The sequence below is a fragment of the Cinclus cinclus genome, chromosome 2, assembly GCF_963662255.1.
Source record: "Cinclus cinclus chromosome 2, bCinCin1.1, whole genome shotgun sequence".
In the NCBI taxonomy this organism is placed as follows: Eukaryota; Metazoa; Chordata; class Aves; order Passeriformes; family Cinclidae; genus Cinclus; species Cinclus cinclus.
The window spans coordinates 61170165-61314343 of NC_085047.1; the positions used below are offsets into that span (position 1 = coordinate 61170165).

Consider the following 144179-nt stretch of genomic DNA (forward strand, 5'->3'; position numbering starts at 1 on the left):
TTGCATAAATTCTCATATTCAACTATCATGATTGATCTTAGCATTACCTCCAGTTGTAGAAATGCCAATAATTTAAATTCAAGTTTTTGCTGCTAGTTTGCGTTTGAAAACATCAAGCTATTAAAATTTTGTCTTTCTTAAAAATAACTACTTCTTCGCAGTGAAAAGATTAGGGAACCTGTTACTCTGTCTGTAACAGTATTTAGATTGTGCAGCAGAGAAATCCAACAAATCTGGGCAAACTGCTCAAGCAGCTGGTGGAGTGAACCATTGAAATGGCTCTGACTCCAGGGTTTGAAATTTTCCTTTGGCTGTACATTCTCTCAACATTTTATAGAGAAATGCAGAGCTCCTTTCTCTCTCAGGGCCCAAGTTGGTATAAGGGGTAAATAAATGTTCTTTAGAGCACTTTTCATCTCAGGAATTTTGTGCAACTCATAGCCAATTGAAAACATATGTGCCACAAAAGCTGAATATTAGATTAAATATTTTATGATGTCATAAGATAGAAGGGAGAAAAATAGAATATCATTCTCTAAAAGGATTCTTTAATACACTTTTTGAAAAGATCTATTCTTCCTTTTTCCAAGAAAAGGAAGTAGAAAGTACTTTGGACCAGAGTATTTTTCTGTATCCAAATGTCTAGAATGTTTTGCTGTGGTGTGAGAAATCCCAGGTAATTCCAGACACAGTGTTTACATCTAATATTCAGCACTAATTGTACACACCTGTATAATGTGTCAATTTACCCAGGAGGGTGCTAGGGTATACTGTCTCTTCTTGACTGAGTATCCAAAAGGATTTTGCATGAAAAACTTCTGGATGAAAAACAACCATCACAAGGAAGTTCAGCCCTGAACTCAGTGTCAATGTGCTCAGTGCTAGACAGCCAGACTATGCACACTCTCAACTACTCAAAAAACCTGTGAAGCAGATTTGCTTGAATTTGAAGAATTGTGAATATGGACTAAGGCACTTAGTGCCTTGTATCACTGGGTGTATTTAAACTCTCCCCTCTTTTTGATAATCTAGTTTCTTCTTGCTTTCTCCAAACCGGTGCTTGTTTCAGACTGGTAATCTGTGAAAAAAAAAAAAAAAAATATCTGGGCCAGAACTCAATGAGGAAAACTAATAGAAAAATGAACAGCAAAAACAACAGATCATCAGATTTTATTAGTTATCTTCTTGTTGTAATGTAATTTGATATCCAAAAAGTAACTGTAGATGTATTTAAATTACTTCTTTATATATCTAAATAATAACATGAAAAATCATTTAACAATCTATTAGTGACATTCTATTATGTCTTATAATTGAAGTAGTTATTACTCTACAACACATCTACTGTGCTAGTAGACATTAAGCAAATATTAGCAAAAACAGAGAAATTTCATGGGAATGGAACTGCATTACAGGGTGATTTTTTTTTTTCTTAAGTTTGCAGTGAATCTTTTAGCCTAATAACAGCAATGACTAAGTTTAAAATTCTTACTGGCCCTGAAAGATGTCACAACAATTTTGTAATGAAAATCTCTTACCACTTTATCCTCCAGCACCAGATCCCAGCACCCTTGCTCTCAATTTTGGTGACCTACTGCTGTATGAGAAAAACTCCAACAACCTTTGAAAAAAAATCTCACTGCTGACCTTAGCTCCAACTTTTGAGTACACCAGTTTCTGCTCATGCATTTCACCTACCAAAGGCAACTTTCCTCATCAATGTTGATAAAATGTTTTGGATGCACTGGTTGGTTCCATGTGTGGCATTAGCTTCATCCCATCCCTGCTGGCATTCCTCATATATTATTTAGAGTTTAAAAATGTAATGAATTTTTTTTTCACTTCTTCCTCCCCAGTTTTCTGCCACATGGTATTAAGTTTCCATTAGTGGTGCTGAAGTTACCTTTAGATTAAGAAGTGTCTTTTTTATTAAATAAGCTTTAGATGCAGCACAGACCAAAGTATGTGTTCATCCATTGAAATGGACTCATTAGCTTCACAGGATTGTTTAAATGTGCAAATTATATTAATTAGTGGATAAAAACTTTTTGGTCAGGTTGTACCTAAAAAGCATCAACCACAGAAATGTCAGCTGTGATAGTAAAATATTATATAAAGTTCAGAGGACTGTTTGAGTTCCACATTGTCTTTTTGGCTAACAAATACTGTTGTATTATTCTCAGATGTTTTGATTACAGAAATATTTCAGAAATTTAGCATTAACAGCTTCTTTACTTCTCTTGTCTCGCCCAAGGAAAAGTTTGCAGAGAAGAGCATTTGGTAAAGAAGCACTTTCCAATATCTTTCCAGTTTGTTTTACACTAAGAAGAGAAAGGTTGGTGAAACAACAGCTGCTCTTTTGTCACTGAGAGCAAAGGGAAAAGTATTTTGGTTTTTTTGTTTTCATTCTTTCAATGGTATAATAGAAGAACACTGAAATCTGACGATTAGAGACGTGATTCTCTGCCCTCTAATGTGAAGAAGGCAACAGAGGTCTGAGACCAGAGTGAAATTCTCAAGTGTAGGCACATGAATAATTGAAAACCAAGCTGTTTAGAGAACACTGAAGAAGAGACATTCAGTAGAAAAAAAAAATGGGAAAAGAGAAAAAACATTAAAAAGATAACTTAGATTTTATTTTTTATGACAACATTTAAAGAAAAATTTTCATAGAATCATAGGAATAAGTAAATTTTTAAGACAAAAAATTATTATATTTTAGTGTGGGTTTACCTTGGTTGGCTGCCAGGTGCCCACAAAACCACTTTCTGACTTACTCTCCTCAGCAGGACTGGGGAGAAAATAAGATGAAAAATCCCATAGGTTGAGATGAAGACAAGATTATTCACCTATTACCATCGCAGCCAACACTGATTTTAGTTGAGGAAGTTTATTTAGTTCCAATTAAAAATATAGAGTCTTACTCAGAAGCAAAAGCAAACCAATCCTCCTCCCTTCCACTCTTTTTTTTTTTTTCTTTTCTTTTTTTTTTTTTTTTTTCCCAGTTTCAAACTTCTTTCCTCTTTCCTGACTATTGGACCTCCTCCTCAAGCTGAGCAGTGCATGAGAGTGGGGAATGGATGGGTGTGGTCAGCCCATAGCAGCTCCTGTATGTCACTCCTTTCTCTTCTTGCTTTTTCACTGCTTTAGTGTGGCTCTCCAGCAGTTTTGGCACGGAGTCCTGCACTGACTATACTGTGGATCTTCTCTTCCCTGTGGTCCTCTATGGGCTGCAAAGGCCAAGTTGTCCCAGCATGGTCTTCACCAGGGGCTTCAGGGGAGTGTCAGCTCCAGTGCCTGGAGCACCTACTTCTCCTCCTTCTGCACTGACCTGGGTTTCTGCAGGATTGTTCCTCTCACATGTTCTCATTCCTCTCTCACTCAGCTGCTGTGCAACACTTTTTACCCTTTCTTAAATGTGTCTTTCCCAAGATGCCACAGACCCTTTGGCTGCAGGGCCCAGCTGTGCACTGCATGGATGGGTTGGATCTACCTGTATCTTGCTGTGTCTGGCCTGAGGACCCCTGGGCACTCCTCACAGAGGTCCCTGGAGCCCCCACTACCTGTGCCTAGACACCAAATACATTGGTTCATATAGAAAGCAATTTTGGTTTAATTTGATTTAGTCATAAAATAAAGCAAAAAATTCTCAATACTTTCTTCTCTTATATGATGTGATTGTGAAACCTAATCAGTTTAATTAAAAGAGACATTTTTGCAGAAATTCTATTGATTTGGATGAACTTCCATTTTTCCATGAAATACTATTCTTATAAAAACCAGCCAATTATTAGTGATGTACTATGCCAACCTCTGCAGGCTACCTAAGCTTCTTTAATGACAGAAGAGGGTTATAAAACAATCTGCTACAACAAGTTTAAAATTTAAATCAAAACCAGAATTTTCATGCTAATTTTAGTATTTAAATGCAATTGTGAAAGACACTATGCTGGTTTCAGTTGGAGTGGTTTCTTCACAGGGACTGGTATGGGGTTATGTTTGCATTTGTGCTGAACACGGGGTTGATAATACAGAGATGTTTTTGTTATTGCTGAGGAGGGCTGGGATGGAGCCAAGGGCTTTTCTGCAGTTTGTACAGCCATGATGGCAAGGAGAGTGGGTGTGTATGGAAGGTTGAGAGGGGAAACAGTCAGGACAGGTGACCCCAAATGACCAAGGGGGCATTCCAAACCATATGACATCATCCTCAGTATGGTGGTGTGCAGTATATTCAGTGATTAGATCCTACCTAATACATGAAATCACTTATGAAAGTAGACAAGAACCTTTTTTCCATGGTTCAGAGAGCTGAGTGCTAGGTTGTCCATTTTGATGATACTGCTATAGAAAGATAAAAATTAGAAATGCTGTGGATTTAGGGTTCTGAAAATAATAATGGTTGTGCTTTGGGTGCAACAGTATTTCCCACCATGTCCGCTGTCTCAGTAAATTACCTCGTTAGGCACAGCCCTTGAAAAGGCACATGGAGAACTGGGCCCTGTGGCTCTCTCTAAGTGTATGCCTTTAAGGAAGAGAGGGTAAATGGCTCTTTGACTTTAAAAAAAATAAAGATAAAATAACAATAGTACATATTATAATTAATAATGATCACTTTCAGAATACCTTACAGCTTCAAAGCACTATGAAACCATCAAGTAATTAATGTTTACTTAGTGAAATTAACATAATTCAATATGCAAAGATGCTGAAACAACAGAGGAGTTTTAAAACACACAAACTAAATCCCTGAGCCCACCTGAGAAGCTGCACAACTTTGTACTATCCTTGATGTGCTATGCAAGCTGACTGTCCAACAACACAAGAGTAGACTAAATCATTTGGGAAAAAAAGACAATCTCAAATGCAATCCAGGCTTTTAGATGGCTCTCCAGAGAGTCAAAATCACATACCTTGATGTTCAAGCTACTCATGCTACTAATAGATAGGAAAGAATTGACCAAACAGACATTGAGATTTTGTCTTTTGTTTTCCTTGTGAGCAACATTTTATTGCTAATTGATTCTTAACAGCTTATTCACAGTATGATTCTGCCTTTTTGTACACTTAGAAGTTCCACTGACTTAAACAGGAGTAGTACGTGCACAAGGAGTGGAGAGTAGGGCCTTTGAAGTTCAGTATCATTATTTAGATTTTAGGCATGCCTGGAGACAGCACTCCAGATTAATAAAATGCTTTGCTTCAATTAGATCTGTGTCTCCTGCATCCCTCCCCAATTCCCTCTGCCCTTGTTTAACATACTCCCTTATCCCTTCACATTATCCAGACAGGTGCTCTCTGCTACCAAAGTGTTGCAAGTTTCACAGAGAAGATTCAGCGTGGGGAGGCACAGTATATATATTGGTTTCTTGGCTGCAATGTATGAAAGGAGAATATATGAGTCTGTATATGAGTCTGATTTGTTCTCCCTGAATATATTGTTTCAAAGATTCTTTAAAAATATCTCTTAAAAAAAAATCTTAAAAGATCGTTTAAACAGACGTTCACCTCTCTGTATTGCAAGCACATTTTCACAAACTTCCACAAAAAAATGTAAATCAAAGAAGTATTACTTCTGGCTGATTAATTCTGGGGGAGAAGGAAGACAGTATAAAGAAAAAATATATATTCTGTAGTATATATTAACTCATATTTATGCCATAATTTTCCCTCATTTTCCACTGTATTAAGTCCCCTCATTTTGGATTTCCTTGAAAGAGACTTAGGAGCATAATGCAATGGCCACTGAAAACTCACACATTCTGCAAAGTGGGGCCAGGAAATTATAAGTTTCACATTGAGTTCAATGGGAAAGTCATAAGGCCCTGCTCCTTCTCCCTTGGGGTATTTTCCTGTTTTATTGTCAGTACTATAATGGGCAATCAGTTCCTGAAATGGTGCCCTGCTGTCTAGATGAAGCATTTATAGGGTTTTTAAGCAGTCCATTTGAACACTGAAGAATAAAAAAAAAAAAGTCAGCTCCTGTAAGTTCAGATTTTAGGGCCCTGATCCTGCACTGAACCATCAGCAAACCTCCTGCCCACTTGGAATTCAGAGCAGGATAAGGGTCTTGATTTCCACGCTTTCTGCTGCAATTCAGACCTTTATTTATCATAGCTGGAAACAGCGTTACAAATAAAAATGGTTCTAAAATCCAAGTGTCTGTCCCTTTTAAAAGCAAACTTCCCTAGATTTATGCACATATATTTACATAGTAATCTTCTGAAGGGAGAAACAGCTCCTAATGAATTAGGGGATTACTACAAAAATATATAAATCATCACAGATACTTTCCATGCAGAAACATTAAAAAAAAAAAAAAGTTCAAAACTCAAAGGATAAGTCTTTTTAAGTGCCTAACATCACAATCCAGATCCAAGAAAGAGCTAGAACTTAGGGGTTGGATTCAATATAAGATTTAGGCCTAAAATGAAACTAAGAGAATATAGGGATCACTTTAGAGATCACTTAAGGTTAGTCTAAATTAGGATTTAGAAGCCCAAACTTGACTACAGCCCAGATCATTATCTAGGTCATCTCTTCTCAGCACTTGTTAATCCTTACAGTACCTAAATCTATAAAATGCCTTCCTGTGAGGCTTAAAGTTTACTATTTCTTTTTTTCTTTTTTTTTTCTTTTTTTTTTCCTACTAAAAGTGGCCATATTTGTTTATTTGTTCAGCCCTGGCTGATACCTACCCATTGCCCAGATAAAGTCCAGGCTTAATCAGGGGACAGTAAGTCAGTGAGAACTGACTTCTACTTCTCCAGAAAAGTCTGAAAATACTGCTATGCTGTTTTTTTTTTAATTATTTTTTTATTTTGTTTCTTCGTTTTTGGATTTTTTTTCTGCTTAATGCTCAGATCTGTTCTTCACAGAAGCTGAATGCCTGCTACCAGCCCTAAATCACCATTAGCCATAAATTTTTCAGCAGCCACAGGAAAGAGGATGTTCCACCTGCCTGCAGACATAGGGCCTCCATGAAGCAAGAGGCAGGGTATTGGAACAGATAGAAAGTTTATGAGTAACTCTCTCCTAGTTTTTAGCTGGAAGAGTTAAATATAATTTTTTATTCAGGTCTTTATTCCTAGAACTATTGTCCTTACAACCAAATGGCATAGCCAATGCATTTCTATTCTGATATACAGAAGCAATATAATTTCTGTCCCACTCAAAGGACAGTCAGAGAACACTTTCTATGTCTTTTCTGGTAATACTGGCTTAATGTCAAGAGCCAAAGTAAAGATTTTTCAGCATCTGTCTTCGCCAAATTGTTAATGGTGTCTCAGGTGGTCACAGAGCTTCGCGATTTAGGCCACTGTTGTATGGAGGAGACATCAATTGCTTCAAGATTTAAAAATCTTCTTAATATACCAATGGTTTAACTGCCAGCCTACAGTTCAAAAGACAGGAAGTGCAATTTATCACTTTTCAAAATCATTCCCTTTGGTGTCTATTTCCCCAAGGTGTGTAGGCTCTCAAAATCAGCATCTCACTCTTTTAATCCGAATTCTATAACATCAGGTCAAGAATTAATTCATGGAAACTAGCTACTTACTCTCAGCTGAGTGACATATATCTGAGTTCACCATACCTTTTTCATTCTGGGCTCAATTAAACTCGTCTCATGTAAAATAAAAAAGAAGGATGACAACATGAGCAGAATAGAATTTTCTGTGAAGACTATTTTTGGGGGGCTTTTTTTAAGTTACATTGAAAGACTGAGGACATACCTCCATAGATAGATGCAAAGATGCATATGCCAACCTATCCCAAATGTTACCTGTCTAGGTATAAGCTGACTCCAGTTCCAAGGCTGGGTGGTAGTATTAACATGGCACCAAGACCAAGTTAACCAGGAACCAGGAGACTCCTGAGAAAAAGAGTGTTGGCAACTTTGCCATTTTGAAAGGTTTGAGACTGTTGCAGACACTCCCTCAGCCTCAATGAATAGTTCTATTCAGTAGCAGGTGATTACCCTTAGGAGCAGGACCTATATACACAGAGAGAGCTAGTAGAGACACCCTACTGTGAGTGGTTTTTTGGCAAGCCTCACTAGAGACTTTGGCAGCCTCTCTTCCTCTAAAGTGCTACTGTGCTTTTGCATGGTTGCATTCTTCATGCAAACAAATACCAATGCCAACCCTAAGAACATGAAGAACTGATAATAATTATTGTTTTCACTGCTGGATATCAGAGAACAACTGCAACATTGAGAAATATCATGCTTTCTGAGCATTTTTTTAAAGAAAATATATTTCCTTAAGTAATAAAATCCAGTAATCTGACAACACATTTGAATTGTGTTTTCATTATAGGTATGTACATTTTGAAATTGATTACAATTTTTAATTAAGGCCCCATGTGGTTATCCAAAAAGAGTAATTAGTAGCTTCCAATAAAAGTTTTATGTTAATGCTTGTGAAATAATGTATTAGATAATTTTAGAACAAAATAAAATAAACTAAAATGTGGAATGTCTTAAATATCAAAATATTTGAGTCCCAACAAGGTGTTGATTTTATTCAATATTTTTTACTCCATGCCATGTTTGACAAAGTATTTTAAGTAGAAATACATATATATAATTTCAAAGCTGGAAAATATTTACTTGCTTGGGTTGAAAATATTTATTTACAGTTATTTCTAGTACTCACTTAACCTGGCTTCCTCTGGGCTACTTAGTGATGTTTTAATTCTGGAAGAAGAAGGAGACAGTATGTACCACAAAAAATTGTGATGAAGACAAGAAAGATAAAGAAATGTAAACAGAGACATACAAGGGTGATGGGTTTAACAAATTAATTAGGAGCAACACACCAGGTTGGACGAGGCTTTGAGCAACTGGTCTGGGGGAAGGTGTCCCTGCCCATGGCAGGGGAGTTGGAACCAGATTAAAGTCCCTTCTAAGTCAAATTATTATATGATTCTGTGATCATCTATTCACAAATTTGCAGCGAAAACTATTTCCAAGTTTTGTAGCAATGCTCTATCATTTCCATGCAACATAATACACAGTCTAAAAATTCACCTACGGTAGGGTGTCTGCCCGGCTTCAACTAGTGTTAACAGTTGTTGAGGTGGGAATAAGCAGGGTTTTATTGCTTGTCCACTTGCCTACAGGCTGCAGGTCTTTGAAACATATTTCCTTTTTGAACCTTGTTGTTCCAAATCAGGGAACAATAAGATTTGTTCACAAGAGAAAAAGTCCCTTTCCTCTAAAAAAGATAAAATGTTCATGGCAAGATGACTCCAAAGAATTTCTCTGAGACACTGACAATTCAGGCTGGCCTGAAGGCTTTGCTCTGTTGAACAAACACAATTCATTCTGTCTTATGAGGAATGCCACAGTGAGTATGCAGGGAGCAGTGAAGTTTGTGCTGGATAAGCTGAGAGATTCTATCTCCTAAAGTTCTGGGTTGTGATACAAGAACAGTTAAGGCTGCAAAAAATATGTGTTAATGCCAAATCTTACTTTCAAGATCTCAGCAACAAATGACTCACCTCACGCATGAAAGTAGTTCCTAACCTCTTGATACTGGCTTGATGTTAGACAGACTAGAAATCTATTGGAGAGAAATGCTATTGCAGAGCTCTGAATTATGCATATTCTAGATGCACCAAGGCTGATAAGGCTGTGTAGGTGGAAGATGTCACTCCTACTGGCTGTATCTTCATTATTGAAATTCAAACATTAGCTCTTTTTGACTCCGAGTCTTTTGTTTACAAATGAATAATGAGAGCTCTAATTTGATAATTATTTCTTACTACAGGTATTTTTGACTGTGTCTTTTGTTTACTTGTAGTTGGCATACAGTGGTTTTCTGGTCTAAGGGCCAAGGGAGAAGGATACACAATGACAGAAGACCTAATCACTATTTATGTTCATTTTTGGTGGTTTTCTCCTACATGAAATCAGCACATATGTGTTTGCTTTTTATTACAGTTTTAAATTATTTGGGCCAGCAGATGGAAAGCAAAGGAGGATAGTGATAATTTCTATCAGTGGTTCTCTTCTTATCCCTTTGCCTCCAGCACGATCTGTGTTTTTTTATTTTTGCTTTCAGCATTCTAAACATCAAATATTTATGTTTCTAGATAGAAGAATTAAGAGAAATAGAGGAATTAAATCAGTATTTCCATGGGCAATTCTACTTCTTCAAGAAAAGAAGAATCTCAAACTCCAAGTCATCTGCTTCTCAGAAAAAATAATCCTGCAAAATGTCACAGAATATAAGAATACTTTCAGCAGTTTTTAGAATTTAAACACAAATTAAAATTTCAAACTTAGGGGTTCTTTTATGGAGACATTACTATTCATCTGTTTCTACTGTTTCTACTGAAGTAATTTTACCTGAAACATAGTAGGGTTGTAATTGCTTCATGAGGGAGTGTTGTTCCCTGATAGACTATTACAGCTAGAGAACTAGATGCTTATTTTTTTTTCCTCTTGCATCTGATTTAGCTCCCACTTTACTGCCCTCTAAGATAATGACACTGCACTTGATACAACAATTTTTCATTCTCCTTCAACACTGTAGTTATCCACAATATTCTATTTTTCTCAGATCATGATCTTCCATTGAACTGGTGATCCCTCACAGTGCTGTCTATTATGTTTAGATCAAGGTCCTCAATGGAATACCAACACATTTCCCATCAATTATGTTCCTGGATCTTAATACTTTTCCTTCTAACGTAAACCCTTTTTTCAAAAGCACGAATCCCTGTTGTTTTGATTCACAAAAGTACTTTCAGACAATGATCCAAAATGCAGAAGAGGATGTCTTGAGGAAAAAAATCCCTCTTCAGATGTGCAAACAGGTGGCAGCTCTGATATACCACTGCCTGGATGTCACTGAGATACCCTGTTTTTCTAGTCGTATCTGACACAAATTTAGCAGCTTATTAAAGGAAGAAAATATAACTTTAAAAAAAATATTATTTTAAAACATGTTACAAACCCAGTAGCAGCCCATGAACAATATTTGTAAATTTAATGACTTTATGACAGTTTGATGGAAGACTTAGGGATTAGAAGGTATGTCTACATTAGAAAGCAGTATAGTGCAATAGGTTTCAATCTATGGAGTAAAACCATTAATTCAAGCCATCTGCACTGCAAACATTTTAGATGGGGTACTTTAAAAAAGCTGCAGACTTTTCTTACTTGCACCCCTGAAGTGCAGGGGTGTGCCACTATGGCACAATTCTTCACCTGTCTTCCATGTACCCCATATAAAGGATTAAAATGTATTCTTCATCTGTCCCTTTAATAATTACAAAGGCAGGCAAAAATATAGGGTGAAAAAATCTCCCTAGAGACAAAGTGATGTACTATGACTGGCTTTGTCTTGTAATGAGAGGCATCAAAGTAAATCTATGTCTAGGAACTCTTTATTTTTTACCAAAGATAAACCAGTAACACCCACAACTCTTATGACATCCTGAAAAAGAATTGTCTTTGGATTTATGTTACCTACTTATACAAGTTATAAGCCCTAACATATCTCACAGAGGTTTTATATAAATTTGAATTTTTGAATGCTTTTTATTTGACATCTTTCATATAATTACCAACTTGTTTAAATATCACTGTGCTATTGCCTGAGGTAAATGCAGTGGAAAATAACTATGTTCAATGTTATTGTCTTACAGTTTCATCCCCTCTGTAAAACTGGAAACTTCCATTAATTCTGCAGGGGAATTTTATTTCATTTTCTTGTTCATTCCTAATGTGGATGAATAAATTGTTGGCTATCTACTTACAGATATAGAATATTTCCTATGTCAGTTAGCCAAGCTTAAAATGGATCTGTGCAGTTTTGTCATTGTCACAGAAAGGTTTTTTTCCCGTGGCACAATAATGAAATGTAGAAAAAATACACATTAACTTTTTTCAAACATTTATTTAAATGATTGATAGTCAAATCAACTGCTGTTCATTTTAAGGGAGGTTCTCAGACTTAATAAAAACTAACTTTAAGAAAGAACCAAGCACATACTTAAATCAAACTTTTTCTTCAGAAGAGCTTGGAGTGAATTCAAAAGGTGGGTGCCAAGCAAGAATTCTACATTCACATACAACAGCTGTGGAAGAATACACCACAGTGCTTGAAGTACTCAATAGCAGGGGGAACTGGGCACTGGCTTCCCCACCCAATTTACATTAAAGTGCCATTGCATAAAAAAGTTATGGTAACGGCAAGAGTAGAGACCAGAATGAAAATCTGTCTCTTCTTCACTCAGTGCAGTGCCTTAGAGAATAGAAGAATTAGGTTTTATTCCAAATCCCCAGCTGTTGTGGCAATTGCTCTAAACGCTGAACTACTCATAAGAAAGGCAGACTCCTATGTGAGGTCCAGCCCCATGCAGGCAGCTATATGTGTCTCAGAATTGCCTTCTGAAAGGGAAAAGGTGTTCAGACATCCATTTTTATAATTTCAAGTTGACTGATCATGAAATCTCTGTGTTTAATCCTTGAATATCTATATATTCTTTTCTTAGGTGTCTAATTCAGCAAAATTTAATTCCTGGGATATGGCAAATAACATATACTAGCACACAGGTTTTCTTTTGGAACTTATTCTTAGGCTACAACTACTGCTTTAGGTATCTGTGTGGGAAGGTTTTGTACCAGTGACATTTGCAAGTCTCTGATATCACTTAGGAGGTGACTAACATTTCCACTAGTAATATCCCCCTTATAACTAAGCTCTTGCCGGAGGCCATGCATATTAACACCAAACTTCTCACAGCATTAAACTGGTAGGTGTCTTGATAATTAGATTAAAATTTCATAAAACAGAGACTACTCAGTGTGCTTCACAGCAGAGCCTGAAACACATTCTGAGTATTTCAGATATGCTAGAATATCTACAAGAACTTCAGCAGGACCCCAAATCTGCCAAATCTTTGAGGAGGATCAGTTTAGATCTTTCTGCTAGAGTGAGTTCTCTGAAAGAAACTGAAAATACAGGCTTTATCCATTCTTTCAACTAGGATAGCTACATTTTTGGACAAAAAGACTCAAAATGACTAGGATGATAAAAAATTGTTCAATTAAAAATTAATTTATAAACTAAACCATTTTCCTCCACTTTAAATCATCAAGTTCTTCTATGATCTTAAAAGGTATGTCCTTGCTTCTACACTTTATTTCAGTCATTCTGGAAGCTCCCCAGGTGGAGCAAATGGCACAGTCCTCTTTAGTTAGCAGGGACACTGCTCCTGTCATTCCTGAAGCCTCTAATAATGCCTTCAGTATTTCTGACCTGCGGGATGCCAATTCATTGTATCTACCTTCTTGAAGCCTCCTACTTCTCTCTCACCCTTGGCAAACCCCTGCACTTCCTATCTCTGTGCTTCCTCAGAATGCTCTCCAGAAAAAAATCAAAAAATCCCCTACAGAGATCCACATGGCCAATTCATTTTGAAGGAACAGAAACATAATTTTGAAAATTGAATTAATAGAAAATAAGGAGAAAAAAAAATTGAAAGAAAATTCTCTGAAGAATTTACAATTTTTAACCTTACTCTACAAGAATGATCTAAACAGAAGGCAAGTAAACATCTAGGTTGTCCCATTTCTTCACAGCCCTCTTACACACCATCTTCTAGTTCACTGTGCTGGCAAGTTTTGCATCCCAGGCCTATCACCCAATACACCCTTAGACTGCAGAGCAAGGATAGCATCTAATGCTGCAATACTGCAGCAATAATCAAGGGCTGCAATAGTCATTTGTAAAACTACTGCTCTCTTAAAAAAGGTGTCCACAGTCCTAAAGTGGCTAAAGAAAAATTGACTCCACTTCTACAGAAATTTTTTGAGGCACAAATTAAACAAAGCTCAATATTTGAACCTATATTCAAACAACAGGCTCTTTGTTTCTTTGTTTGCTAGCTTGTTGGTTTTTTTTGTTGGTTTTTTTTGTTTTTTTGATTTTTTTTTCCCAAGTTTAGGTCTGCCAACAGCAGTTACAGAATTGGTTTCATAAAGGGAGTTTGAAACCATTGATTTCATATAGTCATTATTTGATCTCATAGGAGCAATAAGGAAAAAAGATTCTATACAGAAATGTTTATTCATTGGTATTCATCTCTTAAAGCTTTCTGTACTCTGTGATAATATGACCTTTGTATTTTCTATTGACCACCAGATTTCTATTCAATTTAATACTTTATTTAAATATTAATGTATTAAGGCATATAAGTATACTGTATGCTAACTTTTGTTCCATTAATTTCTTAACTTATAAAAAGGGTTTAGATTTGGGGGAAAAACAAGTGAAATATGTCCTTGAAAACTTGTAGCTAGATCTTTATAAATATTACAAAAACAATAATTTTGCATCAGTATGGTGAACAAGTAGCAAAGTGCCTGAAGAATATAAATTGAATGTTCTGTAGAAGAATTGGTAAAGGTTAAAATTCATCATTTTAACTGATAGGCTTTCTTTGGGAAATAACTGATGCAGTGAATACAAAATGCTATGATAATTCTGTTTCTCCTCAGTTGTTTTTTTCTTTTTTTCCTTGAAAAACAATATCTCTTCAATAATAAAGCACACATTTTTTCATTAATTCTAGACCTAAAGTTTCCTACAGTGCCTGTTTTCATACACAACTGATAGTTTTTTCACTTTTAATGGAATCTTTTTATTTGAATGAAGTGAACTTTTCTGTTGAGGAAAGGAGATGTTGCACTCCTATAGGAAATACACAGTGATTCAGATTATTTTAGGAAAAGATTTAATCTAGACGTGGTATGAAGACTGTTTGCTAAATACCACATTTACTACCACAGTTTCCATAGTGATCTTCAGACTGTAGCAGGCTGGAGGCTAAACTAGAAAAAAGGAATAAATACAATTTATGCTAGAAATAACAACAGTATTTAGGAGCATCTGTTTGTCCCAGGCACTGCACCAATGACAGTAACAGATAACTTTTCAGAGTCTTACCATCTACTAATAGAAGCAGAAAGGTACTGCCATCTTTCTATAGTTAAAAAACTGAGTTACAAAGAAATTGAAAGACATTTCTTTCACAGTAATATAGGAAGACTGCCACAGAAAGGAACTCTGATCTGTCGAGTTGCAGACCAGGTTATAAACCAGACTTCGATTTTCCATGGAGTAAATTTACCCTATTTAACTGTTACTCAAACTGCAGATTAACCTCCTGTGCTGACGGCCAGGAGGAGCAGATTTGCATGTAAATCTGGTATCAATTTGTAAAGATTAGCTAGTTCTAAGTAATATATTACTTCTTTCTATCATGTCAATACTTCTGCCCACAAAAGAGTCTCAGTGCAAAGTGCTTTTTAAATTTGGGGTCTGAAACAGGCTTTTAACTGCTTTGCCAATTTAAAACTTATGAGTATGATTAGACTGTGGCACAAACGGGACACATAAGTCCAGATTTGTATTTGGTATTGATGGCAATCAGACTATCACTGGTTCAAACATTTCTGAACTTTCTCAGTGAGATATTAATTGCCCACTCTGAGATTCAGGCAAGCTGTCATCTCCAGGAACAAGCTCTGTGGCAGATAGAACCTGTAGCTCGGCACTGAGCACCATTTTGGCTAAGGAAAAAGCTACAGATACATGCATTCAAGCCCCATGTTTAGAAACTGCAATGTGCCACTGCAGGCTGGGGCTTTCTTAATTCACCTTCAGACAGACAAATCTCTCTAAAAGCTCACCAAGAAAGGCACAGTGACTCTGAGTATGTGTTTTTGTGAAGTTCACCGCTAATCTTTACATGAGCTAAGAATTATTCCTACTCCTTTTATATCTTTCTCCTTTTTTTCCCTTCTCTTTCTGCAGGCTGTTCAGATAAGAATTTTCATTGTCATTGTTCCCACTCTACTATGAATAAGTGGAGTGTATGAAAAAGTCAAAATCACAAAAGGACTCACAAATACTGATACCACCATTGGACTTGAATTTAAAGTTATCTCACAAGGACACTGTTAACATTTATCCTCCTCTCTGTAGGCCAACAAATTAAAATATTACTTGAAGTCTCAGATCAGTTTCTGCAAGAGCATTTCATTTTGATTGATATCCTCTATTAACATCAGTGATGCTAGTTAGCTTTAAGACACCCCAAAGGGTAGTCAGCTAGTTAAAACTCCACATGAACCTCATGCCAGATGTTTAGCCCCTTGAAAGTTTTGCTGAGCATTGACAGAAGACCTTATCAATCATTACAATTAAGTGCCTTCAGACTGTCCCTTCAAAGGAAGTCAGCTGAAGTACCATCTGCTATTTTGCTTTCAAAACTCGTTGGTCTTCTCTAAGCCAGCCATTTCACTTTTGAAATTACATTTATTTTTCAGGAGAGTGATGGCCTGATAAAAAAAAAAAAAAAAGAAAAAAAACTTTTTGTTTTAATAATCAGCAGTTTTTGTGATGTGACATAATTTTTGCAGTGCTCAGGGCCTTTTACAAATCAAAAGGAATCCAACTAAAACGGTAATTAATGTCAAATGACTAGTCACATACGGTCGTATTTAATTAAAAAGTTCTAATCTTTGATTAAAACTCCTCACACATTCTTGTGACTGCAAACTGTTGTCTAAAAAAAGAAAGTAATTGGGTATATAATCTATTGTGTCTTCTAACTGACACCTGCTAATTGTCTCAGCAGCAAATGGCAACAATTTAATTTAGGAAGTAAAAAAGTTTATCTCACATGTTCAACATTTTTTGGTTTTTTGGTTTTTTTTTTTTGTTTTTTTTTTGTATTATATTTCTTTACCACATTAGAAAGATCTATTCCTGAGTGATCTTTATCCCTCTAAGAATTTTCTGCTCTCTAACAACATGATTTCCTATAGTAAATTCAAGAGATATTATTTAATGGACCATTCTTTTAATGTGCAATTAATGTTTTTAAAAGCCATTAATCTCAATTTTTTTTTTCCTAAATATTGACTTATCTGAACAGTGGATGCTGCAAACAGGTTTCTATACTCATTGCTTACAGGGAGAAAACCAGGAAGAGTAAGCCACAAAAATTATCTCCACGGGAATTCTGGCATTCAGAATTTCAGCTGGTGAAAAGCTGGCAGCTATAGCCACATTCAGCACTATTGTGAAGGACCTTTTCCTCATCCTCTTGGGGTCTTAGCTTCAGTACCAGCAGTACAAAAAACACTGCCTCAGAGGAAAGAATATTCTTTACCACCTTCAACTCTTTTTTGCTTTTGCTCATCAGTGCAAAGTCTAACTGTGTTTTAGCAAAAATTATAGTCACTATTATGTCTGTGTTTACTGCTGAGGTACTCTTTCTTTCTAGGCTTATGATTAATCTGCTAGCTATATTTTTTTCTTTCTGTCTCCTATGGCATGATCATTTGTTGTCTGCAGTTTTTCTGAACTAGAATTGTGACACTCCAAATATGTTGGAGTGAAATTCCCAACAAGTATTTTGTCTGCTTTATGTCTTATTTTACCAATATATTAAAAAGCCCTTCGGCATGTTGAATGAAGCATTCTCAGGAAGAATATCACCACAGTCTTTTGAAGACATTTCAAAACCGCATGTAATCCACAGAGTCAACTGGTAGGTGAAGTGTGCCTGCAAACATATTTTAGTTCTGATGGCTTCAGACACCAGTGAGCTGTGACACCTTCAGTCATAACTACCTACTTGAGCACAGTCATGTTCAGCTTCCTTGCAACTCCAAACACATCTGGACCCACCCCAGCATCAGGCACTGGGATGCTGCCAGTACAAAAGGACCATTGCTACCCAAGTAGTGGTTGTGCAGGTGTCCATGTGGAGTGGCCTGATGGCATCTTCTGAGTTGAGTTCTACAGATAATTCTAAGTCTTTGGAACAGTATCTATTCTTTTTTCATCTATAAATTTAAGAAGAAAAGAAAGAACTGCTTTCACTGCTGTACAAACACAGAAACTGTAGCACAGCAAACACAAAACACCTACCCAAGATCACAAGCCTAATAAGTAGTAGAGTTGACAAAATAAACTTGTGCCACCTGATTTCCATATTCCTTCTCTACAGTCAAAATATAAAAATAGCTGTCTATCAATACACGTGAATAGAGACAGATAACAATATATATGATCTAGAAAGCTTTGTGACTGTTTCTACAATAAGTTGGCTGCTGCATGTCAAGAGGTCAAAGAGGAGCCTTGACTACTTTTTTTTTTTTTTTTTACATAATCAACTTTCAAATATCTGAATTTGGGCTCCTTGGCCAAATCATCTCTTCTGTCTTACCTACAGTATCTTTAGCAATTCATCTTCTGTTCCTGCCTGTTTCATACCTTCATTATCTCTCACCTGCTCTGACCTCTTAGCCACTGTAACCTTCTTCCCTCTAATCTCCATCCTCCAGTCCACTCCAAACACCGCAGTCAAGGTTATCTTTCTTGTTCATGACTCCGATCATGTCAAGTCCTCTCTCAGTCCCTCAGGTAGTTTTCTGTCTCATTACTCTACAAGGTCAAATTTCTCCTTCAAAATTTGAGGCTTTGCAAGTCTGTCTTAGTCTACAAGTAGATTGAGTCCTTACTTTTTGCTGGCTCTGATAAAGTCCTGCTTACTGTGTGTATCCATATCTCATGCATTACTTCCTTTTTATATTCCCAAAACTGTTTACCGTGCCTAAAATATCCTCTCTGCTCTAACTGCCAACCAACTTAACACTCCTCTTTCATGTTTCTTTGTGCATTCTGTGTAAATTTGTTTATGAGTGCTTTACAGCAAGAGGCTTGTTTTTGAAAAATATGAGGTGTTTGTGAAGTTGCAGGTATAACAATGAAGTTGACGAAATAATTATGAAATTTACTTCATCATCTTGCATCACACTATAAATAAATATACAAAATAGCATTTAAATATATTCATACTAAGTAAACAACAGAAATGTTTCCATTTCCCCTCTTCTCCAGATTTATAATGCAGCAAAGGAAAGGATTAGTGGTTACTATGTGTGAGTCAGATATAATTGACAAATTTGATTCCTTCATCAGATTGCTTTTCCTTTAAAGGCTGACCACAACCATCTGATATGCATTTAAACCATGGCCTGGACTTTATGGTGGAGTAAAGCATACTTTTGATTCTCATAACGATGTGACCCTTAAAAAAATTATATGAATTATATGAGCTCTGTGACTTTCTCACAAGAGCCTGGAGCCACAGTAAATTTTGAAATAAATATACTTCCTTTCAACAAAACAGCTCCTACTGAAAAAAGACAGGTACACCTAAATCTGTGAAGCAAAACAAACAAACAAACAAACAAAAGTAGATCATGGAAAGAATTCATAAGCAAGGCATGTAACAACTAAAAATGTTGGGCAAATGTAAAGTTTATGGCAGAATTTTAACTTCTCTCCTTAAAAAAAAAAAAAAAAGCCACAGACAAAACAGAACCTTTTATTTCTAGGAGTTTCCTCAGCCAAGGGGCACTTCAGTTTATCATACGAATCTTCCCCATAATTCAGCTATTAAGCAAGAAGATTTTATAAGCTATTGTCAGTTAAATTAATGACTGTAAATCTTTACTGCTGATGGTATTATAATACCAGAAGCATCTAAAGGCAACTGCTATCAGTTTTATTGATAGAAGCAGTGGGAAATGGAAAGAAAAATTTGCAGCAGCAAATCAGTAACTCTTTCTGAAGCAAATGCAGCGTACGTGATATATTTAATTTAGTTTAGCTATGAAATGAACTAACAAAAGAAATAACAAAAAAAAACCTGGCCGCACAAGATTTTCATCTTGATATGTAACTAACTTGATTAATTGGAAGCATGCTCTTAAACTGTAATATGTGGACAAATGAGGAGAAAAAAATCTGTATCTGATGCTACTGTAGGAAAACAAGCCCCCTCTCCAATTTATCAAAGTAATTTGAACATCAAAAGAGATAAAAATGTGTCATTATAAAGTGATTTATAAATTAATCTGATTGAGAGCTCAGCATACAACACTGGTCACTAGCTGTTTAAACTCAGACATACTTTCACATTTGTGACACACACTCCACACATCTGGAGACACATGCCAACTGTTCATCTATTTGCCCTGAAAGTGTTGGTAGAAGTTTTTTATTATTCTTTCTTTGAAGTACACCAACCATGCTAGAAATATTGACACCTATAATGAAAATATGTTGTTAAATTCAACCACACCTGTTAATGTCAGGTGTAATTGCACTGGTTTTAGTAAAAATGTATCAGAGACTCTACTCCCACTTTGTGGTGCTAGTGAGTTAGTGTTGATAATGACCAAATTTAAATATTATGATTGTAAGTACTGCATTTGAAAACATAAATTAAAAATTCAAATTTCACTGAAACATACTATATTTTCTTTTTCAGTATATCTCTGAACCAAATTAAAGCAGAATTTCAGTGTCGTAGCCAAGTATATTTACATACTTAATTTTAAATAATTTACATTATCTTTAAATAGGATAATTTTTTACTCACTGGTATGGTTGACATCTTCCAACTTATTAACCCCAAACTAAAATCATTGTTGTGCTCACCTATGCAAAGATTAAAAACATCGCCCCTATTTTGAGTACAACAGTGTGTACTTTTGCTGCCTGAGGTGAATGGCAAAATTCTATAAGAAGGAAGGAATGATGGAAGGAATGATGGAAGGAAGGAAGGGAGGAAGGGAGGAAGGGAGGAAGGGAGGAAGGGAGGAAGGAAGGAAGGAAGGAAGGAAGGAAGGAAGGAAGGAAGGAAGGAAGGAAGGAAGGAAGGAAGGAAGGAAGGAAGGAAGGAAGGAAGGAAGGAAGGAAGGAAGGAAGGGAGTTTGTTTAGGATATGACAATAGTCAATCACTGTGGTTTAGCCCATGGGTCTCAGTTTCCTTGTTGCTGTGGAACACAGCAGCTTTCCATTTAACATTCCAATTTTCTCCCTGTGTGATTTTCAGTGCTGTGACATTTAGAAGGGATGACAAAATCTCAATACTTGTTTATTCCATAGGTCAATATTCCAAATAGTTGTCCTGATACATTAGAAATGTTAGCTGCATTACTGTTAATATTGACACCTGATATTTACTCCACAGAAGGAAAAAAGGTCATGTTTTTATCATCTCTTTCTTCATAATTAATTGCATAAATATGCTTAATACTGGAAAAGACCTGTTAAACCCAATGAGAGTTTGTTTTGTTCAGAAAGGTAAGTGGTAGGCCTTGGTTATACTATAGCCAACTATGAAGTGATTTAATAATTTTTAAACTCATATCATTTATGCACAATATTAAGTCCTCCAACATATTGGTGTTTGCCTAAATCTGTGTATTAACCATCTTTGTTCTCTTTATGTGATAAGGTGCGAACATAATTATTGTTATTTTTCTTTTTTGGTCCACTGACTGGAAGGATGATATGTATTAAAATCTACCAGAGACCATCCACAGCTTCAACTCTAAATGAACATACTGAAAAAGAGTAGTATCTCCAAACAGAATAAAGAGATTAAGTGTTAATATTCAAATACTTAGTTTCTTAGTAGAGGCTCTATACTTTGTGTATGTGGGCATTAAGTGATGTATTGTTTAGGTTTCCCAGGTGTAATTTTATTTTATATCTTTATTTATATTTCTTTTATATGTTATTTATATCTTTATTATATATCTTATTTTAAACTCTTTGAGCTAGATAGCACAGACAATAATTTGATCTCTTTGAAGTCTTTCAAAATCTTCCTGTGAATTTTTAACATTTTACTTTCATGCATTTACTCTATGATAAGTGGCTTTTCAATTCCCAGGAGACTGTAGTCAGTTGTTTGAGAGAGTTGCTGTTTACTACAAGACAATAAACAATGGCCCCTGCTTGTGAATGCTTTCCCATAAAGTCTGTAAGCCAAAGAGCATGCGACATGAAATGCTTTAGGAAAGACACAAGCAAAACTTTAGTATTCTCATTAATTCTCATTAATTAAAAAAAAAAACACAAACTGAATGAAGTTCTGATTAAAAGTTCATTAATTAATTGTTTTTCTTTAGAAATTCAATCGCATGGGGGCTGTTGTGATTTTTGTATCACATGGGCCAAACAATATCAGGATGATCATATAGGTGAAGGCTGAAATCTGGTTATGCTTTGGTGACCCATTAACAGGAAAATGCAACAAGCAGCTGCTTCATCTGCAAGACAGCAGGATCAGGACTACAGTCATAATACAATGGAGACAAGTTATGTCTGCTGAAGAAGTGAATGCTATACTAACATGACTACAGCCTTTAAAAATCAGAGACAATCATTAGAGAAGAGCAAAGCAATTGAAAATGCATTTCTTCAGCAGTTTTCTATACGATTATGTATTGTAGTAAGAGCTCAATAATGTCTGAATTCAGACATTTTTGTAACCTAATGTATTTCATACAACTTGACTTAGCCATTATTTTATCTTTCTTGTGGTCATATGTGGTCTTCTCCAACACACGGGGTTTTTGATAGACATTCATCACTGTAGGATGAGAACATCTAAACCTAGCACACCGATCTCTACAAATTAATCTAGTTTAATTTTGTTCTGGCACCCTTGCTTGAAAGAGACGTGTGTGATGTGCTTCATCTTTATGAATTAAAATTACCTACATACAAATTTTGCATATGTTTTCATTAAAGCAAGCTAAATGAAGAGAAAAGCCATGCAACTGAAGCAGACATTCCTGAGGTGTAAAATGGTCCCTGTTTCTTGTGGGATTTCATTCCACTGTATGAAGTAAGTCTGTCCACCAAAGATAGCAGTCCCTTTCCAGATAAACTATATTTATGCCAGACTGTTCTAATGAGACAAAACCCCAAAAGTGTCAACCAGTCATCACAAACGACTCAGTCTTTTTGATACCCTGAGTCATTAAGTGCCTTCAAATAACGGTGAGATGTTGAACTTGACTGGTGTACTCTGAGACAGGCTTTGTGCCCTCACACATCAGGTGGCAGCGAGCATTATAGAGGGGCTGCACTGCAGCACCCTGGCAGCTTCCCAGGCACTGAGGGTGTGTTTACAGCATTGCACAAACAAGGATATAAGTGATCCTGGATCATCATTCACCATAACCAAATGGTGTGTTCTTGTGCCTTAGAGATGCTTACATACCCGTAGTTTGTCTTTTCAAATAGGTTTTTAATTAAAAAAGCAAATTTTATTTCTTTGGTAAAGCTTTAAAGAACAATCCTCCAAAAAATAATTTCATTTGGGTTTGATACAAGTTACTGCATGTTAAACAAGAACTAGCTATTAAGAAATACCGAGTAAAAAAAGGATAAAAACCTAATTATATAGACCCTACATCTAAATAAATGTATTTAAAATAACTATGCTATTTTAGTAACATAACTGACTCATTAGCTCTAAATTAAATACCTGTAGGGTAAAATAAATCTTGCCTTAAAATATTACCCCTCCCAATACAGTAGACCCTCCTTTTTGCACCACAGTGGATGCACTTAATGAAATAGGCAAATGGCAGGAGTTAGCCCTTTAAATATTTAATGCCTCTGCACATTAAATAAAACTGTCTGCAACATATATTTTGTAGTTCTTTTTTTGCAATTCAGATGTTATCTCTAGATATATGTAGAACTGTTAAGTCTGCTAACAATTTTAGAAATTATAATAAAACAGAAAATTGTAGCAATTCATTTTTGCTAATTTACTAACACTAAATTCCTCATGACAGCAGCCATGAATACACTTTCTTATGTAAAACTAAACCTGTTTTGGTACCTAACACATCAACATTAATGACAGAAATACTACCGAATATTTATATTTGCATAGATTTCTTTCTTTGTCTTACTTAATTTTTATATAGTTTATCCAATATATGCATTTTTTTAAAGAGGAAAAAAATTTGTTATGTACTCATCATTAAGACACCTTATAAGACCAAATTTCCAAGACATGGACACGTCACAGTTTTAAAAAAGCAAGCCTGTTTAATACGTCTTTCTTAAAGCTAGAAAAATTCACTAAGCATTTTTAGTGGTCTCAAGGATACAGTATTTCGTATTTTCATTTTAGGATGTGTTTTTGTTTTTGCAGCAGGTTATAGGATTTTTTTAAATGTTAACTTTGCACCTTGGTTATTACATTCTGTTCTGGCTTTTTTATAGCACTGGCTTCTGACTAATCACTTATGACAAGACTGTAAGACAACAGTTTGCCTGCAGAAAGGGGGATGCATAGCAGCACCATCCCAGGAGCAAACAGAGAAGGGAATTATGACTTTTAGAAACATTATTTCCTCTCTCACTTACCCCTGGCTCTAAGGGGGGCACAAACCCCTACTGCGCTGTGCTGGCAGCCAACTGTCAGTTCATCTTATCTCAGATGACCAATGTGTTGAGGGGATGAAGCCAAAGTCCTGCATGGCCTTGAGCACCAGCTGCCAGTGCCCCATCAGGACAGGGACCCGTGGCCCCTCACAGGCTGCTGTCATCACTCTCCAGCTTTTGCTGTGACCTGAAGTCACACTAGCCCATGCCAGGAAGCAACCCCTCAAGTCTCGCTTATTTTCCTGCACAGTGGGGATAAGAGCATTTGACAATCCTATTTGGTGATTATGCCATCGAAAACAGTATAGAAAGCTCAACCTGGTAGTCAAACAAGGCAAAGCAATCATCTCCTACCCCGTTACCCAGTTAGATATATTAGACAAACTGGGTAAGAACCTCATTTTGTAATTCCTGAGAGGAAATTCCTCATAGGTGGGCCCCTCCCTGGATTCTCTCTTGCCCTCAGAAGATGAAAGGGAGCTTCGTACAAATAAATGGCTTGTGTTGCACCTACAGACATGTCAAACTTTGAAAACCTCATGCTCTAGACAGCCTTGCCTTGCCGCTAATTGGTATGTTTTTCTTTTTTTCTTTAAAAAGTGAAGATTCTAACCTTTTACTTGACAGATATGTGGGCAAAATGCCACACAACATTTTGAAAGCTTATCTATAGCCTGCTGTTTACAAGTCTTGTTTATGTTGGCGCTCACACAGGAGTATACAAATGAAAAGGGTTAGAAGGAACAAAACTGGATGGTTGGTTTCAAATAGATATGTAAACTGGCAAAGAAAGGTTTTCAGCTACAAAAATCTAAAGATCTTGCTCCCTTTTAAAAGGCATACAAATGTAATACTTGACTCAGCAGATTTTTTTTAATTATCATAATTTATTCCTAGTTGTGTCTTTGAACTTTTGGGATGGAGAGCAAAGACAATTTCATTACCTGTTTTGGGTTGGTTGTTTTTATTTTAGTTTTGGGGGTTTTTTCCCTTCTAATCTTCTGAAATTGCAGATCAGAGAGAGTAAATGGGATTCCATCTCTCTGAGACATTTAGCAACAGAATTGTTTACAGAGTTGCAATCAGTCATGTTTAAAGTAGAGCTACTAACAGCATAACTAAATAAGGGAATACCTTGGAAACAAAAGGGTTGCATAAGAGGTAAATTTAGCTTGTAGAATCTTTAGTGTCCAATGTATTAGAAATTTCATACACCCTTAGGAGACTTTGAAATTTTGTCAGACGGAGCAAAATACTAGCTGGAAAAACTAAAATGAAAAAAAAAAAAGGAAATAACTGATTACCAGAAATCTGGCTTAATTCCTTTGTTGTTGTTATTATTACTGGTTTTGTTTCCAGTATGAACTTTGTCTCCTGCAAATTTACACACGCAGATTACTTGGCACAGTTTAGGCTTACTCTCTTCAGGAAACTGGAACTTGATTTCCAGCTGCACTTAGAATTCAAAGTTTCAAAGATGGTGTCTTCATCTCACCTGGGGAGTACTTGGAAGAATACTGGAAGAAGTGAATCTCTGTGGATCAGGTTTACCTGGTACTTTACGCTGCAAATTATTCCGGAGTCTTCCTCAATCTTCTGCTTTCGACCAATACTGGAAGGTGGCAGCATCAGCTCTGAAGACACTGGTCTTCCCTCACATGAAAATTGTTGTCATGTCTGACTGATGTTATGGGTTTCAATCTCTAGTGCTTTGTGAGGAAAAAGTGATGCACTGAACTTTACCACACTTCCTTGGCTACAACCAGTAAATACCAGCTCTGAAGCAATTGTAATAATGAAATACTAGAAGAGAGAAGAGATTCACTGACACACTCTTGAGATTTCAGTGAATCCCAATGTATTAATTACTGTTAATTATATTAGTATAATATTATACTATTCTTAGTGACCATCCTACATAAGGGTAAGAAAGATCCAGTAGCTTTCTTAGATGCTATTGGGTCAGTAATTTTGTTTGATATATTGTTTGTTTTAATGAAGAGAAGGAAAATATTTGTTCCATACCAAATCTCACTGAGAATAACCTTAAAGACTACTAGGTAGTGTATTTTTCTTAGAGTTCTTCCAGCACAGGATTTTGCCCTTAAAAAGCTCTCATGAACTGTATTTATCAAGACTTTTGTTAGGGTCTCCATTTGCTTTGATTTTCCTGATTTTCCATATCATCAGATATGTCTAGAAATGTTACTTTAACTACAAAGGCATATAGTGACAGGACAAGGGGGAATGGCTTTAAAACAAAAGACAGTAGGTTCAGATTGGGTATTAGGAAAGAAAAACCTTTACTGTGAGGGTTATGGGGCACTGGTACAGGTGGCCCAGAAAACTTGCTGACCCCCATTCCTGGACACAGTCAAGGCCAGGCTGAATGGGATTTTGAGCAACCTGATCTAGTGAAAGGTGTCTGTGCCTATGGCAGGGGTGTTGGAACTAGATAATTTTGAATTATCTCTATTTTAATTCTAGCCCAAATAATTCTGTGATTCTATGATTTTGGCTTCTCCAACTTTGTCTTCCATCAGTACTTCTATCTGCAAAATACAAATCATTTAGCCAGATCTTTGAGCTTGATCTGCTTCTACCTTTTCCTTAAAGCTAGCACTATCAGTACTCTCAACAAAGTTTTAAATCTCAAAGATAAGATTCTACCCAAAACAAAGTTTGATTAAACAGAACAGAAAAGGTGCAGGTGAACAGCCACTGCCTCTTGCTGATGTAAGATGCCAGGTCTTCTTGTCTGGGCATGGTCCCAGTATGGCAACTCTGCAGGTTTGCAGGTTATGCACCATCCACTCCCCAAGCCCAAGAGAATATTTTCTTTCCTTCCCCTCTGAGACTTACATAGTAGTTCTGTTCCCTGCTGTTCTCATTTACTGGAGTTTCTGTTCACTCTTGATTTTGTTCCTCCTTCTCCTTTTTTGTCCTGCATTTCCATACATTTATTTATTTGACATTGCCAAGGAAGGCACAATATTTCCAGAGTGCAGCCTAAGCCAAAGGGGAACAAGACAACGAAAACCTGTCCTGTCCTACTACATAATCTTAAAAAGACATAGAAGACATTAACCATTAACAAAAAGTACAATAAAATTAATTCCATGTACTAAACCAAGTATTTAATAAAATTTAATTATATTTATAAATTTTAAACAAGTATTTAAATCATTGTATTAATGACAGGTCTATGTGCTCTAATCTTTAACACACTTGTCACAAATAATTCACAAAACGGATTTTCATCAGTAAAGTAGTTCATTATTCAGTGAAGCAAAGCATATTGTTGATCTCTATATGGTTTGATATAATTTACTATGCAAACAAAAATTGTCAGGTTTCAGAAAAATCCATACAATATTTGCTTCAGAAAAGTTTCAAAATGTTTCAGAGAATATCCTTTATTTGAAAATGCAGATACTTCTTTTTTCTCTTTTAAAAGATCTAGCATCTATATTTACAGTATATTCCTATGTCAGTGGTACTGGCAGTGCATGCATTATGCTAACATGCCCCGTCATATGACCATATTAATATGCCATATCCTAACTGCAGCACTGGCATCATGTTATAACTAAGTGGCTAAAGTGTTTTATTTTAAAAGGTTTTCCTTTTTTAAAGGAGGCTATGCAAGTAAAAACACCAGCCGCCTTGACTATTATCTGAGTGTCTCTGTCTTTTCATTATTCCGCCCAGCAACTCTATGAGCTACTGGACAATTTCAATCAAATTTCCAAGTGATTTAAAGGTGGTTTCAGTTTAAATTTCATTTCAGTGAGTGGGTATGTATGCAACATAAATCGATACCCTGAGAGAAGTAAAGGTAGCGGTTGTACCTTTCCAGGCAGCTGCTGCCTGGCCCAGCAGCATGTCCCTCTCAGCCAGCCACTCATAGCTGCAGGGCAACCATCAGACACAGGAGGGATCTGGTAGTAGTGGCAGAGGGAAAATTAAAAGACACACCTGTAGGAAACCAGTTTTCAGTATTTCAATTGCTCTTAAAGAAATTGCTTTAAAAAAAAAAACTCATTAGGAAAACTTCTTAGTCTGTTTGAAACATGCTGGGTTTTATCTCAGTGTGCCCTCTTTTCACTGTAATAAAAAAGAAAAAAATGTTTCTGTATATTGTATTAAATAATAATTAAATAATGTGGCTGAAAATAGGGATAAGAATATAGATCCTAAGGCCTTATGTCTTGCCTAAAACTCACATTTTCTGTAAGCCCAACAAATGTTTGTGGGTGTTTGTTCATTTGTGTTTCTAAAATGACACAGGTACAGTTGTAATCATAATATTCCCAGCTACATAGAAGCCATAGTTATCAACTCTTTTAGTGAAAATTTCAGACTTAGTCTACTCACTAATTCCGTTTGCCTGAAGCTTTTTAAATAGCCCTGTGCCCTGCTTCAGCAGCCTTTTCCTCCTCCTCTTTCTTCTTGGGTCCTATCCTCCCATTAACCCACTAACATAATTTTCAGACACTTACCCTCTCTTGCCTTTTCCTACTGCCCTGTTATTTTGTATTCCCTTTCTCAGCAATTCTCTCTTCTACATGTCTTGCTGGTGTGACCTCACAATTAAATTGACATGGAATTGCTTACATACAGAGCAACAAAAGGGGTTTCATCTGTTGCCCTGTTACAACTTTGAAACAATACTAACAAACAGAAAGAATGTCCTTTTAGTCTATGCAAGTTTTACTACTTTGCTACTATAGGATGAATCAAATCAGTGGAACAATTTTTTATCAATTTCATTGAGTTCCTGGACATTACTTCTCTTACATTTCTCTAGATGCCATAAAATTATTATTCTTAATTGTTATTTTAACCCATTTTATACCACTGCTATGAAAAATAAAACTTGTCACACCACAATTTGTTGATCACTGTTTTAGTCTTTTTAAAAGAGAAAGAGATTTTGTATGTTTTAATCCTCAGACATAGTAACTGATCTTAATGCCTGCTTATTTTTAAGTTCATTTACCTCATTTTCAGATTCTGTAAGAACGCTTGATGAGTATCGTTTAGTTAGATGCTTTCTGCTCTTTAAGAATATCACCACTGACACCCCATACACACCCACATCTCATCTTTGTTACTAAAAAAAAGGTGACCTGAGTAAATGCCTTCATTTGGTATGAGTTTTAGAGTGCAGAAATATAATTTTTCTGCAGTATTTTGTTTTTATATAGCTATGGCTAAATAATAGGCTGTACAGTTTTGTCATGGCTTCCTCACCCAGGTAAAGCACGTTTGTTTATTAGAAGGTAATTAATTGTCCTATATATGGATTCCACAAATTTGCTCCGAGGCCTTTCGAATTTTACTTCTTTCTATTGTTCTCTAGCTGATTGGATTTGGGCTTCCCCAATGATACATTTTAGGCTCAAAAAACTCAAATACTGAACCTTGACATTTAACTATATTGATATTTTCCTTGCCTCCCTATTTTCTTTTAGTTTTTTAGGGATTATTTGTTCTGAGACTTCTGTGCTATGCTTAAGCACCCTCCACACCAAGACAACAGATTTTCATTTCAACACTTCTGAGGGTATTTCTTATTTATGTCCTTTTTTTTATTTTTTGAAAGAAGAAAGGTTTACCTGTCTTTGCTAAAGACAGAATAATAAAGTACTATATTACATCATGAAAACGTCACAAAAAAAAAAGACTGAGTATTATTATGTTTTCAATAAATCAATTAAAAAATATTTGGAGATGTATCCTGTTACTACTTGCTATTTTGGTTAACATCAAACTATAGCTTCCAATAAACAAATACTTGTGGTACTGAAAAGTAGCATTCCAAACTCCATACAGAGTTAATTGTTAGGGCTATTATATTTGACTTTGCTCCTCTGTTGAGCTTCTCCTATAGAGCATTTAATGTGCTTTTCTTGACTTGGCAGACAGTGCAAGTCTTCTACATGTGTACTTCTATTATAAAGGATTGGTGTTTTTTCTATGTATTAGCCTCTCCACAGTCCAGCTTTCTCTCCAAGCTGCCAATAAGCACTTTTTTTATTTTGTTTTCTTTTTGTTTGTTTTTTTCAGCACTAAATACAAACTGTATTTTCAACATATAGTGACACAGAACAACATATAGTAATTATTTGCATTCATTTGCATTACAATCATACAATTCATTTCCAACTCATGTCTGTGAAAAATACAACAATTTCTGATGAATTAATATGAAATTATGATGCCAGTATAAGCTATCAAATATGTAATGTATGCTAAAAATTATGAAAAAGTATTATAGATACACTGTAAAATCATCAAACTAATAAAATATTAATTACTTAACAGGTGGATTAAAATCAATAAATGCCATTTTGTTGTTATAAACTGTCTGATGCAACAAACATCAGCCTGTCAAAGGCATCTATTTTTAAATATAGGCACAATTTTTTAATGTTTACTTTCCCAGTTAGACATCTAAGTCTGTATTGGGTTGAAGAGCCACAGTTTGTAAAGATGCCAAGATGGCATGATTTCCAAGAAATCATTAGATATAATTAATAATCAGCCATACCTGAGAATGAGTATTAAAATGCAGCTCTGCTGAACTTAACACAAAACCAAAGTGATTTGCAGAGCAAGAAGTTTCACTTATCATTAGCACCTGGCACTCAGTCAGAGGTTTGAAGATCCAGTGCTAGTGTTTCAGATTTTTTTTCCTCTAAGTATTCCATGCATGTCGTTGGTATCAATGGATTCTTGTAAGCTGCAAGATGTTTGATAAAAACGACAGATTTTACAAGTAAAGACTCCAGTTACTTTTATAAAGGGTTATATAGTTTTTTTCTTAATTCAGAGTCCCAAGTACTTGTTTTACAAACTTCAGAGTGCCATCAAATGTATTGAATTCATTGTGGAGTCAGAGTATTTATTGTGCAATGCTGAGTCATATAAAAATAATAATAAAAAAAGTACTCACTAAGCTGGAGGGAAAAAAAAAGTGATGAAGACACTAGCCTCCACAAAAAAAAAAAAAAATCATCCTGGGTTTCGAGGCTGTTTTTTAAACTAAACGTGAGAAGCACTATCAGAAATATACTACATATTACATACCACTGTAACACAAATCATTTAAATTCTTTTTATTATTCCTGCAGGTGCTTTCATGCTCTGAAAGAAAACTAGTTTTACCACATGGGCACACACTTAGGCACAGCGTATAGCCCAGAGCATATATATGTGTTCGTATATATATATACACATATATATGTATATATACACGCACACACACTCCCCACAGGATGCAGGCGCACGGGATATACCCCAAATGCAGCAGTATCTCTGGCACGCTAGAGGGAGCCATTACATAATTGCAATGACCCTTCCCCCCCCCCCAATTAGCAGAACTGGCGTGGAAAAATCTGCGGTTGTCCTGAGACATCCTGAAGGTTTGGCATAAGCTTCAGAAGGAGAGGAAAGTAGAGGACTCAAGTTGCAGCCAGACGAGGTCTCCTGACAGCTCAGGGGCTTACGCTGGTGTTTGTCCCGCTTTTAATACTGTGCTGCTTTTATAGGGAACTTCTCCAAATACGTGACTTAGACGAATACGCCAAATTCCCTCAGCCAATCTGAAGCCCTCACGCAGAAAGCAAAGCCCATTTTGTAAACATACTCTTTATTTCATCTGTCCGTCGCTCTTACACAGAAAGTTGGCTCGGCTGAGAGCAGCGGTTTTCTGCTGCCACTAATGTATGTATAGTTTATTTATACACTGAATTTTAACACGGCACTAGTTCTATAACGGCTACCAGCAGAGTCGCTCTGGATGGCAAACTATCCGTTTCACAGCTACAAAGAGGTCCTCAGGACGGGAAGATGGGTCTGGAAAGAACAGTCATTTGAATTTATAAATCTGCAAGACTTTTTCCAAGTCAAATTATATTTATGGACATCGTAACTCAGGGCTGAAGGTTATCCTACTGAGCAAGGCAAACGAGCAGCTGCCTTAACTGACTCTTCTAACAGACGCTCCAAAAATAATTCAGAAGCGTCTTATAAGTGCTGCAGAGTTTATTTCCTTCCTTTTTTTCCTTTCTTTATACATATTTTTCCTTTTTTTTTTTTCCTTCTTCTTCTTGCTTTACCCCTATATGATTCTTGCTACTTACACGCTCGTCACAAACGGCAGCTTCATTTCCGTACGCACGGGTCGAGAGCGGCCCTCCGGCAATCCGAGCACGCACCTTTCCAGCCTCAGTCCTCCCCCCGCCGCCGCCGCCCCCGGCCGGGAGCCTCCCTTGCACGCCGGGGGGACGGGGGGGAAGGAGCGGGCGCCGCTGCGGCCCCCGGCCCGTCACGGCGTGGCTGCCACCGCCCCGCTCCACGGGGGCGGGGGATGCGCTCTCGCCCTCAGGAGCTGACCCTCGGGGAGGGCGAGACCCGCTCGGGGCGGCTCCCGCAGGGCCGGGGCGGAGGTGGCGGGGGGCGTCCCCCCATCCACACCGCCCTTCTCTCGCCGCGCATCCCCGGGCCGGCGGTCACTCGGGGACCGTGCGGCGGAATCAAGTCCTCGCCCTCGCAGCGCCTCGGGCGAGCTCGGGGGCGTCGCGTGGGGCGTCGCGTCCGCCTCTGCTTCCCCACCCGTCAGCGCGGAGGATTTGCTAACACGCCTTACAAATAAACAAATAAGGGCAGGGGGGAGGCAGCGGCGGGGGCCGGGGGCGCGGCGCTGCGGTGCGCGAGCGGCCAGACACCGCAACCCGCGCGAGCCGCTCGCGCGCCCCGCGTCCGCCTCCGAGCCGCTCTAATCAATGACACCCAGCGCCCGCCGCGGCCCCGCCCCCCGCCGCCTCCCATTGGCCGAGCCGCGCCGGGGCCGGCCGGCGCCGCCGCCTCCGATTGGCTGGCGGGGAATCCGTATCAATGTTTAAGCCGCGGCGTGAGGTGAATAGAGGCAGTCGGCGAGCGGCGCTGGGCGAGCGCGGCGCGGCGCGGCGGCCCCGCGAGTGCTGCAGTGAGGGAGGCGAGGAGGGGGGGAGAGGGAGAGAGAGCGCGGCTCCAACTGTTGAATTTTCACTGAATTCTCCACTTACCTGCGGGCGGCTGGTGAAATGGATCTGGTTTATCGGGAATCGGCGTTCGCTCCGCGTGCTGCCTGGCTAAGACTGGCGACCGTCTGCTTGCAAGGGGCCACCCATCAATGAGGCAGAGAAGAATATTTGCTTTTTCTTCTTTTGCATTTGAAAGCTTCCCTGCTATATGTTGCAGAATTAACTGTGTACTTTGGGTCCGGACTCAAATAAAGGAGAAAAATCAGTGCAGAACTGAGACTTGGAACTAGATCTGTGATCTATGTATTGGAAACCTATGTTTTTATTGCTTTTTTTTCCCTTTTAATGTGAAAGATCTCTGATTTATTTTACACATAACACTGAGGAAAGGTGGTTAAAAACACTCAGCAAAGCAGGAGACAGACGCGCCTCTGTGCCAGTGAGTGGATAACAGCCTTGTTTTCCTGATCCTCAGTCTCCTGGAGAAAGAGGTATAGTAAAAGTGTAGCTGGATCCGACACCCCCCCCCACCTTCTCTCTCTTTTTTTTTTTTTTTTCCTTCCGTCTTCCCTCCTCCCTCTCCAAAATATAAATCTTAATAAATCTGATTAATTTTTTTCCTGTCTATAGAGTGAGTCAGAGAAGCGTTAGGAAGAAGCTGCAACTAATGTCTGTGAAGGGAGGAACATGAGGCGATAGTGAATATGATTTGTTCCGCTGGATCTGACTCATCCAAGCAGATTGAAACACCTGCATTTCTGGATTTGCCATTCACTTATTTCAGGTTGTTAAAAGAACCTGAAATAAAATTTGTCTACCCTTCTCCAGTATTTACCTATACACCGTATCGCTAGGAAGGGTGTATATCGGAGGGGGGAGCGCATCTGGCGTTGCTGCCGCTCTTCTCCCCAGTACCAAGATGCTCAGAGAGACTGTTAAAGCTTTGAAAGGAGTGCAAAAAATGCATCACACTGATCGCGGAACTGCATAGGTTTTAATATAAGCGAGTTAATCGATTAAAAGATCTCCCGCTTTATTCATTGCCAGGATTGTTTTTCCTCTTCTTCTCCCCTCCCCTAAATGAAGAGGACTAGGCGGCAGTGTCATTGGAAGGAGACGGTGAATAGAAAAAAAAAGAGAGGCACTTGATAGCGCAGCCCTGTGAATACAGAGACTGTTTCCCTTTTAGCGAGAGACTGAGAAAGAGTGTGTGTGTGTGGTGGCTTTTCTTTCTTCCCCCCGCCCTCCCATCCCCTCTCTTACGGTTTTTTTTTTTTTGTTTTTTTTTTTTTGGTTTTTTTTTTTTTTTTTTTTAAATCTATGCGTCTAGCCGTGGGTTGCCTGTTGCTTTCCTCTCGGCTGGGGAGAAAAGCAAACTGGATTTAAACTGCATCGAAAAAAGTGCAGCTCCTCAGACACGCATACGCACACACGCATAGATACACGGAGAGAAAGGATGTGGTGGTGGCGGCGGCTACTGGCCTGTCTTAAAGAAACCCAAGTGTGCTGCTGACTGAGCACCGTCTGAGCTTTCTCTCAAAATATATATTTACTGCTAGTGATGAAGGCCAACTGGTGGGTTTCTTAATTTTTTTTACCCCAAAAGGACGGATGGGAGGCTGGTAGTAAAGGGAGAGAAAGGAAGCTATAAATCCGAGCACTAGTTTTTGCTGGTGGGTGGTTTGGGTTTTGTTTTTTGCCTTTCTTTTTTTTTTTTTTTTTAATGTGTTTTGTTTTCCCCTCTTGCCCTGCAATCCTCATTCCCTCTCCCTCTGATTCGCGAAGGAAACAGTGATCCAGGGTGTACGAGACAGAGAGGGGGGAAATACCGACGGCAGCGAGATGCAGCTCTCCGCCGCAAGCAATGCAAGATTAGATCTCTAAATGCAGCAAAACACTCCCTGAAAACCAACAAGCCCGCGGTGCAATCAGACATTTCACTGCCGCTCACTGCACACGAAGAGGGCTTCAACAACAAGATGAGACTTTTTTTTTTCCCTTCTGTCTTTCTCCTAACCCTCCACTCCATCAGTCGTACCACAAGCAATGAGTAGCAAATAAGCTTTTTTACCTCTGCTACAGACCTGTGACCACCCCCTTTTCCTACGTATATATAAATACACAGATTTAAAAGATATTTCTGATAGTTTTTAGAAAGACTACTGCCGCCGGGTTTGTTTTTTTTTTTTTTAATTGTTCTTTGCACATCTGCGGGGATTCAAGGACCGGGAACACATCACCTGCCCGGACAAGATATTTTACAAATTTTCTGATTTTTGAAACCCTCCCACTGCCGAAGTTGGACAGACGAAGTAACTGTGAGGGGACTGCAAGCACGGCAAGCTCTTGCTGAAACACTGCCGAAGCTGCTCCCTCCCCTCCCCCGACCCCCCCGATTGCTCCCTCCCTCTGAGCTATATGGTCTATTTGCTGCCTCTCATCCTGTGTCTCTGCAGATGTTTTAGAGCAACAGGTTCGGGAACTTGAAATATAGAGGTGGGGAAAGAGAAGGGGGGAAAAAAATCAAGATCAAAAAGGAAGGAAAAAAGAGCCGTTCAGAGGAGGAAGAACAACCCCAGCCCAGGAGGCAAAAGAGGACGGGGACAACCCTGGTCTTTACTGCTGCTCCTGCCGCCCCCACCCCTGCTCGGGGATGTACCTTTCCATTTGTTGCTTCTTCTTCTGCTGGGCTCACGCCCTTTCGCTGAAGAACCTGAATTACTCGGTGCCGGAGGAACAGGGAGCGGGCACGGTCATCGGGAACATCGGGCGCGATGCTCGGCTGGCGGCAGGCGCGGCGGGAGGCGGGATGCTGCCCTCGGAGCGTGGCGTTCCCGGTGGCGGCCCCGGCGGCAGCCGCGGCCCCAAGTCCACCTTTCGGGTGCTGGAGAATTCAGCCCCGCACCTCCTGGACGTGGACGGGGAGAGCGGGCTGCTCTACACCAAGCAGCGCATTGACCGTGAGGCACTGTGCCGGCGCAGCGCCAAGTGCCAGCTGTCCCTCGAGGTGTTTGCCAATGACCAGGAAATCTGCATGATCAAAGTGGAGATTCAGGACCTGAACGACAATGCACCATCATTCCCCTCTGACCAAGTGGATATGGACATCTCCGAAAATGCTGCGCCAGGCACCCGCTTCCCCCTCACCAGTGCCCATGACCCAGATGCTGGGGACAATGGTCTGCGCACCTACCTGCTCACTCGTGATGACTACGGCCTCTTCTCCCTCGATGTGAAGTCCCGTGGTGATGGCACAAAGTTTCCAGAGCTGGTCATCCAGAAGCCATTAGACCGTGAGGAGCAGAGTCACCACACCCTGGTGCTGACGGCACTGGATGGTGGTGACCCACCACGCTCAGGGACAGTGCAGATCAATGTGCGCCTCATTGACTCCAATGACAACAGCCCCATCTTTGAAGCAGCCTCCTATGTGGTAGAGCTGCCAGAGAATGCCCCACTAGGCACGGCAGTCATCGACCTCAATGCCACTGATGCCGATGAGGGTACCAATGGAGAGGTGCTCTACTCCTTCAGCGGCTACGCACCTGAGCGTGTCCGTGACCTGTTTAGTATTGACCCACAGAGCGGCCTCATCCGTGTCAAGGGCAACCTGGACTATGAGGAGAGTGGCCTCATTGAGATTGATGTCCAAGCTCGGGACCTGGGGCCCAATCCCATCCCTGCTCATTGCAAGGTTACTGTCCGCCTCATTGACCGCAATGACAATGCTCCCACCATTGGCTTTGTCTCCGTTCGCCAGGGAGCTCTGAGTGAGGCTGCCCCACCAGGCACTGTCATTGCCCTGGTGCGTGTCACCGACCGTGACTCAGGCAAGAATGGGCAGCTCCAGTGTCGGGTGCTGGGCAGTGGTGGCGGGCCTGGTGCTGTTCCTTTCACCCTGGAGGAGAACTATGACAACTTCTACACTGTGGTCACCGACCGACCCCTGGACCGTGAGGCACAGGACGAGTACAATGTGACCATTGTGGCACGTGATGGGGGCAATCCCCCACTTAACTCCACCAAGTCATTTTCTGTCCGGATCCTTGATGAGAACGACAACCCACCCCGCTTCAGCAAGAGTCTTTATGTGTTACAGGTGCCTGAGAACAACATCCCTGGAGAGTACCTTGGCTCAGTCTTGGCCCAGGATCCTGACTTGGGCCAAAATGGGACAGTGTCTTACTCCATTCTGCCTGGGCATGTGGGAGATGTCTCCATATACACCTATGTCTCTGTCAACCCCACAAATGGTGCTATTTATGCCCTGAGGAGCTTCAATTATGAGCAGACAAAGCACTTTGAGTTCCGCGTGCTGGCCAAAGACTCGGGTTCACCCCACCGTGAAAGCAATGCCACAGTGCGTGTCACCGTGCTCGACGTCAACGACAATGCGCCCCTCATTGTCCTGCCTGCCCTCATCAATGACACTGCTGAGCTGCAGGTGCCACGCAATGCTGGGGTGGGCTACCCCGTGGGCACCGTCCGCGCCCTGGACAGTGACTTTGGGGAGAGTGGGCGCCTCACGTATGAAATTGTGGAAGGCAATGAGGAGCACCTCTTTGAGATGGACCCCACTAGTGGTGAGATACGCACCTTGCACCCCTACTGGGAGGAGCTCAGCCCTGTGGCTGAACTGGTGGTAAAAGTCAGTGACCATGGCAAGCCCAGCCTCTCTGCTGTGGCCAAGCTCATAGTCAGGGCCTTGGCGGGGCCCCTGCCCGAGGCTGGTGAGCCACAGGTGAATGGCGAGCAGCATCGGCGGCCACACTGGGACTTGTCACTGCCGCTGATTGTGACACTGAGCACTGTCTCCATCATCTTGCTGGCTGCCATGATCACTATTGCTGTGAAGTGCAAGCGAGAGAACAAGGAGATCCGCACCTATAATTGTCGCATTGCCGAGTATAGCCACCCTCAGCTGGGAGGAGGGGGAGGCAGTGGCGGGGGAGGAGGAGGCAGTGGCAGTGGAGGGGGCAAGGGCAAGAAGAAGAAGATCAGCAAGAATGACATTATGCTGGTGCCCAGTGAGGGCGAGGACAGCCGGGGTCCCCTCAATGTCATGAACGTGGTGAGCAGCCCATCCCTGGCCACCTCACCCATGTACTTTGACTACCAGACCCGCCTGCCCCTCAGCTCTCCCAGGTCTGAGGTGATGTACCTGAAGCCCGCCTCCAACAACCTGACTGTACCCCAGGGACATGTGGGCTGCCACACCAGCTTCACAGGGCAAGGGACTAACGCCAGCGAGGCTCCCCCGAGCCGGATGTCCATAATTCAGGTAGGAGACTTTTAGAATACCCTGGACCTCACTTTAGACACTGGTTTAACTTTCCCTTTTGTCTGCAGTGCAATCTGCTGTAAGGCACACTGAGAGGGCCAACACAAGTCACTAAAGAGATGTGGACTTAATGAAAGTGGAACCAGACCACATCTGGTGGGTCTGGTTCTGCTGTCACATTGATGTTTCCCATGTGATTCAAAAGAAAATGCCCACTGAAATACAGACAGCGTTACAGCAGTGCCAAAGAGGCGCATGTGAGAGTGTGGGCAGGCATTTAGTTCATTTGAGGCATGATGGGGTACTTTCCCAGGAGACTGTCAGACAGAGGTGGGCATTTCCACAAGTTTAATTTTTCTTTGGTTTGGGGTGGAGAAGAGGGAGGGCATTTCTAAAGTGGTCATACCACATGCAGTAACTAACAGGACAGGGAAGAAACTGCACACTGAGGACATCTATTGCAACAGTGTATTATAGCCCTCCAATCTTGTATATAAATATGAGCAATTGTTCCAAGACATATGTTTTATTTTTTTTTTACATTTCCTTCATCAGAGTATATATCTTTAAATAAATTTTTGACAGTATCATTGGGGCCCCATTGCCTCCTCCTCTCCCCATAAACAACTAAAATTTCAGTGCTGAAAATTCTGCTTAGTGAAATAGAAAGAAAATGTATGTGGTGACTCCCTCCTACCTCCAAATGTTAACAAAACTCACATCCTGTCATAAACCAGCAAAACAACTAGTCAGATTTCCAGTAGCCTGAGTCAACATTGATGATTGCTTTATAGTGAAAGACTTACACACTCTGTCTTTTACCAAAGCTCATTTAGAAATTGTTGCTGGGCTGCATTTTGCTGCCAATTATATCCACACTGTCCTCTACTGACTTTTGTGAATGTGAGAAATGGCAGAATTTGGACCATTGGATATAGGGTACTAATCAAAGAATTACTTAACTTTTAGCAGGTAGTTTAAAGTCCAAATTCAGAAGATTTATTTCAGAGCAGTGAACTTGCAGAGTGAAGGTGAGGGCAGAAATTGGCTCCAGTTGATTTAATTTAAAGTATTACTTCATGATTAATGCAGCTTAATGTTCAAGCACTACAGGTATGTTCCAAAGTGATTTTTAACGTTCGGATTGAAAGCAGGCTCTGGATAATGACTATTAAATATATTTGAAATGTCATATCTGTTTTATCCTGTGATTCTCCATGCTGTTCTGAGTCATAGGGGAATGAGCTGAGTGTATCAGAAGTGACACAGACTCATTTTGTGTATGCAGCTAGTAGGAAAGGAGTTGCACTGTAGTCACTTGATGCACCTGAAGAAGATTCATAATACCTTGGAGTTACCATGCCCTGTGATCTGTGAACACCAAATGTTCTACTTGCCAGCTGTATCTAATATTTTAAACTGAATAGAAATGGTCAATGGCAATTGGCAGTTTTAAGAACCAAAATTAAAGTAACCGATGACCTGAAAATGGAGCATTTTTAACTGTGAGAAAAAAAAAAGAAAAAAATATTTAAAAGGCTGCCTGTACAAGGTCACTGTAAACTAATCCTCAAGCGACTATTGAGTTGTGTCACAGAAACAATTTCATTTTATCCCTATCATGAATTTGTGTTTTTATCAATTAGGTGAGAAGAGCAATACTTGAAGTCTGAAATTGATTTTAACAAAAAGTGACACTTTAGGAAAGAGTTTAGGTTAGAGCACAACCAGAGGTAAATTGATTTATTATTCATGCTTTAGAAAACAAATAACTTTCCATGACACTTGTTTAAGTAATGTCAACTTTTTTAAAATTGTAAAATGGAGTTGTCAGAAAGCTAAAAAAAAAAAAACACTACACATTTTTCCTACTGACAAGTGTAATAGTTACTAAAAGATAGAAAATTATACTTTCTTACAATCATGTAATGTCTATATAAAGCAATTAATTAATGTATTGATGCTACTGAATAGTAAAGTTTCAATTGTAGTGTAAAATCCCTATGGAAAATATGATTCCTTCTTTTTTACAGTGTTCACTGTATAAGATCAATCATGACTTTTTTTTTCCTGAAATCTATATAAAGCTGAAAGAGGAATTTCCTCCCTTAAAAAGTGTGTTGTGGTTTCTATAAGAGGTTCCATTATGACAACTATGGAAAGTGTAACTGAAACTCCTCATAACATATACTGGTATATCTAATGCTGGTCTTGTTTTCCCTCATTGTCTACACAGAGTGTTTTGGAGGATTGCATGGTCCAGTCAATAGATTAGAAAACACTCAGTTTTACCTATTGTACAACCTGTTCAAACATATTTATTGATACTATATTTTGTAGTTTTATTGGTAAAAGAGACACAGTAAGAAACAGTGTAGTTGGTTTCTATTTAGGAAAGGCTCAGATTTAAAGTAGCTAGAGGGGAAAATTGATCCTCTTCACTGTACTTTTGCATTACTAAAATACATTTTGTATTCTCCATCTCCACATCCCTGGAGTAAATTTTATATAAAATTTGCATTTAGAATGTAGGCACTACTTTATGTCTGGTCCTGTACTTCTGCCTCATGTAAAATTTAAACTGCAGACTTAACGAGAAATAATAAAGGATCAGCCCTCTCTCTGGATCTACTATATCTTTAATCACTCCAATAAACTTGTGTCTGCATATGTAAATTACACAGTTAGGAATAAAAGGTGTAGGCAGTGGCAAAAAAAAAAAAAAAGAAAGACACAATATCTAACTGCTTTATATTCTCTTTTATTTAATCAATCCACTTAAGCAGTTTTCTTCAGTACCTCAGTAAGGGGAAGGTAAACAGTTGTGCAAGGGTTCTCTAAGAAATGTTCCCATTAGTTTTTAAAGATATATTTTGAGACATGACAATCCCATACTATGTAATTCATACAATGAAACTGCATTTCTTCTTTCTCATTTTCTCTGGAACTGTTTAAAGGCAAAATCCTGTATATACATACTAAATATTATATTATTCCTTAGTACAACCAATTGGTTATATAAATATTTAATAGCAAATAAATAATTTCTTTATCAGTAAGATCCAAATTTTCTCACTCTTACAAGGAGTGCATAAGTATTTTTTTTTTTTTCCTTTTGCTTTACTAGTAAGACCTAGTGAAGCCAATGGGCCTTATGGTCCCCTTATTTCTCATGATTAGTGTTTTACTCTACAGATAGCCCAATTTACATCAACAAATACCTGTGGAGTAAAGTATTACTTAGTGACTAGGGGTTTCAGACTGACCCCAAAGGACCAGCAGTTGAATGAAGTACTTCCTGATATGGGTAAGAGTGGTGTAATCTTGCCTCTCTTTAAGTGACTTCAGTTGCACACTAATCACACAATTTGACAGCTTGTGTGTTTGCTCACTACTTTGTAACATCCACCAATGTACCACAGTTGCATGTATTATATATAAGTCAATGAACTTCTTCAGTGCCATAAAAATTAAATAATTTAAACATGAATACATACATATATGTATGAAATGTTGGACAGACAGACAAGGATGCTGTGTACATTCAGTTTTTATTGGTGCACAAGATGTGCAGATTCTTAGGCCCTCTGAAGATTAACCATTTGTGATTTGTTAGGCACCTGAGACTGATGTGTATTAAGAACAGTGTTTAGTAACATACTGGGAAGTTACACATCTACACTTTAGCATGTTTCATTGTTCTTAACTTTAGCAATCATTTTCTAAAAGTACTTTAGAAACAGTACTTTCAAACAAAAGTCTGTTAAAAATATTTAAATATAGGGCAGTGCTGTACAATTCTTATTACCAGGGTCAAAATTCCATGTGACCTTTAAATCATTTCAGATCCAAACTATTAATTTTTATTGGGGAGAAGGAAAGCAGGAGAAAACGGAAACTCAACATGGCTGAAAGAAGATTTCTGTTCACTCTAGACATTAAAGACTACTGGGAAAATTTGGTTCATCTCATTATGGTGACCTACTCACCTGGCTAAAATAAAAAGAGTTTTGCTTTATTTTGAAGTGTAGACATCAGAAAAAAAAATATATATACTAGCATACACATATGTGTATCTCTCCTACCGAAATTCTGAGTTAGTCAGTTTTCTTTTCCCTGTGTGAGCAAGTCAGAATTTCTTCTTGCAGATTTCCAGTAGGTAAGAGTGGATGGAAAAAGGAAAACAAATAGTTACTTTACACAAGTAGGTTCCAGAAATAGGTTCCTCAAAGTGACATATCAGTAGTGTAGAAAACTATCTGCAATATGCAAGTAGTGTTGATCATCCTAGAGATTATTTATAGTTATATTTGTGGTGCAGTTGGGGAATTTTGTAAATGTATCAGGAATAAGGTGGGTGTAAATAAAAAAAGATGTGGTCACAGCTTTTGTTAAACAACAGCTAAAAATGAATGACTGTGCTGAGAGAAGCTCTCAAGCTGGGAATCGCTGTGTATGCTGTACAGGCACTCCCACAGCATTTCAAGATAAAGTACAGATCATTCTTAATACTTCAGGCACCTGATGTTTATGACATGTCAATAGATTAATGTCATGTCCCAGTGCAGCTTTGTCTCCAGGTGTCTAGTAGTACCTAAGAAGATAGAGTCTTCAAGGGAAATAAAAAAAACATAAACCATATTAGTGCTGCTCTGTCTTTAAACATGCTATTTCATAATTTGAGAAACTTCTGCTCAGAAATGTTAAGATTACAAAAAGAAATCTGGAGCTGCAACATATAAGGAGAAGCAGCTTTCATCACAGAAGTTGCACTCATCCTCAGTGATTTAAATTCCTATCTGAAAATAGAGTTATATATTTTTTATTTTTTATATCTCCTTCTTTAACTGAGAAGTATTATTTTCTGTTCTCACTAGAACTAGTACAAGGTAACATTTGCATCAAGAGGATACTAGAGCAGTTCTAAACATTTGCAGGTTTGTACTCTATATATTTGAAAGATTCACAGCTGCAAATTCTAAGGCTGTATCTAAAGACACTAAGTTGTGAGATACAGCTCTTGAACTACCTGCCTAGGTATCATTATTGTAGTTTTAATAGTGTTTTACAAGGCTAGATGTCTTGCAAGATAACTTCTCTGAATGCTTGCATTGCATAAATACAGTCTGCAGTTTCATGTACAGCCTGGTTTTCTGTTGCATTGTTCTGCATCTTTAGTTTCATTTGGTGGATGAAGTCCATCCTAGAATTGACTGCGTAAGAATTTCAGGACAAAACCTTTCCTATGCTTCAATGAAGCTTTATTTATTTCTTTTTTTTTTTGAAGATGCACTGCATAGTATAGTTACATAAAACACATATATTTTAGGACCAGATCTGACAACACACCACTCACTGCACTAGCTGCTGAAATAGAAAAAGGAAGCAGAATTGAACTAATTTTTTGTATTACATCTGTTCTGGTCTTGATCTTGAGTTCCTTGCTGGTGATATTTACAGCAGTATTATTTTTAAAGGATCATTCTTGATGTACAAGTCCATTTGAAATCTAAAGGACTTTCCAAGATGAAGAGCTGTAATAAAGAACAATAAAAATAATAAAGAAAAAACAATTGAGGAGTCTAAAGTGGAATATATATATTATGAAAAAGGAAACAGTCTTTCCAGAACAGAAACTCCTATTAACAAAAAATTAGGAATAATAATATCTCTGTAGAACTTGTTTTATAAAAGATGTGAAACAAGTTATGTAAGTTTGACTGTCACAGATCTCAACTTCTCTTAAGGTCATCTGAGCTTTCTGAATGTTTGTGTTCACTGTCAGTACCTAAACTTGGATGGAAAAAAATCCCTACAGGTCTGTGATTACTAGTGCAATTTCAATGGGTAATCAATCCTTTGAAGAGTTATCTTTAACAATGTATTTTCTCAAGTTTCTATTATCCTTACCCATGTTGATGAAAAGGCCTGTTCTTACTCATAATTCAGTCAATAGCATAATTTTGACTTAGTAAATGATTTTTGTGGTTCAAGAGTGAATTGTGACTAAGACCTCTACAGAATGCAGCTAAGAATAGTGTGATTGGACCCTTCATTCTGAGGTTTGAGGTTTTTGTGATTTTTTTATTACAGCATCTTTACATGATGGATGATTCATAATTAAGGAGACAGGAATTTAGATGTTTTAGTAACTATGATGTGAATTGTAGCAAAGAATCGTAGAATGGTTTAGGTTGGGCAATACTTTTAGGATGATCAAATACAATGTTTAACCCATAGTAATCACGTGTACAGTGGAAATCAAATACTCCATTGAATACTTCATTCCTGGACATATGTTGCCACATGTTTTCATATATTTTTTGAAACTGTGAATAATACAGCGTCATTGTTAAAACTCAACAAATATTTTTTTTTACATGGAAAATTAGCAGTAGGTATGTTTGAAATATTCACCAATATTACTTAATATTAAGAAAGAAGAGGTACAGTCTAGTTTCTGTGATAAGACAAAAGTGTCATTAAAAAAATTCCTCCCAAGCCACAACATCTGGTGTGAAACAGCTGGGATTTTATATTTTAAAAAATAGTGATTTTTTGGTCTTTTTTTCCCCAGCATTTTTTCTTTCTCTTCACTATCTTCCTTCTCAGAAAGCATTAACATACCAGCTAATATTTACTTATATGTTTCTAAATATCATGCTTATTTTTTCTTTCTTTTGTTGTTTCTACAAAAGTTAAAAATTTCAAGTTAAATTTGTTTTAGGTTTTGCCATGCAAGGTACTCATTCTACAAAGAATGGATGTATATGGGTTGGTTTTTTTGGATTTGGTTTGAGCTTTTTGTAAAGAAGATGTCTATCTTGCATGGCAGAATTCTTCAGATGCTTCTTCAAGCCCAAGGATTACCTGCATGTATGAAGAAAAGACATTTTGACACTAGTATTAATGTTTCCCAATAGGGAAAAAAAAGCAGTGATGAGAACTTGAACAAGAATTTATAGACCAGAGCAGAAACACAGCTCTGTTTTTATCTTTAAAATATAGAAGCAATCCTCTGATGCCAAAAGGTCAGTGCAGAGCAGTTGGGACAAATTTTTGCAGCAGATAGCCTGAAAGCTTTATGCTTTCAATTGTATGGCTACTTCGGCTGTAAGAGAAGTGGTAAAATTAATGCTAAAGGGTTCAAGATACAGGAAGCAAGTAAAACTCTCAGGGGACTGCAGGCTCTTGCCTTAACAGAAAAAAAGAGGAAAAAGAAAAGAAATAGAAAAAAGGTGCTAGGAAAAGAATGGGAAAATGACTGAGGAAAAAAGTTCCTTGAGTTTAAGTGTTTTATTTGTTAAGTTTTTAAGGAGGCATCAAGGATATTAACTAGACACTGCTTTTGTTGATGGGATGAAACAGAGTAATACACAGCTGCCATAATTCTTAGCCAAGGTGCTTTCTAATCCCTACTAATCTATTTGTCATAGTGTAACCTTTGTTTTTCAGTCTGTTGTAGACTTTTTTATTTTTTTTCTTTTTTTCTTTTTTTTTGTTCTTCAGAAGAAAATTCTGGATTAATTACTGTAAATCCTATGAGAAAGAAAGAAAAGTAAATTATTAACATTTTTAGATAAAATACTCAGTATTGTACTACATTCAAGAACAAGAAAATTCTTACGAATGTTCCTGTTAATTAGAATATTAGACAGTGCTTTAAGTAACCTTCTTGAGCAGTCATATATTTTCTAGTTAAATCCCAAAGGCTGCTGATACAGTTCCTTCTTAATAAGGTCACACAAGAACCATCTCCTACTTTTTTGCTTCCACTAGGTAGTGGTATTCCTGTACAGAAAGGTTAGATCAATTCATCCACTTGCTTGACATGAGGTCTCTCTTTTTTTTTTTTTTATCCTCAAAGCTGAGGAGTCCCTCTGCATAGAAAGACAAAACTACGTAGTTTCAGACAATTATTAGTGTTATTTGTAAAGAGGAACAGCATAAATATAAATTTGTATCTCACTTTGGTTCACTGAGGGGATAGCTCCTTTTCCACCCCTCAAGACAATCAGTCTTGTACTGGTCTGTTTTCAATATAATAAGGTATAAGCAATCTAGGCATGTTAAGTCCATCAAATTAAGATATTTGACTTTAGCCATGGACCTTTCTACTGGCTTTGTGGCATATGACCAGAGTTTCTCACATTCATAAAATACTTTAACCCGTAACGGAAAAGTTCCTAATCTCATCCTGTTCCCTGCTGGGTGGCTTTGTGTTGCAGTCTCTGTGGCCTGCCAAAAGAGAACTCCAAAAGGGAAAGGAAAAGTCTTGTCATGAGATGAAAATGCATAATTTCAGCTGTGTGGGTGAGACTTCTAATCGATGCATTTGTTGGTTCTTGCAGTGATAGTCATGCAGAGTTATTTTCAGAGGGTGGTTCAGACCATCCACTGATCTGTGTATGACATGTGTGTATTGCCTGTCACTAGTTCTAGTGACACTGTGATTACTCATATTTCCAGTCCTTTCCCTGGAACACTTCCAGGCAGTTTTATTATATTGAAATTGCTCTTACAGTTCATTGAGCATCCAGCATAATACTGTTGAATATGATCGGTGCATATAATTATTAAAACAAAAAAAAAAATTGGGCAGTTAAACTGCATAATTATGGGAAAATGAATCATAACAATAAAAGACCATTCCAGTTAACAAGCTTTGTGATCAAAGAATAAACACAGGTTAGATAAATGAGACTCTAGATGTAACTAATCTACATAAATAAGCTTCAGTCTGATTAGAGGATAGGAATATATTAAAATAATCTTAAAATACTTTAAAAGTATGTTACTTTAGTACTTTTATAATTTCTAGTTTAGTTTCATCATATTTGAGCCATTTCCACTCTATAAAAAGAGCTAAGTGATAAACTACTTTTACGTGCATTTATTTTTTGATTAACAATGTTAACAGTGCAAAAAAATTCTAAATTAACACAAGTAAACAAAATAACAACATAAGTTTTCATTCTGGTTTGAATGTGTTGTGTGTCAAAAACATAAAGCATTTTTTCATGTCTTAATTTTATTTTTTTATGTGGTAATGTTTTTTGATTGATTTTTAATTAAAGAAAAACATTAAAGGGAACATTTAAAGGACAATTTCTTGTTTACTGTCTTTATCAGCAGAGAGCAGCCTTTGTAGTGTTTGAAAGCTGGTGCATTAAAAATCAATTTCAAGTCTTCAAAGCTGTAAACTCTTGCTTGCTTTGTAGATATATACTGTTTTTAAATCATTGGAAGCACAGTTGACAATTGAATTAAAACAAAAGGTAAATAATGGTTTCATGAACATTTGAAGGATTTTAATGTATTTTTAATAATAGCTTCAGAAATTTTTTATAGTGACAGACATGTGAATAACAATTTGCAGCTTTTAAATGCATAATTTGTTCCTAAAGACAGGGTTTTATTGTATTCTTTTATTAAGAGAATGTTGTTTTAAACTTCTCTTGGTGTTATTCTGTTGTTTTTACTGAATACCATGATTCAAACACAGAACATGTTAGTCAGTTTCTTTACTTACTATATTTCTGTCTCGCTCTTTGCTGATTGCTAAGCAACCACTTATGATTGTTTAGCTACGAATCAGTTTAAAAAAAACGGTAAGCTGAAGTAGGTTAAACAAATGTTCATTAATTCTTAATGGAAATATTTAAATTGTATAAAATTTTAAAAATAACAAAGAAAAGAACACTGTTTTAACAATGTCCCTCAGATTCAGCTCTTGAGTGACTATCAGCAGAGTCAAAAATGCTCTTTTTGTGCAAATCTCGAAAAAAGCATGTCCTCAGTCATTGCATAAGTAATTTTGAGGCCTGTGGAATTATGCATATATATAGATAATTAAATTAATAATATTTCTTTCAGGTCAGGATGCTTAAAACACTAATCAGTGATAGTTTCAATTCAGGTCAAAAGAACCATAAAATTAAATAGATCATTTACAGGTATGGAGTCACTGATGTGCACCAGAATGTGCCGAATGCAGCCCAGAATCTGTTCATCTGTGTCACCTGAACTTCTCCCTGTTGCTTCTCTCCTCTGCTTTAAGAACACCGCAGAGCTGCAAAAGCTGTTAGTATCAGCTAGCCTCCAACTACATTTTCTCAAATTCTGTTGAGATGGTCCTGATGTCTTGCTTTCTTGCAGAGACTTGAGTAATTTGATATGCAGATTTGAAGATCATAAAAACAATCCTGCTTTGATGATCATGAGCCAGATTATCCAGCCACAGCTGTAAAGTACCAAGTGTGTTCTTTTGTGATCTCGTCATTGTTTCAGTGGATCAAATGACAACAAGAATATAGCGGAATTTAGAGTGCTTGAGAAATAATGAAATTAAAAGCCTTTTTAAAATGACAACCACGAAGCCTTAGAAACTATTATATTTCTAGGCTATGGGCCAGATAATGTAGCTGTGTGTACACATGCATATGTGGATATACACAGAAAAGAGAGCAGAATGGAATCAAAGAACCTTCTAGATGGATAAAAGGCATTATTAATGAGCAATGTGCATCTATTTTTTTTTTTATATTGTGTATGATCTGTACAGAGCTATGTAGAAATATTTTGGAAGATGCTGTCAACCTGCACCTTTTGCTGCAAACTAGAAAGCATCAAGTTTAGAGACAAATGATATTGTCAATTTTTTCCTGAGGCAAGATTAGGTAAGGAAGGACCTTATTTTCCACTTCATGATAGAATCCTGATATCAAACTTCAGGACTGAGAGTGATGATTAAAAGGAAGTACAATGCATGCAACATGTGAAAAGAAACAGCACTTAACTGATTCTGTGGACTGCGTTGGTTATTAAAAAGCACATGATAATTTGCATCTTGTAGCTCCAAGGCAAGAAATAATGTCAGCTTTGTAGCTGTTGGGTGAGAAAGGAGGTGAGATGTTGTCTATTATTTCTTTCGGTACACAGTCTTAATTTTGTCTAAATCTGTAAATGTGTTTTGTCTATTTAAACCACATGTAGCTTCTTTTTAGCTGTAACAGGAGATAGTATTGCAAGGGGCAGAAGCAACTGTATCAATTTATTTTGATAGTTATTCATTGGCCACCACATACATGATCTTTCCCAAAAGTATACCTCTCATTATTGCAATGATGTGATGTAACAAAATAATAATATCTTCAAGCATGAAAGTACTTTCCAGGTCTCATTTTTTTTTTCCTAACAGCCTTCCAGAATTTTGAAGAAAACTTTAATTTCAGTTCATTTAATATATGTGTAGACCACAAATAGTCTTTCCTCCATCCCTTAATATTGGCAAAGGAAACTTAGGAATCAGTATCTGGATTTCCAGATTTTGACCTACTTGTAAAGCAAGAGGAAGCTGTGTCTATTAAACAAATGTATGCTTCAGGTACTTTGGTTAGCAATGGCAAAAATATTTAGATACATTACTTGCAGTCATACTGGTCTTGCTGATACCTGTGAATGAAGAAATAGGCACACATGCTGAATAGCTATGGGAGAAGAAGACTTTTTTTAAGGGAAAGTTTTTTGTTCTGATTTAAGTTTTGGGTTTTCTATAGTGTTTTATAATAAAGACAATTACATAGTAATTTGGGTTAGAATGCATGCCCAGTTCCCCATGTCAAAACCCAATTTGTTACTACCTGTGGCTATTTCTATTAAAAAAGAAACATAATTACTATGAGTCTCAGCAGTCTAAGAGTAAATTTTTGCAATTACAATACTTCCCTTGGGCAGATATATAAAAATGGCAGATTAATTCCTGCCACTCTATTCCTTGCACATTCTTAAGGTTACTGGTAGCTTGGACTATCATTATATTGGTGTTGTTTATTATCCTGTGGCTAAGGTTAAAGAAGGAACACTACTATAAACCTTTAGGACTAGGATAATATACCACTGCCTTGCAAAGCCTCTGTGCTGAAGTGTGATCCACTGCATCCTAGGTGCATAACACTAATTCAGTTTTCATGGAAAGGGAATGATTTTGCTGTTGATTTTAGCATAGTTTAGAATGGTATTTCATATCTAATTGGTTTGTGCCTCAAAAGATTTAGATAGAAACACCAAACAAACTCAAGTTTAGTCATTCTTAGGAATTTATCAAGACATAAATAAAGCTGCATATGAACTGAAAAATATGGTTGTTCCTTAATATTTTATAGCTTTTGTTTTATTCTAAACAGCACAATGTGATGAAACACCAGTAAACTAAGATGGACCTGAAATTATGTAAATTAACAAATCCCCATGGAAATAATTAATCTTCTAGTGGGTTTTTCTACCTGAAAACAAGTTTTGAGGGCATATGAGTAAATGAATTGCATGCAAAAGCACTGTGCTCCTGGAGATCACGCCCTGCAGCTAAGCACATATCTCCATGTTGAATTCCAATGAAGTTGGAAGTTGGTGTGGTCTTACGTGGGCTCATGATCCACCTGCAGGGAGCAGCATTAGTCTGTGTTGCACATGATCTGGTTCGACTCTCCAGGAAGACCAGTATGAACAATCCCATGTTAATTTTTTTTCATTTTGCATGAACTTTTGTTTGAAATTTCTTGCACTGCACCTGGAGTGTTTTCTTTTCTTCCCCACTTTGAAGGAGGTTTCCACATACACAGGCTTCTGAATGTCAGCTTGGGAATTCTGGTGATGTGGTGATTATTTAGAGAAGGTTTCATTAACTATTTCCATTGAGAGGTCATAAATAAATAAATGAATAAAATTTTAGAAAGTAAAGTATATATACATCCTTCAGCTGATGCTTAATGCATTTCACTTTGGACAAAAGTGCTCGCATACTGGGAAAGCATCCTGCTAATTAGATAGAGAGGAAGTCCATAATTAAATCCCTCTGTTCTAACAAACTCCTCAGTCAAATATTAGCATTCATGTTCAGTCACTCTGTCCCTGGTGAAACCTGCAGCAGTGTTGTAGATATACACAAACCAACAGTGCTTTGGAACAGAAAGATGACTTTATCTAATCCTGGAATCTTTTCAGAGACCATATCTTATGTAGATCTTCCTAATTTTACAGAAAGATCTGATTTCAGAGCCTTGATATGGCAAGCTATAATGAGAAGGGCAATCCAGAACATTTTTTTCCCAGTCTTTTAAGAATGTACAGGTCAAAGTCAGCTTCTAAATACTTATGAAGTTAGAGATTACCTGTGGCAATACTTAGTTAAGTGGGTGTTATGTCCTAGATGAGGAGGTCCTACAAAGAAGGGTAGCTATTATTTCTTTTGTTCTTTTTGAATCAATTTAATATAGAGTCCTTTCAGAAGACATTGCAGTAGGTCAACATTGAAATGACAGAATTGTGGATGCATGCACACAACCCTGTAGCAGAATAGCCTTATTTTTTTCTGACCAAGTCTACTTGACCACTGCTATTCTACCCTTGGTGTAATGATATATTCAATCAAACTTTCCATTTTATGAGGTACCACATCATAGACATATGACTGTTATGACTTTAAAATATATTTAGGGACAGAACCTCTTGCTAAATTTGTGCAAGCCTAAATTATTTATCTTATGTCACAAATAATAAATCAACTCATCACCATGTTACAGTTGAAAATCTCTTTTTTCATGGCCGTGTGAGTCTATAAAGCTTGATGATCTACTATTCTGTCATAAATTCAGCCATTATTTTGGCAGCATATTTTGTGCTTTTCTAGTGCTTAGAGGAAATAATTATGCAAAGGTATTTATGTGAAAGTAGGGCTTTGTATCTTGTCACAAAATGTTTAGAGAATACCTTGTTGAGTATTTTTAACAAAAAGTTGAAATAAAGAGTTGCATGACCTAAATAAGAAATTAGACAGAAACTTATAATGTAAGTTTTAACATCTGTGATTTTCTTCTGAATTCCTAGGGAATTTAAAGGGATCATTGCTTTTCTGGTGTGGGATTTTAGAAAGAGAAAGAGGATAAGGCGGTGGCTTTAAAGAGAAGGAGTTGATCTAGATTTACCCCTTTTTTCTGATCACCACCTAGGAAGAAAGCTTCAGTGTTCCTCTTTGTGTGTGTTTTCTGTGCAGGCAGTGTGGCTTCAGAATCTAATCCTGCTCCATCTTTGTTGCTAATTTCTTTCACTCTGTAGGGAAGAAACACAGAACTGAAATTTCGTGCCACATACAGCATTTGCTGCCTAGCTAATCACCTTTCCCTGTCACTGCCATTACAAATCTGTTCAAATGCAACTTTCTTCAGCATACAACATATGTATCTGTGGGAATGTAGCACACTATGTAAAGGCTCGCTTAGCTGGTAATTGAAGTAAGCAGACTGATCCAAGGGCTATTGAAACCAGTTTGAAAACACCCATTGATTTCACTGGACCTCAGGTCATGGCTTGTGGGAGTTTTATTGTTGCCTTTAGTGAGAGTATGGGTTGGACAGAAAAAGGTAAACATACTGGATAGATGTTAACACAAAGCTAACAGACTTCAAATATTCAGTGTCTCTGTTTTCTCCTTACTAAATATGATAAATACAAAACAGATTAACAGTGTTAAAAGACAATAATTTGTTCTCCTTCTCCACCATCCAGTACTGCAGTTAGTGTTTATAAGTTTTTATCTGTTCAGAAAACATTTGAGTTATGTTGCTCGTAGAAACAGGAAATAAACAGTGTCAAGAATAGGACAAATTACACTTTGCTTACTGGCTTCACTGGGAATTCCTGCTAAGTGAGAGCTTTCAGATGTGTCTCAAAATTAAAAAAAAATGCACTACAGAATGTGAAAGAGAGAAAGAGAGGAAAGGAAGGAAGGAAGGAAGGAAGGAAGGAAGGAAGGAAGGAAGGAAGGAAGGAAGGAAGGAAGGAAGGAAGGAAGGAAGGAAGGAAAGAAAGAAGAAAGAAAGAAAGAAAGAAAGAAAGAAAGAAAGAAAGAAAGAAAGAAAGAAAGAAAGAAAGAAAGAAAGAAAGAAAGAAAGAAAGAAAGAAAGAAAGAAAAAAGAAAGAGAAAATTAATGGTTGCTCTCATGCACGAAAGAAAGGCTTCTAAACATCTTTAAATTCTAAACAATTACTTTGATCATATCCTTACGTTTCAAGGCACTATTTGAAAGTTTTCCCTTTAATTTTGATTTAAGTTTTCCTCTAAATTCTAGATCTCATATTTAGCATAAAAAAAAAAATCCCAACCAATAAATGCTATCAAAGGCACACTCCTACATGTATTGTTATTTTGAGTTCATGGTATGATATTCTCAGAATAAGATGGTTATTGTGGTAAGTGCAGATTTTATTCTAGTTAGCTAATTGTAATTGAGTCTGTTATGCAGTAAACACAGTATCTGTTAGGAATACTAAGGTAGGCTCAACATGGTAGGAGCCATAGATAAAAGGAGCATTAAAGCGTTTCAAATTCAATCATTAGGTTTCATTGCACCCATCTGCTACCAGAAAGTATAATGGGCAGCTTGATTCACTGACCATTAACTGTCATTTTTGAACCATGTTTTAAATCCGTATTTAAATCCATGACTTTTAAATGCATATTTTCAAGTCAGACCTAGAGAGGTAATTTGATAAGAGAATACCCAATATATTTTAATGCAATTACTTTTTTCTCTTTATTTTTTTATGTAATCAGCTTTAATGGTTTGTTGTATATTCTGCTAATCCAGTGAAAGTAGTTATTTCATATTGAACATGGTTAAAAACAACTAATGTTCAACTTCATTAAGACTTCTATTAAATAGAAGGTTTGCTGAATTTCTGCTATTTTTTAATGCATGAACTAATACCTCTTATTAATTATTTCCAAGGGTTTCTGTTACACTAAAATTATACTTACACGTTTCATTTGCACAAAGATTATACAGCACAGCACAAGGGCTAAAAACAGATAGAAATTCTGGAGGGCTTTGTATTTTCTTTCCAAAATATGTTTTATCTCTTCCCATTTATGTTTTGAAGTAGATACTATCTTTTGCCAGGGGGGAGTGCAGGGTGAGGTGCATACATCTCTTAGCAGTTCTGCATGTGTGGCACACAAGTAGACTGTCTCATAAAATAGCAGTTTTACTTAGTGAAAGCAGGAAACAATATGATAAATGAGGATAATTTAATGTTTTCTCAGCAATGGCAAACTATTATACTATTCTGTCATCAGAAGTTTTTTGTAATGGAGGAAAGTGATTACATGTATCTCTTTCCACAATGGGATATAATTCTGGAAAAATTTATGTAATATAGAGACAGATGTATGTAACCTACCCTTATAATCCCATTTCACAGCTTTCCCAAATACTGGGAAGCTCGATAAATGGGAAGCTGATTATATTGGCACTGCAACTCTATTAATAGGATTCGGATTTGCCTTATTGACAAGCCAGTACTGTTAATATGATCCAGTATATTAAATTGACAGGAAAACTGGAGCGATAGAATGTATCTACAGCCTAATTGACAGGGAAGATCTTTCAGATGGTTCTTAATGTGGTTTTTATTGACAGAGTAGCTTCAGTAAGTACATATCATTGGTGAGCAGTGTAAATATATTGGAGGCAACTGTACGAGCAGATTCAGGTGTAGTTATTGTTTTGTCTTTTCATACTTGCATCTTTACCTTGCTGTAAGTTGTGTGAAGCTCTCTTGTAAGACTTTTACAAATGCATCTTACGGCACCAGTCTAACTGCACCGCTCACAGACATTTGACAAGTTGTGAATTATTTTAAATGTGTTCATTTTTAAATGAATAGCGGCAGTGCAGAGCAATGCAATAATGTGTCATGAATTTCATTATGTTTATTTATTGACGCTGTGATAGCATTATTGTAATTTCAGCTTGAGCTCTTTATGTGGTGTGATATTTGGCACTTCTTTCTACATTCTTATCTTGCATGTTCTCCAAAAAGTAGTTCAGCTTCAGAGCTCATACTACAATTTCTTTTTCCTAGGCACATTTGACAACTTTCTACATTCTCTTCTGAGGTCATGCTAATTTCATTACATTTCATGTTTCTCCAGTGCAAAATAAAATAAGGCTCAGAAACCTGAAACAATTGTAAAAAAAATCCATCAATTTGAGTTTGGTCTGGAAAACCTTGATTCCCTTTTCAGTACGAGAAAGTTTTGGGTTCAGTTTCCACAGTTTTTCTTTGTCACATATTTCTTAGAGAGAGAAGTTTGACCTTAAACACATATCATGCACTGTTAGAGGAGCTGAAGGCTTCTGTTGAGCTAACTTCCCTGCTGACAAAGAGTCAAGCTTGTTCTTGAAACACTTATATATTTTATTTCATATAAAAAAATCTGATCAGGGTCTGGTCTCACCTCATCTTTTGAATGTCACTCAGGTCTACTTTTTTTCCCAGGATTACTTAAAATTATGTCATTCTGTAGTGACCTTTTTAGCTTCTTCAGTCTTCTGACTTGGTTCAGCCATCAGTGAGATGAGAAGAACCTTGCCTGGGCCTTGTAATTTCTAATCCTTGAACTGTGTTACATTCCCACTGTCCAGGTTTCTGCCATCTTTAGTGTCTTGTGCATTGCAGAATAAACTCTTGTAAAAATTTAACAAATAGTTGGTTTTATTAAAGCAGTAGTACAAACAACTGAAATAATCTACAATGCCTTAATATGACACCTTAACCAAATGAATCAACAATAATTTATTTTGGTAACAAATATGGAATTTGCTAAGATAAAACAGTGCATGTAATATGCATTTATACAGGGAGATCTGTATTCCTTTGCTTTTGGGAAAGAATGGTACTGTCTGTCCTCAGAGCTTCACTTTTCAGAAGTCACTGTGCAACTGACTGAAGAGCTCAGGACCTGTTCCTCTCAGTTTTGCTTTTCTCATACAAGAGGAAGAGAAAATACTAGCCACCAACACTTATTAAAGAGTACAGCAGCCTTGTGAAGGATATTGCCTTGTGCATTTGACTGTTTTTGTTGCCCTGTGTTTTCAATGTGATTTTGAAGAATGCTATATATGTCAGAAATTCACATAAACACACTGTAGGACTTTTAACACCAAAATGCACATCTTGCAGCAAGTGTGAAATTTCCCAAATATGTACTTGTCATATAAATTATATTTCAAAAGTATTTTTGAAGGGATGAGGGTGGAGAGTACATAGTAGGATAATATTTTCAAAACACCGTATTTAATTTTGTCCTTGAAAAAGGTAGAACAACTTATGAGAGTTTTATGGCCAGTTTTTAGTTTTGTTGTTGTTTGGTTTTGCTGTTGGGATAATGAATTTTCCTAATGAAGTAAATCTTGCAGAACCAAAAGCTACTATTTCAGGCTAAGTATGCATACCCACTGGCAGTCTTATACTGAGAAGTCTTTGTGAAAAATTGTACTATGTTGAACCCACACTGTTCCTAACAAAATGAAGACAATTGTCTGCTCTTTCAAAACTCAATTTGGCAGAATACAATTCTTTTGCCTCCAGAAGAGATTGCCATTATATAAGATCTTTGTTTCATGGGGGAAGGGTGAATACTTGGAATTTAGCTTTTCAAGAAAAGGCACAGAAGATGCTTGAATTAGATATTAAGTGGCAGTCTGATAAAGGTGTAAGAGGTTTCATTTCATTTTTGCAGTTAATGTTTAATTAAAAAGAAGTTAGAGTCAGCAAAGGCATTTTGCTTTATTATAGTTCCAGGTATGAACACCTACATAAAATGGAGCTGCATTAAATCATTTCAGAAAATGTGATACTTCTTCTTGTAATTCTGAGGAAAAAATTATGAATATTCTAGTTGTCTAATATTCATAAATATGATTAATGTCTAAGTATTTTTTTCATATTTTAGAGTACATCTTTCCCTTATATGACAATTATTTCTAGGCATAATTTGTCAAGAATACTTAAATATTGAATTTCCCTCTCTGTCCCTGTCTCTTTCTTTCTCACTTTCTCTTTTTCTTTATAGGCATTGATTTTTTTCTTTTTTTAAATTAGGCAGACCTGTTGAATTGCACACTTTAAAAAAAAACACAACTTTTTCTCTAATTATATTTAAACAGTGTAGAATACACTAAGTATTGCAGAAGTCTTTAAAATTGTGACACAAAAATGTTTTTATTAAAAAGTAAAGAGAAAGAGAAAAATAGCAAGAAGTCTCTAATTTTTAAGAAACAGTCTGCTTTTTGCAGAAATTCTTGAAAGCAGAAGTCTTGTAAGGTCATCTACTGTTCTTTTACTGAGCAATAGCAGAATTTTTGAAATCTGATTGTTTAATAAGGTGCTGTAATTCTAACCCTGAGTTTAAAAAAAAATAGTATGTGCAGAGCCACTGTAGAATTCCTTTGTATTTATAAAAATAGCATAATATTTCAACAGAAGTAAACACATATACCTTGTGAACATGAATTTATGAAAAGATAAAAAAGAGATAAGATATTAATACAGCACATTGCTAAAAATATTCTTCATAATTCACTGTGTAATGCTTGGCCCAGGTTGGTTCAAACGATTTCCAGTGATGAGATTTTTACTTTTTTTTCTTATGAGTTTATTTAAGGTTAATGGATCCTGTGAAGAATTTGTTTCTCATACTCTGTTCTTGGCTATAGTTTTTCATTTTCTTTTCTCTAAATTAAACTTTTGGAAACTATAGCCATTCCAGAATTAATAATTAGAAACTTAACAGTTGACTTTCAAACTTTTGAATGGTTTTATTTCTGAGTCTATAAAATTTAGTATTCCAAATACGCCATGTGGGAGCTGTACTTGGCAACAATTTTAGTTTATCTAGGTCCTCGTGTGGTCATAACATAGAAATCCTGACAAGTGCAATAAACTGAATAGTTTTGTAGACAGTTGATACCACTTGGAAGGATATTCTAAGTGTTGTTCAAGCAAACAGTTAATGATTTTCAAAGTCCCTTTATTGGACTTGAGCAATTATATTGTTTCATTTGAAATTCCATACCAGTAAATCCAACAAGCTCACGTTGTCCAGATATGTTGTGGGTGCCCCATTCCTGGAGGTTTTCAATGCCAAGCTGGATGGGTCTTTGAGCAACCTGAACTGTTGGAAGGTTTCCCTACCCATGATGGGGAGAGTATATGTGGAACTAGGTGATGTTTAATGTCTCTCAACCCAAACCATTCTATGATTCTATAAAAAGTATATTATACACAGATTTAAGTTGCCTCTTCTTTTATTTTCCTTCTCCTCAATTCACTCAAGTAAAAGGTAACAAAATCAAACGGTATGATATTTTCTGAAAGGAAATAACCCCTTTTTTCAGCTTTTGAAAGGTTCCTATGCATTCTGACCTCTTTTTAAATGGCTTTTTTAATGAGCTTCAACTTCTGAGAAAGCTGTATCAAATACATGTACAGAAATCATCAGACATTTTTCTGCAACATTACACTAATGACAGTGTTCCTAAATTTTCACATTTGATCTAGAGCCACGTATTAGAACAGATAGGCAGAACAAAGTAGTTTTAAGGCTCTGTTGTAGCAAATGTCAAAAAAGAATATGTGTTAAATGGTTTAACAGCTCACTCTCATTGGAAATAAGCTGGTTTCACTAATCTGTGAAAATGAGACATAAAAACAGGGCCACTTCTCTAAAGTGGCTTTGGACAGATAGGTTGACATCACAGACTTTAATTTTCTGGTAGAAGTGGACATTTCTGCTTTTGTTTTACTTTTAGATAACATTTGTCCTGCTACTGGAGAGCCTGTGCTGTAGTAGCTGCTGGTGACCTAATTGATACTCCAGCCCTCAGTCTTGAATCACAGAGATAGAAGACGTTTCTTTAGTGTTTAACTCTGCTGACTTTTAGAGACAGATTGCTCCTGGAGATTCTTTAGGAGGGAGAGTGAAAATGAGTGTGGAGGGGTTTTTTTAATTTGTTTTGTTGTTTTTGTTTTGTTTTTCTTTTTTTTTTCTTTTTTTTTTTTTTTTTTTTTTTTTTGTTCTTCAGGAAGCTTATGATGCTGGCATTTGAATAAGTTTTGGTTAAGTTTTGCATCTGATTTAGCTTTAGCTATTGCACTGGACATCATTCTGGTTGTTAAGATTCCTCTATGCCAATAATAGACCCCAGGTGTATTATGTACCTAACTCTAGATGACTGAATGGGATATTTGGTGGTATTTCTCAAAGGCACATTGAGGCATGTTGGATAATTAGCCAGAGTAACTGACTCGATTTTAGATGGTTTTCTGCATGTGAACTGCAACCTACCTTAAAACTGGAAGTCAAGAGTTTTGGTGATTTTGTTGTCTTAGAAAAGGCTGTATATCCAGAGAAGAACAAGAGTTTTTTTAGATTTTAAAGTAGTATTCATTTCTTAGAATTATAACTGTGCGATGTAAATAGGTATGATTAATGCATGAGATGGAATGTGTTATAACACTTCCATAAATGTTAAAGTGTAAAACTTTTAAGTATATGACATCTCACTTCAACTGGGATTTAAAAAAAAATAATAAATTTAAGGGAATTAGACATGTCAGACATTCATCTCTCTCATTCATTTTGAAGCAGATGTTTACATTTCTAAGATTCCTCCAAATTGCCAAGCCTTAAAATTAAATTATTATTTAATTATTACAATTTTTCATAGTTATTTTAATACATTAAACAGTTCTTCCTTTGCTGCCTGTATCTCAGAGTGTGGCTACAATTCAAGACAAGCATCATACCTTCATAATTCATAGAAGTGCTAATGCTTTTAGAGCAGAAAGAACAGTATTCAACTCTGAGCTCTGTGGCCGTATATGATCATCAAATACTTAGCATTTGTTCTTTTGTAACAATGAACTTGCTGCAGCATGGCACCCAATTCATTGTATTGTGGAAAAATACATTATGAAGGTAATTGGTAAATTATTATCTAGTTAAAGGTCTTTAATGATTACCATATATGCAGAATTTCTCAGCAGCTAAGATGTGGTCATATCTTCTATTTTAAAATCTGTGTATTGGCTCATTCAGGATGTGTGAAATGTTTTCTTGCTATGAAAAAGTTGAGACAAAAAGTATGACTGGTTCTTACTGTGGTCAAGTTTACAGTTAAGTTCTTTGCACCATCAAAAAGGAGGAGTTATAATTATTTCCAGAGCAAAAGTCTGACTCTTTTAATAGCACAGAATTGATGAAAAGGCAGTTTGTGGCAGGCATTTTGACTGCCAATGTCATGAAAAATTGAAATGTTGATTCTGGTAGCAGCTGTGTTTAGGAGAAGACAGATGTCTTACGTAAGAAAAGTATGAGGTCAGTTTTCCTGGATATCTCTATTTGAGATATTAGACAGAAAAGATACATGAGTTGTGCAGTTGTAAAGGTTTATTCAGGTTGAGAAATATTGGGTTCTGTGAGTGCCATAATGATTGTAAATGAGTGTATATGTATCAGGTGGGTTTGCTGCACAAAAATGAGATGCTGGCTTAAAACTTGTAAAAAGAAAAAAAACAGCAGAATTATATCTGCTTCCAAAATATGATGTGCTGCATTTGAGTTATACACATAAGAATGTTGAAACACAGCTCCTTATTTTTTGCTGTTTTCAATGTTTGTTTTTCTAACTTGATACCTACTAAATGTGAAGATGAGCTTTTATTCTAATTACATATACTAAAGCTAGGATGATGTGATCATAATATCTGTCATAATCTTGTTTTTTGATCTAAAGAATTTAGAAACTAGAAGAAAGTACAGTGTACATTGGCATACATGCTGAATGGAATATCCCTTCTCTAAAACACAAAAGGCACCCATGGTACACAAGCACATTTATTTCACAAGTCCCTTGGGAGTAACAAGTGTCTGCACAATTTCTGTTGCAAACAGCAGTGATTAAATTTTGGATAGAACTTTTTGCCTCTTCTCCAAACTCAGATATTCCACCCATACAAGAAGTAGCAATTATTTCTCCTTCTACTGATTTAAAAAAAAAAACAAAACAACAACAACCAAACAAACAAAAAAAAAACCAAAAACAAAAACTAAACAAAGATGAAAAAATGGTGTGGGGAGGAGTGTGTAAGCACTTGCTGTGAGACATTAAACCTTGGGTCCTCAGCTCCATTAATTGAGTGCTGCCCGTGTTACGGATACTGATCCGCTGGATGCTGCTGCGAAAGCCGGAGCTGCTGCGAAGCATAGTGGTGTGATGTGAAGTGATGCAGAAAACAGTAGAAGCTCTGTCGCTAGGTCAGCTGCAAGAAGAAGTGACGTGCGTGAATGTACAGTATGCAGAGTTTTCTGAATGATGCAGTCTCTCTTTTTCCCAAAGAACTTCAGCTAATGACACAAGGGGAATTCAGTTCCCTTTGGCAGGACTCCATGTTGGTCTGGATCCTTTTAATACTTCTGCTTCTACAGTTACTCGGCTCATGCTTCTAAAAATATACATGACAAACTTAATGGAAGTATCTTCTTTTGAAAACTACTTGTCAACAGACCATTTAATGTTCTTGTTTGCATGTGTGGTTCTCATTATTCTGACATAGCTATTAATACTGATGAAAATTAAAGAGAGAAAATCCAAATATTTTCATATTTGCATTTTCCAGTAGGATCTGAGAAGCCCCACAGCTAATCAGCCATAATTTTTCTTGATTTTTCGTTTATTTTTTCAATTCAAGTGTAATATAGCAGTATACAAAACTGTAATACAGCAGTAAGAGCTTCAGAATCCCAGTAGATGATGTAATTATGATTAAAAATTAGTATTATTGAAAAATACACTTTTTTAATATGCAAGAGTAATATTTTCTCTCATTTTCAATCGCCATCAGTCTTAATATCTATCTAATGAAAAAACATAAACAGTGTCATCTGTCAGGTTACTAACAGAGAATGCCACTTATTGGAGCCTCATTGTTTACTTTAACAGGTAATTTGTGGACCGGAATCATTTAATTGTTCTGAGCACATAATTACATGCCAGCATTTTCCAATTTAATTAAAATGTACAAATCTGAAGATTAAGGGAATTTTTGAATTATTAATCATTTCTCCTCTAGGAAATCTTGTTGCTCTGCAGGAGATTTGTCCAGTGTACAACTATACGTATTTTTTTCCTTCTCTTTCACAGACAGACAATTTTCCCGCAGAGCCCAATTACATGGGCAGCAGGCAGCAGTTTGTTCAAAGGTAAGGCCTATTAAATAACTTTCTTGGCTTCCCCATTTGCATTCTTGTCAAAATTGCTTTGCCAGAGAGTACAATTCAACTTAGAACAAGTAAATACAACACTCTCTATCTCTCTCTCTCTCTCTCTCTCTTTTTTTTTTTTTTTTAAATATGTATTTCAGTAGCTCCACGTTCAAGGATCCAGAAAGAGCCAGCTTGAGGGACAGCGGGCATGGGGACAGTGATCAGGCTGACAGTGACCAAGACACTAACAAAGGCTCCTGCTGTGACATGTCTGTTAGGGAGGCACTCAAGATGAAAACTACTTCAACTAAAAGCCAGCCACTTGAACAAGGTGAGTGAAACTTACAATGCCTACAAAAGCGTAAAGTTTAAAACGTCATTATCAACTTATTAGTATTGCAGTTGTGGGTTATCAGGGAGGAATAGCCCACTGATAACATTATCAGAGAAAACAGTAATTTTTGTTGCTAGCCCAGAGCAAAGAACAGAGTATCTTTCAGAATGAACATGAAATGAAACCACAAGTGTCCAAAGCAGATAAAAAAAGAAAAATTAGTACTTTTGAAAATGATTAGAATATACTCTATCTCCACTGACATTGCCTGTGATATATTATATACAGTCCTTCTGTCAAAGCGTGATTTGGAAATTCAAACTAGACATCACTGCAACAGATAAAAGAACACCAGTCACTTACATTCCTCATGTAGTTTGGAGAAGAGGAAAAGAAAATGCTTCACATAAAAGACAGGAGTAAGAATGAATCAGAAGATGTTTTCATTTCATAGATACATTTTCCTGTTTGTAATGCTGATTTCACAATTAAGAGTACTGTAAGAAGTGTCAAATACTAATACAATCTTATTTTCAGTATACTTTCATTCATATCCCGTGAAGGTAGCAAAGACTAAGACTGTGAAACAAAAATGACTTAGATCAGGACAGTGACAATGTTCTCTGACAATATTTATTTTGACAAACAAGCACACTTATTTCCTCAAACTGTGTCAAATTCATTTTTTTTTCCCCAGATGAGTGTTATCTAATTTGGAGATATTTTATTTCAAAAGATAAATTTTTTTTTTTTTTAGAGAATCAGACAGACAAAGCACTCCAGCATTCTCTGCCTTTATATTTTGCTTCTATGATGTAAGCAATAAAATGCATCACTGAACGATTTTTAAATGTTTTGTAGGTTTCCCATTATTTTACTTTGTTGTGGGGAGGGTGTTTCAGTGTTAAAGATAGTTAGGAAATTATTAAATCAGTCGGCCTTAATAGGAAGTTATATTTCTAATTAAGCAGAAATATATTGTAAGGTTTTTATTAATTGTTGATTACTTTGACCTGGGTTTTTCACCTCTTAGCTTAGTCTGATCTGTAGTACAGTCATCAGGAAATGCACATTCAACTTCATTTTTCTGATTATGTTGAGATTGCAGTATAATTTTTGTAGTGCAGAATATTTAGAATGCTGCAGTATAATTTATTCTGTATACATTTGGAGGTTGACCTCATATGTGACCTATTTTCCAAGTAATAAATGCCAGAAAGATTATTTTTTCCTGACCTTTTGCCACAGCAACTCTCTGCTTATAATTGGACATTGATCTGTATAAAGATGCAGTGCAGGACTCTTTTTTTTTTTTTTGAAGAAACTTTCTGAGCATGTGTCTTATTCTCTCAGTTTTGTGTGACACAAAGACAAAAATTCTGGATTTCCATCTATGAAGTATAGCCATGAAAGAGCTTTAAAACTTTTAGAGTTTCACTAGGAAACTATCTCAGATTAAAAATGTGTGTCTAAAAAAGTACTTTTTAAAAAAAAACTGTATGGTGAGTGTTCATAATACTGCAGTTTGTCCAGCAGCATCAAACCCAATTCTGGTCAAAAAATGTGCAATCTAGTAAGTATTTGCTTATTTTCATCATAATGCAAAGAGTTATATGCAGGTTTACGTTTGTTATTATACCGAGGTGAGCTGCCCTATTCATCAAGAAAATGTATTCCAATCGCTCAGTTAATTCCTTATGTTCTTATTAAACATATATTGAATAGTGGACGTTAAGTATTGTCAGCCACTGAACTACTAGCAGAGGCTGTTTATGTGAATTTCTTTACTAAGGAAAATAAAATAATGGGGATAGCAAGACAAACTATTTTTTTCCTTTTTTTTAAAAAAAAAAATTTGGTCTCCCCCCCAAATATAATTACAAATAGTAATGAAATAAAATTTTTTTCTTGAATGAACTCTTCTGTCTCTAGTGTGCTGTAATAAAATCAATGCCGTATTATGAAAACTGAACCTCCATTGAGCACCTTAAGGGATTTCAGGTCATTGCAGAAACAAATGTGGTGCTATGTGGTGTTCCCAATGAAATCAATGATTACTTGTTGTTGAGCTTAGTATGATTAGGCTCCTTAGCCCTATGTAATATTTCTCTCCTGAAAGAAGATAAACAAAAATGCTTTCTCAAGTCATAAACCAAGTTGAAGGAGGGTAAGAAATATGATATATGTGATTAGGATAGAAAAAAATTGAATTTTTCTTTAGAGAAAAATTGTTTTCTGTGAAAAGGAGATAGAAAGCTTGCTAGAAACAATTGTCTCCAGCAATGCCTGGAGCAATATCAGAAGTTGTGGTTCTGCCATCATTCTGGGTTGTATGCAGGGATGGAAATTCACTATTTTGTAGCCAAGATTTAGGCTTGATTATTCTTTTTAAAATATATTTAAAATACTTTAGCTTTTGCTATTAGATAAACAACAATAATTAAATGTTATGAAATTATTGAAAAATTATCTGGATTAACTATGAAGTCAGGATCTGGATGTGAGAACCCTAATTTAAAAGTGAGTTAAGTTTGACATATTCTTCATGTAATTCCAAACACTATTGTCATGTGCCCGATTCTGCCCAGGGCAGTAATAAGAATTCTAGTTGTACCAGCAGCTTGACTACAGTTTTGAGCCACTCTAGGCACAGATAGTTGAAAATTTAAAGGCCACACTGAGATAAAAAACATGTTGGTAGCACTACAGCAATTCTCAATAACAGAGAAGTAGGAAATTTTCTGAAAAAATTTTTTGTAAACAAGGTGTCTTCTGATTTCAGCATGAGATGGGAAGTAATCAAGCTTACTTTGTGATTTTCATGAAATTCATGAAAATAGTGAATGATAGAGCCTGTCAGTTCACTATTGAAATAGCTGATTTCAAGGAAAACACATCCAAGTTTTGTCTGGTAGTGATTTTAAACATTTTCACAAATGAGAAAGACAGTGTAAATTAGATATAATTAATTTCATAATTAATGAAATGCTTATAGAATGGCCTTAATGGAAGAAAAACAGGGAAAAAAATACAAAACCAAACGGTAAAAAATTCATGACAGTAAGTCTTGTGCTACAGTAAGCACGTCCCACTTTAGTTATCTCAGCCTTATACTTTCTTGCTGTGATATCCAAGCTACCTTCTGCATAAGAATGTCTAGCTGTCTCTTAAGCTTACTTATGCTATCTTAATCAGCTGTCTTACTAAACAGCTCGTTCCATATGCCTGCTACTCTTCTAATAGAATAGTTTTGGATAAATTTGTTTTGTTTACCTGTCTATTTTTTTTCCACTTCTGTTGCTGATACTTTAAACCCTTTATACTTTAAAGTTTAGATAGTCTGAGATCACCCTACTTAGAAGTCTTACAAGAATTAATAGTTTTGAGCACATATGTCAAATTGCCTGCTTATTTCAATTGAAGCTGCAGCATGTGATATTTACTTTTTTGATTTAAATAACAGAGTAATTATTTTGTTTGATATGGCTTAAGAATAACAGCAATGATCAGTATTTCTTTAAAGGTATCCAAAGCAGAAAATTATATCATAACCTATAAAACATAAACAATAATATCTTGTAAGGAGCAGTTAAACATCAAGACTTTACTTTTACACTTTTCTTAGTGAATTCTGCATACGTTTACCTTCTAATCAGTAAAACATACTGAGTTATGGACTTTTCTGTAGTTACTCATAAATTATTGTCTTTGTTAAATTTTCTGAGGAATTTTTTGTTTCTTTTTCTTTTGTTCTGTTGTGGTTTCTTTCCCCCCCCCCCCATCTGTGTTTCTGTGTTTTCTTGTTTTAATGTAAATCTTCACTTTCATGACTTTGTCAAAAAACTTCAAGGGATTAAATATCTCCAAATTCAGTTTGTTGAGTTTTTGCTTTATCACTCTGCATTGGATCTTTCTTTCAAGACAGTCTCTTGCTGTTCACACCTGCATCCCAAAGAAGACCCATTTCTGCATATGCTGTTGCCTCATTAACAATAGTGTGGATCCTGAGAATAAAGAAAAAAACCAGAGGCAACTGGTTGGAGGAAGGGTAAAGGACCTTCAGCATAGGTCCTTGAAAGACCAAAGAACCGAGCTACTCATCAGGCTTCTCTGTACAGCAGCACCATTTTAGTCTAGGGTATTGTTAAAAGTATAAAAGGAATTTAATTTATCTGCATGAAAAAGATGATACTAAATGTAATTTGAAAATATAATGGTTCTTTCTTCATCCCAACAAAAATAAATTTGCATCACAACTGATGCAGTTCTGCATGTAAGTCTTAGGAATAAAAATTATATCAGTTCTAGACACTCTGTATGAGCACTGTTTGTTACCCCTTGTGTTTGACCACTGAACGCATTCACATAACAATTCTGTAGTAGCTTCTTCATTTGTAGTCTCCATTTCTAAGCAAGACAGATCCTGGAAATCAAGTATGCTGCATTATCCATCTGCAGCAGAGTAGAAATTACAAAATTTTTTTACCAAGATTTTTTTGGACTATCCATTAATTTTCTTGGCATAATCTTGCTAGAGTCTGTTGGATAATTAAAATCCATTCTGTTTAACCGAGTTAGAATCAGTCTAGACTGATAAGTGCAGAAAGTTCATCAAGCACATTTCTGCTGTCTGACATTATCGCCAATGCTTTCCATGCCATAGGGGATGATGAGTTCTTTTATGAATACACCAACTTAATGAGATAATAGAAAAAGAAGATTGTGGAGAAATATTTCTTTTAAAAGTTTGCAAAACTGGTGATGGCTTCTTCTGAGAAACTGATGGAGGCTGGGGTCTCCAGGAACTGACACAACCCATTAAATCTTTTGTTCAAAAATGCTTCTGCCCATAGGTTTTCCCCAGACAGAACATCTATTGCATTCCCTCTGTGCTCAGAATAGCTGTCAGATTGCACTTCCTGCTCTGACACCACATAAGAGTCTTTATGTCCAGCACTATCATCCTTTCTAACTTGCTTACTTCTAACATGGTCAGGTAAGATGCTAACTTGCTGTTTACTTGCACACAGTATCCATTTTTCAATTCCACCTGATGGATTCTTTTTTCCAGGAAAGCTGTGAGAGCAACTTAATTGTATTGAGGGTCTCTTTCCTTTTCTTGGTATGTCTCAGTAGTAGAATGTGTTTCTAGAACTGTAAATTCTGGAAATTTTTAGGTGAAGCCTGCACCAAATGAGGTTTTGAGTCTTGGGATTTCTGCTTCTGTTTGTTCTTTTCTATATATTTTTCTCATCTTTTTTTTTTTTTTTTCTTTTGTTCCATGTTTTATGCAAGCACATGTATGATCGTAGATGAGGACTAGCATAGGTCAAAGAAAATTTATCTATTCTTTAAGTGTTTCTGAATGATCACATTCATTATCGACAAACTGGAGATATTTGATTTTGGCCTTATTCTAATAATGAGATTTTAAGACTAAAAATGTAGGTAGAAGTACAGAGTTTTATGAAGAATAATACCATTCTTTGTTTATCTACTCTGGTGTGTTTAGCAAGTTCAATATGACATTGGAGCCACTGACATTACTTATTTCCTTTTTTTTTGTGCTGCGAATACTTTGCTCAGTGCAACAGCACTTCTAAATGTATGAGAATTAGCAGCATAATTATTGATCTCATAGTCCTTATAAGTCTTTGTGAATGGTGATATTGAAACTTCGATTGGGATTCAACTTTTAAATTTATATATTTAACTTTTAGTCCGAGGAAACTAATAAAACTTTCAAATGTTCTAAGTGTCCTGATCTCAAACATTTAAAGTGATCTAGGTAACACTTTTGCAAGATTTTTTTACCTGGTCTGAGCTGGACTGTGCACATGTTAAATAGTTCCCTTTTTTTTTTTTTTTTTTTAAGAGATTAGAATTATATTCTGCCTTCTAACCAAAGTTAATGAATAAGAGAGAAAAATACAGGTCAGTTGCCTTTGCTGTACAGATGATTGTCAGCTTTTCTCATGCTAATACCTAGTAATCTGTGACATATATTTTCTTTATAATGTCTACAGAAAATTATATGATGGATTTAGACAAAATAAAGAGAAAACTTTCATATCTGCCAACATTTGTTCACTCAGGGTATTATGTTGAATATCTCTCATGGTTTAGGTTCTATTTTTAGACAGTCTCCTAGTCTACCAGCCAATTTAAGTTCATATTTTATATTTCAGCTATTTTTATACCAAATCCAGATTTGTGATTGAAGCTGTATGACTGCTTCAAAGCAGAGTCCGGTTTGTTTGGTGCTTCCTCATTATAGGCTTGAGGGCTCTCAGGCACAGCTTCACCATAGTGTGTTCTTCCCAGAAGTACACAAGCAGCATTGTTTTTCAAGCAATGCTATCCAGGTAAGGAAGGAGACATTTGAGGAAGCAGATGTTTGTCCTAAAAGAACAGAAAATTCAGAAAAGGAAGTGAAGTGGCATCCTAACGGAGAAGGGATAGATTCACTTAATGCCTCATGACTTCTGTGCCTCTGTTGATACAAAATAGAAAAGTGGTGCAAACACTCTGGCAGCTGAAGTGACAGTGAATACAGTTTGCATCAGATTGCCTTAGCCTATTATTGCTGCCTGTTATTGCCCATTATCCTGCATTTCAGCTGGCATTGTGTTCTGCCAAACTGGGTTTTTAATCAGGTGCACGTTTCAGCACCTGGCAGATTATTGCCATCATATATCTGGTAGCTGTGATGTTTTGTGAACAGTATATCCCACAATTAATGCATTTAGCCAAAGATTAGGAGGGAAAATTTCTATAAATGACTTTCAAAACATACAGAAATAACTTACTCCATTGGTAAATGCAAACATCTCACTGAGACTCAAAGGGATTGGAGCCATTCATCACAACGTCATCTGTGCACCATTTGCTGCATTTTTAGGTAATTTAATTTCTCCTCCACATTATTTCTACTTATTTTATAATTAAAAATTACTTCAGTGGCCAAAAATTATATGCATTTTTGATCTGTTTTGTTGTCATTGGACACTTAACTATTGAATCAATTTAGATATGCTGTTACTAACATCTGAAAAGTTCATGACTACGCTAATAAAAGTATTCATAAATTTCAGAAGAGTTTTCTTTGATGAGCTTATTTGCAAATTAATTCATACCATGCACTTCAAGATCACAAGTCTATTACCATAAATCTCGTATCTGAGATTCTAATATTTGGGTGCTGTAGCTGTTGGTGCTCATCTCTTTCTGCTTTACTTCAGAGGCAACAAAGCAGAATATCCCTCCCCTGTCATGAGTGGAAATCTCATTACATCCTTTCTGTACTTTCTGTTTTGACATTGCCTTTCCTGGGGCTGAGCACATTATTGTACTGCAGTTTGTTCTTGGAAGACTTAGAATCCATAAGTTATCTTTTCACTTTATTCCCACCAGAAGAGCAAGAGAAAGATTTGCAGTTCTCAGTAAGATGAGGTCCTTCTATGTCAAAATTATTATCTTCAGCTAACATTTCTTCTTTTCAGATTCTTTTTATAAATTGAAAGAAAAGTGGGGGCATAGAAAGATCAACAACTTTTGAAACAAGGAAATCAGAAAATGGAGAGTTTTCATAGTATCAGGCTTTATGCATTTCCCTGGGTGATAAATGGATGTTCTCTACTTGTGCTTACTTTTGTTAATGAATATTTTAGGGCATATATTCATATATTGGATGAATACTTAATATCAAGGAAACCATTGTAACAGGACTAGAGAGTCTATTCCTGATTCTTGCTCTGTGTCTGAAAATGTCCTTAAATGGTGTGCTTACCTTTACATCCTTAAAAAGATTTATTTTAATTATGCTTACACAGAATTAGAGTTTATATATATATATATATATATATATCAGGGTATGTGTGTTTATTCAGTTATATAGAGGAGACAAACTAAACACATATTTCCTCTTCCTAATTTTAAATAATCATTCTATGATTTATGTATCCCCTCTTATTAAGTCAGCAGAAAATACTGATATGATAACAATAGTGGATAAGATTTAACAAAATCCCATTGCATAGTGTAGCCACATTCTTTTTACCAAAAAGAAGCAATGTTCTGGAGATTGAGTTACCATGAAGCTGATGCATATTTGTTGGAAACCTATTGAATGTATTTTTGTATTTTATTTATGAATAGTTCTATGTCCAGAAGACAAAAGAGAAGTGTCTTAAATAAGAGACAGGAGATAATTATTCTATTCAGCAATGCTTTAGCTGGAATACTACTAATTGTATTTTGTTCTTCTGGAACAAATAGCATCTCCTAAAGTCTGTGCAAATTAATAGAGACTGTCCTTTTCATGGCCCTTTTTCTATTTACATACTACTTTTCTCCTATGCCATGGTTTCCAGAGGGAGAAACGTGGTTTAATTTAATTTGGGCCAGAGTTGCAGCATGCTCTAATTAGTGATACATCCACAGTACACAGTTTGTGGGCATATTTTAGAGACAAATCTGGAAGAATTCAAAATAAAAAAAAAAAAGGAAAAAGGTGTAATAACAGCAGAAAATAGAGGATTGTGAAACATCGCCTATAGATGAAGTTTGAAAGAAATGTTTGTTTAGAATCTGTGTGTGTTTAAATGAACAAGTACTGGGGTGAAGCATAATAAAGGTCTTTGTGTATATAAAGTTGTTATAAATAGGATGGTGCTTGCTTTTTCTTTTTTGCTTAATTTTCTGGGAGAAGTATTTAAGTTATATTTGAGAGAGAACTTTACTAGTGTTGGCACTGAAGCAGGCTACTCCTGCAAGTTAAAGAATACTCTTTCCTGGAGATTTTTAAAACAGGTTAAATACACATTTGTCAGTGATATTCTAGATTTTTTTAAACTACCCAGGGCCAGAGGAGCCACTGCTTTTTATGGCGCCAAAATTAATTATGGGGATTTATTGCGCTGTCTAATCCTGAGTTAAACATACCGAAGGAGAATATTTGCTCTTATCCCTTCCTCAGACTTTTCTATGTAAACATCTTCTTCATCTTGAAGAATTCAACATGTTAGAGAATTGTAGGGAATGTGGATTATGTAGTGCTTCCCAAAAATAATATGCAGCATTTAACAAGGTCTTAGCTCAGAGACAGAGCTGCAGAATGATTAACTAATGGAATCTAGTGAAACTTTGTCTAGTCTCTGTACTTCAGTAATACAAGATGCCATGTATCAGCCTCTGTGCACCTACTGCCTAGTCTGATCTCCAGAATAGCAGAACAGCTGGTTTCCATTCCCTGCTGCTGCTTTCTCCTATTCCAGCTGCTGCACTCAAATAACCTCCCTTCCCCAAGTGGGCTTCATATGGTTTGAAAGGGACTTAATGTACCTCAGTGCATAGGGAACTTTTGATGCATATTTCATCATGTTTCAGTTCTTTCTACAGGGAACACTGCATGTATAACAGATGTTCCCTGACTACTACCCTTTCCTGAAGGTGACATGCCCTTTTTTGTGTTTCATCTCTAATGTATATAGACCTGGATGCCTGCGTGGTACTAAAAAACAGTGCTCCATGGCTGCCCCTGTGCTGCATGCCAAGCTATATTTAATTCCATCTGCTCCCCTCTGCAGTGGGAAATGGAGAAGAGCATATGCCCTGTATAACCAAGTCACACTATGGCAGAGATAATGCCCCTTTATTTAAGACAAATGTAGGTATTTTTAAAATTTAGAACCCTATTCTTCCAGTTTGTAATGCATATTTTTAATACCAATTATTGGGGATATTAATGTAATTACATATAAAAATCATAGTCTTTATTATATATTTTTATTAATAAAATATTATTAATATTGTGTATGTATATGTAGTGTGCATGTCTACATATGTCCACATGCATACTCATAAATACAAAAAATAAGACATCATTAAGAGATATCCCTGAAAACTTAATTTTGTAGTACATATAAATCTATACCTTAACATTAGAGAAAATTTAATGCTTTACAACCTTTTATACTTGCTTGTTTTAAAGCTGCAATTATGAGAACAATTCACAAATCTGTTTACACAAAACACTCAATTTTTACCATAAAAGTTGTTTCGGAAAGAATAATAATTCAGAGGCAAAAGCTGTCAGATTAAAATAGAGTATATAATTGAAAAGCGGTACTTTACCAATAAAGTTTTAAAATATCTATTTAATAATGTATAGCACTATCTGACCCAATTTTTATTTGAACAAATGAATACAGTTCTTGCATAAAAAGTGCAGTTTAGGTTGCGCATTGACAAGATCTCTAGGCAGCTACAGAGTCCAAACAACCTTTCAAGGTCCAAATCAAACAAAAAAAGGAAACAGAAACAGAACTGTGTCTGTTCTGACCCTGTGGAGAGACTTTTGCAGCACATCTGTAATCTTCATAGCCCTGGGAAGTGTATATTGGATCTGTGTGTGCTGCTGAATATGAATATTCCTACACTGTGGAGTATTCCTACACTTCATGGAATATTCCTGCATTTCATGTCTCTGATTAGTTTTAACAAGTAATATTTCTCTTCAACATTGCTAATATGATTTAAAGCAAATATTCTGTCCCTTATCCTTATGGTGTTTTGTTGTTGTAAGAAAAGTTCACATAAACTAGTTCTTTTGAAGGGGAAGTATATGAGTAGAGCTGGATGGAGAAAAAAAAAAATCACTGAACACTGAAGCTACTGGCATGAGGAAAGCTTCAAACTCAGCTTAACTTGCCAATGTTCTGTGGATGCTTTTTTGCTTCTCAGGAGTACCAGAGTGCATTAATAACCAGGGCACATTGCTGAACTGGAACATAAATATTATTTAAAATACACAAACAAACAAAAAAACCAAACAACCAACCAAAAACCCAAACAAACCAACCAACCGACAAAAAAAAAAACCCTCCCCAAAAAACAAAACAACAAAAAAAAACCCCAAAAAAACAAAACCAACCAACCAACCAAAAAAACCACCACCACCAAAATAACCCAAAAAACAAAACAAAACAAACAAAAAACCCCAAAACAAACAAACAAACAAACAAAACAAAAACAAGGATTCTTTTGGCATTCATGTAGGCTATAAACAAGTAAGTCAAGTAGTTTGGACTTCTAAAATAAGACTTCCCTCAAATTTTCTTTCTTCATTATATTGATTGTGAAAATAAAATCCTACAATGTGTTTAAGCCTATGACATATAAAAATGTGAATTTTTCTTATAGGATACCTTTTGGTTATACAAAAGCATTGATAATACCTATATTTTTCTGTTACATTTAGGTCTGTTTATTCATTCTATATTATCAATGTCTTTTTCCATTCCTTTATTTTTAATTTTATATGTTTTATTTTCTGTGTATTCACTTTTATTTCCTATTATATGGAGAATAGCAGAAATATGTTACTAAAATTTTGGCAGAAGAAAAGAGCCTCCCAAACACAGGCTGGATACACTACTGATTAGTGTGAACTCACCTTCATTTTGTTATTGAGAAATCTTACCCCAATCACTAATGCATCAGTATTTTACAGTGATTTCAGGAGACATGTATCCTTCATAAGTATGGCAAAATAAGCCAATATTTAAAGCCTCAAAATAAGCTAGTATTTAAAGCCTGAGAACTTCATTGCTACTTAAAACCTAGAGCTTACCTTAAATTCTTTAAGGACAGAGATTCAGATGTCAGAAGCTCAGATTTATTGTAAACTTATTAAACGTCTTTTTTCTGATATGCAGAAGTGTGGAAAGACAGAGTGAGAGTTAGAGGAAGAAAAAGAAAAAATATTAACTTAAAAGTTAAGGGTGAAGGAGCATTACATGTAACACAGAGAAGAAAACCAAACAAGAAATCAACACACATTTAGATTTCCTAAGAAATAAGAAGTTGTTAGAGGTAGTGTTCTTTTGTTAAATTTAATTCTCTGCCAAAAGTGATAAAAATACATAATCTTCCTAGAGACAAGCTGCATTTAAACATTTCTAAACTGGAAATATTTCATATTAGAGAGGTTCTTGCTTTTTTGCAGAAGTTCGTCATGTTCAGCTGACCTGTACCACCTTGCCCATATTGAATCAACACAGTATGCTATTTTTTTGTTTTGTTTTGTTATAAATCTACAAAATATAACTTTATAATTTAATCCAATGTCAGGCAATATAATTATTTTGCATAAGCACAAAACTTAGATGATATCTTCCCTTTAGATGTGTGAACATAATGCTCTGGAAAATAGGAAAAAAAAAAGAAGAAAATTATAAGGTTAAGAGAGCTAAAAGTACTCTTCAAAATCTTAATGAAATCCAGGATATTCTAGTTAATGACATCTTCATTTAGACTGAAATTTACATTTCCAAAGTGGATTCAAAACTAAGGCATGGGTTTTCTTCTAGATATTTAGCCCTCTAAAAATACAACAAGCTGGAAAGACCTGAAGATTTTGTTAGTTAAAAAAAAAAAAAAAAAAGAAAAAAGAAAAAAAAAAGAAAGCTTCCCAAACCTCTTCATTTTCAACCCTCTTGAAGGAAAGAACAGCCACATGTTCTCAGGAGCCTTGTCCCTATCATTTCACCTACTATCTGACCTACCTCTGAGCTAGTTGCCCCAATTCTTTATAGTTACTTACTTGATGAGCTCTCTAGAATTGCTGAGGAGAGTGAGGTACTTCTAGAGTATGATTCTTTTGATCTGTTTAAGATGAATCACATCCTCTTTACTGTCAGTAAAAGATGACTAACTGATATAAATAACCATATATACCTAAACCTATGAAAGAAGAATTTCTTCTCAGGTTTTGAAAATTTATTTAGCAAATCATCCCATTTCACCAGTCATGCTGAAGAGGTGTTGAATCTCTCTTCCATGGCAGAAATATGATTTCTGTTTGCATAGCTATTGTTCCCCACTCCATGTATTTACAGATGAGAACTTTTTTTCCCTCACAAATTTGGGCAACTGTGTAAGGTGCATTATTTTTATGCTTTGCTTAAATATTTGTCTACTTGGCCTTTGGTTTGGATTCCTATGGCCAAATTGGTAGTGCCAGAAGCAATGAAGGTTTAAAATTAGAATCTGAGATCAACCTTCTAAAAAGCTGCGTGTGCTGAAATTCTTTACTGAAATGACTCATAAGAAAAGAAAGGCACGGTTTGGATTATATGGACTTCTTAAAATCAAAATAAAGTATGCTGGAAAATAAAAATGCTGGAACTATTTTAATTTAAGTTAATTAAATACCAAGGGATGAATAAATATATTCATTTAAGGATTAATCTCAGTGTAAAATATCTGTACCTTACATAATGTTAATCTTCAGTAAATTTTTATCATTTGGTGAGTGAAAGTAATTCACGAACTTGTTAAGCCTGGCTCCTTATAACATCTAAGACAGTTCTTGTATGTTCATTAAATAGCAATGGATTCTGCAATAGCTGTTAATCCCCAGCAAATACATTTAAGAATCAACTGGCATTTCATAAACATACAGTAGCAATCCTATTAAATCTAAGTAAATATTCGTTCAAGATACTTCAATTCTATCCCGTTTTATCACACCCACTGCAGGGTGTGCCACTATGATGGCAAGGTGAGGTTTATCTGCATGACTACACCTGCCACTCTCCTATCAACTCCATCACCAGAGCCAGCTGCTGGAGGTGTTGCACATGCTGGCACAAAGAGGTCTCCTCCTAACCTTTCTGCACCGTGTCCCTTGAAGAGATGAACTAAACTAAATATATACCCATATAACTACGGGAATGTCAGAGTTTTCCGCCAAATCGCTGTGAGAAGAGGGGTTGTCATATTTTTTCACACTTCTAGATGACATATCTTTGCCAGCAATGCTTCACAATATAGATCTGGTCTCACAAGTTGCTATTCAGCATCAGTGTTATCGATAGAGAACATAGTCTGCTTTCTTGCAAGGCTCACACAGAGAAAGATTGAACTGCATTTTTGGCAAACTGAACACTGTTGTCAGGAATATGTTACACACCTTCTAATGTACAGATTAACCCTAAAAACAACTATTTAATTCCATAAGTGCTTCTCAGAACTATCTCAGAAAGTAAATATTCTGTATTGTACACCAATCAAATACTTACGACTGTCTTCTTCTGTCACAAATTTTTGTGTTTGCTCTTTCAGCTTTGTTAACATAAAAAGAATTAGCAAAGTAACCATCCTATCTGGATTATTTCTCTCTCTCTCTCTCTCAAGATAGTCCCTTTACTTTGTGAAATTTGAATACTTTCTTCCGATGGTTCAGTTTACCATTTTTGTTACCCACAATAAAATATTTGTTTTTTTGGTTTCTTCAATATATAACTACTTTTACAAATGATGAGAAAATTGAGAAGTAGTGTATGAAACAATCAAACAAATCCCCCCCCCCCCCATTTTAAAATTAAAAAAAAGGTTTTATTGTGAAAATATTAATTAGACAGTTTTAAATAAATACAGGCTGCTATTTCAGAAATTATGGGAAATTTAATTTAGATTAAAGTCCCATATAATAATTTATGCTTTGCTATTTACAGCTAAATTTGTAGTCCATAAAATATTCTAAGTTTATCTATTTTGCAGAAGAGGAAAGCAGAAGTATTTATTACTGAAAATAGTGTAAAAATTTCTACAATTTACATCCTTAAACAGCTTTTAATATCTTTATACCTTGGCTTGTAAGGCAATAGGGGTTATAAGGGCCAATTTAATCCCTTAATATTCTCTCTGATTTGGTCTTTAGATCCCTTATCTTTTTGAAAGTTACTAAGTTTTTTATTTTCCACCATCAGAAAAATTTCACTCTGATAAAGATAAGAATTCAATGTTATGATAATTCTATTCCTGGAAAAAATAGGAGAAATATTCCTTTCAAAAAGGAAGACTTTAAGCTTAAAGCAGTAACTTAGTAATAATATTGGACATATAAAAAATATTGAAAAGGTAGGTAAATTTGTATCTGCCATATGAATTTTTTAACTGTATACTTTCAGTGACTTTTCATAATTCAGGTCTCATCTTTCTTTTTCTATCTCACCATTCTAGTGTAGATTGTAAAATGTAGCTTGCCTGAAGCAGTCATGCTGGTAGCTACATATGCATTTGATTTTATGAAACTAAATTCTTCATAAAGAATTATTTTAATTTTTTGGTTCCAATAATTTAATATCTTTTATTAAACTGATCTAAGCTAGAACTTAAAAATAGCTTCCTGACATTCAGAATAATGGATATGAAAGGAAGCGTAATAAAAATTGCTGGGAAGGTGCAGTGCAAGCACTGATTCAGCAACTACTGCACTGATTTAAACATTTTCTTTGGTACATAAGATATTAATCTGTAGGGGTTTAAAAGCATGTGAGAACAACCGTGTCTAGAGAGGGTTGAGATGTGGAAGTTACCCAAGGAGTAACAGACTCCGACTCATGGTGCAGTCCAGGACAACAGTACTATATGTATGCCCTTCACTTACAGCAGCTGAAGGTAATTCAATCATCCACCCAAACGCCACATCTGAGTCACCTTGTGGAATTTCCAGCCTTTGCACAAAGACTTCAGGACAATTGCAGCACTGAGCAATTAAGAGTCTAAAGAAAAGAATACAAGAAAATTTAAAAAAAAAAAGAAAAAACTTTTTTTTTTTTTTCAGACCTGTGAGGATATTTTTCTGTGATTTTGTGTATTGTGGTTATGGATCCTTAGCTTCCCCTGTGCAGCAATATCTACAGCTTTGGTGTGCATGCAAACACGCTGCTTTTGATTGAAACCTGCCACCTGATATTTTCACTGGCAGTGCCTAGTTCTTGCTTTAGGAGAAACAGTAAATAATTGTTTTCTATTAATCTTCTCACTGACAATCACGATTCAAAAATCTTTTCGTATTTTCCCTTTGTTGTGTCTTCTTCAAGCTGAAAAATCTTTGTCTATTTAATCTTTTCTCTTATGAAAGCCTTTTCATAACTTTGATCATCTTTGCTGCTCTTTTTTGTCTTTTCAGTTCTATTATATTCTTTTTGAACATGGCATGAGCAGATCTGAATACAAAAGTCTAGACACAGCAGCTGTGGATTAAAAGAGTAATGTTTTGTGGTTTAATCTCTATTCTTTTCCAAGATACCTTCTTGTGCTAACTGCTCTCTTGATGAATTATGAGCTGACATCTTCATTTAACTGTCCAGACTAATACAGAGATCAGTTGTAGAATCCCTTCCTTGCGTATTGAGAGCTGTTACTGTTTTCCATCATGTATATGACCTGCATTTGTTGACACTGAATCTCATGTGTCATTTTACTGTAGTCATTCAATTGTATGACGTCTGTCTGCAGCTCTTCACAGTCTCACATTTTGCTGCTCACATTTGTTTGGTACCAAAGCTAATTTAAGTGATAGTGTTACAGTACTCTAATTTCATATTTGGATTCCATCTGGTCTGCTGATTTGTTAATAATTGTCTTACCCTATTAATCTTTTAGTTCCAGGCAGTTTTAATGACTCATTTCTGTCTCCAAAATATCTGCATGATAGGAATCACCCTGGGTTCCTTCTTTTCAAAACTTTATACATATATATGTATTTTTATATATATATATATATATATATATATATATATATATATATATATGTATATGTATATGTATATGTATATGTATATGTATATATATATATAGTGTGTGTGTGTATATATATATATATATATGTATGTATATATATATTTTTTAGGAGTGAGTACTTGTGACCTTATCTTCTTTCAACACTCTGTATATCCAGATTCTCTATTAGCCTCACCAATCCTCTGGCAGACTTTCATTTTTTCTGATTTTTTGATCAAAATTCTCATTAATTTCTGTGTCATGAACCAATACTCTTCAAAACCTTTTTCATACTTCCCTACAATATCGTAACATTTTATGTGTTGGATTTAATGCATTTTTCTCATCCTAATTTGGTCACAATTTTGTCATTTTTTTCAGAGTATCTTTTTACTCTTAATGGCCTTCTTTAGTCTGCTGTTTCACTATGCTGGCTATTTTTTTGTCCTTTAAAACGTTTTTGATAAGCAGTATACAGTTTCCCTGAACTCCTAATATAGTATCTTCAGGCTGTCTGTCATGCTTTCTGCAAGGAATTGGTCTTTTCGTTGTCCTCTTCAATGTCCTTTTAAAAAGCTTTGTCATGTTCAGGTAGCTCCTGGGTGGTTTTTTTGGTTTGTTTTTTTTTTTTTTTTCCTTTCTTTTTTCTCTTTTCTGTAGATACTGCATTTGAGAGCTTAGAGGACAGCATTACAGTGTAACTTATAGTTACTTTTTCTACTTGGCCTGTTGAATGTTAAAAAATAAATCAAGTAAGCACTTTTTATTCTCTCCTGAACACTTTGACTAGTTGTTATAATTGCATTGTGCTTCATCATTCCTCTATAATTTGTATCTTGTAATTAAAATTACACTGGGTTACACTGGCTATTTTCTTTCTGTTACCATTGTGAGCTATCTTTTACCTCACATCCCTCTCTTAGAACCAGCTGCTGAAGCACTTATCTTTTATACTTTAAAAAAAAAGTTTAGAATCAAGTAAATACTTGATTTTGGTCTGGCTACCAATTTTTATGTTCCCTGTTCAATTTGGATTTTATTTGCTGAAGTTTCTCTTTGCTATTCCCTCTCCAAATGCCATCAAGTTTTACTCTACCCTATTTTTTTTTCCTTTTTCACTTTACAGTTTTTGACTTCACTCTACTTGACAAGTTATCTGAGATTACATGCTTTTTTTTTACCTGTCACTTGTCTTCAATCTAAAAAACATTATCATAGACAATTCAAATGTTGCCAGCCTTTTTCTTCTGCTGGTTTGCATAATGCCTAGTCTTCTTGAATATGTGCCATTCACAGCAAATATTTCCTTGGTTGCTATTTAAAATATATCTTCAGCTTACCATTTTTCAACCCCAAAGAATATACAAGCTTTAGCATCTAAAATTCAGAAAGTAGAAACAGCATCTCTACAGAAATGTGGAAATGCTGAGAAATGTGATGTCATTTTCAGTTCTTTCTCAGGTCACTACAGTAAGGCAGAAAAGAAAAAAAGAGGACACTTTTATTCCAAACCAATTATAGAGAGATCCTTAGCTGTCTCCTTTTCATCTTGAATTTTATCTTTTGCTTGAAATTCAATTGACTCAAGTCTGCCTCTTCATAATGAATTTTTATGAGAGAGAGAGAGACTTGATAGTTATACCTGTAACTAATGTTCAAGTAAAATTGAATGTTGCACTTCCTTTTTACTGGAAAAAACACCCACACTTTATATTGGTCGTCTCTGATGACTGCCACCAGTTTCCTATTTTCAGCTCCTTCTGGTTTTTATTCTCACTCTTCCTGGGAGTTTTGGCAACTAAGAATAACCTTTTTAAGTACATGTACAGACAATGCCCATTTTGCCTTGGTACACTAGTAATATCACATATCAAAGACAACAATGATATTTTTATTGTTTTCTTGTTCCACAATTTTCCAAATGCTTATATTAGACTTGTTTCTTACCCTTTTGTAATTTTGACTTTCCTCACCCTTGGAAAAATACTTTTAGAGATCTTTCACCTATTGTTGCAGAATTCTACTTAAGAATGCAAGCATTCATCATTATTACCATTTTCCCTCAATCTAGCACAAATCTTAATTATTTCCTATTTTTCTACAGTGAGGCAGCTGTGAAAACTTGTCCAAATTAACATTACAGGTGGATTAGTCAAATAATTTTAGAGCTATTTGTTTTTATCTTTTTTTAGATTTAAAGTACATTCAGTCACTTTGCCTGAACTTAAATCCAAAGTGAATCCAAAGTGCCAAAGTGAATCAGAGTAAAGAGAATCAGGGTGTTTTAGATCTGAAAAAGAATTAGAAAAAAAATTATGAAAATAGTAAGAGTATAACAAGAAGAGTATAAGAATATCTACTTAGTGTTTGATGCAACTGAGCAAATCTTCTTCATCTGTTTAACTGATAAGGATTAATTTTTCAGACTCTTTCAGTGTAGCCTCAGGCAGAAGTAGGTGTGCTTTTATATGCTCCTGTGTTCACTATGGAGTTTTTTCATCAAAGCAATGCCTTAAGTTTCTTTACCACCTGATGTCCAAACCTCCTTTATGGACTGCAGTGGGATCAGTGTGGGTTGCTGTAGCCCCTGACTAGGCTGCCACAGCTCTGTGGGGATTGCTGCAGTTTCTTGGTTCAGTCTGGTAAACACAAGGTCATTATACATGAAAGAAGCATCTTGGTAATGCATCCTCATTCACCCATTGTTCAGAACCTATCAGGTAACACCCTCATACTCTTGCTTTGTGCAAATAAACCATGGCACTCCGATGTCAGGGGTTCTCTTACCCTAAAACGGAGCCAAATAGCCTAGCTACAGAGACTTGTAGTCTCTTTTACCTTGCAGTACAGAAAAGTCACCTCCTAGTGTAATCACTAAGGGACCATTTCAGAAAATTTCTCTAAAGGTTCAAGGTAAAATCTGAAAAGAACATTAAACTAAGAAGAAGGATCACACAGCTGTGAATCCTGGTTATGCTGACTTCCAAATCATGTCTGCAGCATGAGAGCTGGATCAGGCCAAAGGTGTGCTCAGCACGACTTCAGCTGCATGGTAATTATAGGCAGGGCTGTTACACTAAATAGACAGTTTTCTGCTGTGGCAGTTTTACACTTATTAAGCCAGATTCAGCCAAACAATCCATAGAAAAGGAAGCATTTTGAGCTCCACAGATTGTCACTCATGTTCTCAGACAAGAATAGGAGTCTCGCAGTTTATGTAAGGGGCTTAACATTTTTTTTCCCCTCAGATTCTCATTCAATTACAATGCCTATTTATTTAAAATTCCTTCATCTGGAACCTTAGGAAAAGATAACTTCTTTCCATTTCAGTTTTACAAAGAGGCTACAGTAACAGCTGAAACTTGTGGAATATTTGACCCAGACATGTCCCGTTAATAGCTTGCTTGCTGATTCAAACAAGCGATGCCACCAATGCTGTATTCAGGTTCTCCTTACTGAAAAGAACAAAACAGGTCTGAATGTAAAGTTATGGTACACTGCTCTGTCAGGTTGAACAGCTCAAAGGTAAACAAGAATTCCTGCAACTCTGTTCAGCTGAGCTTGAATTCCACCCTGATGTATACTGAGAGTTAGCATTATGTGCTTTACTCTCAGTGGTGACTGCCAGACCTGTAACTCGGCAAGCATATCCTGCCATTTGTTCCATCCAGCAGAAATGGGTTTCCTTCCAAAGGAGCTCTTCCAAATACTTCAAGGAATAGTGTGCAAGGAGGGTGAGTTTTGGAAAAAAAAAAAAACAACAAAAAACAAAAACAAAAACAAAAACAAACAAAAAAAAAGACAGTAGTGTTATATGGAGGGGAAAAAAATCCATACTGTTTACTTGTGAAAAATGTTAAGGTGAAAAAAAAAAAAAAGAAATTGAAGTCATATTTCTTATGAAAGGACAAAGAAAGGTACAAGACATTAATTTTGCAAGGTACAGTTTGCTGAAATCCATAGGACTCAGCTCTTACCTAACTCTTAATCACAATTCCAGGTGCTTTTTGTAGTCTGTGAGAATCAACTACCTCAATCATTTAGCTATCAGTGTGAGGCTTGCTTGTGCTCAACTGTTTACTGGGACATTGTCCTGGATGGGACCCCACAACTCTGTTGGAATAATTTTTATCTCATTGCACCCTGATTTGCGTTAGAAGAGTAGGAATTAGGTATGTGAATGGGGAGCAGGAGGCATGATGTAGATCAGCCAACCAGCAGATCCACACCATGCAAGTTTGATGTAGCCATGGAGGTGCTAATGAGAGGCTTGACTTTCCAACCTGTAGCTAACGGATGTGACTGTTTCTATTTACTGCATTTAAGCGTCTGTGTTTTTTTATTTAGTTATTATTCTTTGATTATTTCTTCAGTGTAGGAGAATCTGACTGGAACCCCTGTTTATTTCTTGTGATGTGTCTTTTCCATGACAGACATCAACTGAGAACATTTTATTTCTAGTCTTGAGAGCTTCACACTCATGAGAGTGGCCTAGAGGGATATAGCTGTCTCATTGTGCAGTGAACAGAGAATTATCCTTGGATGCATCCTGCTGGCAAAGGCATATTATGGCCAGGTTCTTGAACTGGCATTAAAAATAAATTGTGAACCAATGAAAAATATGAGTTGATATGACAGGTTGAGGTGGCTTGTAATCTTAAACAATTAACTTTTTTTTGTTTCTTTTTTTGTTTCTGCTTGTATCCCTGCCTGTTTTCTGCATAATGCTAAGTACAACAGCATGAGCAAGACAAGATTATCACATTGATGATTGCTATCCAGTCCAACATTAAAAAAAAGAACAATTCTTATTGAGGTAAAAACAAGGAATTTCAGTCCCTTTCTCAGTATGTCTGATGAGATCTTGAGATTTTGTGCTACTTGAGTAAGCATAGGTTATATAATGAAACAGAAAATATTCCTAACATACAGATATTCTGAATGTTCTTTTTTCCTCCAACATCACATCCTTAGCTGGTTGAACTTGAATCAGCTGTTCTTTACCATTTAGATTTTGTGACAGTTTTATGGCAACACCACTTCAGAAGATGTAGCCTGGGGTCCATAAGTTTGTGGCCCATAGCAGCTCCACTTATGCAGTCTTTGTAATGTGTGTGGCAAGCTTGAAACTAGTGGTCCCAGGAAGAATCATTCCTGGGAAGGTGTTATTGTGTTCAAAAGAAGAGATAAACTTCTAACTTTAAAAGGAGCAATAAAAATAGAAGTGACTGTCCATAAGTGTTAGCTCCTGATGAGCAAAGGTGTGATCTCTCATAGTCTCTCCAACATTCGAAAGTTACTTTCATAATTTTATCTGGTTTAAATCAGTTAAACCATCCTGGTTCCATACAGTACATTCTCCATTCTCTATTTGAGAATTTTAAAGGAAAAAGGAGTTATGATTCTTCAGCAAGTTGGTTCAGGAAGGTGAATTGATTTTTTTTTTATATGTTCTTTTAGGCACTTGAACCTACTCACCATAAAATTGAAACAAGGTAGAAACAAAGAGTAGATGCCAGGCAGGAAAGATCTGTTTTATTTTTACATATTGTAGAACCACAGCCTAAAGAAAGGAGAAGTTTGCTTCAGTCAGAACATAGGTCTTCACTAGAGATGTTTCCCAGCCCAGAAAGTTGTGAATCCACACTGCAAAACTGCTTAAAGCAAAACAAAAAATGGCAAATGCCATGGGTTTTTTCCACACCTGAGTAAAAATATTACTTCTGAGCAAATGAAGAAGTAGGCAGCCACTTTAGCCTGTTCTAGGTAAAACAGCTTTCTGAAACTAGGCATATCTTGACAGAAACTTTGATGTGTTTTTCCACAGATGCTGCAACAAGGAAAAAAATAAAAAAAACCAAAACAACAAAACAAAACAAAACAAAATATTCCAGTGTCTTCTTAACTAATGACACCCTTGAATAATAATTTCTGCTGCATATAAGAATAATGTTACAAGATAATCTCCAACTAATTACATTATCTGTAATTTTGGGGGTTTTTTAATCTTTTTTGTGTAAGCTACATTTTTGGCACACAGAATGAATGAATAGTCATTCTGCGTATGCAAAAAAACCTAGGCCCTAAAGTTTAAGCAGTTAGATTTTCAAGCTACCAATCCAGATATACAGCAGGATGGAAACTATCATTGTGTAAAGGATGAGAGATAAACTCTTAATATGGATGAGTAAGTATTGCTTTGCATTTAAAAGTACATAATTTATTTATAAAATATATTTACAGATAAGATCTTAGAAATTCCACTCTTATTCATTATGTAGTGATTTATGTTTGCTTTACAGACCTAACCAGATTACAAATCCTATTTTGCTAAGAAATACCCAATACTTCATCATTCTGGTCTGAGAAAGTTAGTGCAGATTTCTGCTCAGTTTTTTACTTTTTTGAGTAATGATTTTCTATTCTACCATTTAAAATTATTGGAGGGATATCAAAAAATAATGCATTTTTCTTGCAAACTGTAAATGGCTAATGTGAAATAATTAATTTCCCAGCAGAAAATTCAAATTTTTACTATGCACAAATTAAAAAGAATTTTTAAGATAACTAAATTTATAATAGTCATTTTTTAACAAATGAAATATACATACTATTGCAGTGCGCCTAGTCGTGTCTTAAAAATCCCAAGTTCAAAATAACAAAATTATTTTAATTTAATTACCCTAGATAAAGTAAGTAGACATTTCATTACTAAGGCATGAAGTTTCTAAACATCTTTACTATTAGAGTAGATGCATTATGAAAGAATTACAAATGCAAATCTACATTAGGAGGAATTTCTATTTCCAAAAGAGTGCAAGATGGAAATTTTCTCCTTAGTAGAACAAAATGAAAGAAAAAAACAAACAGACATGAGGACTGCCAGTACTTAAATGTGCTTAAATTCTTACCACATTTCCAGTTGATTGACATCTTCAATAAGTTGTTAATGACCCTCTCTGTTTGCTTTAAATGAGCCTTACATTTTTAGATCTGGTGAGTTTTGTAGAATGTTGAATTAAGTTGATTTAATTGCTTTTTTTTCAATTTTTGTTTTCATTTTATTAATTCATCATTCAAAGGAATACTATTATGTTATCATAATAATGTTTCTCAGTAATGTTTCCTTTGATTTGAGTTCTAGATGCAAAACTGACTGCTAGCCATAATGAAACAGTATTCTTCCCTGAACTAGGCTGTGTGTATTAGGTAGCAGTTATTCATAAAATAAGAGCTTTACTCATGCTGGCTTTCAGTGTTTTAAAGTAGTAATTTAGCAGCTGTCTTGGAAAGAGCTGTGAGCATGCTGGAAATCAAAGATGACTCTGGCTCTGTTCATGAGGTGGGTTGGTGCTGCATTTTTATTAGCATATTTTCTTTCCTTCTTCTTTGATACTTTCAGTCCTTGGGGCACAGAGCTGAGAAATATAGATTGTAGCTATCATGGCAGATAAGGAAAACAACGTAAGTGATGATGCAAAATGTATTTTCTCTGACAGCGAACAAGCAGAGACTGGCTTGTGTAAAACAAATTTTTACCACCTGACTGTGATGGGGTATTCTCACTAAAGTGATACCTGCTGTGGAGCAGTGTTATATTTAGTTGCATTCTAATAGCGTTTCTTTCAACAGGTGAATTACATATCATGGAGATGTGGTGGCACAGGCAACCATGGCTATTAGAACACAACCAGCATTTTGTATTCAGACAGGAAAATCTGTATTGGTGCCAGACACTATCTAACCTGTGATTGTGATAGAGGAAATTATTGGTGAGATGGCTGGGAAGTGGGGAGCTGGATTTCAAACTTCCTGTGAAAGTAAGATTTTGTTGCAGCAAAACTAACTAACTCTCCCCAGCAGGGATGAATACAAACTTAGAAGACATGATAATATTAGTGAGCTCTCCTACTTCCATTCATGTTGGACATTCATGTGGGCAGAACTTCACTATACAAAGTCTGAACTCAGTCCTGATGCAGACTTGCACACCAGTTAGCTTTCCACAAATGCTTAGCCAGCTCATGTCTGCATAACGTAGAGGGTATAACTGCAGTTCTTGGATATACATCATGGAGGATGGAAGTCCACATGAACTTGAGCAGAGGACACTCCCTGTGCCTCTCTACATAAATTTTGCAATCTGCACTTCCCTTCAGAAGGAGGATAGCCAAGGACTGCACTTGTCTGGTAGCCACTGCGCTTTGGAGAAAAGGGAGTATGCCATTAGCTGAGTTAAAATGAAATACAATATCTGGTTTAAAGTAGTCACCAGGCTCTCTGTGACCTCATCCCTGCAAGGAAGCAGCTAATCAATGTTATCTGGTGGGGTTGTATTATGTCCCCTCTCATACAATTCCTATCTGATCAACAAATGACATATGATCTTTCATCCATCTATGTGTCTCCAATAAGCCTAAAATTTGGCAGGGGGGGTGGGGGAGGGGCAGAAGGAAAAGCAGACTAACCTTTGCAGCTCGATTACAGAGAGAACAATTTGTTTTTGTAATTAGAGCTCAGCAGTGATCTCTGTTTCACTGATACTCAGCTTGGTGTAAACAGAACTCAATTTTGACAACTGTTTAGCTCACGGCACAGTTTTAAAGTATTAAAGGATAATGGAAGTCTTATTAGATTAGCTTTTGCCATGATCTTTTAGTGTCCCAGATAATTATTATTTGTGATACAGCTGAATGGTTTAGGCTTGTGTTATTATTATGCATGCATTCCTGCATAATACTTTATCTGCTATTGACGGGCACTAAAATATGTATTAGGAAGTACACATTTAGTCAGATTGCACAGATATTAGTGGTATTTTCAAGTGGATCAAATTGTTCTTTTTGTGATTTTTATTTTGTTTCCATCATAATAGTCCTTAATTCCTGACTTTTTTTTTAAATATGTACAGTTATATTCCTAATTTTTCTTATTTAGACTTACATGACTTTTACCATAATCCTTTGATCCAATCATGACATTACATTTCTCCCCAGCATTTTAACATTCTCTCAGTTTCATGTGTTTTGGTGCTGCATAACTTCTTTTTACAGTATCACCTTTTCTATCTTTCTTATTTAGTATTTTATATCATTCCTGGTAGTCACATACTGTTTTCAACCTTGTTATTTGACTTTTCCTCTAATTACCTTTTAATTAGGATGTGTTGCTTCTACCTCTGATCTTATAATTAGCATTTTTCCTTTTAATCAACTTTTCCTTTTGTCTCATTTTGCATAAGGTATGTATTAATCTTTTTGCCACTTTTCCCTACACAGTTTTGCTTTTTTTGTTGTGGTTGTTTTTGTTGTTTTTGTTTTTCCTGGCTAGCCTAATTCATTTGGTTTGATTCCCTATTCTGGATTTGGCTTGGAGAGAATTCATTATCTTCTTAGTAGCTGGTGCAATGCTGTGTTTTGTTTTTAGTATGAGAATGTTGTTGATAACATGTTGATGGTTTTAGTTTTTGCAAAGTTGTGCTTACCCAGAATCAAGGACTTTTCAGCTTCTCATGAAGGAGAAGGCTGGAGAGATACAAGAAGCTGAGCAGGGGCACAGCCAAGACAACTGACCTAAACTGGCCATGGGGATATTCCATGCTGTATGGCGGAATGCTCAGCATATAGACTGTGGGGAAAGCTGGCCAGGGGCCATGGCTTGGGAACTTGCTGGGCACCAGTCATTGAGTGGTGAGAAGCTGCATTACTCATCAATTTATTTTCATTTTCTGACCCATTAAACTGCTTTTATCTCAACCCACATCTTTTGTCACTTTTTCTTCCTTTTTTCTAATTTCCTACATCATCCTGCTGCAGTGGGAAGGGACTGAGCAAGGCTGAGTGGTACTTAGTTGCCATGTGGGGTTAAACCCTGACACTCCCCTCTGATCAGAAACATTATTTCTATTTTTTTTTATTATTTCCAGTAAGTATTTTGCATACTGCATTGTCCTTGTTTACAGCAATGTGATTTTCTTTTTTTAGAAGTCTAAGTTTGTAACTTCTTGGCAGTTCTGTATAGATTACAGCAATACACTTGAAGGTGATTGTATGATCACCCTGGACACAGCCTAAATTGCTGGAATACTTGAGTTTAAAAAAAAAAATTTTCATATTTGAATAATTTCATTCTCTCTTATGGTTCATCAGGAAAGCAAGTCTATGTCAGTGACTAAGTGGGTGCATTTAACAAAACATGAGTACTAGTCCATGAGTGAAATGCGGTTGTATTTTCATCTCAGTCTCCAAATGAACATTGGTGGCTCACTTTTATGAAGGCACAAAGACTGCTTAGGGCAAAGACAGCTCTGTCAAGGTAAATGGCCCCAAATACTTCCTGCTCTAAACATCTTTTAGCGTTTTTGAGATTTATTTTTATTTGTTTTTATTTTTTTTTCAGATTACTTCTTAAATTTACTCTTCAAAACAAGAGTCCAACAAGAAAAGAGTGTAACAGTAACTGCACTCTGTGATCCACCTCACTCTTTATAGTTTGTTGCTAGTTTTGTTCATGTTAGTTATTTCACACTCATGATTAGTATTCTTGTTTGTTCTTGTAAAATGTAGTAACTTAGAAGCATCCAGGCCTTTCAGCCATATTTTCAATTTGGAAGTGAAAGGTATGTATCTATTTCTGAAGAAATTATCCTTGTAAAATGAGCATAGAGCAAAAGAGGAGATTGCTACAATCACTGTGTAGTAGGAAAAAAAGGATTATAAATATAAATATATATATATATATATATATATATATATATGCACACCTTGCACATATACTGCCAAGTTTTCATGAAAAGAGCAGGTAGTTCTCTGAAAGGCGATCTTTCCTGACACTGCTTTTATTATGTATTAGATATTTCTGTTCATTCTGTTGATACTCATCTCAACAGTCTCTGAGTACCTTGCAGCAGTGTATGACTTAAGTCTTGACTTAAGTTCTCTCATTTTCTCTCTAGAAGGAGAAAACAGCTGAGCGTGCCATTAAATTAATGAATTTTTGGTAGCCTATGTCCCAAAGGACTCCAATTCTAGTTAAAATTTGTAGTTCTGGCTGAACTATGGAAGAGAAAACTGGAGACTGGAGCAAGGGTCTTCAATTTTTTCTTTGGCTGAGACAGTTTTGTAGCCAAGTCTGTATAGGCTGTTGTTTGTGACAACTTCATACTAATAAAGAACATAAAAATTAAGATACATGACATATGTAGTCAGAGAATCACATAACAGCGTGGGTAGGAAGGGACATTTATAGATCGTCTAGTCTAACCTCTCTAACAAAAGCAGGACTCAACACCCTCGTGAAAAAATTCTTCCTTGCATCTAATCTAAATATATTTTCTTTCAGTTTAAAACCATTGGATCATGGTTCTGTCACCACAGACCCTGGTAAAAAGTCTTTTTTCCTTCTCTCTTATAAACCTCCATATGAATACTGATAGGTTGCTGTAAGGTGTCACCATAGCCTCCTTTTCTCCAGGATCTTGTCCTCTCTTTTTCCGCAGGCTAGGTAGGGAGTATAAAAAGGCCAGCTTCTCAATTTACATATCTAAGCAATGTAGCCCTTCCAGAAAACCGATTATTTCATGCTTTATACTGGAAGAATTTGAGCCCAGGAGATTAGAATATAGTTGTGAAAGTTTCACAATACCTTTGTGAGTTTTTAGGACCATTTGCTCTGCTGAACTAGTAAATATGCCTTCATAAGCTGATGTTTTCCAAGTATCTCCCTGGTGAAGGTAGCATCATTTTCCTGAGATGAAGAGAGAAAAAGCTGTCAGATAATGCAAGCTGTTCACTTTTCAGTCCATATTATGTGAATGATATCAGGTAGTATACATGATATATGATCTAATGATGGCGTTTAGGAAAGATCTGAAAGTGCACTGATTGTACTGTTCACCGCTAGTGCAGGTCTTAGTTAGGTACTGATATTGCTCATTTCTGACATAAAGGTATAGCACATTCTCCCTAGATCAAAGAAGGTAGAGAGATCTCGTGGCTGACAATATTTAACAACACAGAAGTAGAGAAGACTAAGAATAATTAATGTCTTATCTTTCTTTTTAGATCAACACCCAGTGTACTGCCAAGTCTAGTCCATGACCCAAGTCCAGACTGAATTTTCAAGAATATTAAACTTACATAGATTTTTTTAAAATTAATTAACATCTTCCTGAGTTTACTCAGGATTTAGATGAATGGATAGAGGATGTCAGTTTTATTACAGTTGGTGAATCTCAGCATTTTTTAGAACACTCATTTTGCAAAGAAAAGTTAGATGACTTATTGGAATGTCTGCTCCAGTTAGGATTGGGACCAATCACCCTCCAGTCAACACTGTTTGTCTTCCTGAGCTGCAAAGGGCATAATTCAGATTTTATTTGGATTAACATTTTCTTAGAGATTAATTTAACCTTTTTTTTTTTTTTTTGTGAACAGCTATATTGAAATTTGAGACTTTTGGAAGACATATACCTTACATGCTTCAATTATAAATAACATATCAATTAACTTCTTTTTATATTATTTACTAAATAGGCATTATTTTTTAAAATTACCATACCAGAACAGCTTGTTCTGTGCATGAATACATATTTTATAATATTAACATTGCAAAAGCAGCATTTTGCAGAATATTATATTTACAAGACTAGAGATTCAAGCAGCAGATACCTGATAAAACATTTTTTCCTGGGAACTTTGGCAACAATGTCAGAAATCTCTAAAGGGATGAAATCTGGGGGTAAGAAAACAAATCAGGGCTCATGAGGAGGGAGGCAATTATCAGAATACATAGAATGGCATAAATATTGAAAATTGAAAATAACAAATGAAATATCAGCAAACCCTGAGACTTGTCAACTTTGTACATAACATATTTTAAAGTCAGGAAAAAATTCCCTCCACAAAAACAGGAAGACATTATTCTGAGAGCTATCACGTCTTGGTATAACACTGTAGTGATTCTTATGTATATGTCATAATTATATTTTTACTGTTGTACATGAAACATTACTTAATGCAATTGTTGGTGAATACTAGGAAAAAAGTCTTGAATTTCATGTATTGGAAGAAAAGGGAAATAAAAGAACAGATAAATTAAACCCATGCAAAATATACTTTTCACAATATTATAGAATGCTTTAGGGTGTCTCTTAAAAATGATAAAGCTTCCAATTCCCCTGCCATGGGCAGGGACATCTGCCACTAAACTATGTTGCTCAGAGCCCTATCCAACCTGTCCTTGAGCACTTCCAGGGCTGGGGTGTCCACAGTTTCTCTGAGTAACCTGTGCCAGTGCCTCACTACCCTCACAATGAAGATTTTCCTCCTAATGTCTAATCTACAACTACTCTCAGTTTGAAGAAACTCCTCCTTGTCCTGTCATTACATGCTTCTATAAATAGTCTCTCTCCATCTTTCTTGTGGGCTCTCTTCAGGTATGATGGTGGTGTGCAGAAAAACTCTACCATAAACCATAGCACAGTTTTATCAATCCCATATAAAAGAGCTTTTTCTGTTTGTATTGAAGATGCTGCTACATGTTGTTTTCTTTCTTTTTTTTTTCTTTCTCACTTTTCTTCCCTTCCCACCCCCCAGTTAATCTAATGAACATTACATTGCAGTCTAGGTGGATTAATTCCAAGAATCCCAATTTTCCAGGCATACATGAGGGGAGTGTAAGTTTCAACACACCCCATGGCAGGTACTTCTAAGCAAAATTCTAAGGTAATTTTGGGATATACCAGGTTCAGGGCGTCTTTCAGTTTTCTTCACGTACTTCTGCTTCCAGTCTTCTTCTGCTTTGATTCCTTTGCTGGAGGCAGGTGAGGACAATGTGGAACAACAAGAGTTTTCTGCAACTTCGATAATTTAAAAGTGCAACTATCAAGATAGGCCTTTCAAGTATACTGAAGAATTCCTTCATGAAAATAATATTTTTTTGCAAAGTAATATTTTGCATTACAAAAGAATTTTTCTGTTTTGTATGCACATATTTATGGCTAACTTGACTGGGCACATTACAAAAGCTATCCATGTAATCTTTCATTATTGAAGCAGCTTCTAGCATTAGATAGCTGGTAAAAAATATCAAATGCTGTTTCTTACCTTTCGAAAAAGTGGCATTTGAAATTGGAGTTTGGATTTTGTTAGGTATTTTTTTTCTGGGTTTGGTCTTTTGTTCTTTGGGGCTTCTTTTTAAGTTGAAAATGACTGTTAACTTTCTCCCTTGGAGACAAACTAGCCATTTTTTCAGAGAAACAAAGGAAAATTAAATAATTTTATAATCTGCAACTTTTCTAAATGTAATTTTGCCCCTCAAAAAAGATACTAATGTTTCAGATTTCTCTAAAACTCATATTTACTTAAGAAGTATCCTTTTATTCATGTTTGTCAAACTTACTTTACTAGTTATGCCATTATTCAATGGCAGAATTTCTCTTTTACTTTAAAACAACAGTTTAAAAGCGGCAGGTTTGTGACCCTCTTGAAGAATAAACGTTTCATGGATAAACTAGGAATTTACATGTGTCTTCTGTGCTAATTTTTGACTATTCATCGTGTCTTATGAGAAAAAGGAAAGCAAATAATATTTTTCCTTCAGCAGCAGCCATCTGATTATGTGGTGTCTCAGTAACAAAGGGTAGTATCTCATCCATATTGTATATAATACATGAAATATGAAGTGCAAATAAATGTAAAAAATTCATGCAGCAGATTAGATGAAAAATGTTAAAATCAACATTTTTACACAAGCATCCAGAATATATGGAAAATGTGCAACAGTGTTCTGCCATACCAAAATACAGAAATAAATCAGTGACACAATGAATAAAATCCCCAAGTTGTCCAGTCCTCAGTTTTCAAACAGGAACAATTGTACATTGTTAAACTCATAGGGAAAAATTTTACCTTTATGAGGCTTGCTAGGATTCATCTCATATAAACTCATTCAACACTGAAAGAATAATTCCAATTACGGTATTTATGTGAACCTGAAGACAGAATACTCTAATTGCAAAAAAGTTGCACATTCAATTAGACTCACTGTGGTTTGTACCATATAAAATGAAATCCATTCTATTTCTACATAGTATTGTCTTTTGTAATATGTATCTTCTTTCTCTTCTTTGTGGGAACTGAAGATTTCCTAGAATTTTATTACTTTTTCCGAAGTTAGCCTCAACTTGTTTAAACTTTTTTTTTTTTTTTTTTTTTTTTTAATTCCAGATGAACTAGAACCCTTTATTTATCATAGTAAGAATATCCTTTGGAAATTAAGGGGGAAAGAGCATCTTGTGCCTGTTCCTCTGCATGGAGGAATCCTGATATCTTAGTGGACATTCTGAATATCTGGCAGTATAAGATTTTGCCTTCTCTTTTAAGCATCTTTTAGACATCTTTTAGATGTCAAGTTCTAATTGCTGAAATGAAGTATTTGTAAAATGAGGAATATTTATCCTGGAGCCACGACTACTTTTGAGATAAGCTTATGTCAAATAAAAAGCAAAGTGAACTTATCTTGGAAATAGAATACATACACATAGACATGTACTGTGAGACCACAAACCTTTATATAGAACATCTTTAAAAGGTCTGGAAGTCTTGTTGTGGCAGACTACTGATCTCAGTCAAATTCCTTCAACATTAACTGTACAAACTCTTCTTTCCCACTAAATGTGCTACATATCCAATAAAAGCCTATAAACATGTGCATTTTCCAGACTTACTTTCAGGTGCTTCCATATGTTATGAGAGAATATTCAAGATCAGGATAGAAATGTATACAAATTAGATAAGAAGCCAAAGGAAAAAAAAGAAAAACAGGGAAACATCTGCAGTGCATCAATGGGAAAAAATGTTTAAGCTGCCTCTTATTAACTGCTCAACCTGTTTTATGCTGGATTTCTGCATAATTATGTTACAGAGGAGGGGGAAAAACAGATGTTGAATAAAGATTGAAAATAAGAAAATGAGACTGTTAGAAAAAAATTGTTGTGGTTGCTCACAGCTAGACATTTTTTGGCAAGACTTTTAGACAGCAATCTATTTCTCAAATTCATTGCCCATTTCTGCAAGATTAATGTAAAACAAAATGTTTCTTTTTAAGTCTGATCAGTTGAACAATTATACAGCTCCAATAATCCCCAAGTCAGTCTTTCAAGAAAGCAGCTGAATGTTTCCTCAAGCAGTTTCATAAATTAGATTAAATGAATATCATATCAGGTCAGAAACCCTATAAGCTCTTTTCATGGGAAGTTGTTGATAGCTTATGTAATTAGCTGCTTTTTTCATCCTTTGCAAATATCCAAATAATCCATACAAGATACATTTTTCACAATCTTTACAGAATAAATGCCATCAAACTATACTTGTATGTTTTCTATGTTTCTGACACTTGTGTCATGCTTTAAAGCCAACAGAACTATAATTTTTTAAGAATGTCTCAAATTTTTTTCTCCACTTAGTTGATATTTTCTGGCACTGGGTCTGAATGCATTAAGAAATTTCTGGATAGAGCTATCTAAAAAAGGCAGCTGAAACTACACTTAGGCACTACACTAAATAATTTGCATCACTGCTACACTGTACACTCCATTTTATTCTGATCATTTACTTGAGTGAGAGTTATTCCTGAATACACTCTGCAATGGCCCATGACTGAAAGAATCATGTGCTTTGCTGCAACAGCTACCACACTTTTTCAGACATGGCTATTCACAGGATTAAGATAAAATCAGAGACCATTTTGGAAGAGGGATTCAGATGCTAAATGTATCCTTTCTCTGAAGTTTAATTTTCTTCTTGTTAACTAAAAATATTTTATTTTTCAAGCATTCCCAACTTAGCTTTCCTTTGTTATCCTCACCCTATATATCATCACAGGTAGACTTCAGTCTGTTGATCTGCTTCTCTCAGGTGAGCAAATAATTCATCTGTTAGCTGTGTTCTCTTGTGATCCAAAATTTACATGTGAGATTATAAAGATATGTAGGGTTTGGGTTTTGAAAAGCTGTAGCTTAAATAAATCACATATCAAAGCTTGATAGACAGTAATTTCTTGATGACCTTACAAATAATTTGGTGAAGAAACTGCATATTTGTATTAATTTTGAATTCAAGAGATTTGGACATAAAAACCTGTTCAAAATTATATCACTCTATTTGTTTTGGTCCTGATAGAGGTCTAAAAGAAAGCATGTGAAAGAAGTAAAAATGTGTAAAAAAGACCATGTGAACCTGTATTACTTTGGTTCAAACAAATCTGTCTTATGATTCTTTTTTTTTTTTTTTTTTTTTGCCGCAGATAAACCATAAAACAAAGCTGATTGATGGAGATTTAGTTTTTCTGCTCTTGTTTTAAATAGTAGATGTAGAACAGGTTCTTCTATTTTATAGCCTGAAGCTGAACTGTCAACATAAAAGATGTACAGACTTAATACCTGAGAGCAGGGCAGAAGAATGACTTCCCACTTTTTTTAAGAACAGATTAAACCCTGAACAATATAGCTCATTACTACCTAGTCTAAATTTATTGAAAAGGCAGTTTTTGCTAAAGCATGAAATATTTTGTCGTGTTATTATTACCTACTTTACTGAAAGACACAAATTTCAGCTCAGAATGAGAAAGATTTTCATTTGCAACCTGCCTGTTCATGCCGGGAGAAATTCTATACCTGACGAAAAACATAAAGCTTGAAAAGGTATTACTGGTTTTTGCTTATGTGAGTGAATGTCACTGACCCATTTGGTGTCATGTAGCTGTTGTCAGTATACAATTATGAGTTTATTAAATCTGTACTTCATGAGGGAAACTCCCATGATATTCATTAAAAATATTCAATCTAAAATAACCAAAGGTGGTAACCATTCAGTTTTTTTGTTCAGATTTGGAAATTAATTCTATGTTTTATTTTTAGTTCTGGATTTTTTTTTTAATGAAAAAATAAAACTGTGGTGACTTCAGAAAACCATATGTCAGCTTTTTAAATAGCATTGATAGTACATTACATATTTTGCAGAAGGAAAAGAATAAGAGAAACATGGGCAGGAAAAACAGATCAAGATGAGAAACAAAAGACTGAAGAATAAAATAGAAATGAAAAAAAGGAGTTATTAATAGCACATTTCGTTTACAAATTTGGCCATATCGTATATTTCATTAAAGCAAACATACTTTTCAGAAGGTAGTTCTCCTGTTAATCACCACAGATATCCAAATGTATTCCTAAAAGGAGATCCTCTAGGCGTGCATAGGATAAGAAGTCCTGCTGTGTTCATTCCAGCTCACATCCTTTTGACTAAAACTCTAGATGTGCAGAAAAACTTCAGTTAGACTTTAGCCAGAGTGCACTTTTGGACATCTTTTAAAATTCACCACTTTTTTTGTTTTTTCCCACCAAAAAGAATTAATTCTTTACTTGAGGTTATGGAAGCAATTATGGAAGCCGTGTAAGTTTGCTATATATTTATGACAGAACCAATGTTGGTAAAACAGTCTTCAAGTGAAAATGTACTGAAATGCAGTCTTGTGTAGAGCTTATTAGACAAATAACATTTTATTTTCTCGTTTTGTTTAATATCAGTTGGAGAAAAAATCCAAAACAATCAAACAAAACCATACCTAACAGAGCTGAGATTAACCAGCATTGTTTAAATAAACTAAAAGTTTAGTTTAAAATGTTTTATGAGGCAGACTATAAGATTTTTTATTCCACAGATTCCTTTTTGATTTTTTTTGTTTTAATAGGATGTTGCCTTTAGACAAAGCAGGTATATATCTTTATATATATATATATATATATATATATATACACACATTCCCTTTACTGTATGCTTGCCATCATATATTTTGTACATAATTATAAATTATTGATTGTGCTTTGAATTCTTTATATTAACTCATTGGCAAATTTCCATTTTAAAAGATTTTTTTTTTCTACTCATGCAGAAAATGACATGCTTAAGCTTGCTAAGTTTAAGGATTGTTGGCCTGAAAATTTGTATTAATAAATTTGCCTCTTGTGTGAACTGGTCTTGGATCCTACTTCATTAAAATTGCATCCAATAAGTGATATTTATTGTTGGCTAGAAGTCTATAATATAATTCAGACTGGAGGATGGAATTGCTTCTTAACAGAAGTATTTCTTCAGGCTTTTTTTTCTTCCCCCTAATACTTATGTTTTGCTCTGATAGAAATATGTTGTCCTCTTGTGGTTTTGTCCTATTATCTCTTGAAACTTCTTTCTTGTCCTTTGCTCCAAGTGTTAGTACAAAAGCTAATCTCATTGATTTTTTAAAAGTAGCACTAGGAGATTTAATGTTTTTCTTATGGAAGGGATAGGAATTTTTAGGTGAATAAAATTAGTTCTTTCTTGAGTTGTGTAGGATGAAATGGTTTTCATTAATCATGTGTGTGTTGTTACGTGATGTAACACAGCTGGGCATAGCAAGCTGGAGCGTGTCTTCCAAGAAATTTCATGACAGCTTTCTTGAAAACTGCAGTGAAAAAAAATAGCACATTTTTGTAGCAAGAGTGATTAATCAAAATAGGACTTTCCCTAACACAGAAACAAAAAGAAACCAATTGGATGCCACTTCTGCAGCTCTCCTCATAATCACTGACAAAATTCTTTGCAAAATGTCTTCTTACAGAAGACCGTATTAAGGGTAGAGAACCAAGTGTTTTCAAGTATTTCTGCCAAAAGTTTATAACCTACATCTATATTTAGTTATTTGGAGTGCCAATTTGATCCCTATTCATACACCTAATTAGGGATTTAGATCATCTCTAAATATCTACATTAGCATGCACATAATGTTGATTCTCTTAAGTAGGACTCCATATGTTAGAGTGGGAAGTTGGTCACCCACCTCACACATGGACACCTTCCTTGAAGGCATGCAAGGATCAGAATCTGGTGCTATGTCCCTCTGACATTCCTTGTCAAGGTGTAAATGTATGTACCTGTAAACAACACAGAGCAGTACAGCACATTGAGATCAAGTGTCTGAGTTAGTTCAGTGTCAGAGTCAACCTGGACATTTTAGTGAATCATTTCAGGATAATTTTATAATTAGTGAATTTCTTAGGATAATCAGGATAATCTGCTTGTCCATGAGCAGTCACTTATACATATTTTACATTGGTTTGCTTAGAAAGCCGTATTTGAAAAACTTGGCCAACAAGTAGTTTATGGAACCATTAATGATCTCCTAAGTCTGTTCCAGATATTCAAGGAAAAAAAGAAATCCTATGTAGGGAAATAAGTATTTCAACAACAGTTATGGAAACAATAGTTTGATTTTTTAGTAATAAATCCATGAAATTGCATTCTGTGTCTGTACATTTCCCTGATTACCCATAACTTCTGAACCAGAATCTATCCAAGGATGCAGTACTCAAAAGTAAGTTTCCACAATTTTTGTGGATAGACAGCTGTAATAGACTATATACGTGTTCAATATCAGTGGAAAACTGATGTCACAGATTATTAGGTGCTGAAGACTCTTGACTGAAGAGAGTTATTAACAAAGCCTCAGTAACTTAGAAAGCTTCAAGCAGACTGTGCCTTCCAAGACAGGTTAGTCAATATAAACATTTTTCAGAAAAAAAGCTTTAATTAGTTCCACTGTTCATGTCACTATGTATATTGTAACCATGTTATCTTCATAGACAGTGGAACAGAAACTGGCCTAGTGAACAGAACCCAGCACAGGGACATGAAAAGCCTCTTGGAGCAGCTCAAGGAGGACAGAATTGTCTATGAATAGGAATATTAGTGGGATAAAGATCATAGAATCAGAGAATCACAGAATAGCTTATACCAGAAGGGACCTTAAAAATCCGTCAACTTTCAACCTCTCTGCCATGGACAGAGAGACCTTGCACTAGGTCAGGTTGCTCAAAGCCCCACCCAATCTTGCAAATAATATTCAAAATTACGAACAAGTTTAATTTCCCTTTGGTGACGGAAGCAAAGTCAAAGGACGTGGACCACTAAAATTTGCTCGGTTGGTCAGAGCATGTTGCTAATAATGCAAAGCTTTTGGGTTCAATCCTGGTAAAAGCTATTCACTTAAGAGTTGGCCTCAAAGACTCTTGTGGGTCCCTTCCAACTCAGAATATTCTGTGATATCTGTAATTGTCAGTGAAATGACTCTCCAAAAATCAGGGACAAGCAAACTTACTTCTGAGGCTCTTTGAAGGCTGGAAAGACATTTGATTTGCATATATTGAAAGAATATACATGAATTGAATTCAGGGGGCTGTTGTGTCTCTCTTTCCATTCTCATAAAAACAGAAAATGTCTATTCAGAAGAAAAATCAGGGATGCTAATAGCACCTCAGCTTCTCCTGATCTGCTCCCAGGTCCACTTTACTGAATGGTGGATTCTGCGTTTCTCTAGGAAGTCTCCATAAATAAAAGGGTCTCCAGAAAAAGGAGATAAATAAAAAATAAATAAAGATCCCCAAAAAAGGGACAATGCAAGCATGTGCTGAGACTGCTTTGCTTTATGCATAAGATATTCTGCTGTTGGTGCTTGGTATAATTACTAATTACTCACAATTATCACCAGTTGTATTCATGGGACAGGATACACTTTTATCATTGAATAAGATTGCAATAAATATTCTTTCTGATGCATTATAGCATCTTATTAAATTATCCTCTATTTATGAATCTTTACCTGCTTTTTCTCAAATATCTCCAAAGCTGCTTGGTAAGAGAAAGCATTTTAACAGATGTCCTTGAACTCTGAAATGAATTTATTATGTATTCACACTTCTTACAATCACCTCTTTTCACCTCTTCATGCAGTGACTTCCTCCAGGTTGTTGTAACTGCACTTGATTGAAGCATAGGAGGTTAACAGGTGCAAAATTAGTCTTATATCTTTTGTTCTGTCATGCAAGTCTTGAAAGCTTTAGTCAAACTTTCAATTTTAACATGGCTTTTTTTCTACTTTTATAGGTATTTTTATAATTGTTAATAGGGTAATTAAGTACTTGTCATATATTTTTCGACAAGCATATGATCAGGTATTGTAGAAAAAGCTTTCTCTTCATGATATAAATCCAACAACATGCTTGTGAACATTACTGTTTATATATATGAAAGGGATCTCTTGCAAAATGTCAGTGGGATACAATCAATTGCCTTTGGTCCTTAATTTTTTCAAACTTATACATTCCCAATCCACTAATCCATTTTGCCAGGATCTGTTCCACGATTCCAGACCAATATGTATATGGCAGTGACATAATGAAAAAATAAAAATACATTTTCCAATTGTTATCTTGCAAAATTTCAGGCAAGGTCAAACTTTCACAGATGAAATTATTGTCTAGGCTAATAGCAGCTTTTCCATCACTGTTATATGCCCAAGTTCATGCAGATGATGCATTCACCTTTGATTTTAGCCATGTGTGGTCTCACTGAAAATGAGGGAAGTTGTATATTCTTTCTGAAAGCCTTTAAAAACTGAAATATTAAAAATTATGCTGCACTTGAGCAACAAATTTGACAGAACTTACCCTAATGACCACCTAGCACACCTGAAGACATTGAAAAGGGACATAGAATAGACGTTTCCAAATAATTTTGCATTTTTCCCTCTTCCAAACACTTGATTTTCCCCATAATTTTGGTGAGTAGAGAGAGGCTTTAGACCGGCAAAAGAAATCTTAATTTCAGGTGTGTTTGAGCACCCAGGCTATTTCTACATTTTAAGATAATCACATGGCATGAGTTAAGGATTTTATCTATATTACAAATCTGTTCTCAGAAGGCTTTACATTCCCCATTGCAGCCTTTGATAATTCAATTAGTCTCTCAAAAAGTTGGGAGTAGCTGATAAATTCACTTTAATGTTAAATCAAGTACCCCAGCAGGTTTCTCTTAATATCCTTGCTTTTCAGGGAGCTTAACTCTAGACCTCCCAAACGCAACTTTCTGCAAGGAATATGAGGTCCTTTGGAGCCGATTAAAAGAACTGTCTCTACCAACATAGCATCTCACCCTTAATAAAGTTGCTTCAGATCATGGCAGGGATCTCATTCACTCAGATGGCTGTCCATCTAGTTTAATTTATTTTAATTGGCAGCCTTAGGTCCCTCCATGGAATAGATTCCTTGAATATGATGAATTATCCTATGAACAGAAAATGGCATTACACAAGCTGAATTTAACCCTTCCCTTTAATCATTGTCTTTTGGGATTCCCAAATCCTATTGGCAGACACTGATTGCTGAATAAGAAGTAGGAGGGGATTAGCTAGATCTGCATTGACTGTGTCTTTGGAGACTGCTGACAAAAAAGCCAGTTCTGTTTGTCTACTTCTAGTAAATGAATAAAGAATATGTTGCATTCAAAAGATGAACAGCAGGATTTAGTGTGGTAAATAGATGCATGTCCCTGCAGAAATCAGATAGTAAAGCAGAGAGAAAAATCCTAACAAGAAAATGCTGCTTTACTACTCACAAACTGTTGGCCTTAAAAGGAAGATTGTCATTGACCTTCTGTACTGGATTAAAGTTTTGCTAGAAGGTAGCCTTGAATTTTAGATGTATTCATCCATGTCATCAAAGATGCATGTTGTCATCAGAGTTAGAGCAGGCTAACTGGGACACTGAAAGCTTATAGAAAATGCTGTACTTTCCTCTCCAAAGTCAGAAAATAAAAGGTGACTGAAATATACATATCCCTCTGTGTGTGAAATGCTTTATCCTGTATTTTTGCCCCTCTCTGATTTCCTCTTTGAAATTTAATAGGCAATTACATTTCATAACAACATTTGCTGATTGTTTTGTAAAACAGATTTTCACAGTAAGCAAAATAAATATATTACTTTAGATAGGATTTTTTCAAAGAAAGATTTCAAACAAATTAATTTCTAATGAATTAGTCATAGAAAACTTTAGGGAAGATGATATACATAAACATTTAAATTTAATATAATATTTCTTCTCTTTTTTTTTCTTGAAAATCAGAATTACATAAGACCTTTTTATTCAGTGTTTAGCCTAATGAAGAATTGCCCTTTATTTTGCCATACTAGTTTTATTTTTTTATATATATAATTATTTTCTTTTCAATAGGCATAAGCTACGAAAAAAAAAAAATAAACAAGGTCTAAACCTGAAAATATCTACCCTGGTGTATTCTGTCCCAGTGTATCTTGTGAATATTAGCCTTCCTTCTCTGTCCAGTAAAGATCCAGAAAAACCTCTTGGAGTGCAGGTGCAATGAACTGCAAATAAACTCATCAAAGACAGTCTGTAACATCAAGCTGGAATTGAATTTATTTGTGTATCAAGAAGACCAATAGGCTGTAGTCCCTAAATCTTGCTGTGGTAAAATTTTGTGAGACCATTTGATAATGCAGATCCACTTACAGGATTACCATCATTGGTTTTCCACTTCATTATGTTTAAAGAAAAAATAACTGCTAAATAAGTGTGTCAGCTTTTCAAAGGACTGTGACTTGTATTTTATGAACAAAGTTGTTGACAGTCGTTTATCATCATAGTCTGACTCTGAGAAATATCAACTTTACGTTGAATCAAAAAGCACATGCCAAATTTTAACCGAGAATTTATTTAAAGAAGAAATACTTGGGCTGATTTTAAAAACAATAGATTTAATGAATGACAGATTCAGTCTTACTCAGTCTTACTCAGCCTTTAAAATAAAATCTTTGAGATTGGGATTTCTGAGAATGAATTGGCGACTGGTGGGAATTTCAAATATGCTGCTCTGTATCAATAGGTTTGCAAGATGTCCAGTACTCTGCTGTGTTTAGGATTCAGCTAGATCTGTGAGCAAGCAGAGCCTGGGCTGCAAAAAGCAAGGTATTCCTGGACAGAAGATTTGGATCTGCCCCCAGATTCCTTCGGGAGACAGGATGATGTTCTAGTTAAGTTGGCAACATGCTGGCTTGCTCTGGCAACCGAGTTGATCATATGGTCTGGCTTTCTCTTGCTATATTTCTGGAATAAAAATAAAATAAAATGCCACTCCACACCACATCAAATATCTTGTTTTTGTAATTGTGGAAGAATCTACACATCAGCAAAGTCACTCCCTGCTATACTTCTGATATGAACTTGGAGCCAGGGCCACAGCTGCAAGAGGGGTCTGGATCAGCTACAGTTTTACTCAATGAAGAGCATCAGATCCCAGTGTGTTCCTTCAGGCATTCATAGTGCAGCAATTTGTCACAAGTCTTAATTCTGTAAAAAAAAAAAAAAAAAAAAAAAAAGCTTGATATAAACATGCTAGCACAGCATAGGGGAAGAAGGAAATTTGTTTGCTTTTTTCCTGAAAATAGCTCAGTGGAAAAATACCACAAAACTTGATCTGACAATTATTCTGTGGATTTCTCAGAAGTTATATGTGCATGGTATCACTTAGCTGTTAGTTTGCAAAAGGACTATTTTCTTACCAATGGTAGGACACTGTGCATTAGGAGCATGTTGTGGAAAAGGGGAGTCATGTCACTGAGTTACACACCTCAATCCCAACTACTTTAGTTTAGGAAATGTTGGGCTCTTAAACTAAAAGGAGACAATTGTCTGAGTGCTGAAATCTTAACTCAGCTTATAGGAAAAGGCTGAGCAATTGATAAATATCCCTAACACAGAGGTAGACAATTTCAGGACATCAACTCCATGCAAGTGAATATAGGTAGACCTACTGATGAAGTGTTCTAGGTCTGCAGCCTTTCAATGCCATTCCAAATGGCCCTCTGAATCCATCCCTCCCCATTGTCTCCAGGGATGACATTAGAATTCTAGCCTAATTTGAATTTTCAAAAATTAGATTATGTTACTTCCTCTGTTTGTTGAATGAAATTATTCTGTTTTATAGCTGTTGCTATGTCACTGATGAAACTAATATTCGGCATCTGAATCTACATCCTGTGGGCTTTTATTCAGTCCCCTGACTGACAAGAACTCTCCCATAAACAGGAGTTTAAATCGAAGCACTCTCTGGTTTGCTTCCCCCGTTGCATGATAATAAAGCTTTAAAAGGAGGGGTGGAACAGATATGGCCTGTCTTTTTATTCCCTAGGGTTTAATGTACATGGCAGGAGGAAGTCAGGCTCTTCAGAAGATCTCAGCTGTAAGAATAGCTTTACTCTGAGTCCTAAATAGACTTGGGCAGGTACAGTTGCATTAGGAAAGTCTATGCTTTATAGTCTTGCTCAAAGAAATTAATATTAGATTTATTTTCTACTTCTTAGTAGAAGAAGAACCTTGAGGATATTTCATCTTTACTTTCAGGACTAATTTCAGATGTTAAACCAACAACTTTTTTTTATGGTCTTTTTTTCCCCTCTTATTTTACAGGAAGAACTCATTTCTGTGTGTTTTCTCAATTAAAAGCTTTTTTTTTTTTCTTTTTTTTACTTTGCTGGGGGATTTTAAGATGAACATTGACACAAAGGTTAAAGTAACTTCAAAAGGCCTTCAATTTAGTATTAGTTTTATGCAGCTACCTCCATCTTTCAGAGTATTACTGTTCTGCATGGTCTGTCTAACCAAAGAACAAGATTATCCATGCTCTTTGATCTTTTAAAAATATATTGAAATCTGAAATCAAGTACTTTGCCTGGGTTTTGAGTCTGCTGGCAACAGTGATCTGAATAATGTACTAGCATGTACTGGAGTCCTCCTAATAACACCTTAAAAAAAAAAAAAGTCATATTTCAGAATCAGTCCATCTATGTCTAGCAAATAATTCAAAGCTCTGAAGTCTGGTGTGGATAAAAGAGGTGTCATAAACAACCAAGAAAGGAAAAAAAATAAAATAATAATAAATAGAAAAACAAGACTTCCAGCTAAAGCAACCACACTTTACTAAAAGACTGTACAAAGTGCAAATGTCATGCTAAGACAAGTACTAATCTCTACCTAAAGTTACACAGAAGGCACAGCTAAAATGTTTTTATTATAGCTATGGTACAGAGTTCATTGCATATCTTGCCAATAATGCAAAAACAATGCCACCAAAAAAAAAAAAAATCACATCAATCCTTTCATTTATTACTTTCACATTACCCATTTAGGATAGAGGGTTTCTACACAGTAATACTGGGGACAATTAAGTCTGCTTAACACAGAGACAGATGCCAGATGTATGCATGTAACAGTTACAGAGGAAGCATATGCATAGTATCAGCTCTACAAATAGTCAGGTTCCCTAGGCACCCAACAGTTTTGAAGCTAAGGGAGGGAATGTTTTTATGTTATAACATTTTCCCTTGGTGGTAGCAAATTAGCTGCCTTGTATCCATCTTCAGCGGGAACTGCAGAGAGTCACTTGAGAGCTTACAAATAAGTTTAGAGCTCTGCTAGACTATTTCTTAGGTACCTGAGAAATGGTATATATACCATGCCTGAGCACAGGCACCTGTGTACCAGGTGGACACAAAGCAACCAAAACAAAAAAAAAGTTTGATTCTTTTTCCCATAAGAAATTTTTTTCTTAACTTAATTCCTTACAGAATTTGTTCAAGGTCAGGCTGAGCCTTACTTTCAGATATGGTACTTTATTTTTGTCTCCTTGGGAATTAAAGCAATTCTTCTTCTTCTTCTTAAAGAAAAACAAAGAAAAGCTACATTTTTATTAGGAAACCCAGAGGCTGTTTTTGAAGAACCACACAGTAGATATTGGGGCTCAGATTTCTCTGCTTTCAATTATATCAAAATTCAAGCTAATAATAACTGTACAGGTCTCTTGCCTTTCATTTTTCTAATACAACAATAAGCCTGGGAGGAGGGCGACCCATTAAAATCAAGTCATGTTGTAAAGCATACATGAAACCCTAATCAAGTAAATATTACAGCAATAAGTTCCAGTAAATTTAAAGATTGTTTTAAATACCCTGAGAAAGTTGACAGTTATCCATATCTAGAATAGGTTTTACTGCACTTTATAACATTTCTTCCCCATTTCTAGGGGTGTAGTATCTTCATCATCTCTACAGAGTAAAGATTTTCTTAAAGGATGTCAGTAGATTGATGTTAACTAGCTTATTCTTCTGCAGCTTTAAATTTAGCAGCTGCATCTTTTACTTGCTTTACCAAAGCAGTGTTTAACTTATCTAATGCCTCACTGCTGATTTCCTTTGTAGGGTGTTTAAATAAGTAAACTGAGGGCACAGCTAACAGAAATTACCCTGAGTGCATCTTACTTGGTGATGATACTTGTAATTAGATTTTAAGTCTATCTCCAAGACTAAAATACACTTTTTATAGGAACATGGCTCAGATTAGAGGTTGCTAGACCCCAGAAAAATAGCTTCCAATAGTTACCAGGCATAAAAAGTGGAGATATTATTGAAAACAAAGAATGCATAATGACAACACCTTTGGAAATAGTTCTTAAAGCTATCTTTTGTAACATCGAAGTATTCTGACATCCGTTCAGAAATTAAAGCTTTAACAAATGAAAATATGACAAGTAAAAAGGTGAGTCTTAGTTGTGCACCTGAACTGCTGCACATAAAAATAACTAGTAGGAGAGATTTTTCTGTATTAGTGGTGTTAATATCTATAATCTCCTCAATCCTTGAAAAATAAGAAGGTGATCTGTAACTTATAGCTCTTGATGAAGGATCTGGGAAAAGAAAGATTTGAATATTCTGAACGTATCTTCAGTAAGTGTCTTTTGGAGATTAATACACTGTTCATGGAGAATCTGAAAATGCAGTATTGAATCTGTTTACATGTATAATTCTCTTTGCCAAACTGGTTATATTTTAAAAGTCACGTTTGACAAAGACATCCTTAAATTTCCTTTCTGATTGATCTAACTGGGGCACTATCCAGGCAGTAAGCTAAGTAGGATAGCATTATCAAACTTAAATTGCTAAGAGAATGTGGGTTCTTCATAAAGTGACATAAGGGTAATCCCATTCTGCAGATCTCTTTCAAAAGTGGTAACCACACACCAGCAATCTCCTAAATAATGGTCTAAGGGACCCTCTAATCCTATGATAATGAATATGTTACTTAGCATGGGGAAGACCACATGAAACTCTTAAAAGTTTTTTCTTTTATGAGAAGATATTTCTGCATCTTTATGTCCAAGTGAGAGCTCCTCAAAATATCTAGACAAACTAAAGGTTTTTTTCTGAGAGCAGCATCATGAAAAGTGTTCTTCCTCCTGTTCTGGCAGATGCATTTTAAATCTTCCATGAAACTGTCTGCTGACGACATCAACCTTTTGAGGCAGAGGATGATACCCAGTAGGGTTTTCCATCTATCAGTATAAAACTGACATGGTCTCATTATGGCTGTTAAATGAGATTTTGAATGTAAATCCAGGCATACTGGCAGGAACGTGGAGGAAAATACTCTTTCACCAAAGTGGCCCAATTTTGAATGGTTCAGCATCCATGCAGCCTTTTTAATTATTTTCATGAGACTTTGAGAGGAAAACAGGTAGCATTTGAGAAGAGTGTTTCTGCATTGATTTTGTTTTGGATTAAACCAGGCTCCTATACAGAGGCTGACAGACTTCCATTCAATAGTCTACCTACAGTCAGGATGTAAACAGAGCCATCCAAAGGACATAGAGATTTCTTCAGAAGCCTGTCATGTCTCTCTCCTTAGTGGCACCCTCCTCAGTCAATATCTGTAAACAAGTTGTCATATCCAAATTTGAGGCAAGCTTGCAAAGTGAAAAGCTTGGTACCTTCTAATTAAAGATTTGTACACCGAGATAATTGGCAAGGAAGGTTCAGTGGTGTAACATATAGCTCATTGCTGGTGGCTTGATTGACAGATGGAGATATCTCCTTTAAATTATGGAGCTTTTATATTGATATTTTTAGGAAATGTCAACAGCATTATTATATTTTCATTAATGCTGTCTTTTCTTCCCATTCATCGCTTTTGTTTGTCATAATCACTTGTTACCTTTTGTCTCTAACTCTACAATCTGCTAATATTTGTACAGATGAGCTCACAATGGTCCTTGTTAACTACTGGATTGTAAGCATTGCCACACTACAATATGCAGCACTTACTAAATGCTGCAAATTAGATATGAAAATCATTGATACTATAATTATTACTAGCTCACAATAAAGTTAGTAAAAAGAATGTGAATATCATGCAATTTGTGCAAATGATTACACAAATTCAGTTAGGTTTCAGATTTAAGAGTCATTGCTTTTGTAGATATTAGTGCTGAAACAATCCCACTGTAGTATCTTTGGTGCTCCCTTGATCAAGAGTGAAAATATGCTATATTAAGAATGTGCTTTTTAAAAGATCCACGAGGCTGTTCTCTTCTGTTAATTACTGCAATTCAGTTTTCCTTCTTTCTCAGGAAACAGCTTGGGGTTCTACAACAAAGACTTACAGTTTAAAACTGTAAGTGTGTCATATTGCTAAAGTTTCCCAGTAGCTTCTTGGCGAAGTGTAGGGCTGGCACAGCTAGCCTTTGTATATTTGCTACCTGCAGCCCTGGAATAGGAAGACTTTCTTGTGTGGGATGGGGAAGAGACCAAAATAACTGTTTCATGACTGTTGTATGGTCTTTTCACTGCAAATTAGAGTCAGGGCAAATCAATTTATAGGCGAACATTGGAAATTAAGACTGGGCATACATTTTCTTCTTTCACATCTTTTAGGAAGAAATGAGACATACTTTTTACTAGTTAGACATTTTCAGTTCACTGCCAACCATAAAATTATGTGTTTGTACCATCGAGAAAAAGAGTGAAAAATTTCAAGGTCTGTGAGCTGTGTCTGGGCCACAGGTAGAAGCTGTTTTTCTGCTGCAGAAGTTTTGACATTGTTTTGAATTTTGGAAGCAGAGCCTATCCCTGTCTGTGACTCACAGGTCTGATTTGCCTCCAGAACAGCAAGGCAGAGGCCAAAGACCCATTGTTGGGATCTGTGGACCAGCCCGCTGTGAGGATGGAAAATTTTCAGGTAACACAAATATTTTCTTTCTCTTATATTGTTTTTAAATAAAAATATGTGATTGTCATTAAATTGCAAGCATTTAATTAGAGCATACTTCTGTAACAAAAGTTTTAAATTTTTCCTAGTGCTGCCTGTAATCCTGAAATATTCCTCCAATATTTATTGTCTGGGACAAATGTGAAACTAGAATTAAAGCTATAATTAAATCCATAGGCCATCATGTTTTTATGGCTTTTGAAATGTTTTATGTCATAACAATATAAAAAATATATTGTCTTTATCCTGTGTCCACAAAACAAGCAAAGAAAACCAACTAAACAAAAACCCAATGCCATCTGTGGGAAACTGTGTAAGGATTACAGACCTCAGAAACTTGTATTTATAATATCAGGATAAAAACATGAGATCAAAGAGGTTTAAAAATGTGGCAGTCCACTCTCATTTTACTGCCAGTCATTTTGTTAATCTGAACTACATAATTGCTTTGCCTGACTGAAAGAAGCCTTTAAACAGACAAGCCAATATAAATACTCAGATAGGAGACAGCTCCGTTTAATAACAGCAAGAGAAGTATAGAAGTATTTGTTTATCTCTGCTCATTTATGTCAAAATCAATTGTAATTAAACAGAAATCCAACCACAGAGGTAGTGCTTTAGCTGATTGTTCTCAATAGAAATGTCATATAGACCCGGTGTTTAGGACATGCCAAAGCACACATTATTTGTTTCCTGTAATAAATATCTACTTATAGCTTTTCCAGTTCTTTAGTAAAGGAAAATGCCTCTCTCAAAAAAATGTAACCCACCATTTCATGTAAGTTCTGTGAGGTTTCGTATAGTCATATTTTAGGAATTATTGAAGTTCTGAAAAGCAAAGTTAATTACATTCTCTGTTAGATACTATATGGCATGTATTGTCCATCTGCTTACACATATGTACAGAAAATACAGACCTTTCATATCTATTTAAGGTATTAAAAATATGAAGCACAATATTATTTCACTAGTCTAAAACAAGTACTGGTGTTGGTGGAGGTTTTTTTAATAAAATCATAGAATGATTTGAGTTGGAAGGGATCTTAAAGATCATCTAGTTCCAATTGCCCTGTCATGGGCAGGGACACTTTCCACTAAACAAGGCTGCTCAAAGCCCCATCCAGCCTGGCCTTGGACACTTCTAGGAATGGGACAACCTGTTCCAGTGCCTCACCACCGTCAGAGTAAAGAATACCGTGTTTGTGGTTAGACCAGAGAAATACAAGGTACAGAGAATTTTACACTTTGTTTCATAACTAAGTAAATTCCAAATGGACATATTTTCAATAATGAGCACAAATTCACAACATCAGGGGTGAATGGACTCGATCTTCTGCACAAGTCAGTGTGAACTACATGTATGCATTTATAGACAGATCTTTGCCATGTCAAAAAAGGGTCATCAAAGATGTGCTTTATTATTCTCTGTAATGCAATGAAGAACAGAGTATTTCAAGAGTGAAGGTATTGTGAAACTGCCTGCTTTCAAAAAGAATGTGGCATGTATTTGGAAATGGGTTCTCTGGTTTATTTTTTATTTGGACCTGCTAGCTGATAGCCATTGCAGTCAATGAAATCAACCTGTGAAGCATCCCTGACAAATAAGGCTTATTTTTAGCTTCCACATTTATAGAATGGAATTTAAAAAATAGTCAGTTAGAAGAAGCAATAGTAAAAACTAGACTTCCCCCATTGAAAGAGTAAAAAAAGGTATCAGAAAGATAGGCTTTCCAAGGACAATGGAAAGTAACAATAGATACTGGTATTTTAAAATATATCATTTTATTCATGCACTTCCCTAGCCATATTCTTATTTAGTCTTTCTCGGTGAACAAATGACAATAAAAAGCTACATTTTAAAATATTTTGTGAGTAAAAAGTTCTTAAGAAAGAATGCACTTGAATGACTATCAGTTCAAATCCTATAAATGATAATGATCTGAATCCTGTCTGCCTTGTTTAAATCCAAATAAAATTTGACAAAATAATTTGCATGCTTTATGAGGATGGCATAGGTCTAGCTGTAGGTCTAAACCTATGCCTATTTATATATCCAGGCCTGTGTATAGGGGTAATCAGGCTTTAAATATATGTAGATTCATTTATTTACATAAGTGTGTATATATATATATATGTATATATATAAGCATATATGTATTTGTGTTTGTAGATATATCTATAGTCTGATTTCCCATATGTGGAAATCTTGACATTTAGTATTTAATTGTATGGAATATTTCAATACAGATTATAGTGTTCTTCATCCTGTTAGTACATAAAAATATTTCTTGGATATATTTGCATGCTGTTATTTGCATGCTACCTTCCACTTGTTTTTCTGTTTTGTATGTATGTATAATTTAAATAATTAGGGAATTAATGAAATAATAATAATAATTTAATAAATTAATTAAAATAAATAGGGAATAATTAGGGAATTAAATGGCAGAAAATATTGTATTTATTGACTTGATTTTTCCACCGAGTCACTTTAAAAAATAATTCTTGAGCTTTTTCTTTGTTATCATTATGCAAATTTCATATAATTAGTGAGTAAAAATAAGATACCTGTTTCAGCCATTGAAAGAGCCAGCTATCTAAAGCATTAATTAATTAACTTCATTGTGCAATATATTTAGGGTGAAATCAGTACCCATAATTAATTCTGTTCACAATATTTATAAAGAAAGTGTAGGAAATTGTAGATACCAGAATAAAAAAATCTTTAACTTGCTATGGAAGGCAGATGTTAAATATAATTCCTCAGGTAATAGAATAAAATATATAAGATACGTCTTCTGCTGTGCCAAAATACATACCTTGCATTACATTTTCTTTTCTATGTTGCCAATGTAACTTTCATCCTACACCATCCTTAAATTTCCATCCAGAATATGTTTCCTATCTAGGCGACTGTTGTTTACAGATATCTTGTTTCCTTTGCATTCTACGGATGATAATTTAGCAGTTCTATTTTAGTGTATGTTCTCCCCTAAGTGCATAAAGCACTTCTGACTGTTTACCCTTAAAACTCCAGAGAATTAGGAAAACCTCTAGACTGCTTCTGTTCATTGTACACACATGAATTGTTAAGGGTTTATTTTCAACAGGAGGGAGACCAGTACAGAGATAAAGACTGATGGTGCATATCACTCTACCAGCACATCTTGCTGTACAGCATAGCATATAGCCTATTTTACACATATGTATTTATATATTTACCTTTAAATCGATTCTATTTTCTCATATGTACTAATTTGGCCCTTGGTGGTGATAGTTTGCTTTGTGTTTGTAGTTTCTGCTACTAGTACAAAAAATCCCTGTTTGATTTTCTTCGCTGTGTGCTAGCTATAGCAGTCAAAATTACAGGCTAATGGTGAGACAAACAGCTTATAATACATGATAATACTCAAAATCCGTTCCCTATGATGTGACATAAAAGAGTGAAATGAAAAGAAAGAGATTTTCTTTCTTTGGCTAGAGCACCAAAGCTCATGCGATGCAGGTGGGTTTCAATTCAAGGTCATTCCATGGGGTTTTTGTTTTATGGCTTCGTATTTAGTTCAGTCACTGCTGCCACGTCCAGGGAGCAGAATTGGAAAATTAGTTGATACAGTGAGTAGAGATGAAAGTATGAAAATGGCATTAACAAGTGCAATAAATGAGATGGGGAAAGAAGATAGAGCATGAAATACACACATAACATATATATGCTATATGATATATAGCTCTTCCACTTCTAGATTTCCAGCAAACTTTGTATTTCTGTTGGCAGCAACAAATAACCTAAACACTGTGTAAGGCCCCTCCTCATAGCAGTGTATGTATATGCATGTGTATGAGACCTAAAAATATAAATCTTCAAACATAGCTTGGTTGTAATAAATTAACCTAATGAGTTGAAAATCTCAAAGCATAGTTTTTGGCACAGTACTGAATATCTACTGAACAAGTTTACAGTATTTATTTCCACTGACTGAGAACTTCTCTGATCTTTACCTTTCATCTGAGCTTGTTCGTTTCAATCGTAGTTCAGAGAATAATTATTTTTTTAAAGAAATACAGTTTAGTTGAGTTTTAGAAAGAGTCAGTGTCAAAATAGAATTCCTTAGTTCTATATTTAATATATATATGTGTGTGTGTACATATATGTGTGTGTGTGTGTGTGTTGTCAATGTACATAGCAAAGAATTATATATATATATATATATATAATATTTATATGAATATTTATTTAATTTATTTGAATATAACATAGAACCTGAAAGACAGAAAGAGTTTTCCTTCTACAGATGGTCTTTTTGTGGTATAATGAAATAGACTGTAATGTTTGGGAAGAAGGATCTTGCTTTGATAGAGTAATTGTAAAGAGAGCAGCAGATAAAATTACTGGTCCATTGATTGTGCAATTCTGAGCATTTTATGGTAGCTAATACACAGCAGGGTTTTATTTTTGTCTTTTGTTATAAAGCAACAAAATTGTTTACAAATATCCATACAAAGGATAGTTAAGCTTACCATAAAAGAGTTAGCTGGAAAGCTGATTAGCTGTTTAGGTAAACTTTTAAAAGTACCAGAAACCTTTTACTCAGAATTGTCATGAATTCCATATAAGAGAAAAGTAACTTCAAATAATAGGGAAAATCCTGAAGCAAACACCTATTTCTGTAAGTCCACTTTTAAAGTTAGAGGCTGATCTTGCCACAGATCTACTCTGACGGATCAGGAAGAAGAGGGTGTTTTAAAAATGTATTGATTTGGTTTGTTTCATGGAGTTTCATGTTTCTGGGTGGGTTTTTTCTGGAGGAGGAGGTGTGGTTGTTTGGGGATTTTTTTTTTTAATTTTTTTTTTTTTTTTCAGAGAGCGAGGTAGAGTAGCAGTTTCCCTTGGATATTTTAAGGCAGCAGCTGTTTCATGCTGTAGAAGCTCTGGAAAGCTAGATATAGAGAACTTTAGTGGAGGTGAACTAATGGAACGAGGTGTATAGCTATGTCCTTCATTTGTATGGCTCCCATTTCATTAAGCAATTGCCACACATATGTTGTCTCTGTGGTTATGCATACCAATGCCATCTCACTCAAGTGAAGTAAAATCAAACACAACAAACCTAAATTTCTTAAAATCTTCAGTTCTTCCTCTTTGTTACAGTCCTAAGGTTGGGGTTATTTTACTCCTGCTTTTCATCATGATAATTTTGGTTTTTATTGAATGCTAAAACTAATATGTGGATTAGTTTTCCTTGTAGATCATAGAATCATTGAATGGTTTGGGTCAGAAAGGCACTTTGAAATACCTACCATGGGCAGGAATGTCCATCACTAGACCAGGTTGCTCAAGGTCCTGTCCAACCTGATTTTGAAACCTTCTAGTAATGGGACATCCACAATTTCTCTGGGTAAACTGTTCCAGTGTCTCACTACTCTCATATCAAAGAGCTTCTACCTCATGTACAACCTAAATCTGCTTGCTTTCAGTTTATACAGCCCAGGACGCAATTGGCTGTCTGGGCTGTGAGTACACACTGCTGGCTCATGTCCAATTTTTCATCCACCAGTATCCCCAGTCCTTCTTAACAGGTCTGCTCTTAATCTGTCCATCCCCCATTCTGTATTGATACTTGACTTTTCTAACCCAGGTGCAGGACCTTGCACTTGGACTTGATTAACTTCATGACGTTCACACAGCCCCCACCTTTCAAGCCTGTCAGAGTTCCTCTGGATGACAACCCTTCCCTCCAGTGAAACAGATGCACAACTCAGCTTGTTGTGATCCTAAGGTCCACCCAGTTCCACTGTCTATCTCATTAATGCAGATAATAAATAATGTTGGTTTCAATGCGGACCCTGGAGGGACAACTCTCATTATGGCTTCCACTTGGACACTGAGCCATTGACCGCAGCTGTTTGCACCCCACCACTACCTTATTGATTTGACAGTCCATCATCAAATCCATCAATCTCTAATTTATCAACAAGAATATTGTGGCCATATCAATATTTGACCATATCAAAGGCCTTACAAAAGATTTTGCCTTTTCCACTGATGCAGTCACTCAATCGGAGAAAACCACCAGATTAGTCAGACACAATCTGTCCTCAATGAAGCCTTCTTCTCTGCGTCTAATCACCTCCACATATTCCATATATTTTGATGCATCTTCCAGGAAGATCTGTTCCATAATTTTACCAGGTAAACAGCTGAAGCTGACTCACCTCTATGAATTTTATGTTTAAAGCCTTTATATTACATCCTTTTCCTCAACAATCACTTTGTTCTGCTGTCCCTGTACAGCAGAATTCTCTCTTGCTTTTGTTATTTTTTCAGGGCTTACACTGGACTTAGATTTTAAAGCCTTCAAGGAAGGGAGCGCATATACAGAATGACACTTTTTCACACAACTGTATCATTAACAAGTATCAATTCAGAGCAAATTATCCCAGTTTAACATCACTGTGACATAATACAATTTTAGTTTAATTTAAGTCCTATTTATTAATATCTTTTCAGAAATCTGAAAAACTGTTTACACTCTTGGATTCCCATAGAACACTTTTGGCGTTTCTTTTCTCATATTTCTGCAGTGCAATCGTCCATTAATCAGGTGGTGATTTAAGATTACTAAGAATTTATTTTCTAATTTAAAAAGAAGATGACTGCTTAAATTCTCCCCATCTTTGGGTCAACATGTTTGTTCTGTTTTTCTGAAGACTTGTTCTGCATGTCTCTGTATATGTGTTTCATGCTTATATTTAAAAGTATTCTAACAGTTGTTTTTGTCAAACTGGAATTCCATGTATTTTTTAAATATTAAAATTCATGTAAAATGAGTATTGAACCCATCTGCCCATTTTTTGAAAGAGAAATTATTAATAGCTAAAGATCAATATATAGTTAACTGAAACCTAGAGATGATAAAAGTATTTATTCTGTTTATTATTTTTCTTATTCCTGATACTTTGGTTAGAGTTGTAAATGCAATTAAAAGACCAAAAATATTGGCTCAAATGTAACCTATTTAATGTAAATGACAAACAAGCCAAGGATTTTAAACCAGAAAATTTTCTTTGACTTGTAGAACAAGAAGTACCGAAACTTTTGTTCTAAAAGTGTAGCAAAGGAATATAATTTAATTATATTCTTTGAAAGAAATAAGGATACAGAAGTCCTATCCGAAAACATCATAAGTTCAAATAGTGCATCACCATTTTTCATTCTTCCAAACTGTATGTATTGAGCAAATCCATTTTCACTTAGTTGCATCAAAACAAAAAACAGGAAAACTGATTACATGATCCATACTCGTGTCTAATAAAATTGCAATATGCACTTTTTGACAAGCTTATATTTAATGCATACTGATGGAAGATTCTAGTTCTCTGCTCTCAGCAGGAAAAGTAGGCTTTTAAGAAAACCTTTTTATTTTGTGATTGATACACAACATAACAATTACAAATGAAATGGAGGTGACAAAAAAAAGAAAAACTAGCTTGCTGATTTTTATGGAGTGTTTGTATTTCCGGAAAGGCAGTCACTGCTCAGTTATTTGATTTGAAAAATTAATCCTTATAATTCCTTTTGAGTTCCCTAAGTACTGTTCACTCTTTTCTAGTATGAGTTTTAGAGAACAAAGCCTAAAAGATTTCTACAGCAGATTAGTTTACAGATGAAGCTCAATTCCACTGAGAATGAGTCTCTAATGACCCCTTTATACTTCCATTGGGCTGTGTGAATGCTTTAATATGTGGAGAAGAGAGTTAAATAAATCTATTGTCTCAACTAACAGGTTTATGCAAACCTTCTGAAATATGTTAATTATAGCTTCTTCTTTTTCTCCATAATTAAGAAACCAGATGTCAAGTAAGCCCATCATGTGATGATCATAGCCTATCCATTAGCCTAAATAAATCCACTTATAATTAGAGTTTTTCTCTTTTTCTCCTTTGTTTTGCAGAACAAGAAGAATGTGTTAACTGCACAGATGAATGCAGAGTGCTTGGTCATTCTGACAGGTGTTGGATGCCACAGTTCCCTGCAGCCAGTCAGGCTGAGAATGCAGATTATCGCACAAATGTCTTTGTACCCACAGTTGAAGCTAACGTTGAGACTGAAACATATGAAACTGTGAATCCCACTGGGAAAAAGACTTTTTGTACATTTGGGAAAGACAAGAGAGAGCACACTATTCTCATTGCCAATGTTAAACCTTACTTAAAAGCCAAACGTGCCCTGAGTCCTCTGCTTCAGGAGGTTCCCTCAGCATCGAGCAGCCCAACCAAGACATGCATTGAGCCTTGCACCTCAACAAAAGGACCACTGGATGGTTGTGAAGTGAAATCAGGAGCCTTGGCTGAACCGAGCAGCCAGTACTTGTCAACTGACAGTCAGTATCTATCGCCCAGTAAACAGTCAAAGGACGCTTCCTTCATTGCATCAGATCAGATGGCTAGGGCCTTTGCAGACGTGCATTCCCGAGTGAGCCGAGACTCGAGTGAGATGGACTCTGTTCTGGAGCAGTTAGATCGTTCAGCCCGGGATCTAGGCAGGGAGTCGGTGGATGCCGAGGAAGTTGTGAGAGAAATAGACAAGCTCTTGCAGGACTGTCGGGGAAGCGACCCTGTGGCCATCAGAAAGTGAGGGGGAAAAGAAGGACAGGCTGGCAGTTGCATTTCCTCTTCTGCTGATTGAAAGTAAATAAATAAATAATTTCCTGGTTGTAACAGAATTACAGGAATGAAGGAAGACCAATGCTGCTTTAAGGCTTTTAGTGAACATCTGAAGTGCCCACAAGTATGTTCTTTTCACTGCTCTTTCTTTTTGACAGATAACACTGGTTTCATTTTGACCAAACTTTCATTAGGACAGAGTCAAGTACACCAAGAACAAAATGAAAGAAGGAAAGACAGTGCCATTTTGACAATCTGATAGGAAGGTGTGAGAAAGATGGAATGGAAATACTTCTGATACTTTAAGACTGTCCTCAATAGCTGATGCTGACTTTACTGTTTACGTATAAACCCCAAGAAAAACAGGGTTGAATAATGCTGTTCTGTGGTGAATTTCCAGCAGCCACCACAGGCTTCTACTGAAAGTCCTATAAAGAGTTCTTGTAGTAGTCCAAGTGACGCCAAACATTAACATTCATTTGTGGTAAACATTTATGTACAAAGTTATCTGCCACAAATAAGAAAGAAGAAAAAAAAAAAAAAAGAACTATAAAACAAAAAGAACCATTCCAGATCATTATTCAAGAAAACATATCCTCATCATTAATGAAACACTACATATCATATTAAGGTTAAATGTAAAATGATATAGTCCATCTTGTCCTTCACACACATAAACTAATTCACTTGATAAAATGAAAAAACAAAAAAAAGATTTTAATATCTATTTAGCATTTTAGTGTCCAACAAAGCTATAAATAGTTAGTGATAAGTTAAAAAAATAAAAAGTAAAGGAAGTTAAATAAAGTTTGGGGGAAAAGTTACCTTAAGGGTAATACAGAAAATGAATTAACATTATTAACACTTTTTTTATTCATTTGTGGACACTAAAATAGCTCAGGAAAGTGAAAATATCAGACATCCACAAAAATCACATGGTCATTTAAATGTGCAAATGTAAGAAGATTCAGTGTGTTTACATCAAATGACATATTTTTATTGATTTATTGCAGATTCAGTGCATATGAGCCAAATTGTTGAGTGTATAAGAGCTATATTGTGTATTTTATTAAATTAATATATAGTTGTGTTGCAAAAATATTTGGGCTTATATTGTAAATGGCAAGTGTTGCCTCAGTAGCTGTCGAACTCTATGAGTTTTGTTTTTTCCTGCTTCCTTTTCCCCATGGAATATGGGAAGCAGCGCCTCAGAGCAAAGTCTCTTGTTTAATGTATGGTCTACAAAGTACTGCAGTACATAATCTGTTCAAAATATGTTTGAGTGAGCTGATGGAGATAACTGAACAGCCTACAAATACATCCATCAGTCATGGTTATGTGCAAGACCTTGTAGAAATTTCTACTGCAAACCCATGTTTAAAAACAAAAATTACACTCGAACCAATATCTGGAACCTCCTTTGGTTTTGTTTTTTTTTTCCCAACACATTCAGCTAGTCTGTTCAATGTAGGACATTTGATTGAATTCTTCAGAGCTGCCACCATTTTAAAAGTTTTGGTATTAAGCTTATAGAGCTGAAAAATATGTCAGTGCCAATGTGGTATGAGCAGTATTTCGTTTGATTCTTCAGAATGTGCAAGAGCTTACTGCAGTTCTAGATAAATACTGCTTGTTCTGGGGGGTGTTTTTAGTCAGGTTTTCACTTGATCTGAATAATATTTGCAGAATAATTTAGAGTAACTTCAGATATAGTTTCCACTTTTTATTATTGTTTCCTAATATTGTTTTTATTGCATTTGAAAAATTCTAAATTCAAAATTACTTTCAGATTAAACTTAGAAAAAAAACAAGTGAACTTCCACAGTACAAGAAGAAACAAAAGAATAAAATGTTTAGCTCAGGATTTGCCCCTTATATACTTTTGATATGCTTCTGGAAATACCAATATGGCACGTTTTAAAAAAAAAAAACCACATGTATTTGGTTTCTTAAATTTATAAAAGGGGTTGGCAATCTGAAATACCACAAGCCATAGTTTTTTATCAGATCAAGAAAAATGTTGACCCAACAGCCTATTTGGTTTTGGGATTGCATTTAAATGTTGATTTTAGCTAGTCAGTCCTACAATGAATTGTCTTTGGGAGACACTAATTCTCACAATTTGCTTTTAGCACCTGTTAAAAAATGTCTACAATGACATGCAAAAAGAAGGATCTTGTACATGTCTTATCAATCTACTCTCCATGTTTTGGACAATTTATGTATCTAAAACGTGGTGTTGTCTGTGTTATATAATTTTGGGGTTTTTTTGTTTTTTTTTTTTTTTTGGCCAGGAGACCCAAGATTGGTTTTGCTTGATAGCTTGAAATTCCATAGTGGAGAGGATTCTTATTGTTTGATCAGTCTTTTCTACGTATTTCTGTGGTGCCCATCACTTCAGTGTCTGTGCACCAAGTCTTTAGCTCTGCCAGTGAGATCCATTATTCAGCAAAATCTAAGCCAGTATGTAAATGCAGTCAAGTGATGGAGATTTGTGTATTTTATAAATTATTTTAACACTGAGTAACCAACTGTACAATTCATTGTATGTTTCTGAAGACATAAAACCACAACATTATGAGAAAGGGCTGTGCCAATGTAAGAGGAATTTACCTTAAGGCTCTCTGTCACTAGTGATTTACTAGCTTTAGCAGTTTAACACATTATCTGTATTTAGTAGTGATTATTTATTTACCACTCTGAGGTAATTCAGAATTCATGACTCACAGCTTTATAGAAAAGTTTAGGAAATCTTGCTTTTATTTAATTTGTCTTTCAACTGCCTTGTAGAACTCTGGCATACTGCTTCCCAGTATATGATTATCCCAGGTTAAAAAACATATTTCACAATTTAAAATGGATATATAATGAACCAATAAACCAGCATAGCCTGTACAATGTGAGTTTTGCTGGTTCAGTCAAAATTAACATGATTGTGTATGAAGGACATACAGCACGCAAAAGAATTTAAAGTGTTTTTTCTCTGTGGTGTCTCTACTATCACTGGAGAAAGAGGAAGCAACGAAAGATAAAGTTTATGAGTTATTTCATATTTTAGACACATGCTTTATAAGACTGAAAGGAAATATCTATCACATTATAAAAGGAAAGTTGGAGTTAAGGGAGGCAAGTAGAGCAACTAATAGATTTGTACTGTACACTGTGAATAGCAAATAAGGCATTCTATATATTTTTTTTAAAATTAAAAAAGCCAGCAACTGGGAGTTCCTTATACAACTGGCCAATCAAATCGGAGCTCAAAATCAGACCCTTCTTCCCCCCCCCCCCCTTTTTTTTACTAATTGGCATATTAATGAGGAAACAGATTCTCCTGAACTGTGATTTACCACTTAAGAATAGAGGTTTCCCAATCCAAGTTACCCAAGTTACATAGAAGTCAAACTTTGTTCATAGTGGAGCAAGATACACCATTCAAACAAGCTTTCATGTTGCTTGCTGTCAAATAGAAGGGAAATTGCTGAGGTCAAGGAGGAGTCTAAAGCCTAGCATGACATACACCCACTCATTATTGCTTAATTGCTTTCTTTTGACATCAGGCAGCAGTTATTATTGCATTAATTTAAATGGGAGTTTTGGCTATCAAGATTTGTTGACTTGAAGTGTAATTGAATGAAATCTGATTAAGGTTTTGACTTCTCTGGCCCAATTGCGATACAGGTTGGCATTCTCATTTATCAGCCCCTGTCTCCCCATATGGCTCAAAATTGCACCAATGACTGGTGAATGACACAAAAAACCAAACAAAAGCAGCATACATTGTATGGATTTTCTCAACCGCTATTGTTTAATGGCTGTGTTTAATGTGACCTATCTGGAAAATGAGGACTACGAATAAAAAGCGATTACTAATAGTGGCGTTGCCTGCTTTTGCATTCATTAACACAGAAGAAATGTGTTAAACACTGCATACCACAGGGAGCCTGATGGTAATTACTTTGGAAAAGCAACTTGTGGCAATGCGGCTGTTACAGCTAGTTATCAGTTTGCCAAAAAAATGACAGTTCCTGCTTCATTTATTAGAAATGTATAACCGTTTTCTCTCAACAGGAAAGTGGAGGAGAGTTTTCATCAAGCTGGGCAGGTTTATCTTTTAAGCAGCTGATGCACTGAATCCCTACAGTCTGTTATTTGCTCATGGAAACATGGAGCTGAATAAAGGATATTTTGGTTTAGTACACTGGTGTAAATTCACCAGAAACATTGTAAATGGAATGGGGCTGTAAGTTCTTAAAGACTGTCAGCCTAGCAGGAGAAATCTAAACACTGCTTGAGTATACAAGTGGAGCAGGACAGCCTGAAGAATGCAAAGAATTGCCTTTTTCTTTTTATTTTTTTTATTGTGTTAAGAGTAATTTTATTTATGTTTCTGTAAACAATGTAACAAATTGCTGGGGAAAATATTACTAAGTCCTATGTCTGGTTTTTTTTGAGTTGGTTGTTATAATTTAACACTTTCATAAACCTTTTTTTTTGGTTGTGTTTTGATGTATTTGAGCATTATGATCAATCCCCCACAATGTGTGTCCCTCTCTGTATGCTCCTGTGTGATTGTAGCAATGACATACCAAATAGTTTAAAGCCTGTAAACCAGAATTTTTAGGGTTGGTTGTTTTGGTTTGGTATGGTTTTGTTTTTGTTTTTTTTCAGTGGGAAGATTTTTGACTTTTCTTTGTTTTGGTTTTTTTTATGTAATTAAGTATATAGGCATTGCTTTTCACAGCTAAATCGAATTTCAGTTTGTTCATAATACTACAGGTATTATAAAGGTGCATGCTATTCCTGCTGACAGAATTACCTTCTACCCATTACATTTTTGTCTGCAAGTCTCCTGGCTAGAAAAACAAAATCAGCCTACATCTAGTTAGCTACCCATCTTAGGCACTGAAACCCAACAATGTTATGTTCCCTTTTTCCTGTTACATGTATCTGTCTTTCTAAAGGCTTATTCCCAAAATCTAGCGAGCCACTGTCTGTGAAGAGCCTTGACAGAATTACCTTATGCTGCTGATGACCTCACTGGACAAGGGATGTTACTTTTACTGTCTTCAACTGTGTGTGATTCAGAGCTTGGCTGGATCCACAGTACGTGTAGAACAAGTCATAAACCATCCTGGCTTTTCTTTACTCAGAATGCAAGTCATTGATTTCTCATTTGGAAAGTGGCCAGTCCGTCAAACAGAGATTCTTAGATCTCCTTTAAGCCAACCACGTATTACTGCTTCAGGGTGTTCACTCATGGGATAAATACCCTATCCTTATCCTTTATTGAGTCTAAGACATGAAAGCAGCTGAAAGCTTATTTCTTCAGTTAGTAATGTTTCCCTAAAAATGAAATTTCTCCAGTAGAAAGGACAACTGTCTGCTGTATGCATAGTTTGATTTGTGAAAGGTCACCTTAGTTTCAGTAGTGCATGAAGAAATGGATCAGGGAATTAATGAGCCATCTAAGACTTTTCTGAGATGTACATTCCATAATGCATATGTTATGATTCAAGGAAAAGAACACAGCATCTTGGTTTACTTATTGTTGATGGTTCCTGATAATGCCTGGCTTACAAAAATATTTAGTTCAAATTTTGGGGAAACATTTTTCTCTCTCTGGGAGACAAATTATTTTAAATTTTTTAACAGGATTTTTTCTCCTAAATACATACTAGTCAAATATTATGCCCATTGTTACTTTGTGAAAATTGTGTTCTGACATGGTTTCCCTCTTTAGGTTATTTACATTAGAGATAATACCTTTGATTTGGGCAATACTCCAAAATGTCTGCAAACATTCTGGAACTTATCTTGGTAAGAGTTAATAGTATAGGACTAGCTTGAAGCATAGATGATTAGCCAGCAGATTCAGATGTTGACCTACTGAAGAAAGCAATAATGAAAATTCCATTTCTGTAAACATATTTTATTTGATACTTTGAACATGAAGTCTATGTTAATTTTATTATAGTGCACCTACTGAACTGCTACCAGAGAATTAGGGGAGCAGTTGGCCAGTAATCCTCAAGGTTTCCAAATTAAAAGCAACACTGAAGTTGTATCTGGAAATCAATTTGATTGCTGTAGCAGTATAGAATCATCTCCAACAAGAAATACTCCATAACAAATTTGAGACTACATTTTGTAATACCTGTACATTTTCCATCCTTTTAAGGCCATCACACACAGAAGTCTTTTCAATGGTTTGATTTGAGAGTGATAAAAACGGATTACCAGGCTGGCATCAGCATTGAAATAAAAACACCATATATGTCTGACCATCAGGAGATGGCATCTATTTCTGTTATTACTGTCTGTAGGAAAATGTTCCATGCATATATTTTTTAAGCCTTTTACAACAGGCATCAATTATGATGCTGCATGCTGTAACAATTTCTACAAGTGACCCTATTAGTCACCACTCTTTTTTTTATATGTCAATTTCAAATTCTTTACACTGAAAATTTATATAATGCAGAGAATTTAGAATAGATTTCTTAGTAGTCTTTGCACTTCTTACCATATAATAAAAAATTTTCATCATAATATTTGTAGCTAAGACCTCAATTTCTTTCTTGACATTCTTTGGTTTAAAATTTGGTTAAAGCTGCTGAACTATATTAAAACAATATTTTTATTTTCTGATTAAGATACTTATATTTTTCTGAACAAATTCTTCATTAACTATTGTGAGTTCAATTGGGAATCTTACTAGGAGTATTGCAATATACTAGTAGGCTCTAAATAATAATCTTTTCATGAAAATTAAACATGTAGCCATTTCATCTTCAGTGAAAATAATGTATTTTGGAAAATTTTTGTACTGAAATTATGAGAAAAAAAATAATATGATATGTGTATTCTGGATAGCCAATACATTTAACATCCTCTAACTATAATGCAGTTCAAAGTAGTGGCATTTCATTATGAGTATATGTTTAGGGACTGTCTTAGACCAGATGAGAAATTGTATTTACTCTGAAAACACTTTGAGCCTCTGTGCTTGAAGATGTTGGCTATATGAATGATTCTGTATTCCCTTGTGCCCCATTTTAAATTGACAACAAAAGTAATGTAAGCACTCGTATATAATTTAATAAGGATTTGCAGAATACCATGTGAATATAGTAAATACAGCAGAGTAGAACACATGTGAAACTATTTTAACAACATTATAGGACCATTGTATTATAAGAGATTTAGAACAGAGATTAGCAACTGTTAATAAGCCTTTATCTTTGACCACAAGAAAAGCTTCCTAAAAGCACCATGGCTTTGCCTCAGTTTCAGGGTTGTCGTACTAGTGGAGAGCACCAGAATAAGGGTCCTGTCCAGACTCTAGGTTGCTTTTGTGCTGTCTTCTTCTGGAAGAGACTCCGGAGGCTGGTAATTATGCTTCCATAACCATTTTTGCACCTCCATCAGCTAGTGTAAGTGAACCAATCTCCCTGGTTAGACCAGCTCACTGCCACAGTGCCACTCAGTGCTCGATGTTGCCTTAGCAGAGTCTGTTTAGGTGAAACACTGAGGGAACCAACATGCACAGAAGATTGATTTTGTTAGTGCATCTTTTTTGGACATGTCAAAATAAGACACAACAATCCTTCAAAAGGTAAAGAAAATCCACTTTTTGAAAAAAAGTAACGGTTTTTGAAAAGTACTCTCCAGAACCATTCCCATCTCCCTACTCTCTCTCAAAAAAAAAAAAAAAAAAAACCAAAAAACAAATCCAGGAAAAATAGTAAATAGAACCTTGCTTGTAGACACTTTTTCCTCCACAATGTAGTGGAGTAACACCGTTGATGAGTATAAATCCACCGCCACTCTTTTCTAAATACACCTGTTCCAATGAACTAAAACAATACAGCGTAATGGAAGTTTTAGAGACCCAGGTAAAGCCTGTGTAATGATAGGAAGCACAGTCAGTTTTTTAATTTCCAAACTAATCATCTTTTTCAAAAGATTCCTACTTTTGCACTTCTTAACCTTTTGTGCACTCTTTAATTGTAAAACCATTGCAGCTGCAATGTTAATGTGGCTGGCAGTAGAAATCAAGATAGAGAAGGAAAAGGAATACTATGCTTTAGGCAGAATTCCAGTTCCTATTACATCTTATCCCTTTAGCAGAGGTGAAATGTCAGAGGCCCATCATATTATGGCAACAGTAAGAGAAGCACAAACAATTGGAGGACGTCTGATTCAAGCACTCTTGTACAAAAAGCTTTCATGGAGATTTGCCAAGCTTACTGTGGGATCAAGAATGTAAACCTGAGACAGCTCTGCTGATAACCAGTAATTCCTGTAGTCTAAGGTGATGTTCACATCACCTCCTGCCTGGAAAAATTTCAAGCTTCTATGGGCAATGACAACACGCAACTGCAAGGAGCCACCAGGGGCAGCTGCCAAATCTTGAATCCCATAGTTTCTTGTAAGTGCATGCCAGCTCCCCTCATTCACTTTATTTCCTTCATCCTCACTGTTTATAAGGCATACTAGCAAATGCTAGTTGACACTTCCAAGCCTTGAAGGGTGGTCTGGAGAAAGACCAATCCTGGTTCAATGTGTGTGTTTGTTAGCACAGAATGCTTTCTTGCAGACAGATAAAAATCAGAGCTCTATTTGAAGAACCACCTGTTTGCTCAGTTTGGGAATTTCTTTAGTTATTATTTTTGTTGCATTTTATAAATAGTCCAGAAAATTTTCAGCACCAGTGAAGCTAAAAGCATGCTCATTTTTAACAGCAGAATAAATATTAATCACAATCACCAGTCAAGACTGAGGATTTTATTTGGCATAACATGTACAACCATGCAACAATTATGCAAAAATGGAAGTTATTATGAGCTGTAATTAATATACTGTGTTACCAGCTGACTCAAAGTTCTTTGCTCAGCATCCTTGGTTTTAAAGACTGCATCTGAGTGGTGGTAAAATGCATACTAAATTCAGTAATGCATATCAACAGCCTTAGGCTGTCTTCTCTAGTGGTGACTACCACTGAATTTTATTTCTGCTGGAATCTTGCTATTAATAAAAAAAAAAAAACAACAAAAACCCCAGTATAATTGCTGATTTACTACCACTGCTTAATCTAATTCAGTTCTTATTGGACCATTAGCATAACAGAATTTGCATTTTATTTCACAGAAAATGTTATGACTCCACCTGTCTTAGTTCAGAAAACGTACCAGAAAAAGGAAAAAATGGTACAAGTAAAGAAATGAAAAACTACTCAGATTTACTTAAAGAACTTAAATATAAAAGGGGAAGGTGTAGTGGTACACATAGATACCATCTTTGTAAGTGAACTAAAAGTATACTAGCCCCCCTCACATCCTTCAGTTTCATCACTCAGTTTCCATTTTATTGGGTTTCCAAAACTCAGAAGTAATTTTCAAATGTGCTGCTATCACATGCCACTATCCTTGTAAAATTTTATTCATTGTGAAGACTGTGACAGAAAATGTGCAAAGACATATGAAGGGATATAGTGCTTTATCAAACTATAACATTGCTAACATTACTGTCTTCCTCTTGACTTGGACCTAATCCAGACACTAGAGATCATAGAAAAATTACAAGTTCTCACACCCTGCCTAGAGTGCGGTGATCAAAATAATAACAAATTAAGGATATTTTGATTGACAGTTTATATATATTTCATTATGTTTTTGCACTTCCTTTGAGGCTCAAATCCTAAGGGTGACAGCTGTCATTTTAAAGGTGACTCATTACATTCCTTTACAGAGTCCCCTAACAGATGGAAAGGTCTTTGTTTTCCAGGGAACACTGACAGGTTATGATTTCCAGAGCTTTTAATCATTTTAGCAACACTTCTACACATCTGTCAATTACTCTATTCAGTGATGTTAATAATACAGCAATCTGAGAATGACAAGGAACACTCTACTTTTCTTGAAAACACAACTTTTCCATCAAGACTGGAAACACAGAACAAAAAACACTTTTGAATAGCTCTTTTCTCCCAGACAAACCAGTATAAGTGCCAGGATATTTGGTTTGGTTGAGACGAGTTCATTTTCCCCACAGCAGCCCTCGCAGTGATGTGCTCTGCATTGGTAGCTGGAAAGGTGTTCGTAACACATCAGTGATTTGGCTGCTGCTGAGCAGGGCTAGCACCAACAGTACCCTAGGGATGGCCAGGGGTGGGAAAGACCTTGGCACAGGAAATAGCCAGGACAGATGACCAAAGGCATAGTCTATACGATATCTCCTCAGACTTGAAAGCTAAGAGAAAGGAGGAGGCAGGAGGGATTAATTATTTATGACATTCGTCTTCTGGAGCAACTGCTAAAGGTACTGGAGTCCTACTTCCCAGAAAAGGACTGGACATCACCTGCTGATAGGAAGTAGAAAATAAATCTTTTATTTTCCTTTGCTAATGCACATGGTCTCACTTTTGCTGTATTAAATTGCCTTTATGTTTTCCCACAATAGTTTTTTGCATCTTATTTTCTCCCTCTCCAGTCCTCCTGGGGAGGGGACTGTTAGGGCAGTTTGGTGGGCATCTGGATTCCAGCCAAGGTCAACCCACCAAAAACAGCATTTATAGGAACAGTAAAATTTTATTTTCATAATGCATGTCTACAGAGCTTTTCTTCTCCTCTCCTGAGCTACAGTGAGGCTATAAATCATTAAAACATACAACCGATAAAACATGACAAGCTGGCATCACACAAATAATTAAAATCAAAGTCACTGTGCAGAAGTGATAATTTTGGTCAGGTACAGAGTAATAGCCTTCACTGTGGTGCTTTTTCTGGTCGTGATACCAAGCACTTGAAGCTCCCAAGGCTTCAGAATAGAGGCAGCAGATGTGTGTGTACCAGTAGATGTGGTGGTTCGACCTCGTGACTAATATGCAGCTCATTCATTCATTATAGAACTGAGGCTGCAGTCCATTTATGTTTTTTCAGTGATGTTACAAGGTATCCACATAGAAGTCACATAGCTTTTACAGAGCAATGACACTGGTATTTTTGGGGGTGTTTCTTTTATTTTTTTTTTTTTTGACATCTATTTTATGTTCATTATGATCAGAAACCATGAGAATCTAAATAAAAATTTTTTATAATAATATAGAAAGCTTCTTCAAAAAATATTTTTACAGCATCTAATACTTTTTTTTAAGTAGGGGAAATTTTATTCAGATAGCTGCTATGAAAATTAAATATAGCCCTAGTGTTCCACAGTGTAACAACTTAACTGCACCTTAGTAACAGAACCCTTTCAGCTTTCAAACTATATTTTTAAGAAGTCTCAACTGAAGATTTTTGTGTCATCAGGCAGTACTTAGTAATATTTAATATCATTACAATAGCATTTGAAGACATTAGAGAAGGAGTCACAGCTTCTTTTTAAGCACTACTGATAAGCAGTGAAATGTTTCATATTGAAAAAGTATTACAGAAGCAAAGAAAAGCAAAGCAAAACAAAACAATATTTCAGATAGAGAAAATCTTATTATCTCCAGACCAGTCACAAGTGGAGTAATATGACAGAATTTATAGGTTATGATCTGCATAGGCAATGTGTACTGGAGCCAGGAATTGCATTTCTTTGTTCAAATACAGACCTTGAACTATTGCAACCACCTTTTTATCTTCTTCAGGAAGATCAGATAGGTTATGGATCAGAAAGGCAGTTCCTAGAACTTAAACCTGTTCCACAACAGTTTAACCCCAGCCTTTAACCTCTTCTCTGCACACACTGTATAAACGCTGCTACTCTTCCAGCAACAAAATTGTCAGGAAGGGTGTTTCCTACCATTATCTCATGGGCCTTAGACCCCCAGGGTGTTTGACATCTCTGTATATATTCTCTTGAAAAAAGTATGGACTATTCAAGTGCTCTTCTGTAAAGTAAAATAAGTGGCAGCTGGCACCATACAGTTCTGTTATAATGAAAACATGAGGTGGTTGCCATTACACAGTCCTGCACTAATGAGAACAGTAGGAGTCTAGCATTACAATGGTCTAATGAAAACAGGAAATGGCTGGCATTAGATTGCTGTAATGAAAAGAGGAGGTAGCTGGCATTATGCTTATACAATAAATAAATTAAGATTTCTGGCCCTACCAATCTCATTTACATTATACATGATTCCAGTGTGCAAGAGAGAAACTTATGCAAAATCAGGGACAGTGACGGCAAAGATCATTCTTTGTTGCACCACCTCAGAAGCAAAGTTGTGTCCTTTTTCTTTCAACTGGTTATTTCTTTTTTGGTGGTTATACATAAGAAAAACAGGCACATGGTTTTAAAAATTGGCACGCAACCTATATAGACTCTTTTATTTTAAAATAGCCAAAAGTAGCTTGTTTTCTAGTGCCTGTCATGTGTTAGTGTGAAAGGTTAAAAATAGCTTATCCAAAAGTGAAAATTTATATGAGTGGACTTTTTAAAAAGACTCTCACACTTAGCTCTCCCAGTCTGGGCTAAGTATGCAATTGATAATACTTTGGGGTATTTAATGCAATACAGAGAATGAGATCAATACTAGCTGAAAAATAAAGGAAAAAAAAAAAAGAAAAAATTTAAGCACAAAATCAATCATTTAACTAATGTGCTTTCTTCTAAAAACGGAAGGGTCAGGTAGTTTTCTTCCTTGTTTTTCAAACTAACTTTTCTAGTTGACTCTTTTTAGCTATTATTACACAAGAGGGTCTTCTGTGTAGGTCTTAGACAATGAATGGACCACCATCTTCCCTTTTATTGCAACTTTTAGAGCCATCTGAAACTGACTGATTCACACTCTCCTTAATCTGACTGAATTCACCATGAAGTTTGTACAGTTCAAGGCCAGTACATTAAGGCACTGCATCAATCCACTCCTATGGTACCTTTCAGCCACTCAGTCTCCCATTTCTCATCTTCAAGCTCAACTGCATTGTTTCTGGACATTTTCCACCGAAACCAAGAGATTAAATGAAGCAAGAAAATGTTTGGAGTACAATTTTCAAAGCAGCAATTAGTGTGCTGGAATGCTCCAGCATAAAACACTGTGCTTCCTGCAGCCTGTTATTCTGCTGATAGCTTTGGTTTCCACACTCAGATTGCAGTGAAAATATTCCAGTCAGGTAGCTCCAAGTGAAACAGCAGTGTGATGCAAATAAGGAACAGATAATCAAATCAAACTTTCTAATCGAGTTTTGCTATGCTGACTCTCTTATTTCTCTCTAGCCTGCAGTTTGCATGTTTTACAACACTGCAGAATAAGCTTAAAGAGTAAATACTTGCAAGTTTATAGAATACTGTCATGTCTCACATATACCGAAGAACAAATGAAGGAAAATAATCTTCCTGCGCTGCTTCTATTATTACTTTAATTTCTTTGCATCTTTGGTGTGAATCTGATTGAATTCCTTTGAAGGAGGGAAACAGAAGATGAAGAAGCCACAGGGGTAAAACAGGGTGAGTGCTGTTAATAAATTTTTGCTTTCTTTTCCTTTTGTTTTTATTTCTTCAGCAAACAACTGAAGGAAAAAAAAAACAAAACAAACCAACAAAATACTCATACCTTATAGACCAGATTTTAAACTAGAACGTATGGCACTGGAAACAGCATATGCCTTGGAAAATCTGCTGTTATGAGCTGTGTGTGCAAGCCACAGACGTGGCTTAATCGAGATAGGAGGCGACACGTGCCATGCATCTAAGATTAGTGTCTGGACCTCAGCCATTAATGCTGGCATCCCAGGAACTGACTCATTCCTCTGCCAAACTTCTGCTGGGATTTGGGTTCATTGAATCCGACTCACAGTCTAATCCCCCCAAGCAGTATCTCTTTGAATTGTGGAGCTTGCAAAGCATCCAGGTGGTGGTCCAGCCACAACAGCATCTGCATAAGCTCAAGAAACAACCTGCTTTCTTTAAGGATTCTACTATTCAGAAAGTTTCTAGCCCTCTACCATGCAAGTCTGAATGTCAAAGCTCCTTTATCTTTGGCTCATTATACTAATAGACAATAGTCATATTGCCCTTCCAATCTCTTTGAAATATTTGAGATCTTAAAAATGTCGTATGCTATAAATCTGCTTGATGTGTCTCATCATTCTGTAAGCAATATTTTTCATTAGCTTTGCAATAAAATGACATTTTGCCCTACTTTCAAACTAACAAATTTTGTCAGGGTTGGCATCTCTATTACATTACCAAATATATCAGTCAATACCACCTGGTGTAATTGAGTCTTGTTATATGATTCAGATAGTTGCTTAAACTATGGATTTTTCAAAGTCAAATTTTCTGGCAGGAAGAATATTGTTTTAATATAATTTTAGATAACTAGATAGTATATTGCTGTAACTACTAGTCTTTATTTTAAGATAATTAATTGACCTTTGTGTATAATATTCATTGATCTTTTATAATTTTGTTGCATACAAAAATTTGTATAAAACCATTTGATTATGCTTGATTTCTATCTCAAGCTGCATACCAAAACTAGCACCTGACACTCACAATAGAACATGAATGAGTGTGACAGTAAAATTCCTATAGGAGCCAAGATTTTTGTTATAAATAATATTAGGAAACATGTTCTCTTTTGGCTTTCTAAGTAACTAAGAAAACTTGCATAATGAAAAAGGTGCCTATCTTTTAATGGAATGCAAAAACTAAAATTTAAAATCTAGCAACACACACACTCAAGGAGAAGAACCCCATGAAGGTAAAAGATTTAATACTGAATTGCACAGATTCAGCTGAACTGCATTCTGAGCCAAATATTTTTCATAGATGCATTCACCTGTAAGAAAGGACAAATTCTATACTACTACATGGTTAGGTAATCAGAAGTTTGGCATTATCATCTGCACATCTTTAATCACATTTTGAAGCTTCCATTAAATTACAAATATTGAAATGGCATCTAGACACTATTTATTCCCCTGTGAATGTTTTTTGATTGTATTTTCATATTGAAAAAATACTTATCCTAACACAATAAAAAGTCTGGATTACAATCAGCATTTCAGCATAAGAGAGCTATTTGTTTCTGTCCATGTTACCAATCCAAATTATTTTGTAAATATTTCATACAAGTTATATTTTTATTGCTTCAATTCATAATTTCTTTGATGACAAACACAAATACATCTTAGCTACAGTGTGAATTTTCAATGTACATAAAAAATATTTTACTACATGATATAGTTATGTCAGATCCAATCCACTAAGTGGAGCTCACCCTAACTTGGGACATCTCCAAGGAAAACAGAGAGCTCTACTAAGTAAACTAGACTGCTTACCAAGTGACACTGTCGTTTACTTCCATGTCAACATTAAATCAGTATTAGTCAAAACTACTCCACTTAATATGTTCTTTGCCTTTTCAAATCTTATAGTGGAAGTCCTCATTCTCCTCCTTCTTATACTAAGATGAATTGAAAATTATGTTCTAAGTTTATATGGACTCTTCCCAAATGTTCTGTCAACTGTGGTATTCCACAGCCTTGAGCATCTATTATATGGCTGCCAGAAGTAGAAAAAACTTACTGCTGCTCCAAGTGGGTTCATCCAAAACCACATTTCTACTGCCATCCTGGTTTGGGGAAGAATGGAGAGCTTGTCTTGCCTTGAGCTACTTCTTTTTGGATTGGAAGTAAAACAACATGTCATTGATTATTAATGGCTCAAAGGCAGTTTTTGTAGATAAACTATATTTACTTCTGTGGATTTTTGGACCAGATTTCAATTATTATATTAGCCAAAAAAATATTTCTTATCTTTAGGAATAAAGCAAAGCTCTAAAGGAAAATTACTGTTTCTGTTCATACAGGTAGTTTATATTATAACAAATGTTACAATGTTTGTACAGTTACTATGTGAATGAAAATTATTTACAGAATATTAGAATGCAAACACACAAAAAAGCTGTAATGCACCCACTACCCTGTGTGACCACACTGCCCTTTGTGAGATGCAATTGGTAGGTAAAATACTTCCTTGTATTTGGCCTTGAAATGTATCTCCTGGAACTCTGGTAATAGAGAATAACAGTAGTTTATAACCATCTAAAATTTTGTCTCTTGTTAACCATGCATTCTTATTACATGCAACGTAATTATACCAGCCAGGGAAAGATTTCATATCCTCAGGGAAAAGTTAAAACTCTCCAGGAATGGTGTAATTATACTTCTAGCACATCTCCTAATGCAAGTGTTGGCTGTGATGACCAGAGATAGTGCTCTACTTACAAATAGGGAAGACCTGCTGGCAGTTTTAGATGTGGCTTGAATTGCAGTGTCTCCAAAATTACTCAGTTAAGGACCTGGAGGTGAAATGGGAAGGCAAGCAGCACATTTTTGATTCTGAACTTTACAACTGCATATTTCTTCTAATTCAGGATGTTGCTTGGGAACTCTCTGGGTTGCTGTCATGAAGGAGAAGGATGTCAGGGAAAGCTAGGTGATTTTTTTAGGAAAGCCTAAAGACAGCTTGGGGTTTAATCACAGAAACAAATAAACTTTGGCTGGTCTTAGACCCTGAGAAAATCAAGAAACACATGCTCTTGGAATTAATATCCACATCCAACTAAGTGAAAGATCAGTAATCAAGAATACCCAACGCGGATTTTTTTTAGAGCAAAGTGTGCATAGAAAAATCTTTTATCAGCATGCAATATAATGACTGGATATATGGCAAAACAATCTGTGGCCATGAAAAATGTCACAACTCTCAAAGGGATTGCAATAAACTTCAGCAACAGAGCAAAAGAAAGCTCTTGAGGTTACATAAGAACATGTAAAATTATCTGAACCAAGGGAGAAAAGATACCATACATTAACGGAGGTCAGGAAGGGACTAGGTGAGTTAAAGCCTTTCTGAAGAGAACTTGAGGGTTATGGCTTACACGAGGTTGGAGACAATTCCACAGTGCTCTTTCTTTCTGAATAAGACTACGCACTGAGTATGCAACTGTTATACACTGATAAGAAATTCTGGCCACAAGATCAAGAGAAGTTATTCCTCCCTTCTACCTAGCACCAGTAAGCTTGCATATAAAATAGTATATCCAGTTTAGGACTACTCAGTTTAAGAGAAAGAAAAATGGAACTGGAGAGGATCTAAAGGAAGGGTGAGCTATAGCCCATGGGAAGAATTCCCATTGGAGAAGTTTGTGGAGGACTGTCTCCCATGGGAGGAATGCCATGTTTGAGAAGGGGAAAGGACTCTCCTCCTTGAAGACAAAACAGCAGCAGAAACAGCATGTGATGAACTGATTGCAACCCCCATTGCCCATCTCAGGGGCACCCACTGGAGGGAACTGAGGGGAAGGAGTTAGGGAGTCAGGAATAAAGCTAAGTCTGGAAAGGTGCTTTAAAGTTCTGTTTTACTTCTCATTGTACACCAATTTTTATTGGTACCAAATTCAATTAATTTCTCAAAGTTGGCTCTGTTTTGACCCTGATGGTAATGGTGAGTGATCTCTCCTTGTCCTTATGTTGACATGGGAGCTTTTCATTGTTTTCTCTCCCCTGTCCAGTTGAGGAGTGGTAGAGCAGCTTTCTTGGGCAGCTGACATTCAGCCAGACCTAATCAAACCACCACAACTGAGCAAAACAGCATTTAAGTCTCATTGTCAACAAGGAAAGAGAGAGAATAACTGATAACAGAAATTTCCTGATCTTTCCAATTCCTCACCAAAATCAAACTCAGCCAAAAGTTAGACAAAGATTTATTCTAAATCTGAAATGACTAAACAAACTATTTTTACATTTAGTCATCACTTTCAAGGATTCATTAGACCAAGTATATGCTTAGCATGTCTGAACTTAATTTTCTTCTCACTTAGCTGTATTTTTCAGGAAAGCAAAGGTGCCTTTGTTAAGTCAGAACTTTGAGCATACACTCTAGTTTCTGCTAATGGGTCTCACTGAATGGAGTTAACATCTAGAAACCTGTGAATTCAATTAAATATGCATGGGTATCCAGAACTCTCTCAGATGTCCTGTACCATCATCTCATGGTTAACTCTTTCTATGCCAGTTTTCTCTCACAGCATGACATTCATCAGGTCTTTTTAAGACAAGAGGAAGAATGATGGGAAGTTCCAGGGACAGACATTACCAGATTTCCTTATCCAAAGCCATGCTGTGGCAATATTTCTGCCTGATATTTTTTTTTCAATAGCTTCTGAATTCAGCGAACTGAATAATTTACAAAACCATGTCAACTGCAAAAAGAAAGAACAAGATATGTGGGAGGTCTTGGATTTTTATCTTTATAGGACAAAACCTTTCAAAAATTTTTCTAAAGCCGTTTGTCTTCTTTGCTGAGAGAATAAAAGGGGAAGCAATTTCCACTCAGAATATCTCAAAGTGGATCTCTGTGTTTATTATGCTTTCTCAAGTTTTATCTAAGTCACCTGATAATATATGACCACACTCAAGAAGGACCTGAGCACCTTAGAAATGCACTTCAGTATAGCATACACAATTTAAAATATCATTTTATTTGAATGCTTCCTGTATAATGTCTTATATAACATCTAATTATTACTATCTGCTTCTTAGCCCACTCAGCTGGAGCCACCTATAGCAGTACAGTTAGATAGAAGAACCATCAGAAGACAAAAAAAACCCCCAAAAACTTTCTATAAGAACAAGATTTTTTAGAAACAGGATATATCTTTTTCATTCTTAATGTTCCATGGATGATAAAGAAGGAACTGGAGGGTCTTCATGGCCTCCAGGGTCTACAAGGGTAGTGGCAGCTTTTTGCCCCTCTCACTCCCAGACTGATCTGAACTCCTATGTGCCCAGAGTACCCTTGAGGAAGAGAAGTTGCTGTGGGCAATGCTGCCCGAGGCACTGGATTTGGCCAAACCCATGGGAAGTAGATTAAGGGGCAAAGGAAAGCAAAGATGAGACTCTGCCGTGTCCTGGGTCTCCTGTCATCATCTCCTGGCATGAGTGATCAAGTCCTTTCCATTGTGGTTACTACACAGGTAAGATGCACCTTTGATACCTTGGGACTTTGCTGGCCAAAATCGTCTGCTTCCAGGCATACTGGAATATCAGCAAAGCTAACACAAAGGAGCAACACACAATTAATTTAGCATGCGATTAAGCTGATATCTTCATTATGGCAAGAGGAGATCAAGTAGGTTTTACAAATTAAATGATCACTTTCAAGACCAAGCAACAGAATTTCCAGCTAGAGGACACTCCAAAAATTGTGTCTTGCTCATATGTCCTGTTAAAGACAAGGACAAACTTTTCCAGCTTGAATTGCATTGCATAAGCATAGAACTGTGGAAAACTGTGCCAAAAGCAGATAGCTGTTCTACGATGTTGTTTCTAGCATCTCCATAGAGTATGTGTATTTTGACAAATTATGCAACAGCTGCTTTATTTTCAATATTCAATGTTAAGTTATTGATTCTGTGCCTTGCTGAGGGAAGATTTTTTGTAGGAAGCTGCAACTAAATGCAGGATTTCATCCAGCCTCTACCCCAAAGGAAATGAAGTTGCTATGCACGCCACCTTTTAAATTATCAAATTTGAATACAACTGCATTATGTATTAGAGGTTTCAACACAAATCTCCATCCAAGGAAATCTATTTTAATTTTACTTATTTTGTTTGTTAAAAAAAAATCTAGGAGAAGTGTCTCTAAAAAAAAAACACTGGGTTCCTCCAGCACAAAAGCACTCATAGTACCTTCTATGTAGTACCTGCACATTGTTCCTGCTTGGCAACATTCCTAACAAGGGTGTATGAAGAGTCATGAAGTACCTTGTTCTCACCTTGATGAGCACTTAAAATATAATTTATTGTTGCTCTCAATTATTGTAGATTCCACAAGTGTTTACTATTTCTGGAATCCTGGAACCTCACAGCCACATGATGATGAATTACTGTAATGATCTGATCTATTGTAACAGGAATATGGTGACAAGGCAAAATATGATATTTAGGCTAATTTGCATGACTACTTCTTGAACCTTGAATGAAATATCCAAAAATGTGCTAATATTATAGTGAAAAAGATACTCCAGAATGACAACATTTTTTCCAACATATTTCACCCTGGAAAGAAGCAATTTCTCAAAAAAAAAAAAAAAAGAGAGAGAGAGAGAGAAGGATAAACTAACATATGTGTTTCTTGTATTAATTATGCAGCAAATCCTCTTCAGTCATGCAATTTAGTCATGCAATTCCCATCTAGCACCCAAACAAGGGTTCAAGTGCTTAGGAATTCGACAACTGATGTCTGCCTTACTTACTACATCAAATTTCTTTCTTCTATAGACTGAAAACTGAAAAAACAACCCCTGAAAATAACTGAAAAAAACCTGAAAAACCTTCAGCAACTTTTTAGCAAACTTTCAGATGTTTTATCAATGTTTTCCTTCCTCTTTTTCTATCCATCTGTGGTTTGCTTTTTGGTCATGAAAGCAAGCTGCTTCTTCCTTTCCTTAGTCCTTTTCCTGAATATTAAATCATTTCCAGGCTAGTACTAGATCTATAATGTGGCTAAAAATGCATGTCAGAGTTTTTTGCTGCCTAATATTTGATCCTGATGCAAATACATCCTTGGTATGGAACAATATGGGCCCTAACATGCCACATGGGATGAACGGAACACTTATTTCCTTTAACACTGTACTACAGAAAGAAATGGACTGTGAACAAAATAAATTTATTACTCAACAACACAAGGTGCATTTTCATTTTGTATAAAGCTTTCAGAGCATATCCTGTCTGCAAATGAAGAGCAATTTTTCAGCACTGGCTTTATAAGAAACAGACTGCCTTTTGGCCTTTCCTTTCAGACTTCTGATACAGCTCTTAGAGTCATATAGGATTTTTTTCACCTTATTTCTGGATGGAATCTTTATTTCTGGCAGATGGCATTGTAGACTTCAGGAATAAGGCCTTTTAGAATAATTTTGGGAAGATTAATTAGCTTCTGGAAATTTTCAGTGCAGAAATGTGAATGACAGAGATTTCCCTAAATAAATATCTTCTAGTCTTGCAAAATAATCAGTCACTTTTGAAAAATGTTTTTCATAACGTGCATTCACTGGGAACAATCAGTGAACATTAGGCAGACAACACTGAAATTATAATTTAAAATAATGACATGATTATTCAACCATACCAATCAATGTTGCTTAAAAACAAAATTGTAATAATAAAAAGAAACTATAGTCAACTCCAACAAAAGAGTGTAACTAATTTACCTAGGTAAAGAACATTTTTCTTTCTACTTAATAGGGTCAAAAATACAAAAATCTGGTGGTTTGGTTATGCTATTTATTGACTTAATAGACAGATCAGAGAAAAAGTCTCCGCAACATGCAGAAAGTCAAACTTGATGGTTTACACTAATGCTGTCCAGCCTCAGCACTGATGAATCTATGATACCCTCATACCTTGGAACACACTGCTATTTCCAGATTATAACAGGCAAGAGGAAAACTCCTTAATGAGCAGCTTATTTGGTAACTTTTCACTCTAGGGAACTACTGATACTTCCACTGAAACATTTGGCACTGGATATGTCAGAATTGAACATAATGTTGAACAGACTTCTGCTCTGATCCAGAAAGTCAGGAAGTTCACAGATTCATATAATGAGTGCTACATGGAAACCTTCTTGACACTTTTATTTTGTTTTAAACAAAGGTTCTGGATGGGCTTATTTAATCTGTTCCTCTGTTCATAAATATTTGACCATTATATTTTCCTATGCAACACAAATACATTATTATTGATGCCCTCTGGATCCCACAATACTGCTAACTAGTCTTTGCCTATGAAAGGGGGAGGGGGGTAGGTGGGGGAGAGTGTCTTAATACAAAATGCTTGAAGTAATATCAGGGAATTTATGAATTCAGGGGATACCCTATGCTGGAAGTTCAAGAACAGTATTTTTGAATCCAGGCTCTTAAGGAGTAAGAGGATCATGAGGACAAGATACTTCACAGAAACCAGAAGGAACATAATTTCTAGAACAAACTTTCAGTGTTTCAAAGGTGTATTTGGTAAGGATTGTGCTACATCCTTTCAAGCTACTATGCTCTGTTTCACCTTGTGAGTAGTCTTATGCCTAATGCTACTTTCAGTGGTCATGATGTCAGTCAGCTTACTCTTAAGCAATACTGACATCAAATGCTTCTCCTTGCCTTCACCAGACATGACAAAACTTACCAAAGGGAGATTTGAGAGAAGGCATTCTCCATCCCTACCTCGTGGAAGTCTTTGATCTGTCTGCTAAAAGTGCTCATTAGTGATGATGAACATGGGTTTACAAGAAACCTGACCATAATTTTTCCTTTTCATGTTGGAGGAAGTATAGATAACTATTTTTATTTTAAAAAGTTCATTTCTGTAAAGCATTTATCTTTTCCTTTAACAGCCACAAAGATCTTGAAGAGGTAAACTGTATTTCAGGATACCCAAAAGACTCTGGGAAAAACTCTGAAACCACAAAATCTGTGGGAGCTGAAAGCTCCAATACAGCTGGATTTACTGAGTCTCAGAAGAAAGTCTGGAAGTGAGAACTGGAGCCTGGAGAATGTGTTCAGTGATCTGAAAAGAGAACCAGTGCCCAAATTCTTCAGGGTCAGAGAAGTGATGGGAAACTGATCCTCTGAGCTCTTGTGATTGTTATGCTATGCTGTCTCAAGATAGCTAGCAACTGTCTTGAGAGATAGTTCAGATCAGAACAAAGTTCAGCTCGTGTAGATACCTGTTGTAGGGTATCTCCCTCAGATTTTGAAATTTAAGTTTTATAACTATAACTGCCCCTCTAAAAGAGAGTGGGGAAAATGTCATCTACAGCAATTGTAAATTAATGGGTATCCAGAAAAGCTGATTTAGAAAAAGAAGACAAACAGTCAAACACACATACACAAAGAATATGGTAAAACAATAAAAAAAATATACATAGTGAATGAATAGGGAATTTGTAATTGCTCATAACTCAAGATCTAATGAGCACCTCAGTGGATAAAGAAACAGTAGCTTTATAAATGTCAAAAAGAAGTATTTTTTCATACAGTTTGTAATTAAAAAGTGAATTTTATTTACATAGGAACTTGATAAATCTCAAAGTGCCAAAATTGTTCAGAAAGTGAAGTTCCTTCTGTACTTACTAAAGATAGAGGTCCAGATGAAATTTCCAATTCTAGAAGCCCTAGACAGTTCATGCCTGGAACAGGAAAGTAAGACCAGAGAAAATGTCACTTAGCCTTGTCTTGTTTGTCATCTTCCCCTAATCATTCACTGCATCCTATGGGATGTTGTCCTAAATGAGTCATGTGTTATTTTCTGCTATGGGGACACTAATGCTCTTGGGACACCTGTAGGATTTGCACATATGCACCCTGGCTGAATTCAGTACTGACCTTAATCATCTCCCACTTGAGATGGATTCATTTATTCATGAAATATAAACTAATAAACTAAATATGTTCTCTCCCACCCACAGTGCCCATGCAAATTCCTTGAATGAAAACTAGCTTTTCTGATAGTGTGAGATACTGGTTTTCTGGAAATAAGTATATACAGATTTACTTTTATGATGCATACTTCTTTCTATATAAAACTCAAGCTTGTTCTATACTAAGTTGAACACTATGAACATTTCTGTCGTTTTTTCACTTAACAAAATGCATTAAATTTGACTTAGGGTGTTTTCTATCAGCTTAGCTCAGATGATATTAAGACAACAGTAGCTACCCACTGCAAGGGAGTGATCCTTGTTCTCCAAGGCCAAATGTGTCCAAACTGTTCAGAGTTAGTCCTTTCTACATATTATTTGCCTTTTCCATATGTAAGGCTCCCAAAAAAGTTGCTCAAAGAGCCTCTTAAAAGGGCATATGTTGTTTTTATGTACTCTGAGTTAGCTTCATGGAAAAAAATGCTAAAAAGATATTCTCAAGGGGTCAAAACAACAAAGATACTTTCTGCCAACTTCAGAAAAATCAGACAATAAGCTTGGCAAAAGCTTAGAGCAGCATTCAATCCACAAAGTGACATCTGAAAACATTAACTTGGCCCTTTCAACTTAGCAAACTCCAAGCCTGTCTAATTTAAAAACTCTGCAAAGAGGGAATTAAAAAAAGGAGAAAGAGAATAAGACAGAAAAGATATGGAAAGAACAGAGTTACCACTCCCAGTTCCAGCAGTGTTCTGCTGACATAACTTCCTGGAGACAGGGTCAGGACTTGTACTTGCCTCATGCTTCAGTTTAAGTATCCTTTGGCCTTCCTGGGCCCCTCCTGCAGTGGGAGTTCTTCTCTGATGGCCACTCTGGGGTTGTGTTGGGGCTCTGCGAGAGCCCCTGAAGGAGAACCTGAGGAGATGCCTCTGGTGAGTGAGTTCATTTTCAGATGTGAAATTTGGATTGGTGAAGTTTTGAAGAACTGATATGGGAGCTCTGACTAGTTCAGTATCATCTGCACCAGATTTTGAGAGAGGGTTTTGCCGAAACCTAGTTTGAGTTTTTGGATAAATTAAACTGATTCAGACATGCAGAAAGAGTTTAAAATAAATTAAACATTTCTGATGGAACAAGAAAGAAAATAGTTTGTCTTTCTGTATGAGTTAAAGCATAAACCTTGTTGTTTGTAATGCCTTCTTGTTTTTCCCAACTAGTTTCAGTCAAAAATGTGAGTGTACTGCAGTCAACATAGCAAAATTAGGGTGAGTGGTTGAATCCTGCCAGTCTGTTGATAACTGGAGTGATACCCAAAGAGATTTTTTGCCCACTCTAAATAGTAATGAGCACCTAAAGATGCAGCTTTTAAAAGCAGGAACTTAACCTTAAAAGCTGTAATTAAGATTTTCACAGAGACAGCTGTGAAAGATGCAATGGTGTTTTAAAATAAACAAGTTGTAGAGTGTCAGATACATAAAGTTGCCTGA

General features: G+C 36.0%; 1 protein-coding gene across 1 annotated transcript; it reads left to right on the forward strand.

The window, feature by feature from the left end:
• Positions 1-33400: 33400 nt before the first annotated feature.
• On the forward strand, positions 33401-119242 carry PCDH17 (protocadherin 17). The gene is made up of 4 exons (XM_062487759.1): positions 33401-38613; positions 62658-62716; positions 62878-63050; positions 118560-119242. Exons 1-4 carry the CDS (start codon positions 35986-35988, stop codon positions 119240-119242), a joined length of 3543 nt encoding a protein of 1180 aa, XP_062343743.1. The 5' UTR covers positions 33401-35985.
• Positions 119243-144179: the final 24937 nt, after the last annotated feature.

Bases quoted from the DNA above. Each gene is read 5' to 3' on its own strand.
- PCDH17 (XM_062487759.1), top strand. From the start codon at position 35,986: ATGTACCTTTCCATTTGTTGCTTCTTCTTCTGCTGGGCTCACGCCCTT. The intron at 62,717-62,877 runs GTAAGGCCTATT...TATGTATTTCAG, and splicing joins AGGCAGCAGTTTGTTCAAAG to TAGCTCCACGTTCAAGGATC. The intron at 63,051-118,559 runs GTGAGTGAAACT...TTTGTTTTGCAG, and splicing joins AAGCCAGCCACTTGAACAAG to AACAAGAAGAATGTGTTAAC.